The sequence below is a fragment of the Paramormyrops kingsleyae genome, chromosome 12, assembly GCF_048594095.1.
Source record: "Paramormyrops kingsleyae isolate MSU_618 chromosome 12, PKINGS_0.4, whole genome shotgun sequence".
Taxonomy (NCBI): domain Eukaryota; kingdom Metazoa; phylum Chordata; class Actinopteri; order Osteoglossiformes; family Mormyridae; genus Paramormyrops; species Paramormyrops kingsleyae.
Window position 1 is genome coordinate 28,251,207 of NC_132808.1, and position 143,402 is coordinate 28,394,608.

A 143,402-nucleotide genomic window follows, 5' to 3' on the forward strand; every position below is an offset into this window, starting at 1 on the left:
TCCTGTATGGAGTCTTGGAGCTGGCTCAGTCCCGACAGTTCAGTCTCATAGATGAATGCCTTAAACAGGACAGCTGTCTCAACTCATCTGAGAGCGATCTCTCCGGTGTTGTGAAACACAACAGAAATGCTGGATGTGGTTCCTGGCGTCGCTTCCCGGGGACTCAGCCTGTCGTTCTGGGCTTTTCTGTTAAAAACCTGACTGTTGAAAATTACAGATTCCCGAACCAGATAAAGAGACGAGAATGAAGGTAAAGGGAATGGCGGAATAATTGCTGTTTTCATTCCTTAGCTGCCCAAGAATGTATTTGTCACTTTTAAAAAAAAAAATAATAAGTAGGCTTCCTTTTCCAGACTCTCCACCAACATGAATACATCTTGTTATGTCTAGAGTCCATTTATCTACATTGGGGTGGGGGAGGGAGCTTTGGCAGAACATGGGGCTGCTGCTCTTCCTTACAGCTGTAAGTGTGGTATTCACTCTTCCCCGCAGCACCACTGTCGTATGTATTTTGTGATTTACGGCACGAATCCCATCTGCCCATTTATTTTCACGTTCAGGGGACAGCTTTGGCCTGAGAGCCCTTCCTACCTGCTTTGACCTGCTTTGCATACCATTATTCCATGCCGTAATCCTCCTTCTGTTGCAGGAACACGCGGCAGGTGACACGGTGGTGACACGGTGGTGATGCGGCAGGTGACGCGGAGGTGACACGGTGGTGATGCGGCAGGTGACGCGGAGGTGACACGGCAGGTGATGCAGTGGTGACACGGTGGTGATGCGGTGGTGACACGGTGGTGACGCAGCAGGTGATGCGGCAGGTGACGCGGTGGTGACACAGTGGTGACACGGCAGGTGATGCGGCAGGTGACGCGGTGGTGACACGGTGGTGACACGGCAGGTGACACGTGGTGACACGGCAGGTGATGCAGCAGGTGACGCGGTGGTGACACGGTGGTGACGCAGCAGGTGACGCGGCAGGTGACGCGGCAGGTGACACGGTGGTGATGCGGCAGGTGACGCGGCAGGTGACACGGTGGTGATGCGGCAGGTGACGCGGTGGTGACGGACACTAGCTGGCACCCAGAACGTAACCTGGCCTGCTTTGCTGAAACAGCCAGCTGCATAAATTAGAAAGTATGTTAACTTGGATAAACAAGTGTCGGCAAAGGGAAACAGTAATACTGAACTTTATTAAGAATTTCAGTAAGTTAAGTTAGTAAAGGTGCATGATATATAGCAGAGAGAAAACTACCATGATTAATATGATTCTCCAGATTTTATTGATGTATATTATTCCATAGTGACTGTTCAGTCCCCAGTGTGTTTTTCTCCTTTTAGCTGAAGCAAACATTAACCCTTTATTGTACAGCACTAGGGCCCATGTAAGTCTGATTTGTTCTGACTTCATGAGTGAGACATTAAAGGAAATTTTGCTTCTGATGGAGGAGAGATGGGTTCCAGGGGGAGAGCATTGTTGGTCTTACTCAGAAAAGGGTAGGGCTGGAAAAATGTGCCCAGTAGGAAAGTTTGTACTGGGCAGGGCTGACTGGACGGGTGCTGGCTCGCTGGACGCCAGCCTCGGTTCTGGCCCGGCTGCGACTGCCCCGTCCATCTGCCCAGCGCCGTGTTCGCCGGCTCAGGGCTGTTCCTGACATCGGCAGGAATGCTGAGACCCCGGATTGGGAAAATGAACGCCCAGAAAAGCAGAGATCTGTTTTGATGATCTGATGATTTTCATCGGCGACAAAGGAGCTGTATTTGTGAAAAGGGCCGGTCTTGGCCAGCGCGCTCACTCTGGATCATGCAGTGTGGGTGTGAATACTGCTAAGCGTGCATAGTTTTTGTAAATAGAGCCCTGTGCTGAAGTGGTTGGTGAAGGAGTATCACACTGGGAACAATCACACTGTGTAACTGAGCCGCCGGTGTCCACCAAAGTGATGGGCTGCAGTGCGGTTGTGTGTGTTAGTGTGTGTGTTCATGTGCCTGTGTGAGTGTGTGCATGTGTCAGTGTGTGTGTGCATGTGTGTGTGTGAGTGCGTGTATGTGTGTGCGTGTGTGTATATGTGTGTGCGCAGAATGATCAGACTCAGCTCAGAAATAACGGAGCCCTCTTTTGGGGTGAAGCGTCACAGCAGGAGCTGTAGGCCGGTAATAAGACTCACGCCTCTCGCTGAGACTCACGCCTCTCGCTGAGACTCACGGCACAGCCAAGCTCTAGGCTCCAGACCCACGAGGCTCCTTCCGAAACGCTTCCTGCTGATTACAGGGCCTCTTTCCTGAGCTACACAAACAAAGGCGCCATTTTCCCACCAGTGAAGAATGAGAACCTTTTTTTTCTGATCTGTTCTGCTAAAAACATCCAACAAGACATTCAGTATAAAACCTCTTGAAGGATTTGGGGTCATTTCTTTCACAAAGCTTTTTTTAATGCCTGCATGAGTCTAACTACAATTAGAAAACTTCTGAAACATATACTGTACAATAACATGATAACAAATACTGATTAACCATATTTGCAAAGTTATATTTCAAAATGGAAAATCAAAAATATGCCAGCACAAAACAATCATCCATCCATCCATCCATCCACAAATACCATCACCATCTCCCCAGTCGCGGATCATGGCAACATTCATGGTCCCGGCTTAAAAAAATTCTGCTGGCTTTGCATGGATGTTTTATCCTTCCTATAAACTCTCTAGTCAGTAATACTAATGATCCTAATTACAGTGTTTTCATCTGTACTCTTATAATAAATAGCGACATCATATATATACAAGTGAAATATAAACATATTTTTCTGCTGCACATTCATTGCAGCCATCAGATCTGTAGTTCGCTATGTAAGCATATGTATGTATGCATATTTGTTACTAAAAGGTTCGGTAGGGTGGTGAGGGAGACTCGCCCTTGTCACTGTGTCCCCGTCAGAGCCATAGAAATGATCCAGTGGGTCTTTACAGAGGCAGTCTGCGAGCGTGTCAGAAGGCAGTCTGCGAGCGTGTCAGAAGGCAGTCTGGTATAAGCTTTTGTTTCCAAAAAAGCAGTGAGTCAGAGGTTTGACGCGTGAGCTCTGTTGTTTGCTCGCGAAGCTGAAACCTTGCATGGTGCCATTGTTACACCCCGCAAGTCTGCTGCAGTATTCTGCTGAAGGACTGAGACTTTCAGATCTGGTCATTTGTTTAACTACATCAGAAGGACATTGGTTCGCATCCCAGCTCGGGTCACTCATCCATGGCCACCACTTTGATCCCGTGTGCGTTGATGTACGTCAGGAGGACCTCGGCCCGTCTCTCGATCACATCAATGAGCTTCTCCACTCCCTGCCGGCCTCCCTGGCTCTCCCAGTACATCTGATCCAGGAACAGCGACTGGAGCAGCCTCTCGCGTAGACGCTGGCTCTGCAGCACGCTCACGGCCTGCTCCGGTAACCTGACCAGGAACAGCGCCTCACAGTGAACGTTTGCTCGCATTTAACAAAATGACACTGTCAGGGTGTGATTCCTGATCATCGAACTACTGGTGCCTGAATCACGCCGCCACTCTGCGTTAGGAGGACGTCCCCCGGAAACTCCCGCTCGCTCCTACAGCCCAAACACACGCAGGCTACGCAGAAACTAACAGAAACTAACACTCAGAACTATTTCTGATTAGCGTGTTGTTCTATAGATAATTAAGGTCAGACAGGAAGTCTTTTTCGTATAGCTGATGTTTGAAAACATGATTTAAAGCTATTAAACAGCTGAGAAATCATCTCTGCACAAGTAAATGTATTTTTAAAGGTTTTCATTCATTAGCACACAGTGGAAAATTTGAGAATTTATAGAGAATGCGCAAATTTCATAATTTACATGCTTGTCTTTGTGCTAAAATATGTAAAATGATGAAAGTTGTTGTTGTAAAATAAATCTCCTCAAAATCAGATCACAAGCACATGTGACCTTGACAGCTGGACATGTTAGCGACTGAGGCAGGGAACATTCTAGCTAACAATCCAAATCCTTTTCCCACACTCCGCTATGCCTTGATTTATTTATCACGTTGGGAGATTCTTGGGTGCAGCTCAAATCTTGCTGACAGCTCTGGCGTGATACTGCAGATCATAACGTTACATTCTCATGAGCACAGGAACACAGGGACACGTGAACAATGGTTCTGTTGAAGAATGAGACAATTCTACACACACACACACACACACATTATATCTTCATGGGGACTTTCGATTCATTTCTATGGGGAAAACTGTAATCCCAACTTGAGGACCGTAACCCCTACCCAGCCCTAACCTTAACCATAAGTAACCAAACTAAATAGACTTTTGGCATTTTTAGTTTTTTGATTGCATTCACAGGTCTTTGTGGAGACTTGAAAAATGGTCCCCACAACGTCAAAATAACAGGTTTTTATCACATTGTGGGGACCTATTCCCCATGCATTTGATTAGCATGTGAAAACATCCCACCATGACCTGACTGAGCGTGCGTATGAAAGATGAGAGGGGCTCCGCCCACGACAAAGGCAGGTCAGAAACAGAAGTGTGCTCATCCAATCCCTTCATGCTGTCTGCTATGTCAGAATATCTACTCACTCTTTTATTCCGTCCAACAGTTTAAAATCCAGATTGTCTTCGTTTCGGTCAAAATAGCCTTCGTTGTCGATGAAGACTAGACGCCTGGTGTCGTGCATTCTGTGGACGATGTGCACCAAGCTGATGTTGTCCTGCTCAGCACAATGCAGATGATGCCCGAGCTCCACGCACCGATCCTCCTGCTGCGGCTTGAACCCGCAGCAGTTTCTGTCCAGCCGGTTATAGATCTAGTGATAAACAGATTATCTTTCACATTTTATTCAGTTTTTATCCAAACTAAGAACGCAGGGTTGGGCAATCCCAGACATAACCCACTGAGCCACACAGTCTGAATGTGAAGCAGTATACAGTGATCCCCGGCTGTATCGCGGTTCAGTTATCGTGCCCATGCTGTAACGCCGTTCAGCTATCGCGCCCCCGCTGTATCGCGGTTCAGCTATCGTGCCCATGCTGTAACGCCGTTCAGCTATCGCGCCCCCGCTGTATCGCGGTTCAGCTATCGTGCCCATGCTGTAACGCCGTTCAGCTATCGCGCCCCCGCTGTATCGCGGTTCAGCTATCGTGCCCATGCTGTAACGCCGTTCAGCTATCGCGCCCCCGCTGTATCGCGGTTCAGCTATCGTGCCCATGCTGTAACGCCGTTCAGCTATCGTGCCCATGCTGTAACGCCGTTCAGCTATCGCGCCCCCGCTGTAACGCCGTTCAGCTATCGCGCCCCCGTTGTATCGCGGTTCAGCTATCGCGCCCCCGCTGTATCGCGATTCAGCTATCGCGCCCCCGCTGTATCGCGGTTCAGCTATCGCGCCCCCGCTGTATCGCGATTCAGCTATCGCGCCCCCGCTGTATCGCGATTCAGCTATCGCGCCCCCGCTGTATCGCGATTCAGCTATCGTGCCCCCGTTGTATCGCCATTCAGCTATCGCGCCCCCGCTGTATCGCGGTTCAGCTATCGCGCCCCCGCTGTATCGCGATTCAGCTATCGCGCCCCCGCTGTATCGCCGTTCAGCTATCGTGCCCCCGTTGTATCGCGGTTCAGCTATCGCGCCCCCGCTATATCGCGGTTCAGCTATCGCGCCCCCGCTGTAACGCCGTTCAGCTATCGTGCCCCCGTTGTATCGCGGTTCAGCTATTGTGCCCCCGCTATATCGCGGTTCAGCTATCGCGCCCCCCATATATCGCAGATTTTCACCTATCGCTGATGGGTCTGGAATGGTATCACTGTACTTTGAGCTAGTCTGATTATATTCACAACTTTGAGGTCCCACAAATGCAAATTATCAGTGTCCTTGCATGTTGGACCAGGAGAAAAAGCATCATCATCCGTTCTTTTAATATTTAATTTATCCCACATTGATATTTCTCTTCGAATCATGTTCGCTTTGCGGGCTCCAAGCTCACCTGTAACAGGAAGTCGAAAAGGGCGAGTTTGCTCCACTCGTAGTGATGGATGCTGGTGCACCCCCACTCCGCTCTGGGTGTGATGCCCCTGTGCCAACACTTATGCTTGAGTGAGCGCTGATAAGCCCCCCAGGTAAGCCTGATGGAGGAGTGGGACTCACCGTCTGTGGGGGCCAGCGAGGAGTCCCACAGAACGGCGGGGCTTTGGTCACCATCTGCAACCGGCCACATGCATCATGAGTTAAAATAACAGCAACAAGAGGGATGTCTAGAGCAGGGATCTCAAACTGAAACAAGCTGCCAGTCACTGGTGAGAAGGTCTACAAGCTGCCGGTCACTGGCGAGAAGGTCTACAAGCTGCCGGTCACTGGCGAGAAGGTCTACAAGCTGCCGGTCACTGGCGAGAAGGTCTACAAGCTGCCGGTCACTGGCGAGAAGGTCTACAAGCTGCCGGTCACTGGCGAGAAGGTCTTCAAGCTGCCGGTCACTGGCGAGAAGGTCTGCAAGCTGCCGGTCACTGGCGAGAAGGTCTACAAGCTGCTGGTCACTGGCGAGAAGGTCTGCAAGCTGCCGGTCACTGGCGAGAAGGTTTGCAAGCTGCCGGTCACTGGCGAGAAGGTCTACAAGCTGCCGGTAACTGGCGAGAAGGTCTACAAGCTGCCGGTCACTGGCGAGAAGGTCTACAAGCTGCCGGTCACTGGCGAGAGGGTCTATAAGCTGCCATTCACTGGCGAGAAGGGCTGCAGCTTAAGCCGGGGGCAATTTTAGGGTTAGACCCTCAGGTGCTGCAGCTCTCAGTCAGATGTACAAAGTCATAGTAATCAACTACTGCTGCATTTCGCCGAGCAAAAATAGTGGAGCTTTAAAAGTCCCATTAAATCAGCCTCAGCACCACCTCTGATGATGCTGGTGGGACTATCTGAGCACAGAGAGGTTGCTGAATTTCATTGTGTTTTATTCTCAGTGGAAAGCACAGGATCAATCTGCAGGCCAGATTTATTAATAAATGGAAAACATGTGGAGGGCCGTATAAAACCATCTCATGGGCCGGATCTGGAGCCCTGACCTAGAGGATCAGATTATGCACGTGACACATGCACAGGAGACAGGAGACACAGCTTCAGTCTGACCATAGATCAGATTCACAGCTCCGTAAATAATGGACAAACAACATGATGCGATTAAAGGTACGACTGGCCGACTGAAAGAGAGTTCCCAATTTAGAGAAGCCATCAAAGATCGAGCAGGATCACAGTGTGGCTCCCCCCCCCAAGTCTGCCCCTCTAATCGAGGGCGTAACTTCAGGTTGAACATTGTGGGGGGGGGGGAGATATGATTATGGGGGGGTGGGGTTAGAGCCCCCCATTCCCCACTGTAATTTACACGCACGCCTCCAGTACCCTCGTGAGCTCTGCTTCAGGCTTCACGCTAATATCAGTTTTGAGAAGATCTTGGGGGGGGGGGGGGGAGCCACACTGTGATCCTGCTCAATCTTTGATGGCTTCTCTAAATTGGGAACTCTCTTTCAGTCGGCCAGTCGTACCTTTAATCACATCATGGGCTCAGTGGGCAAACTGCCACCAGGGGTGACGTCAGGTCAATGGACATTATATTATAATCTTCTACAACATATAAAACATCATCATTGTCATAATAATAATAATGATAATAATAATAATAATAATAATAATAATTCTTCTTATTATTATTATTATAGGGGGCACTGTCACCTCAGTTGGAGTCTCTGCTATGGCTCCATGTGTGTGGGGTTTGCATGTCACATATTCTCCCCGTGTCATTTATGGGTTTCTTCCAGGTACTCTGGTCTCTCCCCCCCCCACCAATCCAAAACATGCTGAGGCTAATTGGAGTTGCCAAACTGCCCACAGGTGAGTGAGTGTGCCCTGCGGTGGGTTGGTGCCCCAAACTGGTTTGTTCCCCACCTTGCACCCATACCCTCTGGGATAGGGTCCCGAACCCCCATGACCCTGAATGGGATAATAATAATATCCTCTCGGATCTGTCTAACTCTCTGTATAGTTTACCAGGTACAACAATATTTATTGTTTAAATATTCTTGTACAAAACCCTCGACTTTTTGAGTTTATCAGATACTGTGTGCATATTTCTATGTACGGGTTAAGTCACGGGTTAACGTTCCTGGGCTCCGTGTATCTGTGTCACGAGTAACGTCTGTGATGCTCCTTTATATGTTAAAGTTACTGAAGTCGCAGTAACTTTAAGCGCAGCCATTGTCGCTTTGATTAAAATACCTCTAGAGAAGCCGATCCTCCTGCAGACAGTCGGGATGCTCCGGTTCAGACCCAGGATCCGGTCTAAATGAAAGGCGAACACCTCGCTCATATCCACGGCTCTTTTGAGCAACCCACAGCGCCCTTGGCAGACGGGACCGCCTTGGATCCACACAACCTTATCTGGGGACCTTAAAGTGCCACCTGTCGCGCCTTCAAACAACAGCAAACCGGATGAAACCTCCTTAATGCCGATTATTCTACTGTCGGCGAGGAAGCGCAGCGCATGCATGTCTTCCTTACTGAACCAAGGCGGCGCTCTCTCGCTGTATATCCTGATATAGCTATGATGCGCTCCCTTAGGACTGTCTTCATGTCCATTGTTCTTCAATGTATAGTGGATGTTTATTCCTGGTATCATATGTATCTCATTGTCCTGGGCAGTTCTCGGTTTCCATTCATCTTCATTGGTTTTGTCAAAAGCGTTGAACGCATCATGCTGGATGTGGTTGTCAATCGCAGTGATTTTCTTCCTTGATTCTGGCCGCACTGTGCCCCTGAGAAGTGCCGGCTTCTCACGCTTAGCTTTAAGTGTGATATAGACCACGTTGGATTTCGGGGTGGCGCCGTATAAGTCCGCATTCTGCGCCGTCGAAAAGTCTGCCGCCTCCCGCAGATCCGGTTCTAACCTGCTGGCTCCCGTCTTCCTCCGGTACTTATGCTTGTCCCGGGACGCAACTTCTCCCAGCCGGGAAACAACAAAAAACAAGTAAATAAAGCATGCAACGGCAATGGCGAAGGTGGTCTTCCAAGCAGGCGCTTTCCTGATGCACCTCGACAACCTGAGCAAAGACACGCGGGGACACGCCAGTAAGGCGCCTTTTATTTCCCCTGGGCGAATGGACTGCATTTCTACTTTAATTTGTATTCCAGCATGTTGAGTCTATCCACAGCAACGTTATAGTGACATTTCTCATGCTCGTGACTGTCGTGATTAAGGAGGAGCTGGAAAAGCCGACCGGCGATACTGGGCAACAGCAGAGACCCAGTAACTTCATCACAGAAAAAAAGAAGCGGAGTCTTTGTCATCCAGGCAGAATAAGCACAAACCATATGTGTGAAAACGGCTCCCCCACTTTCACTAACTGAACGTAATACAGCCTCTGTAGCCTATTTTGCAAACTACAGTGTCATCATGAATGAAATGTCACATATAGCCTAAATTTTCTGCTGCGCTTTCATTTTAATAAGCAGTACTTTCTAAAGTCAATTGTTCAGCAATTTCATTGGATATTTCTATTTAAGATAGTTGGTGGATTATGTAGCACAATGAAAGATACAGCATTTTCGTCTAGCAAGGACGGATATAGGCTACACAGAACTACAGCTAATACACTATAAAAGCATATAAAGCGATTGTGTTCCATTCACAGACTACTGCAGCATGCAGATACGTGTAGATTAGTTTCATTAACAATAATAGGCTGAACAACAACAACAATAATAATAATATTAATAATAATGTATTTGTAATTAGACAAAGTGTTACAATAGCTTACAAGCAAAGTTTTATTGGAGTGATTTCGAAAATACAGCCGATCGCCCTTTTGACGTCAGCGGGCCCTATGGCCCCTCAGATCACTTAACCTGATGACATACAGACATACCAGTTTCTCATTCTTTAATTAACCCTTGGACCTTCTCTAAATGAGGCCGTTTGTAAGGTACTGACACAACTGTCGACTTGCCGTGCTCTTAATCGTTTGCTGTTGATGTGTTTTCTAACCCAGTTTGCTGAACCTGATCTGGACTTGATGTTGCCCTGGACTGGTTTCGTTTTGATACTTGGATACGTTTTTGCGATTGTCAGCCCGCGTTGTAAATCATTCAAAATGCTGGATCCCCGACCTGTATAATTACAGTTTACATTCGCGACCCCTGTCGGCCGTGATTGGTCCCTGCACGTGTGCGGCTGAATATGCAACCGCTGGTGCTTCTACCGTAATCAGTACAGTACAAGGGAAACGCGGTACGTGCTCCGGCAGGCGTTGCCCAAAATACCGTATTATCACTCGGCATAGCGGTGGAAAATGCGACCCGCTGGAATTTTAAGGCGAAAACAGGAAGCTGCAAACAGTGGCCCTTCACATTAGAGTGATTAGACATTAAGCCCCCATATCCATTCAGGATGTCCAGGCATGCATCAGAAAGAAGCCACATATCTTGTCAAGATTTCCTGTTTGGGTTCGTCCCAAAAGAAAAAAAAAATGGGATGCAAGATTACTTGTTGTTGAAAATATATCTGGTTTTATTGAAATAGGTTTATTTAATGACTAGTAATGCTCCGATTCACTTTAAAAAGTTATTTGAATCCTTTGTGAAGTCTTTAAATAGCAAGAATATGCCATAATTATTCATATGGAAGCCTCCCTAAAAAGGCGGCGTTTGTTATGTAATGCTGAAAAGAAACAATTGCTGTTTGTTATGAAATATGCGGTCACCTGCAGACTCCAGTGAATCGCGGCCATACCGTTGTGATTTCATCCGCATAACTCTGGTGCCTGTTTTGTGAGTAAGACACCCTCTGAGAATGCACCAGTTTTTAATATACTTTCATAGAAACGGAATTCAGTTACAAGTAGGATTTGTATTAATGCACAACATGGTAACTAGAATCAGGGTAAAACAAAATCTCTGCAAAAAGCCCCGTTGTCGCTGCTCAGACCTGATCGAGTTTCTACGTTTTTTTATCGCTTGTGTATACTGGTGCATTTTTCAACATTATAACTACAGAGCTTGCTGGATTTAGTGCTGTAGTTCTCGAGACCGGTCTTGGTCTCGAGACCGGTCTTGAGACCAATTTTTTGTGGTCTCGGTCTTGTCTTGGTCTCGACTCAATTTGGTCTCGGTCTTGTCTTGGTCTCGACCCTATTTGGTCTTGGTCTTGTCTTGGTCTCGGACATAGTGGTCTCGATGGGATGGGGGAAAAAAGAGAAAACAGCACATCCTCACAGAACAGTATCATTATTCATTACGCGCCTCAATTCAAATGCAACCAGTCAGATGCATCTACTTTAAAAACGTTACATTGTATACATTTTCTCAATGGACACTGCCAGTGCACAGTCCACACACTTCATACACATCGCATGATATCGAAGTCGGCAAAGAAATGTTCCAAAACGTCAACCATGCGTCACCATGTCACATGGTACAAAATCCTCGCGAGAGCAAGACGACTTGAGACAGACCGTGCAGCACAAACTGGAACCACCTCCATGACGACACAACTTTGCCCTTATTGGCTGAAGATTTTAGTCACACGCATGACGTTTGTATCCCAGGAAGTTCCATTGCTTTATCTGCTATTTCTCCCGAAAAGCACATAAAGCAGTGAGAACTGGTTTCAGTTCATTTACCTGGTAAAATAAAGTTTAAATAAATTACATAAATGCTCTAACAGTACAAGTAAGTTAGTGGTTTATTTATTGTTAGTTACTGTAATGTTGTGCTACTTTATTTGTTTAATCGTCCAATCTGTGAAGAAGGCATGCAGGTGTTAAGGGAGGATGGGCAAAATTACAACGTGGTCGGTGATTGGCTGTTGTGCTGGCGTTCAGTAAACCTCTGCTCGATAAGCCATCGAGTTGTCTGTCTCAGCGCATTCTCTAAAACGGAGAAAATTTGGTTGATCGAGTTTTATAGTCTGTGTGTATCAACGTGATCGTCCTTATTTTTTATCGATAAAAAAATTGAGATCATTTTATCGCCCAGCACTAATAGCATTCTCTTCAATTCAAAGCAGAGGATCATTACATAGCCGTATTCATAGCTTACCCGAGGCCTCTCTCCCTGGTATAAGAGACTTAATATAAACATCTTTCTGGTACATCCCATCTCTTTCCCTTGACGAGGTCCAATAAAATGGTTATAGGAGAGGATTGCTGAGAATATTATTTTCCATCAGGCCTCGTAACTATGACAAATCTGGGAGATTTTAAATGAGAGACATATGGACATATGGACAATATAATTGAAAAGATAACATGAATTTGATTTAACGAGTAATGACACTTTACAGCAATGCCTTTTTTCTCTACAGTTGATCTGAGTAATGTGATGTCCATTCTAGCCCTAGTCTGTTTTCGGTCTTGGTCTTGGTCTCGACCAGTCTTGGTCTTGGTCTCGCCTTAGTGTGTCTTGGTCTTGGTCTTGGACTTGGTCTTGGTCTTGGTACCCTCAAGTCTCAGCAGTGTCTTGGTCTTGATACCCTCCGGTCTCGGCAATGTCTTGGTCTCGGTTTAGGCGGTCTTGACTACAACACTAGCTGGATTCTGGGTATGTCTATACAGTCCAGATTGATATATTGTTGCTTTGGTAGTGCAGTAACTTATGGCGGGGGGGGGGACTTTTCTCATTCAGCAGTAGTGCAGGGCCGGTCAATCCTATGCGCAACATAAGCGGTCTCCTGATTTGGGGACACTGATTTGCCTGTCAATTTCACTTTCTCTCAGACGTGGGGCGCCGGCGGTGATGCTCGCCTAGGGCGCCACGTTAGCTGAAACCGGTACTGCGGTAGTGTTTAAGCTAAGTTAGCTAAGACGGTCTCACTAATGTTGTGAAGATCAGTTAATTACAAGCCACGGAAAGGTATTAGTCAGACAAATGTGGGTTGTCAGCTAAAAGTACAAGAGCGACTCCTTTAAAATACGGACGTCATCCATAACGGAGGCTCTACACGAAATTATATCATTTATAGACCTATAAATAATGTGCGGGTAGAATTCATATATCTTATGCATAGATCTTAATCCCTTTTTGTTAACGACACTCTCTGGCTGGTAGGTTCATTGTGGAAAACGTATAAAACGTCTCGTTCTGTCAAATTTCTATAAAGCTGTTTTTATCACTGTGAAACTGGCAGTAAGACCTTTCTGTGATTGGTCTGGCATAGTCATGCTGAAGCACCCGCGCTAATCCTCCACAGGGGATTTACTTCATCCACAAGATGGCGATATTGAATTTAATTTGTGATTTTGTGTTTACCAGACGTACTGTATTTTGTATTTTTTACTTTATGAGAATACATGTATGTAGGGACCTACATTTCTTATTTTTGTTCTTTCCAACCATGCTATGCCTGGCAAATTTTAATGAAACATAATATCAGCAGTAGATCATTTCACAAAATAATGTGGAATTAATACATTTAAACTAATCAGTCACCCATCCATCCAAGCACTTACCCAGAGCAGGACTGGGATACACACACACACACACACACACACACACACACACACACAGACAGACACGCACACACCCACCCACCCACCATCACACTCTATGGACTTTGGAGAGACTCATTCACTTGTTACTACATGTGTTTGTATGCAGCAAAGAGAAGCGGTTCTGGAGAATGGCTGGATGGATATTTCCTGGCACTCTATATACAACAGTTGTTATAGATTTGTGACTGAGTGGGGTACTGAATCCCCTGATTAAAGTAGACTTTTCTGCCACGCAGAAGGAGTCCTGAGCAAGCTGAGCTTGTCCGAGGTCCAGGACTTCAGAGCCGAAGTCTGGCTGGCCTCTTAGATAACGTAGCTGCAGCCAGTCGTACTGAGCGACGCCACCTGCATACTGGGCCGTCTTCCCACAAATCTCACCATCGCAAATGCACCCGCTTGTGCCTTTCTAGTGACAGTGTGATGCTTCTCTTTATCCTGTCCATGTGAGGGTACTGTGAGAATGACCATGTGCAAGAAACGCTCGACCCCTTAGGTTTGGCGGTGACCGTCGGATGGGGCGGAGCTGAGTGAGCGCCGTACAAATGGAAATAGTGTGATTCGGAGCCGGGATCATGGAGAAGGTGGAATGAAGTCAAACAGAGGGGGGGGGGAGGGAGGAGCAGGAGCGAGGAATGCGTGGGAGGTTACTGGTCCTGAGACTGGTCAGTTGGTACCCTATATGGACAAAAGTACTGGGACATGACTCCGAATCATTGAATTCAGGTGTTTCATTCAGACCCATTACCACAGGTGAATAATATCAACCACCAAGCCATGCAGTCAGGTTTACAAACATTTGTGAAAGAACGGGTCGTTCTGAAGAGCTCAGTGAATTCAAGCATGGTGCTGTCACAGGATGCCACCTTTGTAAGAAGTCAGTTTTTGAAATTTCTTCCCTGCTAGATATTCCACAGTGAACTGAAAGTGGTATTATTGCAACGTGGAAGCATTTAGGAACAACAGAAATTCAGTTTGAAGTGGCAAACCATGTAAAGTAACAGAGCGGGGTCTCTGAGTGCTGAGGTGCAAAGTGGATGACAGTCACCAATGCTCTGTTGATTAAGTAACTATTGAGTTCCAAGCTTCCTCTGGCATTAACTCCAGCACAAAAACTGTGCGCCGGGAGCTTGATGGAATGGGCTTCCATGGCCGAGCAGCTGCATGCAAGCCTCTCATCACCAAACACGATGCCAAGTGTCGGATGGAGTGGAGTAAAGCACACTGCCACTGGACTCTGGAGTGGAAACGTCTTCTGTGGAGTGATGAATCACACTTCTCTGTCCGGCAGTGATAGATAAGTCTGGGTTTGGCAGGTGCCAGGAGTATTGTGATGCCAGTTTGGTGGAGGAGGGTTAATGGTATGGGGGTGTTTCTCAGGGGTTGGGCTTTGCTCCATAGTTCCAGGGAACTCTTAATGCTTCAGCATACCATGACATTTTGGACAATTCTATGTTTCCGACTTTGTGGGACCAATTTGGGGAAGGCCCTTTGCTCTTCCAGTGTGACTGTGCTCCAGTGCACAAAGCAAGGTCCATAAAGACATGGTTGGGTGAGTTTGGTGTGGAAGAACTTGACTGTCCTGCACAGAGCCCTGACCTCAACCCCATCAAACACCTTTGGGATGAATTAGAACGGAGATTGTGAGCCAGGCCTTCACATCCAACATCAGTGCCAGAGCTCACAAATGCTCTTCTGGATGAATCGGCAAAAATTCCTACAGACACACTCCAAAATCTTGTGAAAAGCCTTCCCAGAAGAATGGCAGCTGTTATAGCTGCAAAAGTGGGACCAACTCCATATTGATGCCTGCGGATTTAGAATGTGACGCCATAAAAGTTCCTGTGGGTGTAATGGCCAGGTGTCCCAATACTTTTGTCCATATAGTGTATCTGAGCCACCGGAATCAAATATGGGGAAAACAACATAAATTAAGCAGGAGTCCTTATAGGGACAGGTGACCTTTACAAGATCCTTAAAATGTCATATTTATAGGGTCTCAACTCTATATAGTATTTTTTACACAATACAATAAACATAATTTGATTTCATAAATAAAATATTATTGGCCTTTCAAAGTAATCAAGTATAAATCGAATCTTAGAATCACAAAGGAAATCGTTTGATTTATGTGTAGAAAATTTGTCTCTGCTAGATCTGACATGAAGTAATTATGTTTCTGTTAGGTCTAATCGTTATTCCAACTTCAATCAGCATTCAAAGCATTGCTTTCAAAACTGGCCTGTTTTCAATCAAGAACTCGGAAAGATAATAATGTCTCCACAAGGTAATCCTGACCGCTGAAGCCGCTGCAGCCACTGAGGGCTGTGAAACGCCATCTATGCTGTAAGACTCCAACACGGTTTTATAATGTCAGTTTAACACTTATGCTTCAGAAAACACCGTTTTGTAAATGCGCATAATTATGGAATATATCTGTATGTTGTTATACATTAAATGCAATACAAATAACATAGGCTACAATATGTATATGCAGCTGTGAAACCGATAGCCTGGCTGATTTGAAAACAGAAATAGCCCGAAGGTCTAGGCAGAGATGAAATGGTGTTTTGATTCATTAGTGATAATATTGCTGGTGTGGTTTAGCCAAAGAAAATAAGCTCTGGTCAGTCATTACATAAGAACATAAGAACATAAGAACATAAGAAATTTACAAACGAGAGGAGGCCATTCGGCCCATCAAGCTCGTTTGGGGAGAACTTAGCTAATATCTCAGAGTTGTTAAAATCTTATCTAGCTCTGATTTAAAGGAACCCATGGTTTTAGCTTCCACTACAATAGCAGGAAGACTATTCCATACTCTGACTACACGCTGTGTAAAGAAGTGCTTCCTCAAATTTGTTTTAAAATGTTCTCCCGCTAATTTCCACTTATGGCCACGAGTTCTAGTATTTAGACTAATATTGAAATAGTCATTTGGCTGAACAGCATCCAGACCCGTTAGAATCTTATAGACCTGAATCATATCCCCCCTTAGTCTCCTTTGCTCAAGGCTGAACAGATTCAGTTCCGCTAACCTCTCCTCGTAAGACATTCCTCTAAGACCAGGAATCATTCTCGTAGCTCTTCGTTGCACCTTTTCTAAGGCAGCAATGTCCTTCTTGAGGTATGGTGACCAAACCTGCACACAGTATTCTAGGTGGGGTCTTACCAAGGAATTATATAAGTGTAACATCACCTCCCTTGACTTAAACTCCACACATCTAGAGATATAACCCAACATTCTGTTCGCCTTTTTTATTGCTTCCCCACATTGGCGAGAATGGGACATGGAAGCATCAACATACATACCGAGATCTTTCTCGTAATCAGCTACCTTTATTTCAGTGGAACCCATAAAATATCTGTACTGTATATTTCTGCTCCCTGCATGGATTACCTTACATTTATCTGTGTTAAATTTCATCTGCCAAGTATCAGCCCATTCGCTAATTAAATCCAGATCCCGTTGAAGCCTCTCTGCTGCTAGATTAGTATCTGCTACCCCGCCCACCTTAGTGTCGTCTGCAAATTTAACCAGTTTACTGTATGTATTCGTGTCAATATCATTAATGTAAATTAGGAACAATAGTGGTCCTAAAATTGAACCCTGCGGTACCCCACTATAAACGGAGGCCCACTGTGACATAGTGCCTCTAATAACTACTCGCTGCTTCCTATCAGTTAGCCAGTTTTTGATCCAAGCTGCCACAGTTCCTAAAATTCCTGCAGCTTTAAGCTTTAACAAGAGCCGTTTGTGGGGGACAACATCAAAGGCTTTCTGGAAATCTAAGTAAATCACATCATAGGCCTTTTTGTGATCAATTTCACTTGTAGCTTCCTCAAAGAACTCAAGCAGATTCGTTAGGCAGGATCTACCTCTCCTAAATCCATGTTGGCTATCCTTTATAATGTTATTTGCATCTAGGTAATCTACCATTTTCACTTGAATTATAGCTTCCATTATTTTTCCAGTAATGCTAGTTAAACTGATTGGCCTATAGTTTGCTGGATTACTTCTATCCCCTTTTTTGAATATGGGTGTTATATTAGCATGCTTCCAATCTGATGGTACCACACCCGCAGATAACGATTTCTGGAATATTAAAGTCAAAGGTTGGCTAATAATATCCCTCATCTCTTTCAAGACTAAAGGTAAGATGCCATCAGGCCCCTGCGATTTATTTATTTTGAGTTTAGCTAGGCTTAGTATCACATCAACCTCAGTTATACATATATTGGTCATAGACGATGCTGTATTCGTATTAATTGGTGGTAAATTACTTGTGTTCTCTATTGTGAACACCCTTGAAAAATAATCATTAAACTCGTTTACCATATCAATTTCGTTATCAATTATAAGGCCCTTACTATCCTGCAAATTAGTGATTTCAGCTTTTAGTGCTCTCTTGGAGTTAAAATATTGGAAGAAACCTTTACTGTCATGCTTAGCCTCCAATGCAATTTTTCTTTCTACATCCCTCTTTGATAGCCTAATGTCATTTTTTAACTCTGCCTGTAGACTTAGATACTCCTGCTTGATTTTGAAATCATTAGTTATTTTCCAGTTGTGGAACAGAGCCCTTTTCCTCCTGACTTTACTCTTAATTTCCTTAGTAAACCACCTTGGTTGTCGTTTCCTAGATTTAGTTTTGCTGGAAACAGGTATGAAGTCCTCTTGCACTTGCAACAATGTGCTTTTGAAAAATTCCCATGCCTCTTCAACTGTTTTGCTATTTAACTCTGTCCAGTTTACAGTTTCTAATTTCCGTCTCATACCATTAAAGTTAGCCTTCCTAACATTGTATACTTTTAATTTAGACTTTGCTCTTCGGACACTAAAATTAACCTCGAATTTAACCATGTTATGATCACTACCGTACAATGGGTCTAAAACCTCTAATTTTCCAATCCTATCCTGGTTATTACAAAAAACGAGATCAAGAAGGGCTTCTCCCCTGGTAGGAGTATTAACAAACTGAGTAAAAAAACAATCCTGTACTAATTCCACCATCTCAAGTTCATTTACAGAAGAGCCAGAGACTGTGTCCCACTGTATCCCAGGTAAATTAAAATCACCCATAACCACCACATCATTTTTATTACTCATAATCCTGATATCATCATATAATATTCTGCTTTCCTCTACAGCTACATTAGGTGCCCTATAACAAACCCCGACAATTAGGCCATTTGAATCTTTAGCATCAAGTTTGATCCATACAGCTTCTGAATTTTTATTTATATCAGTGAGATCCCTTGCCTGCAAGTTTTCTTTTACGTATACTGCAACACCACCTCCCTTCTTGCCTATCCGGTCTCTACGGAACAACGTATAACCATCCATATTATATTCATCACCATCATTGTCACTCATCCATGTTTCAGTTATTCCTATAATGTCGTAATTGTCTGAAGAAATTAAAGCCTCTAAGTCATTAATTTTGTTTCTAATACTCCTAGCATTCAAATACAGACCACTAATGGTAGGCCTTTTACAGTGTCTACTTTTAATATTTATTTGGGCTTTCCGTCTCTCCCCACATAAATTCATAACTGACCTCCCTGCCCCCCCAGTCCCTAGTTTAAACATTCCTCAACTATTCTGCACATACGCCTCCCCAATACACTGGTTCCCCTATGGTTCAGATGCAACCCGTCCGGCTTGAACAGGTCCCACCTGTTCCAGAAGGTCTTCCAGTGCCCCATAAACCTGAACCCCTCTTTCCTACACCACCATTTTAGCCACGCATTTAATCCCCTTATCTCAGCTAATTTTGCCTGACTTGCACGTGGCACGGGAAGTATTCCAGAGAATACCACCGTGGATGTTCTGCTTCTAAGCTTATCCGCGACTTCTATAAATTTATCTTGCAGAACAGCCCTTCTGCCCTTTCCTATGTCATTGGTGCCAACATGCACCACGACCACTGGATCCACCCCGGCTGGGGCCAAAAGCCTGTCCACTCGATCTGGAAGGTCCCCTACCTGGGCACCAGGCAGGCAAGACACCGTACGGGACCCTCTATCACGGGTGCACACATAACTATCTACACCTCTTATAATTGAATCCCCTACTACCACAACCTCCCTCCTACTGGGGTTAGGTGGCTCCTTGGTGCCCAAGGGCCCACCTGCCTCCCCAGTCTCTTCCGGCTCTAAAGCTGGAAGCACCTGAAAGCGGTTAGAAACCGTTACTTCAGGTGATGCCGCCTCTGTGAACTGTGTACGCCCTTTTCTACGTCTACGACCTACGTTCACCCAGCTCTCTCGACCTACCTGTTCATCATTCTCCCCCCTCCCCGCTTGTGACGTACACATAGTCTCCCTAGAAGGCGTATTAACTCTCTCCTTTAACTCATTGCTATGCTGGATGAGAGCCAGTCGCTCCTCTAGGTCACGAACCTGGACCATGAGTGAGTCAACTAACCCACATCGCTCGCAGACGAAGTCCGACTGGACGCAAGCATCCAGAAGGGCAAACATCTTGCAAACACAACACTGAGTTGGCCCCATAATTACCTAACTCACTATGTCCCCGTCCTTTACTCCCAGCCCAGTATATTAATAGAGATTATTTAAACTTTTAGTTGATCTAATTAACGTATAGTTAAAACAAAGTGCCGAGTACACTAAAGCACTGAATTAACACTTGCGTTAAATCGGTACTTTATTATAAATTATCCGGCAGCGTCAGCGATAACAACCTTTAAATTTTACTTTTAAAATAACCAAATTTACAATTACTTACCCGAGATTAACTTCCTGCTGAACCACGTTTAGCTTAAACTAAAGCGAAGTTGCTCTAGGGAGGCCAAAAAACCACAAAAACCCTCTCAAAGCAGGCTACTGCCGGAGCGGGAAAAAAAGTGGAAAATGTCCTCCCGGCCCCGACCGGCGACCGAGCAAAGCTCCGGAGCAACTGACCTTTTACAGTTAATGTTACCGATGTTCGATAATATTACCCGCGGGTGTTTGATGCGAAGGACGCAAACAGAAACGCCGCTCGCGCCCGCAGCTGTCGGTAACACTCACAAGGACAGACAAGTACACACGTAAAAATAAGAGTAAAAAATGAAAACAACAACAACCACCCACGTAACCGTGCTGGCACACAAACGCTCAAATATACCTTTACAGATAATTCAAATCAAATCAACCGCTTCAACAGGCACACAACACAACACAAGTGCACACAGCGACTACACCACTTCCGATCAGTACAGCAATCCCAGCAGCCTCTACAGCAATCCCAGCAGCATTCGTCTGACAAGTTTTCTGTGACACGTACGGAGCTGAAATTCCCGACAAATTAACAAATGCAGTATATTTCTGATTGTATATGAGTGTTTGGGAAGTGGACTGTGGGTCATCGTGCGTCGTTTCGGGTCTGTCATTCCCCGCTTATTATGGCGCGGCTTCAGACTAAATCCCGCATAACTATTCAATCATTTTTATGGACCAATTTATCCGATTCCACCAAAAGCGAAGCCTAATGACGGGGGCTGCGCTAACTCAAAGCCCAGAGTAATATTCCCCTTTCTGAAGCACGGTAAGTATTTCTCAAGAGCTATACATTAATATGTAGTCTTATTATATTGTTGTTCGCCTGACACTTTGATCCAAAGGCTTCATTTTTGCGTATTCACTTACAGGGGCGCTTTTCATTTGGAGGTATTCAGATCAAGCACCTCGCTAGAAAAAAATAATCTTTCCGGGAAATCTCTAAGCGCCGCGCTTATTGTCTCCCTCTTAATAATATTAGTTTCGTATCATTTAAAGTTTCCTTTTTCTTTCGTGACACTGGGTAATATGCGGTCGGGGGGGCACAGCACCGGGGGCTCTTACATGCCATGTGCATAACAGCTGGCTAATGAACTCAGACGCCCCGATTTCTTTGTTCATAAAATCTGGCTTTTCCCGCAACACTTGTTTCTTTCGCTTTTTCAGACACAATAATCTACTTTGCCGTGGTGGAGCGCCTGCCTGCGGCTTCATTGCAGCCGCGGCTTCCTCGCTGAGGATCCCCGCATCGGGCTGCAGAGACCGGCAGGTGTGCACTTTCTTACTCCAGCCCTTTTGCTGGTGAGCAGCTGCAACCTGGAACAGCATCGCCGAGGAGCATCGCGGGCTGCAGAAGCTTCCCGCAAGTTCCTGAAGTAATCGGGGGTTTGGAAGTTTCCACCACATCGCCATAGGCGCCGCCGATGAGAAGCACTTTCCATTTCAGGCACGATGAAAGCTCCCTTTGTAGGAGTTATTCTGTATGGGATTACAGGTAAATGGGTTGGATTAAAAACTGGGTTAGGTCATCCTGCCTTCATCTCAGTCGGAAAATAGCCCGTTAACCATTCATTTGTACTCAACATGCGCTTGGACTAAAGCCGTCTCGCAGTTCTCCAGCTGGAAATAATTGAACTTTATTATGTGCAAATCCTTTGCAACGCTTGTTGAAATTCCAGCGGTTTTATTTTTAACGAGGGTTTAAAGGCTGATGAATTTGTCTGTGAGTTTGATTTGCCGTCTCAGTACACCAACAGCCCGGGATGTGTATTTATTGCTGGGTAATGCAGACCGACACACAGCAATTCAGATCGATAGTTTTATTTTATTGGTCCCCACTGGAATTTCCACCTGGAAAGTAAGTTGTGTTTTGAATGACATTTTAATAATTAATGAGCATGTGTACATCTCACATAAAATGCCACGCTTTTAAGACTTTACAGTGTAAAATATAGTCATACTTTATGAATTAAGGAGTCTCACTCGTTAGCGAGGTGTAATTAAAATCAATGTTCCGGTTTCAGAACATTTTTAGGTAGTTGAACTGGTCTGCTGGATTTTCTTAGACACAGTAGGTTTACTTTAATTTCATGATAACGGCTACTTTTGGTATTCTTGCCAGACTAATTAATGCCACCTAAAACCGGCTGAAATTACAACCCATTATGAATTTACAGGGGAATTCTTAGTATAGGACAGAGTCAGTATGCTCTCAGAAAAAGGGTAAAAATGTCTGCCTTTGCTTGTCACTGGGGCTGTACCCTCAAGGGTCTGCGAATTATACCTTGAGGGTACAGCCCGAATGACAAGCAAAGGTGCAAATCTTTACCCTTTTGTCTGAGCGTATAGTACTTCTGGTTGATTTTGCTGTTGATCTGTTAATCTAACTCTGTGCTACGTTGCAGATTGGATTCTGTCGGGAAGCATGAATTTGCGAGAGGTGGGGGGCAGTGGGGAGTGTCATGACATGGGGCAGGGGGTGTGGAGTACCATTGCCAGAGCCATCCGCCAGCTGCATTGAGCCGCTGTGCTGGCAATCGATGGGCTATCAGTGATGGGCTATCAGATTTTCATTGCTGTTATCACGGCTGTCCTCTTACGCCAGTGCTGAACATGCTGGTGTCACTCAATAGTGAAACATTTCTAATACACTGGCAACAGAATCTTTGAGATTAACCCTATTTTATGTCAGTGTAAAATATAGGCATTTCTTATGAATCCATTTTTCATTTTATTATGTTAAGCTGTTTGCTCATATTGTCTGTACCTGGAGAAGAACATTAATCCAGGGGCTTAACGTTCTCTCCGGTTATCAAGGTAATTATTAATACATATTAGCTACTACTATTAACACTATTAATAATATTAGCATGCATTTCTGATGAGTGCTTTATATAGGGCTTGAATGAGAGTCCTTAGTATCAGCTAAAAATTACAGTACCAGTAAAAATGTCCGTACACACCTGCTTTTAATGCATTTCTCTTTATTTTATTTATATTATTCGCTTTATAGAAAAAAGGCAAAAAAAGTAATACATATCAAATATTGCAACAACCAAGAAAAGTGTTCAGCATCTCAAAATTTTCTCCAATTTCAAACTCTCCAAATAGCCCCCTTTTGCTTCGATGACATCATTGCAGACTCTTGGCATTCTTTCAGCCAGCTTCTGGATGTAGCCGCCTGTAATGCTTCTCCAACAAGCCTGAAGGAGTTTCCACAAGGTCTGGGCACCAGTTGGCTACCTTGCTGTTACTCTTTGATCCAAATAATCCCAAAGCAGCTCATTAGGGCTCAGTTCAGGGGGTTGTGGGGTGAACATCATCTGCCACTGCACTCCATCTCTTTGCTTGTTCGGAAGATAATACAGTGCACTTATGTATTCTCAAGGTGCGCTGAGGGTCATTATCTTGTTGCACAACAAATTACTTTTGTCAGGTGAGTCCGGAATTCATTCATACTGTATTTGCCCTGATTGCTGCTCTGAAAGGGGAGCTTGCCGTGCTGTGATTTGTAAAGTAATCAAACCACATCTTAGCTGCCATTTGCTATCATGAAGACTTTTCCTTAAGAAAAATTTTAATCGTACTCTAAGGTACATGCATTAAACAACCACCGATCCAGCTGTGAATCAGGGCCACAGTCACAGGGACATATTAAATCTTTATTAAACTTCCTTTACATTTCCATTTGAAATGGAAAAGAAATTTGAGTAGGGATGGCAGTGAATAAATATTAAAGAGGCCGGAGTTAAATTAATATGATTTGAATAAGAATGTAGATACTGGACTGATTTTAATTAAAGTCACCAAAACGCATCCTGACTGAGGAAGTGTGAGAATTCTTTAGTTTTGCTGCTACTGAGAGAACATACTGTCTGAAGTACAAAGTGAAACATTTCAGTATAACTTCCCTGTTGGCACTGTACTGTAGATCCTGCTTCGTTTGCTGCCCTTCTTTCCAGTCGCATCAGCCACATATAACAGCTCTGAAGACAAGTCTGAGTGCCAGCTTGGATATTTCCCCTGTGGGAACTTAACCACATGCCTCCCTCAACTGCTGCACTGCAATGGAGAGGACGACTGCGGCAATCAAGCCGATGAAGACGACTGTGGTGAGACGCCCGCTGATCCCCCATGGTCTCTTACACTAGTGATGGACAAAATGACGCTTCATGAACCATTTGCTGTATTTTCTCCGCCCACTAGATGGTGCTCTCTGCTCAAAAAAGGGCACAAAGCATGCCCCAAAGCAAACCAAGAGCACCATCTAGTGGGTTCAAAAAATACAGCAAATGGTTCATGAGGCCTCCTTTTGCCCCCACCCCCTAGTTTAGTGATTGTTTGTAGCCAAAAGGGAGCTACCAAAACCTGCGGAAAAAACACAAATACGTGGTTTGAGTAATGGTAAGCACTGTCGCTGGGAACATTAGACAGGACCATGTGACACAGTGGTGGGTGAAAGACACAAGGACGGTGGGAAAATGCTAGGGGGTGGGGTTAAACAGGAGGAGTGGGAGCAGTGTTAAATAAGAGGGTGGGGGCAGGGTAACAGAGATGAACGGAAGCAAAATCGGGCTTCAGCATGGGAGGATGCAAAATACTCAAAAATTGGTCTATAGAATGTTTTACAGTTGTAGATCAGGGCATGAGAAAAAATAAAATTACGTGTTATACAAAGATTGGGGGGCGGTGCATCTGTGATCGCAGGGTCGGTAGAGTGATGTCATCGTTGGTCCCTGAGCAAGGCCCTCAAACTCGGTCGCTGCAGGGATTGCATGACCCTGCTTTCGGAAAAATGCATGTTGCTTTGGGTAAAAGTCGGCTAAATAAATAAAATGTAAAACTCAGCATGAAATGAATGACTACGCCCATTACCTAACATCACACTTTAGGATAGTCACCCCTACATATAACCCTGGACTTTTTGGGGGCTGGGGTAAGAACAGATACGTCCCCTATTACAAAATCATACTGACCCCCCCACGGTGACATTCAGGGTCTGATCAGGTTTCCTACAAAGCAAACTAATGTCAGTAACATGAAAATGAGTTTGTTGCTGTGATTAGACAGGTGGAACCTGAGAGCAGGACTCATTAGTGGCATGATGTCAATTAAAAAATCATTATTGTAATAGAAATGTCATAATTTGCATAATTACCACAAAGGCAAGCTACCCATAAGGGAAGCAGAGAAAGGAATTTGGTGCAATGCCTTCCAACGCTCATCAAAGTCTCCATCTATCAAACGCTTCCTGTTGTGCTGGTATTTATAGGGCTAAATGCTTTGTGATGATTTGGAAGCCGTCAGATTAATGAGAGTGAGACTTCATCTTTGTGTTGAGTGCAACTGGATGTTCACAAATGCAGCAGGAAAATGAGATTCGTGTCAGGTGTCCGTAAGAGTGCACGACAAAATGTCATGGAGATACGAAATGATGAAGACTGCTTAAAATCTGCCAGGTACAGACACGTACAAAGATAATCAGTGGGAATGCCGTAAATGCTAATCCCTGCTGGTAAGGAGACATTTGCATCTGAAGTAAGTCGAATGAGATGAGAGAAGGTGATAATTTATTGGCAGATTTCTCCAAAAATTTGCTTTTCTTCACAAGCAGCTCTGATCCCTGAAGAAAGAAACACATAAATGGCATCCGTACGTCATCGTACATAAACTGCACCGGCCCAGATGTTGCACTTTGACTATGAAGCCCGGTGTTGATCCACCGCGGGTCTGATCGCTCTTGTCCCCTGCTGTCTCGGTCGGGAGGGATGACGTAAAGGAATTACGATGCAGCAAAGGTCATTAGTGTTGGGACAGCGCTGGAGGGCATTTCAGAGTCTTAATATTTAATGCTAATCACCAATTTCTGATGAAATGTCCTTTTTTTGCCAGTCTGGAGTTCTGTGTCTTCGTCTAGCTAACATCATCCCTTGGTTTTGAATAATATGGTCTGGAGGGATACCAAGCCAGGCCCAGACACACGGTGCAGGTGGGAGACAACTCCATAACAAGGAGAAAACACAAAAATATAATGCTCATATTCAATTACCCTATTTAGTGAATTTGAGAAAGCACTTCTGTACACAGTGTGTAGTCAGAGCAGTGGTTCCCAAACTTTTCTCTGCAGGGCCCCCCTTTTATAGACATTATTGAGCCCCCCCCCCCCCCATTCAAACTACACAGGTTCAGATTCAAACTTTATTTGAAATACAACTCCCTTTTCTAATTGAGCGAAACAAATGCAATTACAAAATACAAATGGTGCAATTTCACCACTGTGGGAGAAAAAAGAGCAATCAATTAAAAATAAAAGTCCAGCATAAGTTTGAAGTTATGCAAATGCAGATTTAACATCTGTTAATATTCTCTGGCGTTCACAAATTAAAGTTTGTCTTACGATTACCGCATTTTGTTTTTAATGATAACCGCAGGTTTCAGCCTATACTATAGCACAAGACAACACTAAATCATACCCATTAACTGATAGTCTCCCTGCACTTCATGTAGAAAATTTTAAACCTCGTTTTTCATGATATGGTTAGATTTTTTGTCCGGCGCTGCAAAACGTCGTCACGCGTCACCATGTCACATGGTACAAAAACCTTGCAAAAGAAAGACGACTTAAGACAGATCGTACAGCACCTCTCAGCCGGCTGAACAAACTGTACATAACGTTTGTACGACGTTTGTATCCCAGGAAGTTTCGATGTGTTATCTGCTATTTCTCCCGAATATCACGTAAAGCAGTGAGAACTGGTTTTTAGTTAATTTACCTGGTAAAATAAAGTTTAAATAAATGACGTAAATGCTCTAATAGTACACGTAAGTTAGTGGTTTATATATTGTAGTTACTGTAGTGTTGCGTTGCTTTATTGGTTTAATCGTCCAGTCTGTGAAGAGATTATTTTAGGGTGGCACATGCCCCTGAGGCTATCCCATTGGTGCGCCCCCCCCGCAATACCTCTGCGCCCCCCAGTTTGGGAACCACTGAATTAGAGTATGGAATAGTCTTCCTGTTAGTGTAGCAGAAGCTAAAACCCTGGGTTCCTTTAAATCGGAGCTAGATAAGATTCCAACAACTCCCTATTAGTTAAGTTCTCCCCAAAAGAGCTTGTTGGGCCAAATGGCCTCCTCTCGTTTGTACATTTCCTATGTTCTTATATACGAACTGGGGTGTATCCTAGTATCCTAATCTGCCTGTCTTAGCACCCCCATTCCTGACCAGGATAAACATTTGGATGGATGGAATTATGGATGGATGTATGGATGTATGGAGGAGAAGTAAAGTTGTAATTTGAAGAACCAACATTTTTGAAAGTGTTAGAATAGAAATGGGGGGGGGGCATGTTCTCCCATCTGTGAAGGTGAAAGGATGATTGATTTGAATGACCCTCTGAAATTACATTTTAAAACATGGAAACAATTTCCCAAGCATACGCATATTATGGGAATAAGTAGCCAATTGCATAATTTTAATAGCTAGCTAACTACAGCTGTACGTCACTCATCTTCATTTTATGCTGCATAAATATATCCCATCTTTAATGAATGAATTAAATGAATGAATTAATTAATATAGCCTATTTTGTGCTGATCACCGCCGCTTGGGATACAAATCTGCAGCCTGCCACCCGAACACAATTTGCTCCACTTAATAAGCTCTCATTGTGGAAAATGTCTTGCATATTGGGCCTGATATCGATGAGCATTAGAGCGATATGAGTAAATACGCAGTGTAGCAAGCGCTTATCCTGGGACATTATACTGCAACCCCTGGACAAAAGACCTTATTGAGGATGTGTGGGTGAGATTTCTTCTTAAACTCTTCCTGAACAACAGTTCAGTTGTATTATTAGTGTTCTTTAATGGCAAAATGTAGCTATATAATATTTTGATATATGCGTGTACTTCATATTGCATGCAATTTGAATAAGAATTCAATTTACAATTTATTTTTTTAGGTGATAACAATGGATGGCCTCATCTATTCGACAAATATTTTGGGAACCTTAATAACAAGTCTGGTAACAAGTCAATCAAATGCTGTAAGTATGGTTGCAAATGTTTACCACCAGCACCACATACTGTAAGACATAGTATGTAAACAAAATTGCACAGACGAGGGCTCTATAAAGCTGCCCCAGCAGACTGGCGACTGTGTAGCTTTTGCTAACTTCAGTACTTAAATAGATTAGTTCCCCAGTCGGTCATTGTGTGTCTGTAGCTGTAGTTGTCCTGTGTTTGCTGCTGTTTGCCATGTTTGTTCCTGTGTTGCTCCCTGCCTTTGTTTTGGTCACTTACCTGCTTTGTTTCCTTTTTTTTTTTTTTTTAAGCAAAAATAATGTCCCTTCTTTGCAGGAGCTGCAATGTGCATCATCTCTTCCTGCCTGTCTATAACAGCATCAGTCTCGGGTCTAATCAGGCCTTGATAATTATTCTCTGTGGAGGGCCAAATCTTCACCATGTTAATAAGGCTCATTTTTTTAATGATTATTTGCATGTCCTACATACTGAACAAAATGTTCTTTTGTTGAGAAAGCTCATCTTTGTGTGACAGTATATAAGTAGCAATTGTATTTGCAATTATTCATGGGACTTGAACATTTTATTATCAGTTTATTTTAATAATCACATGGGCTAGTAAAAATAGCTCCACCGGTTTGGTCTAAAACCTTCCTCCGTGTCTCCAAGTGCTCGGGGCGGTTCCAAACCCCTGTCTCTGCAGAGACCTGGAACTGGACTGCGATGACGCCCGTCTGCGCACCGTCCCATCAGCATCGGTGAACATCACTATGCTGTGAGTTTCACGCTGCCCTGCCGTCTTCCTGGGATGGTGCTTTAAACAGGCACTGAATATAATGCCCTGTGTTGTCCTCAGGTCCCTTCAGCATAACAGACTGAGGAAGCTGAATGCCGACATATTCTTAAAATATCAGAACCTTCAGAAACTGTAAGTTCCTAAAAAAGAGCCAGTAAATTTGTATAGTACTGGGGTCGTCACCATGACGAATTCTGATGGACATTTTGATCAAAAATGCTGTTTCTATCATGGACAGTGTATATAAAAACCTTACCTATGTAGTTTTCCCATAATCAACACACTTTCCACAGTCATGTTTCTCCAGGGATTTACACGTCGACAATTTCTGGTATAAAGTATGAGATATAAGTTGTTTTATTTTCCACTGCATTATCAAGTAAATAAAATAATCATGACTCTCTTTGGAAATCTAGAGATAATAATATGAAGGCACTAACCTGCTGGTTTTACACCGTAAATTCATTACATTTTCTTCCCAGATGTTTGAACTATATCTTTGGGTAAGGAAATGTTTCAGGTTGCTGTTGGGGTAGCTGTGATGACCGTGTGCAAGGCGAGCGAACGGGGAGCAGGGAAGTAGGGTCAGGCACACGGAGACCCAAAACAAGGGGGTTTATTGCTGGCAGAACAACACAGTAAAAACGTCTATGACAGACCTGGGGAAACAGACTTGAACGCGGACTGAAATACACAAGACAAGCCGAAATGACAGGAAACAGCTGGTCACAATCGGGATGCACACGAGGGTAACGAGGTGGGCGTGGCACATGAGACAGCTGGACGGAGGGATGTGACAGTAGGATCTATGCCATGAACCTAAGTGTTTATTGTGTACCAAGTGTATGTCTGCCTGATGGAGACAAATGCAGCTTTTACTATGAATGATTTTCACACATAAATGAATTTGAATGTTGCTGCCTAAAACGGACATATATTGCTGAAATATTGTTATTATTCATACATACAGATATCTGCAGCACAACAGAATTCGAGCTGTGCACCCGAACGCATTCAGGGGACTTTATTATCTAACAAGACTGTGAGTCTTCATTCATTATTCTACTTCCTTGCAAATATAGTCGCTGTAAAACTAATTTATTTGAACTGAAATTGATGAATAAAGTAATTTATGCATTTTTAAGCTCGTAATTATGATATGCATTTAAAAGACCATTTCTGTATCAGATCTTGGAAGTGATTTCTTTTCATTTCGATGTGCAGCTTAAATTACACCCATGATTCAGTAATATTGCTTAAACTGCCCACTTCCAAGGTGACCACAAACCTCCTAAGATCAGAGCTCCTTGAATATTAGTTAAGTGCGTCCTGAAGCTTCCTTGATATTTGTTTTTAGCTTATCCTGATTCTTGGTTAAAAGTCTGAAAAGTTTGAAAATGATTATGTATCATTATTCACCCCTATGATAGCAGTTTGGATAGTCCGTCACCCTAAGCTGGGCGAGCAGTCTGGAGATGTGTACAGGAATGGATGTTTTCAATGTAATCAGATGATGGATATCCTTGACTTTATTGTCTGTTTTAGACTATGCGGCTTGTTGCAATAAAATGGATTAAAATGCATTTATTCATTCCATTTTCTTTTTCTTCAGGTATTTGAGTTACAATAAAATATCTACTCTCAAGCCAGGCACTTTCAGGGACCTTCAGAAGCTGGAATGGTTGTAAGTCCTCCAAAGCATTTCTTGTGGATATTTGCTGATTTCATTGATTGTTTTGTTTATACTTATTAAACATATGGAAGATAGAGAATAAGGAAGAAGCCACCTACAAAGGTCACATCACATGACCCGGCCACCTGACCTAAACATAGCAGAAATGGTATTGGAGGAGTTTGGCCGGAGAATAAAGCAGAGAGCAAGGGTGCCGTGAGAGCTCAGCATGTATGTGGGAACTCCGTCAGGACGGCTGAAAAAGCATCCCATGCAGGAGACCTCAAGAGGGTGAACTTTGACCGCCGTGCGGTGTGACGCATTGTCGCGTGAAAGAAGGCACTGAACCGGGCACAGAAATCGAGATGGAGAAGAAACTTTAATCGTTCATGTCTGAGTTCCCAGAGCTGTATGAGCCGAGCCAACAACGAAATGACAGCAGCGCATTGAGCGCAAACTCTGGTTTTTTTTTGTTGTTTTTTTTTTTGAATGGATGTTTTTTTTGCCGTGTTCGTTCTGAAAGCCGCCTTAGATTTTGGTAACTGCTGCAAACGCAGATTGGCTTTAATACCCACCCGGCTTGCCGATTTTTATTATGCTATCTTGGTTGTGTCTGTCTTCCGCACCAGTGTTTTTACAGGTTTTGATTAGGAACTTGCGAGAGGCATCTTACTGCTGGAGCTAATTTAAGATCCGGTGTTCTGTTCTTCTGGATGAGGAGCGTTCAGCCAGTGTTAGCTCACTTGTCACTCACCGGGCTATTAGTGGGAGGGAATCCAAACTAAAACCATGTGTTTATCTCTAAGTCTCCTTCAGGTGTCTTCAACCATGAGTGTTAGCTTATCGGTGGCGGTTCGTTCCAGGGCTCTGTAGCTATGAACAGCAGCTGTCATGAGACCGTTGGACCACCATTTCATCACAGCTCCTTTACTTCATGCTGCCGGAGTTGTGGTTGAGGAGACCTGATATACAAGCTCAGTGAGATGAAGGGCACAACGATTTGCAAAATGATGCTCTTTCACTTCACTGCTATTGACGGCTGCTGGAGACGGTTCAGGAAGGAGTTACCATAGGACTGTCCTGGCCCTCTGCTGTGGGAGATAATCGCATGCCAGAGTTCAGGATCTGCTCTGCTGTCTCTCTGATTCTCTTAAGCTGTGAGCTGCAGATTTTCTCCATAGTCTTTCACGTTGCTGCCTTCTTTGAAGTTACTGAGCTGCTGCACAATCTTCAGTTTCGAATGGTCTAGCATCGATTGTGATGCACTATGGGATTTCATTGTAGATTTTCAGAGTGCAAGGCTCATGAATTGTCTGTAAGTCTGACTATGACTAAGATGTGTGTTAAGAAGGCTTTTTTTTATTAATTAGCCGATGATAGAAGGGCCTCAAAATTTAGGAAACTGGGTTTTTTTTTCTTTCATTTAAGCTTCACGTCTAGCTATTTAAGGAACCTTACAGAAAATCAATGGCTTCATCTTACCAGTTTCACTAAGGTTGTCTTTGTAGGCACCATTGTCCAGTTTTTCTACATTCTACAATACATTAATTTTGGGCGTAAGAAATAAATTAAAGTTTTGGTCTAAATGGCAAAATGACAAAAATTGTGCTAAGAAATGGCTATCAGAGAAGTGCAGTGTTTTTCATGTCACTGAGAAACCACAGATACAAAAGATATATTTTTTTTTTGTTGCAAGATTAGAGAAAGTTTCTTAAGGACAGGAATAGCTAGTTTTCCGTGTACAACTGTGGCTGTTCGCAAGAAATCTCTTTCTTGGTTCCATAAAGCATGAAATGTGTAAATGCAGTCTGATTTTTTTGATTGACGTTTCTCTTACACAAATACGCTCTGTGTCTGGTCATAGCTACACTGGTAGTCTTACCACTAGTCAGTGCCCCTCTTTGATTCATGTAGCCTTGCTGCTAGTTCATACTTTGCTTTTTCACCATGGAGTGTCTTTGCAACGCTAAAATAACTAAAGACACAACAGCTATTTGGGTATTTCTGTCCCAGTTGCAGGGAGCCCAGAGCCATTTTGTGTTCATCAGAACATGTGTGTTTTAAATTTGCATCCACCGCATGATAAATATTCCCAGATGTAAACATTGACGTGATTGTTGGTTTGTGTCCAATGGGCTGCCTGAATATTAATGAGAAAATGATTACTGATTATGATTACTGATTACTTTGATAAAGGACTCCTCTGGTGAGGCTGGACTGAAATTCATGCCAAAACCAGTGCTTTTATTACTGAATAACCAGTAATTCACCCATGTGATGTTGTTCATCATTGTGTTTGACATTACAGGATACTGGAAAACAACAAAATCAGTCAGATTTCACCCATGGCTTTCTCGGGATTAAACTCACTGGTCCTTTTGTAAGTTTTACCAGTATTTTTATGAAGCAATACATTACTAAATAATAAATGGGGTTTATATAATAAGTAGGGGTGAATGATTTTTTGTGTGTTTTTTAGGGTGTTGCTGAATAATGCCCTAGTACATCTGGATGACATCTGTCAGGGGATGCCCAGACTGAACTGGCTGTAAGTTAAATTTTGAAAATTACTGCACATCTGAGCCTTATCTTAGTATAAGAGGACAGATGCAACGTGACATCAATGAAAGTCGTAGTGGACAAAATGAAACTTCTTGAACCATATGCTGTAATTTTTGACTCCACTAGATGGCGCTCTTGGTTTTCTTTTAGGCATGCTCTGTGCCCTTAATATGAACAAAGTACACCACCTAGTGTAGTCAGAAATACAGCAAATGGTTCATGAAGCTTCATTTTGTGCGTCATTAGAAGGTAGCTACGTAAATGATTGCAAAGCCCATCCTGTGATTTCAAAGCATGTGAATTCACATCAAATCTCTGCATTTCAGTGATTTGGAAGGTAATCGTATAGAGAGCGTTGGGAACGTGTCACTCTGCTCCTGCCACATGCTGACCGTGCTGTAAGTCTGCGCTTCTCATCTTAACGAAACATATAATCAACCCGGCAAATCCATAAGTAATTAGTTTCATTCGGACAACAGTAAAGGACAGTTAACTTAATAAATGACGACATGTGTGTTTCATAGTGTCCTGCAACGTAACAGAATCTCCCGTTTAGATGAAGGAGCCTTCTTATCGCTGCAGAAGCTTGGGGAACTGTGAGTCATCATTTTCCTTGGTGCCTTTACATTCATTGTTGTATTTACTACAATCGTAAGTATGGTTATGCATAGCCTGGTGTGAGATGTGGAGGGTTAGCATGCTAAGCCTGTCATCAGAAGGTGTCCAGCTTAAATGTCGGCAGAGAGATGTCACCATTGAGCCCTTGAGTGAGACCCTTAACCCCTAATAGCTCCGGGGACTGTCTGACCTACTTTCTCAAAAAGTATTCATTGCTTTAGATAAAACCATCTGATAAATACAATGGAATAATACATGTACAAAATTAATCAGAGCTGGTAATGTAACACTGTTGTTTTCTTTAAAAGGGATGTTGATATGGTTGTTGTTTGAGAGAGATTCGTATTTTCTCCCATATTTTCTCAGAGATTTGTCCAGCAACAGAATTGAAAATATCCCTAGAAAGCAGTTTGTCAGTCTCACTGATCTTCTCCAACTGTAAGTCTCTCCAGAAACATGTTTCTATGAAGTTCTAAATGATTGAATTCAGTTGTTATGCTGGTGCATTTCAAAGATATTGGATTTCAAAATGTAGTTCTTCCCCCGAAGCCTGTTAGCTAACTGCGCCCTTATATGGTCTCCCGAGTTACAACTGTTGGTCAGTTTTTGTGCTTATATTGTTTAGAAACATTTCATACAACCCCATTGTCGAGTTACAACTGGACCACTTTGCAAACCTGAAGCAGCTGAAATCCCTGTAAGTCGTGTTTTTCTATTATTAACTTTTAGTGGTCAGTGGATCATAAACTAAAATATAAAATTAACAATTTTGCAAAATGTGAATATACCCTTATTGATTGGTCAGAAATTCCTTTGTAAACTGATGACTTTTATGTAAAACTCCAGTACAGATGAATAGGTGATTGAAGTTGATGTTTCTGAGTTTAACGGGATTGAGTCCAGGATAAAATGTGCTGTCATGATTCCTAGGAGCATAGAAGGAATAGAGATTGGGAGCATACAGAGAAGAATGTTTGAACCTCTGAAAAGTCTGACTCACATGTGAGCATTTCTTTAATATTTGGCTTCTTTTGGTGACAGAATTATATAAAGATTGTAAAAAGAGATATAGAGTACTACAGTATATCATCGTAACGTACTAATCATAAAATATAACCAAAATCTGCTTATCAATGTTTGATTTTATCTCTTTTTTTCTACAACCTATTTTCTAAAATTAGTCTGCTAAAAGTTTTTTGCATAATTATAAATCAAATATGCTAATATATCAGGCTCCATATTTGATTAGGGCATTAATTATTAAAAGCCAATGGATTTTGTGATTACTGGGGGGTGCACTGCCTTTGTTTAAGGCAGTGCACCCTGTATAGCCTGAGGATTTTTAAGTGCCTAGTCTCCTCCTCCTCCACCCCCGGTTCAGATACTTTAAGAAGTTCCAGTACTGTGGTTACGCCCCTCACGTGCGAAGCTGCAAGCCCAACACGGACGGCATCTCCTCCTTCGAAGACTTGCTGGCCAACATCGTGCTGCGGGTGTTTGTCTGGGTCGTGTCCTGCGTCACCTGCTTCGGCAACGTCTTCGTCATCTGCATGCGGTCGTACATACGATCAGAGAATAAGCTACATGCTCTTTGTATCATATCCCTTTGCTGTAAGTGGTCCTGCTCATCGGCTTGTTTATTCATTGGTTTGTTTACTACCGTATTTTCTAAATATGGATTATTTTGTCAGGTCACGCACTTATAAAATTGATATTCATCAATATTGTGTTTTTCCTGGTTGCCCATAGACTCTTACAGAATTGTATGCAAAATTCAAGGAAAAATACAAATGTAAGAAAATCAAAACATAATATAAATGCTTTATTCTAAGCTTATCAAATATAAACAATGTCTCAGACAGCATTCCTGATGCCCCTGATTCAAAATATATCATTTACTTGCATCATCAATGGTCTATATCAGGGGTTCTCAAACTTTTTGAGCAGATATTTGTTCAAAGTCACAGGTCTGAAACTTTAATGAATTAATGACTTTCTGTAGAGACATCAGCATATATAGCAATGATGGGAACTCAACATAAAGACTGATTTGATGCTCGCTGATTGTTTTGACTGTATTTTATGACGTGTTATGCATGTCCGAAGTTTGGTGGTTCTGCATTGTATTTTTGTAGTTCAAACCACGTCAAGCCTTTTTACGTTAACCATACTGATGCATAAGGTGAATTATTGGCTGGGTCTGAATTCACCTACAGTTTCAGAACCCCTGGACTATAAGATTGTATTTGAGTGACAGAAATCAATTAAGAATATGCTGGTTTTCAAATTCAGGCATAAGAGGCAGATATAGTGACTTTTTGTTGCAAATCCCATGTAACTTTTGATACAGAGAGACTATGACAGAGTTGGCCATCCTGCGAACGCGTCCGCTTTGCCGTCTAGGTGCTGATGGCTTGATGGGCGTGTACCTCTTCGTGATTGGTGCATACGATATTAAGTTCCGGGGCGAGTACAATCGGCACGCCCAGGCCTGGATGGACAGCCTGCAGTGCCAGGTGGTGGGTTCGCTGGCTATGCTGTCCACTGAGGTCTCTGTCCTTCTCCTCACCTACCTGACCCTGGAGAAGCACATCTGCATCGTCTACCCGTTCCGTTACCTCGCCCCGGGCCGGGGGCGGACGGTGAGCATCCTCGTCCTCATCTGGATCCTGGGCTTCGTCATTGCCTTCACGCCGCTGGCGGGCAAGCACTTCTTCCGGAACTTCTACGGCACTAACGGTGTGTGCTTTCCCCTGCATTCAGAGCAGCCAGAAAGCACTGAGGCTCAGATCTACTCCATTGCCATCTTCCTTGGTGAGTGCTGCAGTGGGGGGCTGCATGTTAGCTGAATAACGGAGGGTTAGGGCTTCCTCTGCTGCCCCCTGGAGGATGGGCTCCCCCTTTGGGTCTGGTTAGGGTTAGGGCTTCCTCTGCTGCCCCCTGGTGGATGGGCTCCCCCTTTGGATCTGGTTAGGGTTAGGGCTTCCTCTGCTGCCCCCTGGAGGACGGGCTCCCCCTTTGGGTCTGGTTAGGGTTAGGGCTTCCTCTGCTGCCCCCTGGAGGACGGGCTCCCCCTTTGGGTCTGGTTAGGGTTAGGGCTTCCTCTGCTGCCCCCTGGAGGACGGGCTCCCCCTTTGGGTCTGGTTAGGGTTAGGGCTTCCTCTGCTGCCCCCTGGTGGACGGGCTCCCCCTTTGGGTCTGGTTAGGGTTAGGGCTTCCTCTGCTGCCCCCTGGAGGACGGGCTCCCCCTTTGGGTCTGGTTAGGGTTAGGGCTTCCTCTGCTGCCCCCTGGAGGACGGGCTCCCCCTTTGGGTCTGGTTAGGGTTAGGGCTTCCTCTGCTGCCCCCTGGAGGACGGGCTCCCCCTTTGGGTCTGGTTAGGGTTAGGGCTTCCTCTGCTGCCCCCTGGAGGACGGGCTCCCCCTTTGGGTCTGGTTAGGGTTAGGGCTTCCTCTGCTGCCCCCTGGAGGACGGGCTCCCCCTTTGGGTCTGGTTAGGGTTAGGGCTTCCTCTGCTGCCCCCTGGAGGACGGGCTCCCCCTTTGGGTCTGGTTAGGGTTAGGGCTTCCTCTGCTGCCCCCTGGTGGACGGGCTCCCCCTTTGGGTCTGGTTAGGGTTAGGGCTTCCTCTGCTGCCCCCTGGTGGACGGGCTCCCCCTTTGGGTCTGGTTCCTTGCAAGGTTTCTTCCTTCTAGGGAGTTTTTTCTTGCCACTGTCACCTCTGGCTTGCTGACTGGGGGCTTGGAACGGGGATAATGTAAGGTGCTTTAACACAATGCAACGTTGTGAAAGTGATATACAAATAAGATTGAATTGAGTATTAGGTCGAATGGCAGATATCTGGACATTTCAGCTTTACAAGAAGCCTGGCAATCAGCACTTTGGCAAGTGTTAAACACTGTGGGGGATCTATTATGGTTTTGGACAGCAGCCCTCAGGAGTCGTTAGATCCTGATGATTGCTCTGCATGTATAATAAGGAAAGAATTTGAGACATTCTGCAAGACCAGATGCACCCTGTGGGGCAAACCCTGCCCCTTCACAATGTCCCCATAAACACTGATGAATAAATGTGTGTAGTTTCATGGCTGCCAAGATGAAGTTTCAAAGTTCCATGACCTCACCAACCACCAGATCTAAACATCATTGAATCTTTAAGGGATATTCAGAAGCTTCGAGAACATTTACATGCCCTTCATTCCTCAAAGAACTGTTGGCTTTTATTCTTCTGGAATGGTCCAATAATCCCACTGCACATAGTTCAGGATTTAAAAGGCAAGTCCAAGAAGGACTGAAGGTCTTCTGAAGGCAAAGGGTGGGCCCATCTAATGGATTATTTTCCATCTACATTTTGACAAATGCCATCCCAAATTTTTTTTAACGATTTTGCATATTTTATCTGCTACTCCTGACACATTAGAAGGAGCTACATCTACACGCTAGGAGAAGGATTGATGAATGTTTGGTGCGTTATTGCAACTCGCCGATTGATGTTTCATGCTTTGGTCTCACTGTTCACAGGGCTGAACCTGGTAGCCTTTCTTGTCATTGTCTTGTCCTATGGAAACATGTTCTACAACATACAAAGAACAGGAACACGGGCCACAGTGACCAGTAACCACATGAAGAAGGAGGTGACCATTGCCAAGAGGTTCTTCTCAATCGTCATCACTGACTCTCTCTGCTGGCTCCCCATTTTTGTGCTTAAGATTCTGTCTCTGATGCAGGTAGAAATACCAGGCAAGTGATTTACATTGCAAACGCTTTTGTGCAAAGTGACGTACAAGTGAGGCAAATAGCACATTGCAAGCAGATGTGCCATGGAGGAGTTTGACTAGACATAACTTCTGCTAGGCCGAGCTTCCAGTCAATGCCCAAGTGTGAGCTGTATTGGAGCAGGAGCTACACAATATCTATCAAACAAAGCAAAAACCTAATAATACAACTGCGCAATCAGGAGAAAGTGCAGCATTAACAGCGTTCAGTGACCGTGGACAGGTATCAGACTGGCAGAGACGGGTATCAGACTGGGAGGGACGGGTATCAGACTGGCAGAGACGGGTATCAGACTGGCAGAGACGGGCATCAGACTGGGACAGACAGGCATCAGACTGGCAGAGACGGGCATCAGACTGGGAGAGACAGGTATCAGACTGGCAGAGACGGGTATCAGACTGGCAGAGATGGGTATCAGACTGGCAGAGACGGGTATCAGACTGGCAGGCAGGTATGAGACTGGGAGAGACGGGCATCAGAATAACAGAGACAGGCATCAGACTGGGAGAGACAGGTATCAGACTGGCAGAGATGGGTATCAGACTGGCAGAGACGGGTATCAGACTGGCAGGCAGGTATGAGACTGGGAGAGACGGGCATCAGAATAACAGAGACAGGCATCAGACTGGGAGAGACATGCATCAGAATAACAGAGACAGGCATCAGACTGGGAGAGACAGGTATCAGACTGGCAGAGACGGGTATCAGACTGGCAGAGACGGGTATCAGACTGGCAGAGACGGGTATCAGACTGGCAGAGACGGGTATCAGACTGGCAGAGACAGGCATTTGACTGGCAGAGACAGGCATCAGACTGGGAGGGACGGGTATCAGACTGGCAGAGACTGGTATCAGACTGGCAGAGACGGGTATCAGACTGGCAGAGACGGGCATCAGACTGGCAGAGACGGGCATCAGACTGGCAGAGACGGGTATCAGACTGACAGAGACGGGTATCAGACTGGCAGAGCTGTTCCTGTTGCAGATGGGTCTTTTATTAATGATTTAATAATCATTCCTTGTGCATGTTTGTGCTTGACTCTTATTCTGATCCTGATCATGATTCGACTTAAAAGACTAATATGTACTGGTTAGGTTTTTCATTCTGAGTAACTTCTGAACTGATATCAAAGATGCTTAATTGTCCACAGGTTCGATCAGTTCCTGGGTGGTGATATTCATCTTGCCGATCAACAGCGCCCTCAACCCCATACTCTACACGCTGACGACGCGTCCGTTCAAGGAGACCATCCTTCAGGTGTGGGGTAGCTACAGACAGCGGGGGCCTCTGTCCCGCAAGCGTCCTCAGCACACACCGCCGTCCACCTGGATGGGGATGTGTCCCCTGCAGGCAGGTGTCCACATCCCCTCATCTCCTCTCGAGGATCTGGCCAACCCCACCGACACCTTTGAAGCACCTCGACATCTTCCAGAAAAGAGCAGGAGCAGAGCATGTGTCTATCTGCTCAAGTGGCATGACAGTGTAGCTGACATGTGACAGAAATGACTCTCATCAAGCGACCATTCCTAAAGACGATGTAGATATAAATCAGGTAGATTGTTTCAGCTATTCAGTCCCAAAGGTTACTTCCAGGGGGTGGGACTTGCCGTTTTCTTTCGGTGGCGTGTAGAGATGGAAATGCTAAAAATATCTGCGAAGAATCCACTCATGCTGTTCATGAAGTCATATAGTCCCACTCTGACCACCTGGACGCTTCGTGTTTTTAAATGTTATTGGTGCGTTTTTTTTGTGAGACATTCATCTCTCTCCCAAGATTTCCCCATAATAGAATAGTTTCTCCTGATATGTTTTTTCCGTCCTCGTGATGATCGTTATACCTCAAACCAAGTGTCTGCTGTGATGACCTTAGGGTAGTGTTTTCGAGCCCAGTCCCCGGGGACCCACAGACAGTCTGCATTTTTGCTCCCTACCAGAAGCTGGGAGGGAGCAAAAACATGGACTGTCTGTGGGACCCCGAGGACCGGATTGGGAATATTGATCTTTTCGATTTTTCTTTTTTAAGAAAACGTTCACCCTTTACTTGGGAAAATACTGAATTTACAGTTTTTTGGCTCAAAAAATTATAAAAAGTTATGTTTTGTGACAAAGGAATGTACAATTGTATTTGTTGTTACAACTGGAAAAGATTTAAATGTTAAGTGTAAAGAGAATAATTGCAAATGATATCAAGCCTATGGAAATGAGGTAAGAAGCATATTAAAAAAACAACGTAATTAAATCAAATGATTGCCTCTTCACATACTGTCAGATCCCTGGGATTAACTGTTCGAAGGTACAGCGCTCAGGCTGTATGAAACACCAGCTGAAGTCTGTATGTGTTTAATTATGTGAATATTGTAAGTTGTAGCGCATGAAAGATGGTGAAGGAGAGATTGACAGTAAACAACAGTGCCCCCCTGTGGTACTTTATCTTCCTGCAAGTAGGACAAAGTTCACGGGTGATACAAGGACAACACAGGGTCCTACTGGGCCCTTGTTTGTAAAATATTATACGCCTGCATTAAGGATTGTTTGCTATAGATGAGATTTATTTGTCACATATTTCAGTTATGAATGAATCTCGATATCCGTCGGTGGCATTTAGATTCATAGCTGCAAATGTGCAGCTTTTTGTTTTGTTTTTTTTTAACCTGCCAGATTTCCAGCTTGCGGCTCAGTTTGCATTTTTGGCTTCCGTGTGATTATGTCATTTTGCATTAACTTTATTCCTCATGGAGTCTTACTGTAGGCAACAGCAGATGGAAAGTGTGCATTGAAAATGCACCAGACCTGGTGTGGCAGGTGGATCTGGGAGGTAGGTGGTGGAAACATCATCCATCATCTGTGACCCTGACGTTGGAGCTCCACAACCATTACAGGAAGGGGAGATTCCAGGTACACCCAGAACCTCGGTACTAGGCCAATCTAAGGATGCCATCTCCTGAGCTGTAAAACCCATTTTTGGTACATGCCCCCCCCCCTTCCTGGAGCACTGCTGATTGGCTGTTGGCTGAGGCTTCAGGAGAACCAATGAAGTGAAAGGGCCCCAGGTGGTTCTGGAGCCTCAGTCAGGCCGGCAGGTAACATACGGTCTGGGACATTCCCAAGGATCCTGACAGAATTCCACACATCGTGCACAATCTGAGCCTTCAGTGCCTCTTTGAATCGAGGCTGTTTGTCTGTTAATTAAGCATAAACAATGATTATAGCATTCAGATAGAATCAGGCTGACAGCTACTAGCTTGCGGCGACGTTTGAACTTAAGAAAATCTTTCGTTGAAGTCCTGTATATAATAGGATTCTGAGGTAATACTTCATTCCAGCCCCCCTTTGAAGCTTCTACCACGTGCTTCTGACTTTGTGTATAACTGTATTTGTGTTTCCCTATAATAGCAACATAAAGAGGCATCTATATGTTAGAATGAATCCCAAAAACCGTATCTTCATAATGGTTGCATGCAAACATTTGTGACCCTAGGAATCCCTATCAGTTAGAACATTATTTGTAATACGGGAGTGTATGTGCTATGCCTGAAACTTCCAGGGGTGGGCGCTCTCATCCCAAGCCCATTCACCCCATGTGTCACATGGACTTTCTCGTGCTCCTCTGGATTCCCACTGCAGTCCAATTATGCGCAGCTAGGCTAACTGGGATCAGTGAAACGCCCTTCGTTATACGGTTGATGGATGTTCACCATCACAATGTCTGACAAGGTATTCAACAGCTTGAGACTGGGTGTCAGACATAGCTGTGCGTTTCTATGACGGTAACAGTGTAGCTGTGCATTTCCATGATGTTAGTAGCGTAGCTGTGCGTTTCCATGACGGTTACAGCGTAGCTGTGCGTTTCCATGACGTTAGCAGCGTAGCTGTGCGTTTTCATGACGGTAACAGCGTATCCGTGCATTTCCATGACGTTAGCAGCGTAGCTGTGCGTTTCCATGACGGTAACAGTGTAGCTGTGCGTTTCCATGACGGTAACAGCGTATCCGTGCATTTCCATGACGGTAACAGCGTATCCGTGCGTTTCCATGACGTTAGCAGCGTGTTCCTTTGTGGTGTTTGATAAATTCAGGCAAACCGGTGCTACTTGGCAGAGAGATATGGGGCTTCTCCCATCATTTATTGACATACTCTGTCAGAGAATAGAGTACCAATCTGTGCCTTGGTTTGTAACTGGGGTTGTACCCTCAAGGGTCTGCCTACTGTACACTAGCTGTAAGTAAATGGACTATGACGAACGTTTTTGTACATTGGGGTACATTAATGCTGTTCATACCCTGTGGATGTTCCTTAGAGCCCCTTTCTGTACCTTAAATTAGCTTTGGAGGAACAGCCCCAGTGACAAGCAAAGGTACAAATTGGTACATTTTTTGTGTCTTTTGTTCAGTGTAGGCAAGGGCTCAGGAACAGGGGGAGGCAGCTGTACCCAGCCCCCCCCCCCAATACTTAACTTGGATCCATCAATCACCTCAAATAAATTGACCTTTATATGTAAATTATGAAATTGTGTTCCCCGATATGAAACTCTCTCCTACGCCGTTTGTCGTATGAAACAATTTAAAAAACGTCTTTCATTTGCATATTTGAAAATCGGTACCTGAGCAGATGCACATTACCCCTGTTATTACTTTGGTTCCTCTGTAACCGGATATTGCAGCACTAAAATTAACACGCGGGAGACACGGCAAAGAGCAGGGGAAGCGTTGACGAAACGCTACGATGCTTTCTGCTGACAGCAGGTGGCGCTGTTTGGCTTAGGGGCTCTCTCTGATATTTGGCCAAGTCTTAAAACTATACCAAGTATTTTAAAATAAAGTGAATAAATAAATACTGTATTTGTGCTGCATCGTGCACTTTTCGCCAGCAAATTAATCTAGCCAAAATATCATCCCTTCTGATCCGTATTGTCTTTTTCAATTAATATAAGAAAAAAAAAACTTTAAACTTTAATAAGGCAGCCCTTTTAACAGGGGCCATTTTCCCTATTAGAGTCATTATAAGCTCGTCTGGCACACGATCTTGCCGGCTGCTTGTCCGAAGTATGGATGTGGGGAGGTGGCAGCCTGCAGTCGCAGGGGATTCACGGATGTCCGTAATAGCGCCTTAGTCGTAAATACTACTCAATCTAATTCCTTTCTTAAAAAAGGAACAAAAGCCTGATTTAAAAAATAGCTTGCTGTGACGTTTAGTATCTGTTAGCCATTGTGTCTTTTTAGGCTTACCGACATACTTTCTCTTTCATCTAAAAAGTATCTCTGCACAGCAATAGTCCGAGAAATTGGTAGCTAAACACATACGCTTCATTCTCTGTTAAACTTTAGACAGTCACTAGAATAACGTTAACGTGCCCCATGCTTTACAATAGGCTTTGCAAAAAAATCGTTTAATAAGCTTGCAATGGAACATACACCAGTCTATGCATAATATATTGCACGTTCTCTTGTTTTTCGCTGTATTTAGGCTTATTATAGTATTATATAAGACAATGTATAGCCTCTCCATTCATTTCTATAGGAAAACCTTAATCCCAACAATGACAAGCTTTACCCCTACCCAGCCCTAACCTTAACCATAAGTAACCAAAGAAAATACAGGAGTTTGAGCATTTTTAGTTTTTCACAGATTCACAGGTCTTTGTGGGGACCTGAAAAATGGTCCCCACAATGTCAAAAAACAGGTTTTTGGTACATTGTGGGGGCAGCCCTAGAGGTGTAGGGACCCCCCCCCTCCCCACGGTTGACGTCACATCTAGCCCATGTCAGGGTGCGCTCAGAGACAGGGGTCATACACCGTTACACCGGGCGGGTGAGCCAGTTTCACTCTGCAGTCCTCAATTTCATCAGCAAAAGCGCCCCTTCCTATTAACTGAATAATAAGTCGGTGAAATGCAGCCCTAACATGACCACTGGTAATTGGTACTCGGTGTGTGTGTGTGTGTGTGTGTGGATCCAGCCACCCAAGCGTTACCTCCCATCTGGCTATTCTGTCCCATCGGAGCACGCCTCCCCTCCCCCCTGACGCGAAAAGGAAGGCTGTGACACGCCTTCATTCATTATTGCATGAAAATGATTGAGAAGATTAATAGCAATATAATATAATAAAGACACAACTGTCTGTGCAGATGAATGTCTGAAGATATAAAACTGAATTATGGATTTACTAGCACGAATGCATTGTTGTTTATTTTCAGTATATGTACGTTCTTAATAATAGTACCGTACCTATCAGTGGTATGATACAAATGTTTAGATATAGCCAATCAAGCACTGGTTTTAGTGACCATATGTGAAAGATTTGTTTTGCATCCACACAGACGTCAAAAGCCGAATGTTTGTTGATTCTCTCTGTCTGTAAGCAATGGCTTATTTCCTCTATGGCTTCCCGTCATTGTGCTATTCTTTTCAGTCTCTTCCCTTTCCATTGTATGCTGATTAGGGTGTCCATTGGCGGCAGTGTGCGTAATCAGACTCGTTTGACGCCTGAGGACAATCGCTAGGCACAACGCACGGAATGGTCATTCGTTTTTAGGCGCATCAATAATGCATGCCGTGCGTGTTTTTTTCTGCAAAAATTCATTTTTGAGCATCATGCGCAAAAAAGAAAAGAAAAAAAACTAAAACAAAGAAACATTGAATAAATGCATAAATGTTGAATTTAGGCTGTATTCCAGGTGAAACACATGCACATTTTAATTGAATACCAAATTAGTACATTTTCTCAGTTAATTTTGTCCGTTTTATATTTCAAATAATATTAATAATAAATATTACTGTTGCTTTATTAGATTGTCCGTTGTTACAAAATTTACAGCATATTATTTATTAAGAAGCTATGTAACTCAGCTTTTCACAAAACAAACGGCAGATACGCTTCCTTTAATTAAACGGTCCTGTTGCTTCGCTTACATTACCATGACTTATTTAAATAAGAATATTTGTATACGTATATGTATATGTAACACAAAACAAATGACAATACACCCATCTCGGCTCCGCGCCCCAAAGCGGTGGCGAAGAGCGAGCGTCCATCGCCTGTCGCTAGGGGGCGACGGAGCAGCGTTTCACCGTCGCCATGGCGCCGCAGCCCTGTAATCCCTTTTGATCCTGTCATTCCCCCTCCACCCCCCAATGGAGAAATATTAAACACAATGCCTCCGTGTACAGTTACATGAAAGCCAGCTGAACCTAAATCAGCGGAATGAGCAGCTGTGCGTTAACGGGATTTTAGCCAGTATTCTGTTTATTTTTTTTTATACATGTATTGGCCTGAAGGATTCTTGAGTTTGTGCTAAAGGCAGAGCAGGCTGGCTAGCTAACTGGATCAGCCGGCCCCGGACAAATGGTGAAGCCACTTTAAAAAGTCGCCCCACCGAACCGTTAGCAGCTCCCTGTCTGCGGCAGAATAAAGGTCGGCGTTCAGAGAGAGCAAAGGCCGGAGTGGGCGGGGAGAGCTCGGCGCACCTCACGGTGAAAGTGCGCCGGGGGGCCGGCGTCGAGGAGGAACCAGAGCCCGAGGCTCAGCTGCGGCCTGGGAACGCCGCCTCCGTTTTGGGAAGGACCGGCGGCAGGACGGTCGGAAAAGTGCTGCGGGTTTAGCTCCATCATTCCCCCGATGTTTGCCTGAGGAGACAGCGGTCTTTGGTGTTTTTTTTTGCGCTGGTTTGGCTGAAACGGGAGAAAATGGCCTCCTACGTGGACCAGCGCTTTCGGCAGGCGGTGATGATGAATCCTGCGGAGAGGACGCAACAGGTCAGCGCGCAACTTCCCGCAGAAATATCAAAAAATATAAGAAGATCCGAACAAAAGTGGCGCAGCCGGGACTGTCGCCGCGTTTTTAACGTCCCGAAAAGTTTATTTTATTTTATGTGCAACCGGCTTTGCTTTGCAGCTTTAGCGCGAGACACATGGGCTATATTTTAAGTTTTATATTGTTCGAGGGTAGTTAGTTATACTTACAGCCAAGTTAAACATTAACTAAGTTACATAATAGCCGGCTCCTTGTAACTTAATATGACAGCCGTGCATTTCTGTATAGTGTACCGTATATTTAATTATAATGGAAGCAACTTAAGTTACGCGTGGAAATGTGGGTAATAGTTAACTAGTAAAGGTTCAATGCGGACTACTTGATTAGTGAGGTTAATTTCGGGAACCCCGAAGCGGTACAATATGAACCCGACTGGCGATCTGTCACTTTTCCCACACATAATGTACATCGTTGTGATTCGGTTCTCCTGTGAAATATAGATCAGAGTAGAGATTATTAGGATTTATTATCCACTTTGTAGCCATGGAATGAGTAATTTCAGGTGAATTATCCCTGATAATTCTGGGATCTTGTTTGTGTGTGTGTGTGTGTGTGTGTGTGTGTGTGTATGTGTATGTATGTATGTATGTATGTATGTATGTATGTATGTATATATATATATATATATATATATATATATATATATATATATATATATATATATATATATATATATTAGTTGAGTTAAGGTCCTGCATATGTTATGATGGAAACTTGTACTGGAAATACTGAAATCCACAGAGCAAACAGTATAATTTTCAGAACAGAGAGGCTATTCACATAGCTCAGTAAATGACTAAGGTGTCCCTGTGGTTTTCACGGTCCTCTTTTCTCCAAATATATCCACAAGCCCTTCTTGGACGCTTCTCCATAAACATCGCTGTGCTGTTTGTCTTTTATCGATGACAGACCTTCACCTGGTTCTAATGACATCAGTCTGCTTCTGATGATTTGTGCATCCAGTCATCTTGCAGAGCCATGTTAGTGTTTGATCAGTGAGAGGGGATTCTGCACTGATTATGTCCAGATTACATGTAGACAAATGGATATTGGAACCTGTTTCTCTCTGGGAGAGAGTTAAATGGTTAGTTTGAGGACATAGAAATATATTTAAAGTAACATGTATGATTGCTAGTTGTTAAAGGCGTTTTGTCATTCCAGATTGCATAGTGTTATTAAAATTGTCATAAAAACAGTGTATCTGTTTGCTTTGTGACAGCTTCTGCCGTCATTCTTTGTCATCATGGTAGCTCTTTAGCTTTGGTCCTGTTTGTGGATGCTAAGCCCATGTTGCTGAATGGGAAGTAGGCAGGACATGTAGGCTTGTGTGGAAATGGGTAATTCATTCCTTTGGCCTTCAGGATTTTGGCTCTCAGACTGGGAATTTGGGTGACTGGGTGACAGGGGTCTCTTCTGCTGTAGTGAGTGAGAGTGAGACCATCACACTGGGTGGTAATTCAGGTCTGCTGTGCCTTCACATGTGTCCCATGGATTGGTCTCCTGTCATGTGCTTACAAAACAAAATGTCTCTCAGCATATCCTTGGTGCCCTTCTGTAACTTGTGGCAAATAGCTTCCTGTACCAGGGGGTTGGTTTGAACCTGTTAAGGAACACGCTCTGGGTCCCTTATTCCTTTTCAATCTTAATTGTTTCAGTAATGATATGTGTTATCAATATTTTCATAAGTAGTACATTCGTCCTGAATTTGCAATGAGTTTTTGTATGAGAATAAAGTGGTGTAATTCCCATTGGTATGGCAGTAAAGCGTAATTAAACTGATAAAACAAATTCAGATGTATACAGATAAATATCTCTCAATTTATGGAAAAACGGCAAAAGGAAAATGTGCAAGTTTAGAACATAACATCCGGTTCTTAGTTCAAAAAAATTCTTAACGGCTCAGACCGCCCATTAAATTTAAAAGTTAGTTGCAGGAGGGGCTTGTGGTGAAGTGGCAGGGGACAGAGCCTGACTGTGGGCCGGGGCCAGGTGATGGGGGACAGGCCTAGCCCTGTTCTTTCCATTGGTGCCCGTTACCAAGCGTGCAGAGCATAACGAAACAGAATGTAGAAATTCCCACTGCAGACCTCCTGCACCACCTCCCGCCACGAAGGTGCTGCTGTGACCGCAAGCACGTGCTCAGTATCAGCGGTGATGCCACAGAATATAAACAGTGGATTCACTCGTTTTCCAGGCAGGGTTAGGATACCATTTGCTATAATGTGGTTTGTAACGTCTGCTGTCGGTGCTGTTGCTTGCCGAAGCTTTTTAGTGTGTAGATGCAGTCATCTTGTGGTGCAGTAATACTTTATTATGCATTTTACAGTATTTTACACTGATACTTCACAATAAAGTATTCTGAACATTAATACAATATTGAAACTGCGATCTACTTGCCCCCCACAAGTCCAAGTAGTGTACTGATAAGGAAATTTCTGGCCAATACCGGTTACTTCGAAAACTGATACTGATTTGTTTGGGAGGTTGTGCTTAAATACGTTTACAGGGACACTCCACTCAAATAAATTGAATTACTTTTTTTCATATTTTTGGAATGTATGTATTTTTTTGGTAAGAAAACACCACCTCTTTAGCATACAGTCCCAGAGCACTAAATTTTATAGCTGTATGTATCTTACATACAGTGGTACCTTAATTCAGCTTAATTCATTCCAGAAGGCTGGTTGAGTTGGAATTTGGTCGAGGTCCAAGTTGAATTTCCCCATGAGAAATAATGTGAATGAATTAAATCTTTTCCAGACCCCCAAATGATTGCCTATTTAAACCAATCTACCTACCTAACTAATGATAAAAAGCATTAACAATCAATATAAAGCCAATGCACACATGAAAAAGCACACATACAACAGCAATACACATGAAATAAATTACAATTTATGAGCATTGTACTTGTATAGAGGTGAGCTGATGGCAAACTGGAAGTGGCAGGTGGAGAGGAGGAGGGATGGAGGGGTTATTGTTTGGAAGGGGAAAAGTTTTTGTTTTGTTGTTTTCCAAGTTTTTGGTTGAGTTGCAGCTAGATTTTTCTCAACCGAGCTGTTCAAGGTCTGAATTGCTAAAGTTGAACATGTCTCGCTCCATACAAGATTTTGCAGGAACAGCCGAATTCCAAGATTTGGTCAAGGTACAAGTCAAAGATAATTTTCTAGCTGTTCAGTACGCAGGTGTGGAGAGCGATATGGCTTACCATTATAAAAGGAATTCTTTGCTGTAAATATTGGCTCATTTTTAACCATCAGCCGATGGCCGAATATTGCTGTATCGGCCAGTGATTTGTTCCCTATCAGTTTTGAAGTCAAACCTAAGCCGTTGATCAACCTTTTCTCTTTCACAATTCTCTCCCTCTCATCTCTCCCTCTCTCTGTTGCTTGTTTCTTCGGGATCACAAGCCTGTCGTTTAGCTCTAGTACAGCAGTGCTATTTGTGAGACGTGTGTTGGTGATGGATCTGGGTAAATGACTGCTTGTTTCACTGACACAGATGGCCACTTGTTCATTTATTAATTTTAATAATAATTATGAGTCAGTCGTGCAAACTGGCTGCTTTCCAGGTCGTCATGCAGGTGGCTGCATATGTGTTTGTAATTCAGTATCATATGGGGGAATTCCTGTTATCTGGCTTGCTGTAAGGGCTCCTTGTGTGCGATAAGGTTACCGTGTAGCTCATTAAACTGGCTGAGGTGACGTTAGGTAACAAGCACCCTCATCTGTGTCTTCCGTGTTATAATGACTAATTCTGTGTTATTCTCTTGCAAACCCATAAAACACGGCCAATCCCTGCAATCTGATCCACTAGCCTGTTATAGCCCTTCCCATGACCCAATATCCAAGTTGGACCCCCTTTCACCTTCAGCATTGCCTTAATTCTTTGTGGCGCACATTCAGCAAGGTGCTTGAAACATTCCTCAGAGACTCTGGTCTATGCTGATCTGAGAGCATCACGCAGTTACTGCAGATTTACTGGCTGAACCTTCATGATGCGAATGTCCCGTCCACCACAGCCCACAGCTGCTCTATTGGACTGAGATCTGGTGACTCTGGAGGCCATTTGTGTACAGTGTGCTCACTGTCACCTTCAAGAAACCAGTCTGAGATGATATGAGCTGTGTGACATGGCGTGTGATCCTGCTGGAAGTAGCAATTAGCAGTTGGGTACACTGTGGTCGCAAAGGGATGGACATGGTCAGCAGCGATAGTCAGGTAGGCTGTGGTCGCAAAGGGATGGACGTGGTCAGCAGCGATAGTCAGGTAGGCTGTGGTCATAAAGGGATGGACGTGGTCAGCAGCGATAGTCAGGTAGGCTGTGGCCATAAAGGGATGGACGTGGTCAGCAGTGATAGTCAGGTAGGCTGTGGCCATAAAGGGATGGACGTGGTCAGCAGTGATAGTCAGGTAGGCTGTGGTCATAAAGGGATGGACGTGGTCAGCAGCGATAGTCAGGTAGGCTGTGACACCAAATTGTGATCCTACCAGTTGAATGTCGCAGCAGAAATCGAGTCGCATCTGACCAGGCAACGTTTTTCCAGTCTTCCGTTCTCCAGTTTTGGTGAGTCTGCCCACTGCAGCCTCAGCTTCCTTCTGACAGGAGTATCACCCAGTGTGGTCTTCTGCTGCTGTAGCCCATCTGCTTCGAGGTTCGACGTGTTGTGCGTTCAGATGCTCTTCTGCATACCTTGGTTGTATCGAGTGGTTATTTGAGTTACTGTTGCCTTTCTATCAGCTTCAACCAATCTGGCCATTCTTCTCTGTCCTTTGCCATCAACAAGGCATTTTCTCCCAGGGAACCGCCTCTCACTGGACATTTTTTCTTTTTCGGCACATTCTCTGTAAACCCTAGAGATGGTTGTTTCTGAAAATCCCAGTAGATCAGCAGTTCCTGAAATACTCATTCCAGCCACATGGCACCAAGAACCACGCCGCGTTCAAAGCCAATTAAATCACCTGTCATCCCCGGCCTGGTGTTTGATGTGAACTCGGTCTTAGGATCCCGACCCGTATGACCTGTATCTGCATGATTTTATACTTTGTGCCGATGACATGTGATTGGCTGATCAGCTTCACAGAGCGGTTGAACAGGTGTAGCTAATAAAGTGGCCAGTGAGTGTATATATCAAAATTGTTTTCTGAGAGTTTTTCTTCAGTCATGGAGTTAGAAGTCCTGCTGTTGAGACCAGCTATATGTCCTGCCAGCAAGTGCAGTGAATCTCATGCAAATTGATCCAAGAGGTTCTTTAGCCTTTGTGTCCTTAGATTTGCAAATCAAAATTGCGGAATAGCACAGCTGAAATGTTATTTTCAAATAGCATTCAGACATCGCTTTAAACAAGAAGCCCAACCAATTTGGCAAAGGCTCCTAATCTCCCTCCCCTAAACTGTCATCAGCAGGCAGTGAAGGTCCAAAGCCAAAGGACGTCTCCGACATCCCGGCCTCCCTGGTGGTCTTGCTAGTACTTATGTCGTCTTTCGTCCAAGAACACTCTCCCTCTGCCGCACCTCTTTCCATTTGGTCTAGAATCTCTGTAATTCATTACGTTGGGAGCTTGGTCTTTCATTTGCCAGCGCAGTCATTGTGTCGGTTCCCTGTTGATACAGTGCACCAGTGCAGTTAATTTCTTCCTTTTCAACCCAAAGTGCATTTTATTTGCTCTTCTTGGAAGAATCTGCCGCCACCTTGATTGATTCAGGGCCTCATCAGTGCTCTGTAATTAGTGTGATCTCACCTTGGATTTAATTTGCTGTGAAAATGCAAGGTGACGGCATCCACACGTGTGAGGTGTCTATGCTCTGTCAGCTAACTGGTCTTGTACGCATATGGTGTTGCTGCCTCTCCCTAGTGCTGTGCTAGTATGGAAATTTTGTCTAATATTACAGACGCTGATAACCAGCTAACCTCTGAGCTCCAAAGACCTGCAGGGGAACTAATGTCGGTCAGGTTAAGATCCTGTGAATGTGTGTAGGAACCACATCATATAACACAGGCAGTGAGAGGTCAGCAGAGCAGCGCCGACTTGGGAGACTGTAGTGAGGTTCTAAGTGACGAATAAACCGACAAAATCCTTCGTTCTCCATTGTGAAAAATGTGCAACTGTCTAATGGTATCATATCCATTATTTTACTAGTTATATCTGTAGCTCTGATGCTGCTGACTGTGAATATTGACTAAAGTCTAAATATCGATGGGCATTATCAACCAAAATTGATACATCGACCTGATGCTGATATATTGTGCATCTCCACTTCTGCCTCAACAAAGCAAAACCTTCACAGGTCCAAGTTCTGCCCTCTGTCACCACGCACTACTGTGCAATTTCAAATGTAGCTAATAAATACATAAGTGCTGTCCTGGTGGATTATGAAAAGCCCATTATATCATTTCTAGGTATACGCTGCACTCTTGCATTTACATTGTATTGCTGTAGTATTCTGTGAAACCTAAACTGCAGATTTACAGCATTTGTTATAAGTAAGTAAACTCTTGAACTTTCTGCAGATCTGTGAAATATCTGCTGTGAATTCCCAGTGCATACATTCTTATGTTCCTGAAATAAATAATAGATCATATCTGAATGAAAAGCCCTGCAGAGAGTATAGCGACCAATACAAACATATCTGCACGGTCAGGCGTGGGGCAGTGAAAGGCCGTGCTGCACATTTTAGTGCAGAAAGTTCACTGTTATTGTTGGTCCTTGTCATAACCTGGGAATAACAGCTGCGAACCGTAGCTGTTCCAAAATCAACGATCGCTGCCTGATTCTTTGGACTGCGAGTGCAGATTTGGGGGAAATTTTCACGGTCACTTAAGTACCTGCTGGGATATTTGCCAGAAACGGGATGTACCTTCAGTTTCTGGTATTTATTGAGTGAAAATACGGACTTAAATATCATCTGTGGCTGGCTTGCATCCCTTATCTTGCTGCCTGTGTTGCGATGCTGCTCCTTGCTGTACGCTCTGCTGGCTGGGCCTGGTCGGAAACGTAGACGTCGTGCAGTGGAGAGTCCACATTCACTGAATGTACCAAGCATGTGCAACGCTTATGTCATTTGACATCAGCATTCCTTCAGTGTTGTAAGCACCATGTCGCAGATTCTGCAGGTTCTTCACAACTGCCTGATGCCACAGTGATGTGCACATTAAAGCGCCCGTTGCCTGGACACTGCGGGCGTCCTGCCGCCTGCCGGCCTATGGGTTTGGCCGCAGGAGGAATTTAGCTGGAACTCCTGCACTGCGTGTGACGTCAGGTGTGGCGTGTACTAAGGGCAGTGATTCAGTGTGTAGTTGGAAGCCGGAGGAGCAGGATGCGGCTGCTGTGAGGAAGTGGAACGGCTGGGAATGGCTGCATGCAGCCTGCGAGGCACTGTTATCACTGCATGTGAATTTCCCAGCACTTTCGGTTGCTTATGGGGCTATTTTCATTTTTATCACTCATGTCAAGTACCTTGTTAATTTATTTTTGTACAGTTCTACCATCTGGCCATTATACTGCGGTATATGGTATTTTGACGGGCCTACAGCTATACGAAATTTTATTTTTACATACGGTTACTTATATTTAAAAATAGTGTGCGCGCATTTTAAGTGGGGGACAGTCTGAATCGGCAAGTTCTGTTTGGCTATAGTTTGTTTTGGGTACATTTTCAACTGCTATTTTGCGATATTTACTGCATAAAAATCGCATCACAATATTTGAAATTTTTTCCAATATCATGCAGCCTGAGTACATAATCCACAAAAATTAAATGTATTTATGCTGGTCTTTTCATTGGTGGGGCCATCTCCCATTCCTTCTGTTGTGCTGCTTAAAGGGCTAATTGTTCATTGGACGGTGAAGCGCGTCTGCATGGGCGGAGAGCTGGAGATCTTTCTCTCATCACGCTCCGCATAGCATCGCCGGAATGCTGCCGGCACCATTCAAACACACCGTCTCTTTCTGCCTTTGAAACCAAAAGACCGCACACTGGGGTCTTTGGAAGAATAGTGTCTTCAGTACGGCTTCCCTGAAATAGCACCCTGTTTTAAAAGACCCGTGCAACAAAAGACCCAAGAGCGGAGGAATGTATTCGCAGGATGAATGAGATCTCTTCATCAATACGGCCAGGGTGAATAGTCTGAAGTTTCAAACTCCTTTTAGCTTTTGTGGGTAATTCTCCAAAGCATTTCTAGTAACCCTAACATTAAAAAAATTGGACATTTGATATATTAGTGCTATATATTATTTTCTTTGTTTTTTGCCTTTACTGAGTGGATGGAGCTGAGCTGTTTATCTACTGGCTCCCCCTGGCACCCTCCAGGAAGCCATTTTTTCCCTTGACTGAAGCCCCCGTGTCCTTCCCACCTATTACAGCCGAACAGAAGTAAGCAGCCGTCTTGGAGGAAAGTAAACATGGCTGTAAACGGAAGGTGGTCTCCTGCCCCTCTTGCTTGGTTTCTGCCTTCGTGCCTGACAGCCAGAATGGCCAGATGAAAGGGCTGGTATGGGAGAATGCGCATCAAGAGTGCGTATGTGCTTAATTTAAGGCTGGAATGCAGGAATGCGGCTCGCCTCCATTGTTTGAGAATTATTGAGAATGGAATGAGATGCCAGAAATGTATGAATGATGGATGCATGTATTGGTGACACTGGCAGAGACATGGACCCCATAGATGGGCAAGGTGAGGCAATGAGGTTAGGAATGTATGTTTAAGGTCCCAGTATAGTCATGACGCCTTGTATAGGGAGAATGACCCCAGCGCTGGAGGTTGCTGTCATCTTTCAGATCATGACATGCGTCAGTCTCTTGTGACTGTCCTGTATGTAGTACCAGCAGAGGTTGGGATTACTCTCGCGTTTTGGTGGCTGCAACCTGAATGTTTGTTTGAAGAAGGCATCTTACAGGAACTGCTAGTTGCATCGCTGTTCTTGGCCACCTTGCGGTTTGGAGCAGAGCCATTTTAAATGTACACATATTAAGATGCAAATATCGTGCACCTTTTTACAAGAAAATGATGGCACTGCCGTCCCACTGCTGGCTAGGGGCCAAGGTGACATTCTGCAGCCCAGATAGACCGGTACAAACCGCATGTCACGGGACGCGATGCAGGTTTTTAAGCAGGCGTCAATGGTGGGGGCTTTGCATGCCTGACTGTGCCGGAATTTCCGGAGTATCCACCGATAGCCCGTGCCCTGCGATTTACTGTGATAGCAGTGTCCCCCGATAGCCCGTGCCCTGCGATTTACTGTGATAGCAGTGTCCCCCGATAGCCCGTGCCCTGCGATTTACTGTGATAGCAGTGTCCCCCGATAGCCTGTGCCCTGCGATTTACTGTGATAGCAGTGTCCCCCGATAGCCCGTGCCCTGCGATTTACTGTGATAGCAGTGTCCTCAGATAGCCCGTGCCCTGCGATTTACTGTGATAGCAGTGTCCTCAGATAGCCCGTGCCCTGCGATTTACTGTGATGATAGTGTCCCCCGATAGCCCGTGCCCTGCGATTTACTGTGATGATAGTGTCCCCCGATAGCCCGTGCCCTGCGATTTACTGTGATAGCAGTGTCCCCCGATAGCCCGTGCCCTGCGATTTACTGTGATGATAGTGTCCCCCGATAGCCCGTGCCCTGCGATTTACTGTGATGATAGTGTCCCCCGATAGCCCGTGCCCTGCGATTTACTGTGATAGCAGTGTCCCCCGATAGCCCGTGCCCTGCGATTTACTGTGATAGCAATGTCCCCCGATAGCCCTGGGTGCCTGTTCTCAGTTTCAGGTTTGCCTGCAAGGTTGGCTTCGACACCATCTCGCTGGAATGCCGCAGAAATGCACGCAACTAGCGGCGCAGGTCAGGCGAGGGATATGGTTGCATGCCGCATGAGTCACCGCCGCAGGTCAGCTGACTCTGTTCCATCTCCTAACCTCTCAGCTCTGCCTCGATCAAATATTTGTGTTAAAAGAGCAAGTGCTCCCCCGATTGTTGTTCTTTCTGTGCTTAGCTGGCAGCTTTTTTATCCTTGGAAACATCTGGATGTCCTTAGTGTAGCATTGAGGTCTTTGCTCTGAGCGCTGCAGCCGGGCCCCTCACCAGGACCTGAAGCTAGCAGCCTTGGGGTTTATGCATTCTTAGCAGTGGGACTACCTGCTGGCCCGGCGTGGTATTAAGAGGGTCGTGGAAAAGAAGACGGATGGAGCAACCCCCCCCGAAAGGTTTGAAGAAGGTCGACGTCCCCGGAGCTTGACGTGAGGCAGTGGAGCCGCATAATGGAGTGCAGGTGGACCCCCTCCTCTTTACAGACATTACAGACAGTAATGCTGATCCTGGAGGTTTCATAATGCTCTTCTGGGTTCTCCTGATGGGCCCCCACATTGATTCCGGTGGGCGTGTTTGGCTGGGGGCTCATTAGGTTAACAAAGGAGGGTAGCGTCAGCACGAATCCGCCCTGTGGCCTCCTGACCATGCACCATCCTCTGTCTTTCAAGGGGTTCTGCGGATCGATCCCCGCACACCCTTTTCAGAGCGGATTGCTTGGTGTAAAAGATCCTAAATCCAGTTTGCCAAGGTGTCCTTTTGTGCACTTTGAAAGTCGCCCTGTTCCTGAGGATTTAAGGTCATGTGACACCCATTTGGTTATTCCGATAGCCTATAATTTTCAGATTTGGAATAAAATGCATCATTAAAATCTGCATTTGTGTTTTACTTCACTTATTTTAAATGAACCAAGGGGGAAATCCACGTGATTCAGCACTTTATATCACTGGATAAAGCATCAAACATTTCTTTGCAGTGAGAGCACTTCAATTATTTAAAGACCATGTGTGTGTTGCGCTTGCATTTTCTGGGCTGGTAACGTGAAATTTTCTTTTCAGAGACTTTTTTTTTTTTGCTGTTGTGACAAGAAGGGCTGAGCTAGCGTGAGATATCGGTGCGTGTGACGGGCACTGACCTGATTGATGGTAATGCTCCCTTCTCCAGGAAGTACACACAGCAGAACAGCAGCTTTTAGGGAAATGGCCTGCTAGGTGCTGCCTTCATAGGGGAAACGGAACAAAAGATTTGGTGCAGTGAGTAAATGGAACTTAACAATAGGGTCGCATTCTGAAGCTTGCTGTCCCAAGAGAAAAGTCCTTGAGTCCCTCTCCCTGCCGCAGTAAGTGTGATTTTTTTTTTTTTGTCCATATGTGAAATATGTCTCTCAATTGAAAAGGTCAGCTGAGCAAGTGAACATAAGGTAGTGATCAGTATTGCACGCTTTGTACAGGGATCTGCAGGCTTTGGTTCACCGTTTTCAGATGCTGCAGTCTTCAGAGAAACTGCGTCATCGCTCTGGCGTTACACAAACGGCTTCATAGCCATCGGTAATGAGATCTCCGGGGGGGCATGAGACTCGCATAGTGCCCCCACGTGTTTTTATATAGTAGAAGTTTCCTCTTGTAATGGCGCCCATCTCCAGGTCGAGGGTCTGCTCCATCCAGTGGAATTCATCTGAATGAAACATCTAATTAAATTTGCTATTTTTCTTGAAGAACTTCCAACTTTTATATAAAAGGTTAAAAAAGGTAGAGAAGTTTTTCTTAAACACATTTGCTTACATTGCCTCTTACCTGGCTTACCAGTGCTGTCAATGATGTTGAGCAGTGCGCCACCTGCTGGTCGTGCATCTTTCTCTTTAACTTCTCTTTCTCGGTGTAGAGTTACAGCGTGCGGTTTTACTCTTTGATGGCTTTGTACTTGTCTGCTAAATAGTTTAACACTGTGGGCTTTGCCTCGAAAGACGGCAGCCAGCTGTTTTGTGGAGATGTCGTCTTTGTGAGACGGAAAGGATGTGCAGATCGTACTGACAGTAAAGTTTGTCATGTCACCCCCGGCGACCAGGGCTGGTGCTTTGGGGAAGGAAGCTTTTGTCTCTGCATCCCCGGACCTGCCTTTCAGAACCCAGCCAACTGGGCTAGGATTCCTACCAGAGCAGGACGGCAGACTTGCACTGGAACATGAGGTTTAAACCCGTGTGACGCTGGCTGCCTCTGGGTGACGGGGCTTGTCACATCTTCGGCTGAGCTGTTAAAAGTAACAGATCAATATAACGTAATTACACGTTGTTCTTTTGATGTGTTTATGTGTGGTGAGATGAGGTGAAAATGGCAGACAGTAGAGGTTTATCGGTGAGTCAGCTTGTCTGCTGTACTTGTCGGGAGCCTGTCTATGTTTTTTATATTTTTATATATATATGTACTTTTGATAACTTTTTAAAAGTATAGTGATCTGCTCAGTGTTCTGTCATGCAGCAAACTATGTATTCGCGGTTGGGGAGTGTGTCTCTGCGGTGGTCAGAAACATTCCTGAGTGCTGTAACCATGAAAGCAGAATCACGGAGCACAAGAACAACGACACACTGTCCCTCCCCATGTCTCTGCACATCTGACAGTAAGGGGATTCATTTGCAGTTGATCTTTAGGTGGCTTTTTTAAGGGGGTGTCATGTGGCTCACTGGGTTAAGCCTCCATCCCTGTGATCACAAGGTCGCTGGTTTGAATCCTGTGCTCAGCAGAACAGCCATATCTCCTTGAGCAAGGCCCTTAAAAAGTGACTTTGTGAAGCAGGGGTGACATGCTGGATGACAAAAAGACGTCACCAGTGAAACATTTGGCATTTACTGCATTCATGTGCAGAAAGACTACATAATATGGTTGTTCAGTTCCTGCCAATATCACCAAAGCATTGCCTCCGCAGTATGGAATATAATATGTTATAATATGAATAAAACGTCCATTTGTGGCCTTGCGGAGCGGATGGCTCTCAGTTAGTCGTGTTTCATTTGATTTATTTTTTTCTTTTTTGTGGCTTCCTTGATTCATGGCGGCTGCCCTGTCCCAAGGACCTCGGAGCCCTCAGCGTCCGAGGCCGTAAGCGGCCACATCTGTGCCTGTGGTGACCCCTGAAACTGATAGTAGATACACTGAAGAATTGTTTAGAAATAATGGTTCCCCACCCGCTGTTCTCCTTTAGGGTTTCGCCTGTCCTGGGTGGGAAAGGGGAACCTTGTGAAAGCCTGATAATGGCGTGTGGCTGGAGAGCCGCGGTGTCATGTGGAGGGTTCTTGCGGCGCGGATCGCGCCATCTGGCTGCAACGTGCTCGCTGCCGTGGAGGTGCAGCACAGCCGGGTGCCCGCCCCCCCCGCCCCCCCGCCCACAGCTGCGTCCTCCTGCCGCTCAGCTTACTGGCTGCTGACCTCACTGAAGCGTAAAAGTGTTCTTCTTTTTTTTCCCAAAAGTGAACATAAGGACATTGTTTGTTCCGAACTTGCTCACTTAATCATGGTTCTGGGGTCTTCTCAGAGCGGAGCACCAACGAGTAGCTTGATGGTTTACGTAGATCAGGAGATAAGTTTAACACTGAGGTACAGGAGTATCTGTGCCGTACCGTTTAACACTGAGGTACAGGAGTATCTGTACCGTTTAACACTGAGGCACAGGAGTATCTGTACCGTTTAACACTGAGGTACAGGAGTATCTGTACCGTTTAACACTGAGGTACAGGAGTATCTGTACCGTTTAACACTGAGGTACAGGAGTATCTGTGCTGCACCGTTTAACACTGAGGTACAGGAGTATCTGTACCGTTTAACACTGAGGCACAGGAGTATCTGTACCGTTTAACACTGAGGTACAGGAGTATCTGTACCGTTTAACACTGAGGTACAGGAGTATCTGTACCGTTTAACACTGAGGTACAGGAGTATCTGTACCGTTTAACACTGAGGCACAGGAGTATCTGTACCGTTTAACACTGAGGTACAGGAGTATCTGTACCGTTTAACACTGAGGTACAGGAGTATCTGTACCGTTTAACACTGAGGTACAGGAGTATCTGTGCTGTACCGTTTAACACATTTTACTAATGGCATTCTGCATACGTGTGTTTAATGTTTCATTAAATTCGCATATCTAAAAAGGAAAAACAACAATTTTTTTTGCATTGTTACTTGAGCTGCTCTCATCACAGGAGGGGGGCACTTTGGGAGTGGGGGCAGCTGGACTTGCATTTGCACTGGAAAGGATCACCTCCCTCTGCTTTCTGGTGTAATCATAGCTTTGGGCAAGTAGGGACCACTGACTCCATCCCACACTTCCTGCGAAAAGCTCACCATGCGGCGATGAAGAGACGCCACGCAGCGGCCGAGTGGTCACGCTGGCGGACGGCCCCGTTACCGTGGTCACAGGGCATGTTCATTAACAGAGCTGTTTATGCCGGTGGGATCAGGCAGGAAGCATCAACCTCATCGGCTTTTTCTGTGAAATAAGGCGCTTGGAGTGCAGTTCCTGATACCAGGCCATCAATATGCAAATGTTCTAGAGCAGGAAATTTAGCAAAGCACAGAATGGAGACGTGGGCCTTTTTAAGAGCAGCAAATAGCTAAAGACTCTCCAGCACAAAGAGAAAGGCTCGTCACACGCCCAGGAAAGCCCCCCTCGGGGTCTCCCGTCCCCCCTGCACCAAACTGACCCTCTAAATAGACCCAGACTCAGCACAGTCGTCTGGCTTTTATTAACGTGGTTCCCCGTAGGCCCTGGGTGGGGTCCTCCTGTGTTGCCGTAGTCACCGGTGAGCCTTCTGTGTCCTGCCTGTCACATGAGGGCCTGCAGATCGGCTCTGCAGGTTTCCGACAGAGCAGTCTTTGTGGGGATCTGTATGCATTTATATTTTACCGTGTAAATAGAGCTGCTCACTTGGTGGTTTCTTTTCTTAACCCTTTAATCTGTGACAGCTGCACATTTATCCTGCCGCACCATGTGTGATGGAGTTCAAACAATTCCAGCTTTGTACGCGTGATGCGTCTGGCGCCCTCTAGCTGGTGCCTGCCAGTCGGCCTCTGCGGGCGCGGCATGATTTTTAATTTTTTTTCCCGTTTCCCCTGCCAGGCGCACGGTTCACGCTCCATGCCCGTGAACATGGGGGCCGGGGGAGACGTTCCGCCCGGATGGCCGTCTCGCGGCAGGTTGGCGGGTAGCCGCGCTAATGTAGGCGGGTGTCGGCTGAATCGCGTGTGGCTCTTTGGCGGCCAGGAGGGAAACCGGCTCGCTCAAGCAGATTTTATCACGGTCATTTAGGAGAGGTAACTGTCACCGGGGAGGGGGCGGGGGGGGGGGGGCTGAAGACCTGCGGACGGTGACAAGTGCTGTGTATTAACCCTGCTATTTAAATAAAAATAAAATTCATCCCCTCCCTGCTTTTAACTGCCTATCCCAGTGTGTGTTTTGGGGGTGTCGGGCCTCTCAGGACATCCTGAATGGGAGGAATCCAGGGAACTGACGTGGGGAATCTGTCCCCCCCCCCCCCCCGCCACAGAGAACAGAATGTGAGCGCACTGTACTACGCACTGTACTACGCACTGTACTACACACTGTGCTCTTAAATTTATATGTACATATGGACTTTTTCCCCATTAAAAAAAAAAAAAAAAAGCCCTTTTTGGGCAGCTGTTTCCCCCCCGCACAGCAGAACCCCCACAGGCTGTCCTGTGACCTTGGAGAAGCCTTTGATCTGCCAGTGCTCTGCTAAGTGCTCCTGACTGGCCACCGGGTTAAAAATACCCTCCGAGGACGTGCACATGTGAACCTGCCCTCAGAGCCTGGCACGCATCCCTGTGCCCGACAGATGGCACGGGCTTTACCTGAAGGGTGCTGAACTTCGTCACCACATAAGTAGATGGCTCTGTAAGGGCTGGAGCTGGTCATTGCATATAATCTGCGCATTAATTCTTCACCCATGAATGTCGCTCATGATGCGCCGCTGCGCTGAGATGCGGCCTAATGCTGTTCTGATCCGCTCAGCCTCAGACTCTTATTTGGCTTCAACGTTCAAATATTGAGCTAGAGATAACATGTTAGTTAAGATATCAGTATCGGTCTAATGTATCATTCTTGGATGATATTGCTGGCCCCTTTAGATTTTCAGAGTCAGTAACACCAGAACTAAAGACATAACTAGTAAAATAACTGAGATGATCACATTGGACAGTCGGCCATTTTCCACAGTGGAGGACAAGGGATTTCGTTGGCTCATTCGTCACTTAGAGCCTCACTACAGTCTTCCAAGTCGGCGCTGCTCTGCTGATGCTTCACTGCCTGCGTTACAGGTTGTGGTTCCTACACACATTCCCCATGTCCGTAAGTAGTGTCATCACTGCCGTCAGTTTCACTGCAGATCAGTCATCAGTAATATTAGACAAAAATTTATTGGTATCAGCTAAAATTTCCACGCCAGTGTCGCAGTAGAGCGAGCGTGTCGCCCCTGAGGTGCCGATGTCCGCCGTCTGAGCCCAGGACCTCTGCAGGGGCCGTGTGATCCTGCACGCCGTGTTGCGCTGCGTGTGAACCTGTTTTCGCGTGACCTGTTATCTTTGCCGAGTGTGGAAACGCAGCACGAGTGTCCCCCGCATGAAGGCCACGCCCTCGGAGCTGGGGGTGGGAAGGCAGTGGAGTGTTAGCCGGGGTAATTCAGGCTGTTCTTAAACGGGGGTAAATATCTCCGACAGAATAATGTATTAGGGAGACTCGTCCTGAATGTCAGTAATTAAAGGGATGTTGTAGCCTTTGACCTAATTAAAGGGATGTCCTTTTGAAGGGCCTGTTTGACCTTTTTGATCTGCCGAGCTGTTTTGCAAACGTTAGTGCCAGGCGGTCAGCACTGCAGAGGCCACACCCCCCTGGAGGCGGGCTCTCCCGGGAGCTGGCCGTGTGGGGGTGTGACAGGGGCGGGCGGAGAGTGACCCCGCCCTGTGGCGTGTTCCGCCTGGCCGAGCCGCATCTTGGCAGCGGTACATGTCACTGGGCCCCTCCTCTTATCAGGTGTTCCATCGTTTGTGGTCAGCTTAGGTAAATGTTCTTTCAGAGACTCCCTATCTTTGATTTTGTTTGCTTCTCGTGACACTGCTGGGATAAGATCACTTCATGTTTGTTTATAATGTGAACGTTAAGTAGTGAGCATAGTTAGTAGATCATAGCTAGCTAGCTGGTTAGCAGTACATGCTGCTTCAGCATCTCCTAAACCCTGGTATGCATTGTGTAGTGACTATTTGTGACTGTGGGGGGGGGGGGGAACCTCAGGGGCCATGTGTGAATTGAATGCGGGTAAACACAGCCACTGGACGCCCCGGGGCCCGAAGCGGAGCCTGGTCGTCTTCCGCTTGCTGTGGGTCGGCCCGTTTTCCGCCCCCACCAGCCCCGACATCATCCGTGTTGAGCGTCAGAGCTCAGCTTGGGAAAAGCTAATGACTGTGTAAATAAGGACTAAGGCGGCCATGTGAAAGCATTCTCTCCACGGCTGAAGCGCGTGGGAACCGCACTGGACAGGGCCGGCTCATTAAAGCTTTGCTGTTTTAAATGATGCTTTCATGCGTGGACTCCGTAAACGGAAAAGCATGTTAATGTGATCCTGCTACCACTAACACGCGTTTATGGTTGTGTGTCACTGCCATTAAAGTCTTTCCTATTTGTCGTGTTTGTGGACTGATAGAGCGGGGGGGGGGGGGGAAGGGGGGGGTGTATATTCCAGCCCTCGGAGGAGCTCCGGCCCTCCACGGCTCCTCACGCCACATTCCCAGTCCACCTTCCTCATCTGATTGCCCCATTAACAGTAGAAGCTTGTGACCCATCATACCCCCCCCCCAGTAACCCTTGAAGTCGTGGGTGGTATTGCCACCTGCATGAGCTCATTGGGAATTGACGCCCTAGGACTGAGCTTGACTGGTGGAAAAACGCGACCCAAACTGTCACTTAAGTGAAACAGCCCCCAGTGGGTTAATGGTAAACTGGACCGCGCCAATATATATTAACGAATCAGTCTATCAAGCAGCTGTGGATGGAGTGAAAAATGTGGCTCCTCCTCCAAGCTTTTCATTTCACAGAAACTCGGAAAAAGCCGCAAGCAGAGGCCTTGCCTGCCTACTTTGTTTCACGTGACCTCTAATGTCCCTGGCTGTAATACGCTGGCTGCCTTTACAGCCTCTGACCGAGCCAACGCCAGCGCCGCTTGTTTGACTCGGATATACGACTGCGGTCTTCTCATTTTTCCTTGCTGACTCGAACACTGAAATGGCCTCACGACGCTTCTCATTGGCGTCCAGGTTTTCGGTGTGATTTGGATCTGGGCAAACTGACAGTGTGAGCTCTCTAAGGAGTCCCAAGCTGATTCTCACGGTGCCTTCCGATGCGGAGTCTTTACGTTACATTTACTTATTTAGCAGTCGCTTACATCCAAGTTGATGTACATTTCAGGAAGTGGGGTCAGCCAGTCGTTTGGGGAGTTGGGGGTTAAGGGCCATGCTCAGGGACCCAGTGGTGACATCACTCTGCCACCGAGATTTGAACCGGTGACCTTCTGGAGTGTGCTGGTTAGTTTGTAAGGTCACAGCCCGAAGGCCCGGACCCTGACTTCCTCGCAGGGAGCCCCAGTGGCTCCTTCCCTCGCGAGACTTTAATGTCTGTCCTGCTGACTCTGGGCAGAGCTGTCAGATGTTCTCGCTAGGTGGGGGTCGTGGTTCCCTCGTGGCGCTCGAGCGGTCGTCATTCAGTCGGCGCTCTCCTTTCCGCTGCGAGTGCCGGTAATATGCTCTGATTCCGAGCCACGCGAACCCCCGGGACCACCGTGAATCCAGGGAAGGAATGAGTTTGCGTCATCTGCCGCCGGTGGTCTTCTGCGAATCCTCTGACCCCCGTTGCCAGCACCGCCGTCCGTCATTGGATGAGCTGAATCGCAGACGTGGTGCTGTTACAGTGTAACCCCCACTTTTCGCAAGATGCGTGAGACCCAGAAGAATGAGGGTCCCTCACATTCCTTCCATGCTGAACGCAGAGCTGCTCCCACTTTGGGGAGGGGGGTGGAGGTAACTCTGGCTTACGTAATGTTGGCCGCGTCGGGCCGTGCCTGTGGCTGGAAAGTTGCTGCTGCCAGGACCCTCGTTAAGGGCTGCCTCTGTGAACGCGGAGTGGATCTGTGAGACACCTAGTGGTCAGTTGAGGGAGGTGCCAGTCACCAAAGAATGCCTGTCACTGGTGGCCTTAGTTAAGGCAGGAACGTGCATCACTCACAGTGACGGACAGGAGATTGATCTGAGTTAGCCAGTCTTCTCCATATGGGAATACTTAGCCAGTGCTGTCAAAGTCAGCGTGGCATCTTCAGCTGTATGATCCATGGGTCACACTCAGATGAAATTTCTGTCTTGTTGGTCGTAGTGTGGAAAAAAAACTATAATGAATACAACATAAATAGACTTTTGAACATGACACACTGAGAAGTGGACATAAGGCAGACAATATCAGAATACAGTTACAAATGCGAGTGTGCAAATGGGCAGGGAATGGGCATTGAACCAATCGGTCGTGTCCGGTTTTCCGGGACAGTCTGCTCCCCGATTCCGCGGCCGCAGCTGGACCCGCGTCCAATCCTCCCGGCCTGCCTGAGCTGCCCCGCTCCTTAAAGAATCCTCCGCCTCCTGCGTTTACTGCCCCCTTACTTGCTGGATGGGCTTGCCCTGGCATCCCGGAGTCTCTTAGCCGCCATATCGTGTCGGGGATTAGGCAGAGTTCACGGCTAGGGGCCTGCTGCGCCTGTGAACGGTGATGCTCAGCTGGAAGTACTGAATGTTGACAGCAGGAGGCAGTGCAGGCCAGAGTATAGAGTGCTGAGCAACGCTGTAGGTGGGATAATGAGACCGCGTCGTTTTTAATGCGTTTGGGAAACTCTGTGTGTTTCCTGCGCATAATATAAATCTGTGTGGGCTGATAGCTTTGGGGCACATGCATGGCACCTCGTTCGCCAGCGTGGTTCAGGTGAATGACGATACGAAGGCTTAAAAAATAATTGAAAAAGAAGCTTCCCCCCCCCCCCCCCCCCAGTTCATTCTTTTCTCATTCCTGTTAAACATCTGTCTAATGTGCACTAGTAAGTGTCAGAGGGGGATGAGGAGGGAGTTTACACACGGCCCATTTTTCGCAATAAAGCCAGCCGCCCGTTCTCCTTAAGCCACGCCCACACAGCCTGGGTCGAGCTCTAATCCGTGCCGCAGTTCTCCCACTCTATGCCAGGGACAGACCGGCTGCACCACGCCACTGTGTGGCCTGGCCACGGACAGCCCCCTCGTCTGGCACAGAGAAAGCGTGGCGATCTGAACGTTTCATTTGGTCTTAAAGTGACACACAAATCACCTTCATTTCTGTAAAGAGGCTCCTTCTAGGAAGGAGGGTCACAGTAAAAACAATATTTTAGTGGTGTAATAAAAAGCTGACGTGACTTTAAATCTGCTCTCGCATGTTTCCTCAAAGCGTTCTTAGAGTAAAACGTGCCTCTGTTCTGCCGTAGTCTGGCTGGGGGTGCGGGGGCTCGAGGGTGGGGCCAGAGCCCATCCTTGGAGCCTGAGGGCATCTGCTCTGAAGATAGACGTAGTGGCGGCCGATCTGACGATTTTATATCGTGATCGATCTTGAAGATGTCAACAGTCTACTTTTCATGCCAATCATAAAGATAGTGACCTTTTATGTCCTCCCACTAATGTTTCCAAACTTCACATTAAACTTCGATGGCCAGTAATAAGGCGGATTGGTGCTACATTCTCAGCGGAATGACGTCCGACAAGGTGGCTAGTAGGGGCCCGGCATGGACTTTATATCACGTGCCTCTATCACAGGGTCTTTTGTGTGATGTATTTGAAAAAGAATCCAATGTTATCGGCATGGTGAGCGAGGAGCTGGTGCCAAGGAAGGACTCAACATCAGTTCTGAGCACATGACAGATCTGTGTTGTGTAATGGCTGTTATCTGCTGACGGGTTGTTGCAACTTAGTTTAGTGTTTAAAATGAAGTTTAACTCAGGTTGTAATGACCATTCTGAAAACAGTGTCTTTAATGCAGTGTGTTTTAAATGGTGCGTATTGATTTGTCGAGGATATTCTTGACCACAGCGCAGACACCAGTACCTCCAGCAGAATTTGTTTGCTACACTTCTGCTCTAAAATCTGCCAGTTGTCTCCTAGTTTGGTGGCTTCTCTCCTGAGTTTCTTGACTGTTTGTGGAGTCACTTCACAACGCTGCTGTAATTATGGACTGTCTGGAAGGGAGCAAAAATGTGGACCGTCTGGGAGGGAGCAAAAATGTGGACTGTCTGGGAGGGAGCAAAAATGTGGACCGTCTGGGAGGGAGCAAAAATGTGGACCGTCTGGGAGGGAGCAAAAATGTGGACCGTCTGGGAGGGAGCAAAAATGTGGACTGTCTGGGGGTTCCCGAGGACCGGGTTGGGAATCACTGGTTTATAAAATATAATTTTGGTGGTGAGACGTCTTCTAAGCAATGTCTTTGCTATTTTTCAGGACTTGGAAGTTGTGTACTCGTATCTCCATGGAATGGAAGCTCTGTCCAACCTCCGGGAGCACCAGTTGAGGTAAGAGCCAAGTGTGCCGGCTGCTTCGGCTATCTCCATTCATCGCTGTCAGCTTTCCGTGTCCAAGGCCTGCTTCCACTTTGCTCACTGACTTCATGGGTTTTGTTGAGTAATAAGGATTTTCTGCCATCATGCCAAGTAAAAGCAAAGAACAACTGGCATAGATCGGTCTTTCCGTCAAAATCAGGAGCCAAGAGTTGGACACTTGTTTTTATTCTTCAAAATGTCAGACTGATATTTAGCCTAATTATGGACTGTAAGACTGGAAAGGTGAAGCAGTTCCTGTTCTGGAGCGATGACTTTGTAGTTCCACTGGCTGGAACTCTTATGTTCTTGACATAAATGGAGCCATACATACCTGAGGACTGGTGTGGTGGCGTTTGAACAATCGCGCAAAGTGGTGTCAGCCCAGCCTGGATGGTTCCAAGTACAGAACCATAACTAGCAGACGGCGAGGACGAGGGAACCCTTGGTGGGATGATCTGGCATGAGATGTGGGCGGGAGCTATGATTGGTTCACCGCTCTTCCCAGCCGTGCTGTTTTCACCCACTTCAGGATAATGGCCTCTGGCACCATAAAGTCCCGTAAAACGTGGAATTAGGCCACTCTGCTCCGAGCGCCGGAGATTTCTCTGGGCAGTGTGCACAGACGCGTTCTGAAATGACCAAATACTGTGGTGCTGGCCCCGCCTGACCCGCTGAGGGTGCCTGCAGAGGAACCCGGGGCCATGGAGAGGAGACCAGTTGGCAGAGCGCCTGCCCCGGGGCTCTCCCACGAGGGCACAGGAATTCACAGAGCCCTGGCGTAGGCAGGAGCTCACCACAGGAAGCGCCCAGATCGGCGGCGTGCGCGCCCGAGCGGACCAAGGAGCTTGGTCAGGTGGTGCTCCTGATACTGACCTCCAGGGGGCACTAAAGAGCTCTTGAGCTAGCGATGGCATGCGTGGGGCTATGGAGGGAGCGGTTCCCCTTGAAGCAGGCGGAGCTGAACTGAGATCAGTTGGGATAACGTTGAGAAAGTTACTGTAATTATATGTGGGAACGCCCCACAGTGTCACTGCTGCGTCCCTGAGGTAGTTGCACAGCTGGCCGGGCTCTGCTGTTTGTTCTGTAGTCGTTCCCAGTGCGCTGCACGCGGATGCATATGGATCTCAGTCTAGGAAGGCATGGGATCACATGACCTGCGGGTCCGGAACATTCCCACGCTTGACCTTTCGGAGGCTTTACTTTCCACTCGATTATGTAAGAATCTCGTCTGGGGGACAGTGGCAGCTTCAGACACGCTCAGTCTGTAAGCCACAGCTGTCCGTCTGCTCTGATGCTTGCTCTCTGCGTGCATGGTATGCATTTTTCCCTCTGTTTACCATTTCAGTGATCTCTGTACAGCAGGAACATGCGCAACGACAATTGAAACTGATTTCCAGTTAATAGATTTTGGTGGATTTCATAAGAAAATGACAGAAGGATAAGCTGTGTGTCTTGGAGCAGTGACCTCCTCCTTATCCCCTGTAGCTCCTGTATCCGTTTAAATGATCTAAGCTGTTCTCGTTTGCTGCCTGCGTCACGTGCTGGATCTTCACTAACGCAGCCTGTTGTTCCTCCATAGGCTTATGTGTCAGACGGTGCGCTACGAAAGACACGAAGCCAACGAGCTCCTCTACTAGTAAGTATTTGACTGGTCGTCTTCCTCCGTTCTCCTGTCACCAGTGACTGGTGTGCTGCTGTATCTGCAATCCAGCGCTGGCCAGTCGCCTGCTTTGCAGAAACCTACACCTGCGTGCATTAGATAGCTGTCATCCTCACAGTTACCATGCGCTGCCTCGGTGAAGCCAGCATGACCTGAAACATCCCACATCAATGATGAAATCAGTGCTGTTGGCAGGTATTTGCATAGCAGATTAACCCGTGTGAGGATGATTCGTACTGCAGGTCTTTGAAGTGGAGATGTGCACCGGGCTTGCCTGCCTGCTCTTAAATCCCTGTCAGAGAGAGAGAGACTGAATATTCAATCGCAGTATGTTTGATTCACAGCTGATCCAGGCATGATTGTTGTAAGGATGGTGCACTTTAGCTCTCTGTGTTTCTTCTCTGTCCAGCCCTCGTCGCTGCTTTTCCCGCTGTGAAATATCATTGTGTGCTTGTGGAAAAAGATCTGGAAATATTAGTTTGTGTCACAGCAGAAGTGCCTCTTTCGATGTGTCCTTGTTATAACAAACCTCTACCCCACCCCACCCTTCCAGGACCAACTGACCCCCTCCAGTCCTGTCTTTGTTCTGCCCGAGACACCCCATTGCCAGCACAGGGGCCCCCGGCCCCCTTGGGGCCCGTCTTAATCGGGGGGAGCGATGCTTCTTTCAATTTCACACTGCCATTGAAGTTTAATCAGCAGGCAGATCTATCCATCTTTTTCCCTGTCAAAGAAGCTGGAGATGATTTTATTTTACTATATCTAGGCAGCGGAAAGGGTCTGTGACCTCTGCCGAAAGGACGGACCAATGAGAAGGGCTTTTATTATGGCCCGCCTTATGATTGACAGCTGGTCTCACCATCGCATATCCTCTGATTTGTCACAGCTGGCCATAAATGATATATGAGCTTCAGCTGCTGAGTACCTGCAGGGTGAAAGGGCTGACATGTAATCAGGCGTGCATGTTTATGGGCGTGCCCCTTGTGCAATTTGCTTTTATGTCGGGAGTTTTGACAGTTACTGGATCTGTAAACAAAGGCACGCTGGTCTCTGTCCCCGCGGTGCTTCGTTTAGCGCGGCCTAACGATGGCACAGGTCGTTTAGCTGCTCTTTATGTTCAGAGCAATTAAGCCCAGTCGTGTTGATAATGGGCCGCCCGCCTGCTCTTTGTCCTTCCTGTAATGTGCGAATGCGTGACCGTTTGGTTCCTGGCGAGAATCTGTTGATCTGCTTTAGCCGGCGCAACAAAAGGAATGCGGAGGGGGGCCATTCCTCATTCCTGCAGATCTCACCCCCACCCCCCCTCCCCCGGCAGCCCTGGGGCAAAATGGCAGCACCCTGTGCTGGTCTGAGTCTGGGGAGGGGGGAGCTGTTATTGCTGGTCGTGTTAGTGTGCGCCGGAAGCAGCGTTATGAACATGGTGGCTTCTGCAAGGAAGGACTCAAATCTCATCTCGCAAGGCCCGTAACCCCGAGGATGTAGCGCTGGGGAAATGGCTGACGCTGAACTCTGACCCCGAGATTCACTCTCGCCCATCTCTCTCGTAGCAGAGCAAGATGTGTGAAAACAAAAGGATTCCTATGTACTTCTGCAAATGGAAAAAGGAAGCAGCGTCATGTCTTTATGTTGGAGGGTTGGAGGTGGAAGGTACCTCTAATCCTTTGCTTTTTGGGGGGGGGGGGTTAGGGTTGTTGTTCACAGGGAGGCCCCGTGGCGAGAGCTGCCCTGCAATCCCATCTATCCCAAAACTGCTTGCTCAGCTCTGGACCCGATATTGGCATATAGGGCCTTTTAGCACTGAGACAGTGTGGAGAGGCCTTTGGGAGTCGGGTGTGTTTCTCTCTTTCTCTCTTTCTGCACGGCTGCCTTCATTCCCCTGCAGCACTGGGGGTTCAGAGCTGAAGCTCTGAGACGGCGTTTCCATGTACTGTGGCGTCCCAGTGCAACTCGTCGCCTCCAGTCTGATGATGGACGTCTTATGGGGAGACGTGGGAGCGATCCACCCATTACCGGCGTCACTGAGGGCCCTCTGCCGATTCCTCCCTTTTTAGCCTTTAATTGGTTCCTGCATTATTTATGTGGTCAGGTGCCATCCAGTTATGCTCCAGCTTTCTATCCGGGCCGGTTTCTGTGCTTCTGCGCCGGTGTGTCCCCGTGCACCTGGTCTACAAAATGAGAGGTAATGGAGTTGGGAAGAGGCCGTTAGGGCCGGGCAGGAGGCTGGCTGGTTACTCTCCATGACACGGAGGAAATGCTGATGGGTACCCTGTGCATTTAAGGCCTGCGTTTAAGTGTGATGCCCCCCCCCCCAGGAGCAGGGAGCTTCATAGGGAGGGAGAGCAGTTTGGAGCTCTCGCTGTTCCCTCGCTCTCGCTGTTCCCTCTCGCTGGTCCCCCTCGCTCTCGCTGGTCCCTCTCGCTCTCGCTCTCGCTGGTCCCTCTCGCTCTCGCTCTCGCTGGTCCCTCTCGCTCTCGCTGGTCCCTCTCGCTCTCGCTCTCGCTGGTCCCTCTCGCTCTCGCTCTCGCTGGTCCCTCTCGCTCTCGCTCTCGCTGGCCCCTCTCGCTCTCGCTGGTCCCTCTCGCTGGTCGATGACCTTTGTAGTACATTTGGGCAGCCCCATGTGGAAGCGAACTCCCCTAAGCAGTGTCAGCCCACTGTGCTTCCTGTGAACTGACCAGCTTGCAGGAATCTCAGGAATCTGTCTGTGTTCCTTCAGTGCTGCCCTGCCCCCGGTGTGCCGGTGCCTGTTCTGTCCCCCGGCTCAGGATAGGATAAAGGATTTTGAAGGGTATCGGGATTCAGCTGACCTGGATCAGTAACATGTCAGCATTCCAATTTTCCCTGAACTCAAACCCCCCCCCCCTCCACACCTCCACTGTATGATTAATATTTCAGCCTCTCTGGCTCACATGGAGAGGAGAGGAGTGGAACAGTAGCTGGGGCAGCAGGGCGGAGGTGGAGCCTGGTGTGGGCACAGCTCGTTAGCATGTTGGTGAAGTGGCATTCCCTTGGCCTGCTGCTGGCTTAGCCTCGCACGTGATGCCCCTGACAGATACACAGATACAGTATTAACCCTGTAAAAGCAGTCGGAGCTGAGTCAGAATGCACGCTTCCGAGTCCATCTTCCATGTTGATGTCTGCCATTAGTGATTAGCTGATTTGAGCTCAATGATAGTTACCATATTTCTCTTTTTCCCCAGTAACTGTTAACATTAGAACAGAACAGAATGGAATGGAACAGAATTGAGCAGAACAGAACAGTGATGCTTTATGGATCCCCGTGGGGATAGTATCTTCTCGCCTCTGTACTTTATAATATGTTCCCTATGACACTGCTCATGTTAAAGTGTTTAATCCATCTCCATCCATTTGAAGGGGACGGTTGGTCTCGGTGTCTGTTTATTTTTCCCTCCTTTCTGCAGTTTCACCAGTCTTTTGACCTCCCTTTTCGCCTTTTTTTCCAGCCCTGATAACATCGGCACCTGCTGGTATATCCTCCTGTCCGGCTCTGTGTTCATCAAAGAATCCATGTTCTTACCGAGGAGCAGGTAGGTAATCGGCCTCTGGATCCTCATTATAGTGTCCTTGAGAACACTTGTGCTGAAAGCTGCATGTAAGTTATTGCATGTTAATCAGCTGCAGAGCCCAATAATCCAGCGCTAAGTACTGAAATGTAATTCGCTCAGTAGCCGGCATCGATTTCTTTGGTTTTTGTGGTCTGGAAGCAGAAATAGGCAAAGCAGCTACCAGACCTGAGCATAGCAGCTTCTGGGAATGAGGTGGTGTTGGGTTGGCCTCCAGGCTTTCGTGCAGATCAGCGGACGCCCTGGGCGTGTCCTGTCCCGAGGGTGGCGCACGCACGTGCGTTTCGTTTGTGGCGTTTCCCGAAACCCCCGTGGGAGCTCAGGCGGGTGAGGAGATGCTATCCCAGGCAGACGCTGCTCTTCCAAAGGGCAGGCCTCTCTCTGCACTCCTCCACCTATCCAACGCTCTGTCCTTCAGCGTCAAGGCGACACGTAGGAGCCGATTGGCCGGTTGCCAAGCCACTGCGCTGTCAGCCGCGTCTAACCTGTACTGTTAAAGATGCATTTCGGTGGATTCATGATTTTTAAGTCGAGTGCTGCATCCAGTCATTCTCCTAGCAATTTATTGGAGATGAAATTCATAATGTTGAGATGTCAGTAAAGATCAAGCCAGACAGTTTAACCCACTCGTGCCACGGGCACAGTAAACACAGAAGGTGAACCAGCAGCAGCTGTGCGTATATTAATGGTACTGGACGGAAAACAGGAAACCGTCTTTATTTTGTCCTGATGACTTTCCGTACTTAAAGCTCTTGTTCCGCCCTTATGGTGTTTCCTGAAAATGGCTTCACTGACGAGGAGGGTTTGTGCAGCACGGTGGGCCGAGGGGGGCGACCCTGCGTGACCCCAGCCGGGCCGCTTCCGAGTATTGACCAGGGTCGGGCGCGATCGCGGCGGCGGCGGCGGGAAAAACACAGGGGAGGATGCGGACCGGACGTTGCCGACTTGGCGCGGCAGCAAGGGGAAGACCCAGTGCGGGCACCATTGTTATAAGCATCCTCACCATTCTTACTCGGGGGGGCGGGTTCGAGTCCAATGACATTCGCCCTCTGTGGTCTGGAGGCAGCCCAAGCCGATTTGCCACCTGCCCTAGCGTCACGGGTTAAAAATTAGCAGTGACAGTCGGGGGGGGGGGGGGGGGGGGGGGGGTTGTTAAGAGGCCACAATAGGATTAACTGGAGCGTGCAGATATGGGAGGGTTGGGTTTCAAAGTGGAGCTGGCGTGTTCGCGGCGGATGGGGAGACCACCTCCGATACCGCGCCCCACCCCCCCCCCAATAAATCAGCTGCATATTAGATTCAGGAAGGATAATGCAGCTGGTAATTGAATGAAGAATAGGGGAGAGCTTGGTGCTATTTACAAAGGCAGCCGTGTAATTGGAGGCGGGCGGACAGTCGTCTGTAAAAATAGCAGGGTGATTGAGTGGGGAAATGCAAACGCTTGCTGTCGTAAAAGCCATGTGGACGGCCGAGGAAAGCTGCCACCTGATCGCTTTTTGTCTGATCGGGTTGTTCCGGTGTAAACCAAAACCCTACTGGTGCTGGTGACCTAGTGATCAGCTCAGAGCTGGGGACTAATGCCGATTCGCACTATGCCGGGTCCTGGGTTCGCCATGGGTCCGCTCGGCTGTGATTGCCTCTCTGCAAAATGATGCGCCAGAACAATGCGCTTGATTGGCTGGGCTTCAAGCCCACAGCCACGTGGACAAGCCTCTCGCCGCAGATCCCTTTGACACGTGTTTTTCTCGCTGACTTAACGTGTCCTGGTTGCTCTGGTGCACCGAGCACGTTCCTGGTGAGTTCATGGATGCTCTGTATCCCTCTGAATTTTGTCGACTCTCTCTCCTGAAACGCTGCTTATGCTTTTGGAGATTTCCTGAGAGCGGGGATTAGGTCATGTCCACAGCGACCCCCCCCCAACATGTTTACGCCGCCCTTCCAGGTCAGCTACCCTTTGTAAGAGAGACCAGCGAGCTCTTGCACGTGTACTTGTACGCCTAAACGGCATGTAGGACGTAAGCGGCTCTCGGTGGTTGTGCTTCTTGGGCCGTGGCCTCGCCGGTCAGCCTCTGGAATGCAGGGGCAGCGTGGGGAGGGGGAAGCGGGGGGCGGGTCACTGCATGCATCAGGAAGTGGGCCGTTCACGGGAATGCTGCCTGCATTCCTCCTTGGGCAGAGAGACAGAGCGCAGCGCGAGGATCCAGGCACGGGAGGGCTGAACACAGCCACGCGGATCGCCGGTACGGACAGCCCCCCCCCGGCACACCGGGGACACTTAGGTGAGCATGCAGCTGTGTGCCGCCCGGATACTCGTGGTGCGCTGCCCCGGATTCTGATCAGCATCGCCCGGGATTGGCCATGCTAGTGCTGAATGACCCGCTTGCTTAGGATAGTTAAGGAGCGTTTATCTACCGGTAACACATGGAAAGTGGTGGGGGGAGGGGGCTCTGCGCCACCTGTCCGTGCTCCCATCCCCCCTCTGCTGCTGGGGGTGGTGACACTGGCGGGGAGCGATCCCTGGGCCCTCCGTGGGGGACGACGGGTCCTGGGCAGGGATCTGCTCCCAGCTCCTCTCACCTGGTCCTTTTTGTACCGTATACTACAATTCCTCCCACCCGGGCTGGGGGCCGTCATGGATGTCCTCTCTGGTGTCCATCTGAATCCTGTTCCTCCTCCGCTTTGTCCTTCCTGGGCTGGGGGCCGTCACTCATCCCCAGCCTCACCGCAGCACCCATGTCCACGTGGAAAGGCAGACGGTGAGCGTGGCGGTAATGCGTCCAGCAAGCCGCCTAGGGATTACAGGTCCCCTCATGCTCTGGTTTTTATTACTTCTAAACGCTGTAAATGTTTCGGTGTGGAATATAAATTAATGGGCTGATCATTTAACTGCCCCTCAGGGAGATATTTTGATCAGCTACTGTTTAGTCTAACTGCACACGCAGTATTCCCAGTGTTTGTACGCTGGGCGTATGGATTGGGTACGCATAAAGGCACTCCTTAGGGTTAGGCTCTGCGCAGGTTTGATGCCCCCCCCCACGGCAAACACGAATGAAGAGTGATAATGAAGAACCACAGTGGGGGGGTGGGGGATGGCATGTTAATCAGCAGCAGCCTGTCCTACTTTAGCGCTGTAATTACAGCAACAGAAAGTTCCCCATGGAGCGCCTAACTCGATCGGAGCGCCTAACTCGGTCTCGCGTGGGGCGGGCCGGAGGCAGGGGGCCGCAGACGCTTCCGAGCCGCCGCTCCGCTCTGCCCGGGTGTGGCGATTCCTCGCCATGCTATTTCGGCGCGTATGCGTGCTTTAATCACAGCCCGGGCCTTGATGTCACTCTGCGCTGGGTATTTTTACCCCGAAGGTCAGTCGCAGCTCGTCTGGGGGGTGTTACTGTCAGCACCTCCTCACTGGCCGCGCCTCCTCCGTCTGACTCCCCGTTTTCCTCTCCCTTCTCTCCCCAGCTTCGGAAAGCGCTCCGCAGGCAGCCTCAGGCGTGGGTGTGAGTGCATCGTCCTGGAGCCTTCCGAGATGATCGTGGTGAGTCCCTCTGCCCCGCCCCACCCTGCCCCCGGTGCTCTCAGCAGGCCTTGGGGGGGCATTGGGGGGGGTTGTTAAAGTCCGTGCTCTCATCTGCTCACTGTTTGGAGCCTCAGGTGACTGGTATATGCCCTGAACATACCGCCGGCGTGTACGTTTTGAGCCTCTGTCTCTGTCCTGTCCTTGTGACCGACGGAAAGATGGCTCCGGTGAATGGGCATGTTCTGCCTGCTAGATGCTGATCACACCACAGACTATTTCGGGATCTCCGGCAGTTGCCATAGCAGCAGAGGGTTCAGGGGAGGGATGCTGTGGTGCGAGGGGAGTGTAAAGGAGAGGCTGAGAGCTCGGGTTTGTCCCCGGACAGGCCTGCTGTAACAGGGTCCCCCAGCGTTCTGGGGGGCAGGCCGTCTGAGCGACCCCATGATTGGTCTCAGCAGTGTGCTCTTTGTTTACATCTCATTGTGAAACCCGCCCTCTCACTCACCTCTCTGCCCCATTTAGATTGACTACATGGATGAAAATGAAGAGTACTTCCAGCGGCAAGCGTCCTACCGACAGTCTCGCAGAAGATTCCGGAAGATTAACCAGAAAGGAGAGCGGCAGACGATCACGGACACGGTGGAGCCGTATCCCATGGGGAAGGCCCAGCCCGCAGGGAAGCCCCCTCTGCCTCGCGGATATCACACGGTGAGAGGCCGCCCTCTGCCTCGTGGGTATCGCATGGTGAGTGGCTGCCTTCTACCTCACGCATACTGTACTGTGAGAGGCCGCCCTCTGCCTCGCGGATACCGTACGGTGAGAGGCCGCCCTCTGCCTCGCGGATACCGTACGGTGAGAGGCCGCCCTCTGCCTCGCGGATACCGTACGGTGAGAGGCCGCCCTCTGCCTCGCGGATACCGTACGGTGAGAGGCCGCCCTCTGCCTCGCGGATACCGTACGGTGAGAGGCTGCCCTCTGCCGGGGAAAGGCCTGCTTTTCTCTACCTCACCTCTCTGTTGTTCTGAGCGCATGAGGCCGTAATTAGGGAGAATCCTCGGGGTTAATTGGTAAATGTGTCCAGTCCAGTCGAGTCTGGTCTCCAGGAGGGGAAACTGACTGACTGCTGGTTCCAAGCGTGTCTACACGCTCAGGCATCTCCGGGTGTGTCTGAATCCCCCTCCAGTTAATAACGGCCAGCCTGTGCACGTCTCAATTGGAGGTGATCCCCCAGGCCCCCCCCTCGCTGGCGTCTGACAGCCCTGCAGTCGCTGCCCCACATTCATCCCTTTACGCATCCAAGCAGAGGCTCCATTTGACACGGAAAATCCGTGGAATTATGTGGAATTTCTCTGGAGCGGAAAATGCCAGACTTTCTCATGCTCCATAGCAGCTGATCCTAAACACATGCGAGGGTGCACATTGCCGCCTGCTCCAGGCACATGCCTAGCTGAGCACAGGCGAGCCCGGCTAGCGCTTCCGGTATATTTACGGCCGACCGCTGTGTAAGGGTGGGTCCGTCCCTCCGCAGTCAGTGACTCGTCGAAGCCATGGAGGTGTGGGACAGTTAATCCCTTCTGTGATATCCTGGGTCTTTTCCTTATTTCATTTAGTCACATTCAAAGGATTTTTCTCCAAATCTGTCCCAGCCAGATGCATTAAAAGATGCTTTTTCTTTTTTTACTGCATGATAATTGCGATAAAAATTCAGGTGTTTCTTCAGCTTGAGTGACTCGCTTCACACAGATTCTCTTGTCAGTTTAGTTATTAGAATCGTGTGATGTCCGTCCTCTGTGCGCCGTCCGTCCACTCTGTCCTGACCCTCTACGAAACTCTGTTTGTCAAAACTCTGTCTGTCTCTCTCCCTCTGTTACTCTGCCTCTCACTCTTACTCGTTGTTTGTCTCTCTCTCTCTCTGTTACTCTGTATGTTTGTCTGTCTCTCTCTCTTACTCTCTCTCTCTGTTTCGCTGTGTGTTTGTCTCTCTCTTTCTCTCTCTCTCGCTCTCTCACTCTCTCTGTTTCTCTGTGTGTTTGTCTCTCTCTCTGTCTCTTTCTCTCGCTCTCTTTCTCTGTGTGTTTGTGGCTCTCTCCACATTTCCATCTATTTCTCTGTGTGTCTGTATCTCTCATTCCTTGTCTGTGTCCTCCTCCTGTGTTTATCACATCAGTAAAGACAGTGGTTATTAACTTGCTTTGTCATACACTTTAAGCAATATGAGTCATGGATATTTCCCATAGCAATAAAACGACAAATCTTCTACAGGATAAACAGTGAACCCTATGGTGTCATTAATAATAATTAAAGCACTTGCTGTAATCATGACCTTGTTTCATGGTGTATTGAAGATCCGTGTAATCGCAGGGATCTTACTCATAACTGGATGTTTACAGGGCTTGTTACCCCCGATTTAAGACCCCATCATTAAGTCTCCATTTAATTCTGAGGAGTGTCAGCCTGTGGGAATGAGTGAATCGCCTGTGCCCCCCCCCCGCACAGGGTTCGGTGGGGGCTGTACTGTAACGTGATAGTTTTGAGGTGCACTGCACCTGTTCCACAGAAGCCGGAATGAAGCACCGCGCAGCTTCCTAAGCGTATCGATGGGGTCTGCAGGCACTGCCCGCGAGCCCCTTCGGCCTGCTGCCGGGCCTGTTCTGTCCTGCCTGCTTTCGCCTGCTGGTGGAGTTCCGGCTCCGTGCTCAATGTCCGCCGTCTCTCGGGAATCCTCCAACCCAGCTATTGGTTTTATTTAAGTTTTCTGAACTGCAGCTCTGGCGTTTGGACACTGTACACTCATGTGGGTCTCGTCCCAGCCCCGCCCCCTTGCCTCATCTCACGGCCCCTCCCCTTTTGGCTCTTCTCGCAGCCCCACCCCCGCACCTCTTTGTTATAGCCCCGCCTCCTGACCCTCAGCACGGCCCCACCCCTGCTTCTTTTTGAATAGCCCTGCCCCTTCGAGCAGCTTTGTTTTGCTTTTCTCCTCATTTCCTTCCCCATCTTCCCCGTCTGTTTCTGAGCCGAGCTGCCAGCCCCCAGAGCACATGAGGAAGTCCCCTTTCCCGTCAGCCAGCTTGGGTGGGAGGCTCACCAGCCCCTCAGGTTCCCTCCTGGACTTCCGTGATTAGCGTGGGAAAGCAGGACGAAGGCGGGATAACTGGGCAAACAGGAGTTTGGCTGTTATTGATGTGGGATTCCTGACCTCATTGGGATGCACAGAGCAGCTGAGGGCACAGTTACTGTATGGGGGGGGGGGGGGGCATCAGTGACTGTCCGCTTAATGAATGAGGCTTCGCAGTGCTTGGTGTCATGGGCAGCTTGGCAGGTCATTGAGGGTGATCATCTTGTGGAGGGTGACATGCAAGCCACATGTCTTTTAACCGCAACAAATAAAAACACTGTTATGCATAAATGGCTTTTGCATGGCAGACAGAGCCTGGATGTGCTTAGTTTGTCACTGGTAGGAAACAGCGGCCCTCATCGCGAGCTTGAGCAAATGGTGACAGTTGACCTCGAAGCAGCAGCCTGTATGAAATAATGAGAGCTTGGGGTCAAAGGGCAAGCTCAGCCAGCACCCAGTTCCTCGGAGCTACTGGGGGCAAGGGTTTCACTCAAGGGCGTGGATGTGGGATTCAAACCCACGACCTACTGGACACAAGATGAGAGCTGTAACCCAGTGAGCTGAGCACTGCACCCTTAACCGTCCTCGTCACGCTCATTGTCCATCTGAAGGGCCCAATCAGCAGTGACTTGTGTTCACGCAGCCTGTCAGATTGGCTGTTTGTCAGCATGACATAGTACTTTGCTTTGCTAACTTAATTTAGTGGCCGCTGTCCCCGGTTCGAGCAGCGCCGCCCGGCTTTCCGCATGCTCTCTGGGACATGCTGGCATGCTCAGGGGCATCCCCGTGCTGGCTCTCCTCCTTCCTCTTGGCCCCCCCCTCAGCCCGCTCCCTGGCCTCCACCCCCGCTGCCCGGCCTGGATGCTTGACCGCGCCGCGGTTAGTGGTGGGTTAAAAGGCCAAGAGATTCGCTCAATGAAGCCATCGCACTACAGCGGCCGCCCGTGATTGATGGGGGGGGGTGCCGGGGGCTGTGGGCAGAGCGCAGGCACATTGCAGGTGGTGGCTGTAACTTAAGGCACCCCCGCGCCCCCATGACATCAGCGAGCATAGAGCTGCATCCTGTCAGTCCGGACAAGGCACAACTCCTCCTCCAGGAGGCCCGCCTTGGGGTGACACTCCTGCCCCCCCCCCCCCCCGAAATGGCAGGCGGTGGGGCACTATAATGCCAGAAAGAGCCTATCCTCCCTGGTTGCTATGCCAACTGCCTGCAGCCTTCGTCCCCCTGAACACCAGGCGTGTTAACGGGAGGGTTTGGGGCGGAGGATTATTCCCGCTCCCCCACATCCCCCGCTGGCGGCCTGGGTAGCCTACAATCTCCCAAAGTGCGGTGACAGGATGGTAGGCTTTATCTGACTGCTCCCTGCTATCATCAGCTGGGGGGGGCGTCCCTATTCACACCCCTCCCCCTCCCCTCACTGGCCAATGGATGGGCACCATTTACAGTGCGGAGGGGACAACTGGGGGGGGGGACTGCACTCAGTACTGGGCTGAATGGGGGGTGACCACAAAGCACTGAGCCCAGGTTAGATTTGGGGGGGGAGCGCAGGAGAGAGAGAACAAGGGAGAGAGAGCGCATGAGAGAAACAGAGAGAGACAGAAGGAGGGAACACGAGAGAGAGAGAGAGAGAGAGAGAGAGAGGGGCAGAAGGAGGGAACACGAGAGAGAGAGAGAAAGAGAGAGACAGAAGGAGACAGCGCATGAGAGAGAGAGAGAGAGAGGGGGGAGAAAACACGAGAGAGGCAGAAGGAGGGAACACGAGAGAGAAAGACAGAAGGAGACAGCGCTTGAGAGAAAGGAGAGAACACAGAGAGAGATTCAGAAGGAGGGAGCGCATAAGAGAAAGAGAGACAGCCATTTTGCTCTTTTTTTTTTTTTTTTTTTTTTTTAAAAAAAAAAAGAAAATCTCAGCAATAGTTTTATCTGCCCGATTGGCCAGAGTGCTTCCATTACGGAGCATGTGGGGATGCAGCGCGGCGTGAACGTGACACACTGCGTCTGCGCAGACCCTGGGGGCAGGACCAGGCTGACGCTCGCCACGGCCGCCATCACTGGCTCCCCACAGCTGCGGGACCCCTCCCTCCCTGCTGGAGGTGCTGAGCGCAGCCAGACAGCTGCGAGGAGGACGGGGAGAGAGGGAGAGCAAGCGAGAGGGAGAGAGAGACGAAGCAGGATGTTAGAATTGTGCGCACCATACACTGGTTCATTATGAAACCATTAGCTGACACTGCCAGCCATGGAGTCCTGGGCCAGCAGAACAGGAATCCTGTAAGTACGGGGACCCCCCCAGTGATTCACGGGCAGACGGGGGCGTAGATCTCGGCGTGTTGCTGGCAAATCGATCCTTCTGGCCCGCCGCCGCACGGGTGAGTGAGCGACGGCGATCCGCTGGGGCTGGGCGGCGCGGTCGGCGGTTCGGAGCCTCGGCGTGGAGCGGTTTTCCTGCGTGTGTGATGCGCGGCCCGCGAACGCTCTTGGGAAATGTCTGCTGACAGATGATGCGTCCTGAGCGAGGGGGCTGCGCGCTGGCAGCGCTGAGGGTGCCTACAGTGGCTCTGCGTTTAAAAAACAGGGACGATGTTAATGGATGCTCTCGGTCTGTCTCGTCCCTGAGCGGAGGTGTCCGCGGGAGGCAGTGACATCGCCGCTCGGCACTTCGCGGGATCTGTCAGGTCCCCGGCAGCACCTCGGGTCCATGCCGTCACGGCGCAGGCAGCGTTCCTGCGTCCATCCCGCTCGCATTAATTAGCCTGCCGGCGTCTGAGGTGTAATTAGCACATGACCGTGGACTCGAGTGCTGCTGAGCATCCAGGGCTCTGCGCAGAAAATGGAGGTTTGTGTACCTTCTGAACTGAGCCTTTTACCGCCGCGGGAGCCTCACTGTGTGCCACTGCGCTGTTTCCGTGCCGCTCCTGTGTGTCTCTCTGTCTTACAGTCATATACAGACGTTTCCTCAGTCATGTTTCCACCAGGCATCGCGCCTCACAGGCAGCCATTGTGGCAGTATCAAGGACTGTTTGTCTGGCCGTGTTCGGTCGGTTTTGGCAGAGCGCTGTTTTTCCGCCCGGTCGCTGCCCGGCCCGGTCCTCTCCTTGGAGCCCTGTAATAGCTTCAGGGCGACCTTCACGCCGAGTAGGTGCGATTTCCTTCTGGTAAGGAGGCTCACAGACGGCCTTTCCTCTGCTCCGATGGCTCTTTGGCGTGTGTCCCCTGCGTTGGGCTTTGTGAGGTTGGATACCTGAAACTGGTTCATGTCATGGGGGCTGTGTTGTTTTACCTGGGGGAGGAAACTTCAGCATTTAATTCAGCATTTATCTACCAGATAAACAATTAGCTTTTTTGTGGGGGTGAGGGTGAGCTAGTAATTGGGGCTGTTGAAATTGAGGGTCTGCTCTTGGGGCCAGTGCCAATGGTGATGGGATTCGAACCAACAAGTTTCTGAGTGATAATTTGAGTTACAAATGGTGAATTGGCTCTGAGAAAGACAAGGTGAATTTCGGAGGATGCCATTTGTCGGCCACTCAAGGATGTGGCTGTTTGGGGGAATGATGTCTGCGAGGCACGGCGCTCGCAAAGCAGGTCTCATGGGGCCTGACTGCCACTCCCCAGGCCTGAAACCCGAGAGCACCCGGCTGAGCCCTGACGTCATTTCACTTTACAAGGTTATTGAAAGATCAATGTCTGGCGTTTGCTTGTTAATCGCCTCCGTGTGTCCATAGCAAATGGTGCATGCTCCGTGGCTGTTTTCTGACAAGCACAGGGGAGTGGTGGCTGATCGCGAAGCATGGAGCCGCCATTAAAGGTCGTTACCGGCTTCTGAGAATAAATGCCGGATTTCATCAGCATGCCGTACCGGTCAGTCACCACTCTCTTCTTGTTTATCATCAGGAAACCTTCAGCTGTCTTCGACCATGCATGTGGTGTGTCGTCTGCTAGACACTCTCTGGTGGTACACACTAGAGACTGCACAATTACATGGCATCCATGTAAATGCTAGTGTGTCGAACAGTGAGTTGGGCTGCGGTGTCATAACGTGGCGTGTATGTCGTGAAGTTGGGGCAGGTAGCGTGACCAGCATGAGGCGGGTTAGTAAGTTTCTGGACTGTTGATGTTTTACCCTAAGACTCTGCAGATCGGCCTGATGACTGTAAGCAGCCCCTCGCATCAGCCGGCTAAAGGAATCGACTGAATTTCAGTCTTGGATGCTTCAGCGTGTGGTCAGTCAGCCTCAGGAGTGTTTCCATTTTCCCCCAAGACTCAAACGGCCATCAGAGCACGGAGGACCATTAATCGCTCGGAGCAGGTCTGATGGACGAGTGGCTGGGCCCCTTGGGGGATAGAAGGTGCTGCTGGAGCAAGAGTGCAGCTTTGTCCTGGGGACGGGGGCCAGATCACATGGCCTGCTGACATTTCCTTGTTGACCAGCCTCACTGTTGGCTTTTTCTGCTTCCTAATGCCGTCTTCTGGCAGGATATTCTCCAGGGGATTACAGTCACAGCCTCACGTCATTGCTTTCGGTTTTCTCCTGAGATTTGAGCTGGAAGGAAATTGCGTGTTAAGCTTTGGGGGAAAAAACGTGTGAAGACACGTTTCCTCCCATTATTTTTAGAGGTGTTATTTGGGGTAATTTCACAATCCTTGAATAATAAGCAGGACTTGTGAAGTAGGGCTCCACTGATTCTGTTTCTTTCATGCAGACCTTCTGTAGATCTTAGTTAATTTGAAGTGTCTTTTTCTTTTAATAACAGGCTGGTTGTCTGAGAATGTGCTGCTAGGTGTCTTCGACACACATGACCAGTGGAGTGATGCTGTAATACGGAGATTGTTACCCGCCCAGGGTGTGGCTTTGCCTTTTGATTTGAACTCCGATGAGAAGCGTTTCATGGGACTCAGGGTAGTTAATGGGATATGATGTTGCGAGGGGAGGGGAATGCTGACTGCCCTCCTGCACCACATTAACACCCAGGTGCCTCCTCCCACAGCCGATTGGTACGTGGAGTTTGCTTGTGCACCTTACTGAGACCCGTGGCCTCTGACCATGCCTCTTACCGTGACCCACACCCCCTAACCAAGACCTGTGGCCTCTGACCATGCCTCTAATCATGGCCTCTAACCGAGATTCGTACCCTCTAACCAAGACCCGTGACCTCTGACCATGCCTCTACTCACAGCCTCTAATAGAGATCTACACCTTCTAACTGAGACCTGTGGCCTCTGACCATGCCTCTAATCATGGCCTCTAGCTGAGATCCGCACCCTCTAACCAAGACCTGTGGCCTCTGACCATGCCTCTACTCACAGCCTCTAACCGAGATCCACACCCTCTAACTGAGACCTGTAGCCTCTGACTATACCTCTAATCGTGGCCTCTAACTGCAACCCGCACCCTCTGACTGAGACCTGTGGCTTCTGACCATGGCTCTAATTGTGGCCTCTAACCGTAACCCGCACCCTCTGGCCGAGACCTATGGCCTCTGACCATGTCTTTAATCGCGGCCTCGAAACCGAGACCCGTGGCGTCTAATCACGCCTCTCCTGCCACCCAGCTCCCCGCTGACTTCGCCAAGCACCATCTGGCCGACGGCCTCCACCCTCAGGTGACCCACGTGACCTCCAGCCACTCAGGATGTAGCATCACCAGTGACTCTGGGAGCAGCAGCCTGTCAGATATTTACCAGGTAAGCACCACCCCCCCTTAAACCATAAAAAGACCATAAAAAAGACGTTAAAAAGACAGTAACAATAAATAATAACTGGCGATAAACTGAGGATGTCAGATAAAGAATTGTGTGGAAATGGCTCTCAGATAGATGCATTAAAAGAGAATAATGGCGTTAAGGCCAGTGAAGCACCTACAGCGTGTTCATAAGCACCATCTCACCGGCCAGCTGATGGACACCAGCCACACTTTGGTCCAGTCTCTCGTGACTGAAGTGCAACTGATGTGTTTACCGTACCTTGCGACTCGATTGGCTGAGAGTCCTTAGTGGGTCCCCCCCCCCCCCCCAGCAGTGCCCATGGGGTCCTCCGGGTCTGTCCCCTGCCCTCGATCAGGGCACCATCTGCTTTCCCCGCTAATCCGCCCTCGGCTCCTGCGCCGGTAGACGCGTGCTTGACATCAGCCCCGGACGCCGCCGGCAGTAACCGGATGGATGGTCCTCCATCTTAGGCGACCGTGACTCTCACTTCCAGGTCCGAGGGCCTTCTCTGTGTTAATCAGCAGCCGGCTGCTGACATGCAGATCAGTAAGCTGGAGGGTTGCTCTGTGCTCTGCTGAACGCCGGCGTCGTTTGGGTCGCAGCCCCTGTAGCAGTGTGACCTTGTTTCCATTTCTATCTTGAAATGCACTTTATATCTACTTACTTGCACACCCACCCCCCACCGCCCCCCCGTGGTCTTTCATATGTTGAGTGAAACTCAGCTTTAAACTGTACGCCTCCCCCTCCCCCCCCGCCCTGAACGATTCAGAAGAGAATGGAAACCGCACAGCTTGGATCTGCGGGCGACGCGTCCCACACCCTCCTGAAGTGTGAATTTCTTGCGCATTGCGCTTTGCGCTCCCCCCGACATGAGAGAGACGGCAGCTCCCCCCCCCCCCCCACTGCTAGACCGCTCTGGGGCCGCCCACGCGCCAGCCCGGCCCCTGGTTAAATCCCCAAATCGTTCCTTCAGATGGCTTAGAGGCTGATCCAAGAGCAGCACGTTTAAAAAAAAATAATAGTGCAGCCTTCCGGCGTGATGGACGACGCCCAATTATAGATAAGGCCACTCTGCTGAGGGGGCCGGCGTCTGTGAGCCTTAATTAGCGGCGAGACAATGCGTGTCGGCCACTAAGGGATCCCGTCTGCTTACACGCCGCCTGCAGGAAGCGGCAGCCTAATCGAATGCAGCGTGCGTCTGCGCAGACACGCTCTTTGCAGTCGTTCACTTGCAGTGCTTAGTATCGATGGGTTTCAGCTTAAAATGTTGCCATATTGGTCCTCTTACATCTGTGTAATTAGTCCTGAAACATTTATGATGAGCACATTTATCCTTTACATTAATTTTGCCGATATTTTTATCCAGCGTAATGTACATTTTTGAGAAAGCAGAGTCAGACTGTCCCTGGAGTATTTGGGGGCGACATCACACTGCTGACCTTGGCATTTGAACCAGCAACATTCCAGTCACAGTCCTAACCCACGAGCTACACACCATACATCTTTACTTTTACCGAGACGCAAGACGTGTCTGAGTCAGCCTGGGCGTGGGGCGTTAACCAGGGAATCTGTGTTGCAGGGTAGTTCTGAATGGCTCATTTCATAGGCCTTTGTAGAAATTTTGGCATTGTGCTCGGGTTTAGTGCTGGGGAGATGGGCCTGTGTTTGTCAGGCAGGCATTCACTTTAAATCATGTGCAGGAGCTCAGGCTTCAGAAGTGTATATATAGAGTGGGGACCCCAGATTTCCTCTGAGGGGAGATGTGTAAGGCCTGTGTTCCTCTTTCTGTAAGGATGACAGAGATATCTTTTAAAATAAAAATGATAATGAAATGTAGCCTGGCTTTGCATGGGAGGAAGGAAGGAGGTAAATGAACAGAGATGGTGTAGCACGGCCTGGGTGTAGCACCGGGCTGGGCTCGGGTGTAGCACCGGGCTGGGCTCGGGTGTAGCAGCGGGATGGGCTCGGGTGTAGCACGGCCTGGGTGTAGCAACGGGCTGGGCTCGGGTGTAGCACGGCCTGGGTGTAGCAACGGGCTGGGCTCGGGTGTAGCACGGCCTGGGTGTAGCAGCGGGCTGGGCTCGGGTGTAGCACGGCCTGGGTGTAGCAGCGGGCTGGGCTCGGGTGTAGCACGGCCTGGGTGTAGCAGCGGGCTGGGCTCGGGTGTAGCACGGCCTGGGTGTAGCAGCGGGCTGGGCTCGGGTGTAGCAGCGGGATGGGCTCGGGTGTAGCACGGCCTGGGTGTAGCAGCGGGCTGGGCTCGGGTGTAGCACGGCTCGGGTGTAGCAGCGGGCTGGGCTCGGGTGTAGCAGCGGGCTGGGCTCGGGTGTAGCACGGCCTGGGTGTAGCAGCGGGCTGGGCTCGGGTGTAGCAGAGGGCTGGGCTCGGGTGTAGCACGGCCTGGGTGTAGCAGCGGGCTGGGCTCGGGTGTAGCAGCGGGCTGGGCTTGGGTGTAGCACGGCCTGGGTGTAGCAGCGGGTTGGGCTCAGGTGTAGCACGGCCTGGGTGTAGCAGCGGGCTGGGCTTGGGTGTAGCAGCGGGCTGGGCTCGGGTGTAGCACGGCCTGGGTGTAGCAGCGGGCTGGGCTCGGGTGTAGCAGCAGGCTGGGCTCGGACGTAGCATAAGGCAGCCTGTGCTTGCGTGGTCGCCTATGCTGAGAGTTCTCCCAAACACAAGCAGGCTGCAGTCTGCCTATCACTTGCTGATGGGGCTGATTTCTGCACCTAAGCCGATCTCTCCGGCTTTGCCTCCATCTGCTCTTGTCGGCAGAAGACATTGATGCTGGGAAAGTGAGAATCTTTAACGCTAATAACTACTCTGTAGGTGGGTATTAGCTGCGGGCTTAAAGTAGCCGGGTGTGGTGATGGCGTTTTCTAGAAATCTCAGGGGGGGTTCCGTAGCCCCGGAGTCGAGCTGCATGATGGCTGCATATGGTTATCCATGCCGACCGTCTGCATTGACCTGATGATGAGGGTTTATAAACCGTTAATATGAGAAACTTTCATTTCATATTTTTTCTAAAGTGTCATGTTGGGCCGATTTGGTCAATGCTCACGACTCTGTGCATTTTGCAGAGTTACTCATCTCGACGTCTAGTTTTGCTCCAGTTGTCTGCATTACATTAATCTGGCAGGCAGTTTTATACAGACCAATGTACATTGCAAACATTGAAAGAGCAGAATCCGACAGCACCTGGAGCAATTCGGGGTTAAGGGCCTGGCTCAATGGCCCAATGGTGACATCACTGTGCTGACCCTGGGGTTTGAAATGGCGCCCCCATGTGCCTCACTGAGTGGAGTGTCACTGCTCACTCTGCCGACCCCCCCCCCCCCCCCCCCCAGGCCACGGAAAACGAGCCGGGTGACATGGACCTCAGCGGCCTCCTCGAGACGGCCGTGGACTCTGAGGAGGATGACGATGAGGAAGACATCGAGCGGGCCTCAGACCCTCTTATGAGCCGGGACATCGTGCGTGACTGTCTGGAGAAGGACCCCATGGACAGGACGGACGACGACATTGGTGAGTCTATGCAGTAAGTGTGCTAATGTAGCCCGCATGACAGCGAAGTTTGTGCTAAAGCGTGCAGGTGTGTCGTAGTCAGTTCAAGATGCTAAAGAGGTCGGCGAATCTGCTTAGCAGGCGTGCTAACCCGGCTAATATGACGATGGAGGCCAAATGCTGTGTGGAAAATGTACTGACTGGGGCACTATAGTGCGTCCAGTGGTGATCAGGCTTGGGTGTGCTGTCAGTGGGTGTGGCTTCCGCTACCATGTGACATTTTGTGCATGGGGACAGCCTTCCTCAGCCATCACGCTTTCTAGGCGCCCCCCCCCCGCTCTCGGCTCACCGTGCGGTGAGCTTGACGTGCGCCGACGCCACAGGCAGCTCTGAGACACGGCCGGCTGCGGGCTCGTGCCACGGGACTCTGTGTGGGTCACCTCTGAATGAAAGCAGCACGCCGCCATACCGAGGCTCAGCCGCGGCTAATCTGCCTTTTAACTGCATAATCCAGCACTGAATACTCAAGGGTACGGCCTCTGGAGGGCGGTCTGGAGCAGGATTCATCCCAGCAGCCGCAGGGCTGAGATCATACGTGGGCATTGTACCCCAGATCAAATGCTTCACGGCTGACAATGGGCAGCCACAGCAGAGCATGCAAAGCCATTCCCTCCCATTGATCTCATTAGTAACGTTTGGGGGGAGTCTCGGTCCTGCTCTTTATGGCTGCTATGCTCATTTCCTGGGGTGTCAGCATGCTGTTTCCTCAGGCGCGGCTTATCATTACATTTAGAAGTCATTTAAAATCTAATTGAAATGGAATCAACAGGAAGGAGTGATATTCCAGAAGGTAGGTGAGTGGATGGGGATGATGTCATGAGGCATGTTTTACTGGGTGATGCAGATGGTGAGCGATGGATATAGATGATGACATGAGGGATGTTTCACTGGGTGATGCAGATCTTGAGCTATGGATTTAGATGATGATGTGAGGAATGTTTCACTGGGAGATGCAGATGTTGCGCTATGGATGGAGATAATGTCATGAGGGATGTTTTGCTGGGAGATGCAGATGTTGCTCTATGGATGGAGATAATGTCATGAGGGATGTTTTGCTGGGAGATGCAGATGTTGCGCTATGGATGGAGATAATGTCATGAGGGATGTTTTTCTGGGAGATGCAGATGTTGCGCTATGGATGAAGATAATGTCGTGAGGGATGTTTTGCTGGGAGATGCAGATGTTGCGCTATGGATGGAGATAATGTCATGAGGGATGTTTTGCTGGGAGATGCAGATGTTGCACTATGGATGGAGATAATGTCATGAGGGATGTTTTGCTGGGAGATGCAGATGTTGCGCTATAGACGGGGATGATCTCGAGGGATGATTCGCTGGAAGATGTTGAGCTCTGGCTTTTGATTCTGATGTTTAGCTGCTTCTCCCACCACAGAGCAGCTCCTGGAGTTCATGCACCAGCTACCAGCATTCGCCAACATGACCATGTCCGTGCGGAGAGAGCTGTGTGCTGTCATGGTGTTCGCTGTGGTGGAACGTGCTGGAACCATCGTGCTCAATGACGGGGAGGAGGTGAGCGGGCCACTTTGTGCCCTGGTCCACGTTGGGGTCACTGAGCACTGTCGATGGCCTGGCACTGCATATACCAGCCACACCCCAGCTGTGCTGCATCCTTTTCACGTTGATTGGCTCTGTCTCCTGGCTCAGCTGGACTCCTGGTCAGTGATCCTGAACGGCTCCGTGGAGGTGACTCACCCAGACGGGAGGACCGAGATCCTCTGCATGGGCAACAGCTTTGGTGTCTCGCCCACTTTGGAGAAGGAGCTCATGAAGGGGGTCATGAAGACTAAGGTGGACGACTGCCAGGTGGGACTGCCTGACTGGAGGCCGGCGGGCCGTGGTGTAGATACTGTGTCGAAGGGCCGACATTCCTGTCTGACTTCCTGTTTTCGAAGGGATTCGTCGAAGTCCTCCTACTGACTTGATGAGCTCTGTCTGTTGCAGTTTGTGTGCATAGCCCAGCAAGATTACTGCTGCATCCTTAACCAAGTGGAGAAGAACATGCAGAAGGTGGAAGAGGAGGGCGAGATCGTCATGGTGAAAGAGCACCGCGAGCTGGACCGCACCGGCACCCGGAAGGGCCACATCGTCATCAAGGTCTTGCAGAAATCCCGGCCTCCCTTAAGGCATGGCTGCTTAGCGCCGATAGGGGTCTCACTGCCAACCGGCCTTCCTCCCGCAGGGCACTGCGGAGAGACTGACCATGCACCTGGTGGAGGAACACTCCGTGGTAGACCCCACCTTCATCGAGGACTTCCTGCTCACCTACCGGACCTTCCTCTCCAGTCCCATGATTGTGGGCAAGAAGCTCCTCGAGTGGTTTAATGATCCCAGCTTAAGGGATAAGGTATGCCATGTGATAGGTCCTTCATGGCAACTGAGGGCAGGTTTACATCTTGGTGAAGTTTTTTTAAATAACCTGAATAAGTACATTTGATGTCAAAAGTCTACATTGTAGAGGATAACATAAATATATCATAGCAATAGGAATAAAACTATGAGTTTATAAACTTAAAATGAGAGATTTCTGAATGCAAATGTTGTTTCCCTCCAGGTGACACGGGTAGTTCTGCTGTGGGTGAACAATCATTTCAACGACTTTGAAGGAGACGCCGCTATGACCCGCTTTCTGGAGGAGTTTGAGAGCAATCTGGAAAGAGAGGTGTGTGGCCCGTCTGCCCGGGGCTCTGCGGCGGTCTGCGTCTCTGTGAATGACGGCGAACTTGCCTCATCGGTCTTTATCCTGAACAATAACAGAAAATGAGCGGCCACCTGAGACTGCTGAACATCGCCTGTGCGGCCAAGGCGAAGCTGCGGGTGCTGACCCTGACCAAGCCATCCCGCGAGGCTCCGCTGCCCTTCACGCTGCTGGGCGGCTCGGAGCAGGGCTTCCGCATCTTCGTGGACAGCGTGCAGGCGGACAGCAAGGCGGCGGAGGTCGGCCTCAAGCGAGGAGATCAGGTGTGGCTCTCGTGTCTCCCTCCCCATCTGAGAAGGCTGGTCACGTTACGGTTTCTCTGGTTTTACTGGTTTTATCCTACTTGCCATACGTCTGGCTTTTAGAGGTTTTCCTTAGGGGACTTTCTTCAGGAGATCCTTCCTGTTTATGGAGTTTGCGCTTCACCGTTTGCCTGCAGTACGGCCCGGTGCTTCTCCACACACTCTGCCGTCATGACATTTGGAGATAACGTCAGGCCTTCCAGCTGACTGCCCTTTCATCACTCCGTTATCGAGTCCCCAAAACGGCTGCTTATCTGTAAGCACTAATGTGCCGGCAGATTGGGGGGGCTGTGCTTTAATGAGGGGGCAGGAAACGCCGCACGGAGAGTCAAAGGGGGGCTCGCCCTTCATCCTGGCTAGGCTCCGCCCTGATCCCTCTTCTCCCTCAGATCCCCTCGAAGATCTAAGAAGTGTTTCTTTGCATGCTGGGGATTCGTAATCTCTGTGTCATCTCCCCTCGCAGATACTGGAGGTTAACGGGCAGAGCTTCGAGAATGTGCCGCTGTCAAAAGCCAGCGAGATCCTGAAGAACAACACTCACCTGTCTATCACTGTGAAAACAAACCTGTTAGGTGAGCTTGGGCTCTGGAGCGCTGCTGGTGGTCAATAGGGGAAATGACTCCCAATGCCAGTGGCTGCCCTAGGCTTGTTTTGGCCAAATTTATTCTAGTAGATTCTTACCAAAATGCAGCAAGTTACAAAGACTAGTCTTAAGAAAATTAGGATGTTTTTGATTTTTTTCGTTTCTTGTATTTGGGGTCGGGAGGGACTATTTATCTTATTTTATAGATAGTGGTCAACTGCCTGTCATTTTCTGCCATAATGCATCGTTGTCTGACTGCAGTATTCAAGGAGCTCCTGACCATGCCAGTAGAGGAGAAGAACATGGGTCCACATCTCCCCAAGATCGGGGACATCAAGAAGGGCAGCCGGCACTCCATCCCTGACCTGGCCATGGATGTGGAGCAGGTCATGAACCTCGAGAAGGCCAACAAGAAGGCCAAACCCAACACCGTCATCAGCAAGAACAAGCTTAAGAAGATCTTTGACAAGAAGCGCATCAGTATTCTGCCCCAAAAGCCATACAAGTGAGCAGGAGAGTCGTTTTGAATTCATCCTCATACGTTATTCATTTCTGAGGGTTAAGTCCCTTTAAAAAGCCAGTGATCCTAAAGTGAGCTCTCTGCTGCCCCCTAGTGACGTGGGAATCGGGCAGTCTCAGGATGACAGCATTGTAGGGATGAAGCAGTCTAAACAGATCCACCCCACGCTCCCAGTCAGCGGGAACCTCTCCTCCAGCAACCCCGACCTCCTGCAGTCCCACCACCGCATCCTGGACTTCAGCAACTCGCCTGGTGAGGGTGCTCTTGTTACCCCTACTGCAGTGGAAAACATGCATTCAGACCTTCCTCCTCAACTTCAGTTTCAGCCAAATGTTCGGCAAAGATTCTGTGTGTGTGTGTGTGTGTGTGTGTGTGTGTGTGTGTGTATGTGAGTGAGTGAGAGAGAGAGAGGCTGCACTCGTGTCTTTGCGTTACAGAATATCTGTCCCACGTTTCATGGTGGTGCTTTTCAATACAGACCCTCAATGACATGCTCTGGCCAAAGGAATGAGTTTCAGACCAAATGCAGATGTTTCCAGTGAAGTACAAAGTGTTCCTGCTTCCTTTATATAAAATGTACTTTCTGTGTATCTTTCAGCACCGGTAGAGATTAGTAAGTATTGAGATCCGTCCGCTCTTTCCTGCTTGCCTTTCATATAACTCTCCTGATCTTTCCTATACTTCAGGAAATTTCTTTTAAATTGATTTCCTTTTTTTTACCAAAAACTCCACCAGAAAATCATACTTGGGCTTATTGTTGGCTATAAATTCTGTTCACCTTTCTTCAGTTCACTCTCAGACGTGTGTTATATATACCACATGAATCGTGTTTGGGGATGATGTCGGCTGAATGTGTGAGAGTTTCCAGACTCTGTGTTCTGCTGTGCGTACAGTTGGATTCCTTTGACTTCTCCTTCTCCAAGATGAACGTTCTTGATCACCACCCCACTGCTGGCGTGTTCAGGCTGCACCCGCTCTTGGGCTGGGTGTGTTGAGCTTGCACGCTAACACGTGTTTGTACACTAGAGGGCTAACGGTATTACACGAGTCCTCAAACGCCACGGCCCACGTGCGGCTTACAAACACCAGGGCCGTCCACTGAGTTTTCAGCGATGAGAGCAGCGAGATTTGAATTTTTTTTTATTTTTTTTATTGAATTTGAATGGGAACGGATTACAAACGATTATCAAATAAGAAGTAAACAGCTTCTCTGCTGTGTGCATGGTAATAGGCTCTTTTCTGTTGCCTCATTCCACTGGATTTATTTAAAGTGATACACCCCTTTAAATACATTCTGAATGATTACAAGAGCGACCCACAGGAATGCTGCTTCCCTATGGCCGTGGAATCAATTTAAAATCACATTTGCCAAAATCTCATCTGCATGGTCTGATTTAGAGCTATTCCCCCCCCCCCCCCCCCAAAGGTAATTTGGTGGAGGCCAATTAAATCCAAGCTTTTCATTCCCTTTAAAGTAAACTTGGTAACAGACCCGCTTAATGTATCGCAGATTTGGCAGATCAGGTGCTGAAGGTCTACAAAGCCGACCAGCAGAGCCGCTACATTATGATCAGCAGAGACACCACGGCCAGGGAGGTGGTGGTCCAGGCCATCCGCGAGTTCGCCCTGACGGCGACGCCGGAGGCCTATTCGCTGTGCGAGGTGTCCGTCACCCCCGAGGGCGTCATCAAGCAGCGGCGGCTGCCCGAGCAGCTCTCCAAGCTGGCAGATAAGATCCAGCTGAGCGGAAGGTGGGAGCTCGCAGGGGGCCTTCATTGAAAGATACCTACTTGTGCTTGGGGCACAGAGAGTCCCAAATATGGGCTGGTCAGGATGCCGTGTCTGTGATCGGAAGGTTGTCGGTTCACATTGATTTTGCTGTTGGGCTCAAAACTGCTCCAGGGCAGTGTTTCCCAACCCAGTCCTAGGGGACCCCCAGCCAGTCCACATTTTTACTCCCTCCTAGGTATAGTACCTGTACCAGGTATTCATTGTTCTTGATTGCATGCTTGTTTAGGTTAGGTGTGCTGGGAGTTGGGAGGGAATAAAAATGTGGACAGTCTGGTGGTCCTCAAGGACTGGGTCGAGAAACACTGGGATTCTCTGACCCTGCTGTCTAAATTGTAAATTAAAGAGTAAATTTAAAAGTATTTCTGAAATACAAGTGAAAGGTACAATAATTAATAACAATGAAACACAGGGTTTTATTTTGTTCGGAACTCATGGATGAGCAGCCCCAGTAGCTCCGAATGCGTCCCGTGTGCTATGTTGTAGGTACTACTTGAAGAACAACATGGAGACGGAGACGCTGTGTTCAGACGAAGACGCACAGGACCTCCTGAGGGAGAGCCAGATCTCCCTGCTGCAGCTCAGCACGGTGGAGGTGGCCACACAGCTCTCGGTGAGGAACTTCGAGCTCTTCTGCAAGATCGAACCCACCGAGTACGTCGACGACCTCTTCAAGCTCAAGTCTAAGACGGGCTCGGAAAATCTGAAGAAGTTCGAGGAGGTGGTCAACCAGGAGACCTTCTGGGTGGCTTCGGAGATTGTGCGCGAGCCCAACCAGCTGAAGAGGATGAAGATCATCAAGCACTTTATCAAGATTGCCCTGCACTGCCGCGAGTGCAAGAACTTCAACTCCATGTTCTCCATCATCAGGTGACCTGCACATGGGCTTCTCGGGACTGAAAATTGCCTGCTTTGTTGTGCTTCTGTTTGGTGGAGTTGCAGATGGTAATCTAGGCTGCTTTTAGTGAAATGCTTTTTTGGATCATTACACACAGTATGGCATAATATTCCTCACTGTTTCCCAGCGGGCTGAATCTGGCTCCAGTGTCCAGGCTACGAGGGACATGGGAAAAACTTCCCAGCAAGTATGAGAAACTCTTTCAAGATCTCCAGGACCTCTTTGACCCTTCTAGGAACATGGCCAAGTACCGCAATGTCCTGAACAATCAGAACCTCCACCCTCCTATAATCCCCCTCTTCCCTGTCATCAAGAAGGACCTGACGTTTTTGCACGAAGGTAACTAGCACTCCTGGTTTTCCCACCAAATATTAGATGCCAGCCGTTTCGCCGACCATTGTTTACATAATGATGTTTTCCTCCATTCTAAGGCAATGACTCCAAGGTTGACGGTCTGGTGAACTTTGAGAAGCTCAGGATGATAGCCAAAGAGGTCCGCCATGTTGGGCGCATGGCTTCTATAAACATGGACCCTGCGCTGATGTTCAGGACCAGGTAAGCGGGACGTCCGGCCATCGGGGACACCAGCCCCTGTTTTTAGTCGCTTTTTGGCTTCTGTTTGAGGCGAGCTCCTATGGACAGCGCTTAAGTACCACTGGGCTGTTTGGGGAGGATCCCTGGTTCCTCTTCTGCCGGCGCTCAGTTCCTCGGTCACGGTCCATTTGACTCCAGTCTCTTCGTCAGTGCAGCTTCCGTCCTGTGTGGTCCGGTGTTGTGGGTGACTCAGTATTGTGGGAGAGCTTCATGATGTCAGCGGCTAGTGATGGAAGAAATGAGGCTTCAGATCCCACGGTGGGAGGGGAGATGGGCGGGGTTGGCGTGCTGTCAGTCACGCTCCTCATAGGTTCCCCATTGGTTGAAGCCAGGCAGTCACTGACAGCGCACAGTCTCCTTGGCCTTTTGGTTACGGCCCGTTCCGACGTCTTTCCTCAGCCGTTCACTCCTCTGTCTCCCTGCCTTCCTTCTGTCCTCATGCTTTTCTGTTCACGCCTCTCACTTACAGGAAGAAGAAGTGGAGGAGTCTTGGGTAAGTGCCGATCTCTGACCTTTGGCCTGTGACCCTTCCTCTGCCTGCCTGGCTGCATTTCCCCCAAGCCTTCACCTCCGTTTCCGTTTTAAGCTTTTCATTCATAGACATTCATCTCCTGCACATGGGCTCCCGTAGACTATCACAAAATATCGCCACGTTTCCTATAATTCACCGAAAGAAATGACATGAATAATCTTAGTCTTCAAAATCAAGTCATTTCGGCCTGATACGTTTCCAGATTTTGAATTGAAAGGTCACTTATCAAAGTATTAATAATGTAAAGTACTTCCCGCTGTCATAATGGAGGGCAGCCTCCTTCCTGTTAACAGCGGTTTGGGGGGGGGGCGGGATTCCCATGTGCAGGTGTGGATTAACCTCGGCAGGGAAGCTCGCCAGCTGCATGCCTAATACAGCTGTTAACATTACCACGTCGCCCTCTGCTGGAGCAGAGATGCCGACGTCTCGCGCCGTGTGCCGTAGCCGTGTGAGTGGACACTAATGGCAGCGAGCGGCAGATGCATGCAGGGCGTGGTCGGACCCCCGGCATGCCGCGCTCCTTCACGGACGGAATGCCGACTCGCGTGTTTGAGACCGGAGACGGCTTTTCGGTCTTGACCCGGCCCGTCTCTTCCGGCACTGTGCAGGTCTCTGAGTCAGGGCAGCGCCAGCGCGGCCGTCCTGGACGTGGCACAGGCCAGTGGGCACAAAAAGCGAGTCCGCCGCAGCTCCTTCCTCAACGCCAAGAAGCTGTACGAGGACGCACAGATGGCGAGGCGCGTCCGCCAGTACCTGTCCGACCTGACGCTGGACACCAGCGAGGACACCCTGCAGACCATGTCCCTGCAGTGCGAGCCCTCCTCCAGCACCTGTGAGTCCTCCTCACCTCTAGGGGCAGTGTGCAGTCGAATTGCTCCATCACCGCACAGGTCAAATAACATGACAGTCGCTGCCCCCTCTCAGTGCCCAAGGGTGCTGGTGACAAGCGGAAGCCCGACACATCCCCCGTGGTCCAGCGGACTGGCCTGCAGAGGGCGTCACAGCAGAAAGGAAACCTGCAAATGGCGGCTGGGCTACACTACACTACTCACAAGAAGGTGCCGGCGAAGGACCTGCCGGCCTTTGGTAAGAGAGAGCAGGGGAATCTGGTGATTCTTCCTACAGGAAATAGGTCCTCGATTGTTCAAAGATGTACAAGATCAGGAGCTGGTTTGTTTCGGTGATAATGGAACTGTGCTTTATTTTAGTGGTGCGAGTTTATGATTCAAGCTTGTATGAAATTTTAGACATTATGTTCATGGCATATCAGCCAAAGCTAGTTGGCTGATATGTCATTAAAACACTGGTCCTTTTTTTATTATAATTTTATTTTTTACTTTTTTGTGTATAACTCTTCGTATAAATATTTCTCCTTTCAAGGGGGGAGTTCCCCTCAGGCCTTAAAGAAGATGCTGTCAGACGAAGCCGGTGATCGACACAGGAAGCAGACGGAAGACAGCATCTCCAGCGCATCGTCCCATCTGTCTTCGCCTCCTCTTTCTCCACGCAGCTCTCCGCGCAAAGGTACGCTGCAGACCCAGGCAGTCTGTTACGTGTGGCTGCTGCCCCCTAGTGGAGAGTCGAGCAACTGCCACTCACAGCTGCAGCAGCATGTCACCGACTCGGAACGTTGATTGATTTCCTGCAGTAAATGTCCGGGTGGTGTATGCTGTTTACAGGTATTTGCTCTTGTCACAGAATTAGTGCGAGGTTGCCGAGCGACTCCAGTGACTCGCCTTGCTGTCTGAGATGGTGATGGTCACTCGTCAGACACCGTTATTAACGTGGCAGAGTCTCGTAGGGTGTGATGAGCAGCAGAACATAAGATCAGCAGGGAGGAGAGAGCTAATCTCGATCCCCAGCACATGCCAGGTCTGGCCGCTTCACTCATTAGGCTTGATTGAGCTGCTGATTGAAATAATTACTCTGTGCGGTGCACTTTGTCTAAGCCACATTAAAATGAACGAAGATTCTTTTAAATTATTCGACTGTTAAACCCAAAACAGCTTTAGAGTGAGTAATCCAGGTTTCATTATTGATTTTCAGGTAATGAGTTTGTTTGTAGCCTTTAACTAATACACAGTCGACTAAAATGTATTGCTTGTTAAAGTTCTGGTGAAATAAATGGAGCCCATTTTATTAAGACAAACATGTAACGGTTAATTTAGTGCAATTAAGATTTATGGAAAATTCCCAAGTAGCAGATGTCAGGCGATTTTAATTGTAATTCAATCAAGCCTCTTTGATTAAGAGCTCCGTTGGGTGCAAACCCTGCATGAACCCAGGAGGGGGTTCGATGTTTTCTTGGCCTCCCCCCCCGCAGATGTTTCAAAAACTAAATAAACAGCTAGCAAGTACAATCAGAAGATTGTAGCTGCTTCAGCATCTCCTAAATAAGGAATGAGCTTATTTAAAAAGACTGTAGTGACTGTTTGTGCCCAACAGGGGGCTAGTAGATGGTTTGAGTGGTGGTGAACTGCGCCACTGCACGTACAGTGAACAGTGAGCAGCGGCTTTGGGAGCCACCAGCATGTGGCGCTGTGGCTCTTGTGTGCCGGTTGTGTGCCGGTTGTGTGCCGCATAGTCATAGGCTCTCGCTAAGCTCCTTCAGAGTCCTGCCCTTCGTGTTCATTAGCCGCCTCTGCCCGCGTTTTCCAGAGGACGCCCCGCTAATGGCTCGTGTCCCAGCGCTCCGGGCTCATGGCGTCGCTATAATGATATCTCGATAATGGCAGCGCTGTGTCTGGTGGTGATTGACAGCATGACCATTAACACGAAGCTGACACCCCCACCCTCAGGCTATTTTCGGACGGCGGACACCTTCTCCGACTCAGGCCACAGCGAGCGGTCGTCGCGCTCCAGCCTGCTCAGCAACTCATCCTTCGACCTGATCCAGGATGAGCGCCGACAGCGGCACTCCATCAGCGCCATGGAGGCCGGCCCCGGGGGAGGCCGCATGGAGCGCCGGGCCACCCTGGACCCCGACCAGTACAGCCTGGGGTGAGTCGGACCACAGCAATCAGAGTGATGAGAGCCTCCCCCTAATGACCCCTAATGACCCTCCCCTGTACCCTGTCCCCTGTCCCCCCTCAGCTCCTACTCCTCGGTGGGCGAGGCCCGTGGCCTGTACTCCTGCACCACGGCCCTGTCCTCCCCCAGCCTGGAGGAGCTGACCCAGGACCAGGACCGGGCCTCCCTGGATGCCGCTGACAGTGGCCGCGGCAGCTGGACGTCCTGCTCCAGCGGCTCCCACGATAACATCCAGACCATCCACCACTGGCGGGACTCGATCTCCTCTGACCGGTCGAACTTCTCCGAGCACGGGGCTGGGCCAGGCCGGGCCACCCCCGATCCTGGCCGGGCCCGCGGGAGCTGGGCATCCTCGCCCGCCTACTGGGGGGAGGACTCGGAGGGGGACACGGGAACCATCAAACGGCGGGGGGGGAAGGACGTGAACCCTGAGGTGGAGATGGACAGCGTGCCGTCTGGAGGCGCAGAGGAACCGAAGCAGCACGGCCGGGCACTGCACGGCAGCACCGCCTCCGGGACGCCCCGGGGCCCTGTCGGTAAGCCCCGCCCTCACTATGTTATCCTGATAATTATTGTTAGAGGTGATATATTGGGCAGCTGTGTGTGTGTGGATTTCACCTGTTTTTTCATGTTGATTTCCCACCCGCTGCCCTAAGGACTTGGGGCTGAATTTGTGAATTAGTCTTTGAATTGGTCTGTGTGTGTGTGTATGTGTGGGTGTCTTTCTGTGTGTGTGTGTGTGTGTGTGTGTGTGTGAAAGAGTCTGTCTGTCTTTCTGTGTGTGTGTGTGTGTGTGTGTGTGAGAGAGAGAGAGAGAGAGACTGTCTTTATGTGTCTTTCTGTGTGTGTGTGTGTGTGTGTGTGTGTGTGGGTGTCTTTGTGCATAGGCGTGTGTGAGAGTCTGTCTGTCTTTCTGTGTGTGTGTGTGTGTGTGTGTGTGTGAGAGAGAGAGAGAGAGAGAGAGAGAGAGAGAGATGGACTAGCATCCAATCCAGTGAGCCCCCAATCTCCACCCCTTTGTGACTCTGTCCAGGCTAAGCAACGGAATGAGGGATGATGGATGGCAGTGAAACAGTTGCTTATCTTGTGCTGTCACCTATAGTGCCCCATTTCATGTGGTCACGATAATGCTGCCAGTCGCTGTGCGATGCCCTGTTTCGCGTTATCACCGTGATGCCGCCAGTCTCCCTTTGGTACCCCATGTCATATTGTCATAGTGATGCTGCCAGTTGTTCTCCAGTGCCCAGTTTCATATTCTCATGGTTATGCCACCAGTCGTCCCGTGGTACCCAGGTTCATGTTGTCATGGCGATGCTGCCAGTCGCCCTGCGGTACCTTTTCATGTTGTCATGGCGATGCTACCCATTGCTCTCCAGTACCCCATTTTATATTGCCACAGTAATGCTGCTGGTTGCCCTGTGGTACCCTATTTTATGTTGTTACGGCGATGCTGCCAGTCACTCTGCAGTGCTCCGTCTCAGGTTGTTACAGTGATGCTGCCGGTCAGTTTGTGGAATCTCATTTCATAATGCCACCACTCGCTCTGCAGTGCCCTGTTCCATGTCGTCAGGGTGTTGCTTTTGGTCGCTCTGCAGTGCCCTGTTCCATGTCGTCAGGGTGTTGCTTTTGGTCACTCTGCAGTGCCCTGTTCCATGTCGTCAGGGTGTTGCTTCTGGTCACTCTGCAGTGCCCTGTTCCATGTTGTCAGGGTGTTGCTTCTGCTCACTCTGCAGTGCCCTGTTCCATGTCGTCAGGGTGTTGCTTCTGGTCACTCTGCAGTGCCCTGTTCTATGCTGTCAGGGTGTTGCTTCTGGTCACTCTGCAGTGCCCTGTTCCATGTCGTCAGGGTGTTACTTTTGGTCACTCTGCAGTGCCCTGTTCCATGCTGTCAGGGTGTTACTTTTGGTCACTCTACAGTGCCCTGTTCCATGTTGTCAGGGTGTTACTTTTGGTCACTCTGCAGTGCCCTGTTCCATGCTGTCAGGGTGTTGCTTCTGCTCACTCTGCAGTGCCCTGTTCCATGTTGTCAGGGTGTTAGTTTTGCTCACTCTGTAGTGCCCTGTTCCATGTTGTCAGGGTGTTACTTTTGGTCACTCTGCAGTGCCCCGTTCCATGCTGTCAGGGTGTTGCTTCTGCGTGCTCTGCAGTGCCCTGTTCCATGTTGTCAGGGTGTTACTTTTGGTCACTCTGCAGTGCCCTGTTCCATGTCGTCAGGATGTTGCTTCTGGTCGCTCTGCAGTGCCCTGTTCCATGTTGTCAGGGTGTTACTTTTGGTCACTCTGCAGTGCCCTGTTCTATGCTTTCAGGGTGTTGCTTCTGCTCTTTCTGCAGTGCCCTGTTCCATGTCGTCAGGGTGTTGCTTCTGCTCACTCTGCAGTGCCCTGTTCCATGTTGTCAGGGTGTTACTTTTGGTCACTCTGCAGTGCCCTGTTCCATGTCGTCAGGGTGTTACTTTTGGTCACTCTGCAGTGCCCTGTTCCATGTTGTCAGGGTGTTACTTTTGGTCACTCTGCAGTGCCCTGTTCCATGTTGTCAGGGTGTTACTTTTGGTCACTCTGCAGTGCCCTGTTCCATGTCGTCAGGATGTTGCTTCTGGTCGCTCTGCAGTGCCCTGTTCCATGTTGTCAGGGTGTTACTTTTGGTCACTCTGCAGTGCCCTGTTCCATGTCGTCAGGATGTTGCTTCTGGTCACTCTGCAGTGCCCTGTTCCATGTCGTCAGGGTGTTACTTTTGGTCACTCTGCAGTGCCCTGTTCTATGCTTTCAGGGTGTTGCTTCTGCTCTTTCTGCAGTGCCCTGTTCCATGTCGTCAGGGTGTTGCTTCTGCTCACTCTGCAGTGCCCTGTTCCATGTCGTCAGGGTGTTACTTTTGGTCACTCTGCAGTGCCCTGTTCCATGTCGTCAGGGTGTTACTTTTGGTCACTCTGCAGTGCCCTGTTCCATGTTGTCAGGGTGTTACTTTTGGTCACTCTGCAGTGCCCTGTTCCATGTTGTCAGGGTGTTACTTTTGGTCACTCTGCAGTGCCCTGTTCTATGCTTTCAGGGTGTTGCTTCTGCTCTTTCTGCAGTGCCCTGTTCCATGTCGTCAGGGTGTTGCTTCTGCTCACTCTGCAGTGCCCTGTTCCATGTTGTCAGGGTGTTACTTTTGGTCACTCTGCAGTGCCCTGTTCCATGTCGTCAGGGTGTTACTTTTGGTCACTCTGCAGTGCCCTGTTCCATGTTGTCAGGGTGTTACTTTTGGTCACTCTGCAGTGCCCTGTTCCATGTTGTCAGGGTGTTACTTTTGGTCACTCTGCAGTGCCCTGTTCCATGTCGTCAGGATGTTGCTTCTGGTCGCTCTGCAGTGCCCTGTTCCATGTCGTCAGGATGTTGCTTCTGGTCACTCTGCAGTGCCCTGTTCCATGTCGTCAGGGTGTTACTTTTGGTCACTCTGCAGTGCCCTGTTCTATGCTTTCAGGGTGTTGCTTCTGCTCTTTCTGCAGTGCCCTGTTCCATGTCGTCAGGGTGTTGCTTCTGCTCACTCTGCAGTGCCCTGTTCCATGTCGTCAGGGTGTTACTTTTGGTCACTCTGCAGTGCCCTGTTCCATGTCGTCAGGGTGTTACTTTTGGTCACTCTGCAGTGCCCTGTTCCATGTTGTCAGGGTGTTACTTTTGGTCACTCTGCAGTGCCCTGTTCCATGTTGTCAGGGTGTTACTTTTGGTCACTCTGCAGTGCCCTGTTCCATGCTGTCAGGGTGTTGCTTCTGGTCACTCTGCAGTGCCCTGTTCCATGCTGTCAGGGTGTTACTTTTGGTCACTCTGCAGTGCCCTGTTCCATGCTGTCAGGGTGTTGCTTCTGGTCACTCTGCCGTACACGATTTCAGATTTTCAGGCCCGCTAACTCCCCTCCCCCCTTCCTGTGTCCGTGGCCCCAGCTCGCAGAGACGGCCGCTTCCGGGAGCCGCCCCCGACGCCCCCCGGCTACACGGCCCTGACCATCTCCGACTTCGGCAAGACCCCGCCCCACGTCGGCCGCAAACCCCCCGACTATAACGTGGCGCTGCAGAGGTCGCGCATGGTCGCTCATACGAGTGACCCCCCGCAGCCACCGGCCCGGCCCAGCCCGCGGCCCCCCCGCCTCCCGGCCCAGGGGCCGCCGGCTGAGGAAGAGGGTGAGTCCTTGTCCCCAAAACTTGTTCCTCTGAGGAAGACAGGCGCTTATACCCCTGAGAGTGCCAGGCCGTGAGTGAGAGGCGGGCCAGCCGGCGGCAGGTAACCCTCTCAGTTCTTTGCCGGTGCATGCGCTGTACGAGCCGTGGTGTGGCGTCCCCCGCATCTCAGAGCCGTGTGCCAGACCCCGCATGCTCAGTGTCCCCTGGTGGCCGCGACTGGAACACCCCCCATCTGCTCTCCTCCCTCCAGCTCAGCCCCCACCCACTACACCCTTTATTTTACACACATTTTTCTTTAGTAGGCGCATTTCATTGCAACTGTGTACTTGTCAGAATTACATGTGATACGTAGCGAAGTTTTAATTTGCATTATTTGTCATGTGACTCACTTCATGCCGCGTGTTATTTTGAGTCATTCGGTGTTCACACCGCTTGTTTTCTGGAAAGCTGCGTTTTTCTCGCCTGTACTGACCCCTGTCTGTCCCCCTCCCCCACAGATGAGCAGGTATCTGCCGTCTGAGAAGGCCGCCATCTGCTGGATGTGTTTTTGCAGCAAAAAAGAACTCAACCCCCCCACTCCCCCCCCAGCGACAGGTGCTGAGTTCCTCCCCGCCTTAAAGCTGCCGGGGGCTCGCAGTGCCCTGCCGGTCCGTCACCGGGACTGGACAGACGCTCGGCATTCTGGGGACCCGTGATGCTCGGGGAGAAATGGCCGTGGCAGCAGCCTGCTCTGGGGGCAGCCCTCAGGAGCAGCAGGGCACCACCCCAGCCACTCCCTTCCTGTTTACACACATCGTCATGGCGACTGGCCTCCGGTGGCTCTGCTCTCCCTAGAATGGCCACATCCCTCAAGGAGGACAGTCTGAGGATGGACTCGTGTGTGCTGTCGTGGTCGAAGAGGCCATTTCCTAAAGTGTATCCATGGTTACAGTATTTACCTTTTACCTATGAGCCTTTTAGGGAATCACAGTGTTTTTTTGTTTTTTTTTAACTGACTGTGCCCTCTGCTGGCCAATCTGTATCAGTACTGTTTTAGGTCAAGGTCGATGAACACTAACGGCTTCTGAGGTGGACTTTGTGGTGTGTATGAAGAAGGCTGGCTTTACACAGCCTGCTCCCAAATGCTGCTCCAGCCCGTTTTAATGACTGATGAGCAAATGTCGTTTTTTTTTTTCTTTTTTTTTTTTTTTGAGACTCCGGAAAACAATGAATCATGAGACTGCAAATCCTGTCGTCGAAAAATACAAAGATCTTCTCCTCCATTTTTGTCATTAGGTTACTGTCCTTCCTTTTGAGTTGAGCTGATCATATTGATCGGTAAGTGAGAATTTATAGAGGACTCGAGAGATCGCAGTGTTTTTTCACTGTACTGTGCGACATCCGTGTTTTATTTAAATTTTGTTTCGTAACCAGATGATGTTCTCGATGTTTATTTCCCTGTTGCATATTCGGTTGTTGATGCTGCATTTGTAATTTAATGGTAACGAGCATTAATCACTCCCGTCGTAGTCCCTGGAGATAGTGTATACACTGTCAGGCAGAACACTAGTAATTAAACACGCCACACAGAAATGTATATGGTTATAGTTAATAGAACTGCTGTTCAGTTCACTGTATGATGTTCGATTTAAAATGTACATTAAAATATGTGATTTTCTCAAGCTTTTGATACTATTTGGTCCTGTATGTCTTTTAGAAAGACAATTGGTGGAGTCTGTATCCTTTTTGTATTTTTAATACAACAGTTGTAAATATTGGTTATATTTTTGTTGAACCTGTAGAAATGTTCTGTTTATGCCTCAACACCCAGTTTTATATAAAAACTGGGAATCAATAAATATAAGTCAGCCTGCCTGGATGGCCTGTGACAGACTCCTTCTTATGGTACTGTCCCTGGCTCTGTCCCCAACGCTCTCCCTGTCACTGTCCCCGGTGCTGGTACTGTCCCTAACGCTCTCCCTGTCCCCAGCACTGGCACTGTCCCTGACACTGTCCCCGACACTGTCCCTAGCGCTGGCACTGTCCCTGACACTGTCCCCGGTGCTGGCGCTGTCCCTGACACTGTCCCCAGCACTGGCACTGTCCCTGACACTGTCCCCGACACTGTCCCTAGCGCTGGCACTGTCCCTGACACTGTCCCCAGCACTGGCACTGTCCTGACACTGTCCCCGGCACTGACAGTGTCCCTGACACTGTCCCCGACACTGTCCCTAGCGCTGGCACTGTCCCTGACACTGTCCCCGACACTGTCCCTAGCGCTGGCACTGTCCCTGACACTGTCCCCAGCACTGGCACTGTCCCTGACACTGTCCCCGGCACTGACAGTGTCCCTGATACTGTCCCCGGTGCTCACGCTGTCCCCGTCCTTCACACTGTCCCCAGTGCTGTCCCCGTCCTTCACACTGTCCCCGGCAGTCATATAGTTGTGCAGTGGAATATTGGACCATTCTCCAACATGAAATGCCTCTGTTTCTTTGAGGGATGAAGGATGTATATTTATATATCAGATGACAGGGGAGGACGTAGAATATATTTGACTTCATCGCAGCACTCGTGAATTTGTTTAGTGGTCTGTTGGGGGTGTTATCACCATCCTGAGGAATCGGAGTTTGCACCATAGTGTTATTTTTCTCCTGTAATATGTCCATGTAGGACAAACATCTGGCACAATGGCTCCCAGGAGGACAAATGCTTTTACTCGCAGATATTTTGGGTTGAAGTGGACTTGACTGTTCCTCTTCACTCGTGCCTCTTGTCTGTACTTGGCATGCGCTGTCGTGATTTTTGAGCCGGGCTGCCTTTAAATAATCCATGATTTTTGCAGATTTTGGCACCGATGCACCAGAAATCCAGGCTCTATCTGGACTCCTTTCAACTTGTGTTACTTTGAAAACTCGCACATCAAAGCACTAATTCGCAGGCGACACATCCGGGTACCTGGCATGCAGCCTAACATGACTCACTGCCTCTAATTGACTGTGTTACTTCAAAGTTAGTTCTTTTTCATGTGCTGGTCCCTTTATTTTTGTCCACCCTCTGTACCAGTTAAAAGGCATCAAGCATTTCGGGTTTAAATTTCAGGACCCTGTTAAAAGTGCATGTGTGATGTGACGATGTCACAGAAAAGCTTCAAACGAGTGCAGTGTGACCAATGGGGGCGGAGCCAAACTGGGCGTCAGGAAACGCACTGTAATGCTGAACTGAGAGCCTGGAGCCCCCTGGTGGCGCTCATTGGACAGGGTTTCTCTTCATTTGTCCACAGGGAAGGATCCCAGCATTTATATTGGCCTTTAGGGTTGGCATGTAATGAGCGAATCAAAGGTTCAGTGGCAGTGTTTGCTACCACTCAAACCACGCGTTTGTTTGGGGCGCCCCCTGCTGGCCATAAACAGTCACTGTACTAAATATTAAACAAACACGTCCCATATTTAGGAGATCAGAGTGAGGCTGGGTGGGGGGCCAAAGTGACTTTTTCAGTAGGGTGTCGGAAACATCAGCTGGCCCTCTACTCCGCCAGGACCCGGGCAGACTCCGCCCCCCAAAGACACGCTCCCATTTTTTAACTCTGGAACTTTTGCAAAGCTGCTCAAAATTATCTACTGGACACGTGTACGTTTCAAGGAATGCAGAGTCTTTTGAGGATATAGGTAAGTAATTATTTACGAGGAAAATTGGGGATCGAGGTAGCACAGTACTCTGAAATACAGATAATACGGTAAAATACAGAATTCTGAACGAATGCTAGCAAGAACATAAACCGTATACAAAATTCTGTACTTAGGAATCATATTCCCTGTATCATGTGCTGTCACTGAATTGATGCTTGCCCAGTGTGTTTTTTTTTTAGATTTTAAAGTTAATAGTTTCCATTTTGTTTGTGCTCAGGATGTTTTTGCGTTTTCTCTGACTTGATATTAAACATGGCGAATATTAGAATATTAAAATTTAGTGTAGAGTCCTGGAAAAGAAGGACTCCCTTTGATGACTGACAGCTTCATCCCCCAAGCTCAGTCACTGTGTTCTAACTCTAACCTTCAGCTGCTCTCTCCTAACAGCAGCATGTGGCTCAGTGGTCTGAGCCTCTCTCCCTATGATCGGAAGGTTGTTGGCTCGAGCCCAGCAGAAGAGTCTGTGGGCCCCTGACCAAGGCCGTTAACAACAACAACAACAAATTCATTTTTGTATAGCGCATTATCACAACATTACATTGTCCCAAAGTGCTTTACAGCATCCCCACCCAAAGCCCCCATTGAGTAAGCCATAGGCGACAGTGGCAAGGAAAAACTCCCCAGAAGGAAGAAACCTTGGGAGGGACCAGACTCAAAGGGGGAGCCCATCCTCCAGGGACCAGCAGGGACAGTCAAATACAGTTAAATCTGAAACATAAACGGGGAGCAGGGGGGAGATGACAAGCCGGTGCCACCACTCCCTCCAATCGCCAGGCAGCCAGAAGGCAGGGAGCGGGTCATACAAGGAAGATGACACAGGCAGAACGGCGAGCTAGATGCACGGACGTTATTTTTAGTGACGACGTCACATGTTGCAGGGTGTGCTGGACATCTTGATAGATTGAGGGCTCCCGGCAGCACCCCCCAGGAGAAGGTGGTGGAAATAAATGCAATTAGTCAAAGTAAGGGAGACTATAGGCAGTGCTAAGAGTTAGATGAGTGTAATATGAAGTGCAATGCTCCGGCAGATATGGCTATGGCAGCATAAGTAGGAGGGAGAGGCAGGTGGGAATGCAGGCATGGGGAGTCCCTGAAATGTCAGCACTCCAATCCCACAAGCAATTGTGAAGCTAGAGTGACAGCACTGTCAATTCAGTTTATCCAAAGCCAATGGCACCGATCCCCACCCAGCTCTACACCTCACAATATAGGTTTAACTGGGAGTGAGAAGCTAGCTAGAGCTAGAACTAGTGTCCCTATAAGCTAAACTAAATAGGTGTGTTTTTAGTCTAGACTTGAATATTGAGAGTGAGCCTGAAACCCGCACATCCGGTGGAAGACCATTTCACAGCTGAGGAGCTCTATAGGAGAAAGCTCTGCAGCCTGCCGTAGATCTTTCTACCCTGGGTACTAACAGATATCCCGCACCTTGAGATCGAAGCAAGCGTGGGGGATTGTATGTGGTCAGCAGATTATTAAGGTAGTCTGGTGCAAGGCCATTCAGTGCTTTATAGGTTAACAGCAGTATTTTATAGTCAATCCGAGACTTAACTGGTAACCAATGAAGGGAGGATAAGACTGGTGTGATGTGATCAAATATTTTAGTGTTTGTGAGAACTCTGGCTGCTGCATTCTGTACCAGCTGAAGTTTATTTAAGGAACCAGACGGGCAACCAAACATCCCCCATCCCCATGGGAACTGCTGCAGGTGGCTGCCCTTCACTGCCAAGCTTACTCTCACCTGTCTATGTGTCATTGAGAGCAAGTTGGGGAAGGTGAAAAGAGAATCTCCTCACGGGGTTTGATAAAGTATGTCTGTCCTGACCATCAGACTGATGCCCGGTCTCTCTGTCTTGATGCTCATTCTAACCCTCTTGCTCTTCCCCATCTGGACCCTGTCACAGATCTTTACACCAAACTTCCTGCTTTGGAAAGAGTGCAACAGGCTCCTGCACATCCGCCTGCCCTTGACATCTTTGGCAGAAATGCATCTGGCTTCTGGTTTTTCACGCCTTGATGCAGCTCCTGTTTTTGATCATTAAACTTCAGTCCCCGGAAAGTCTGGGTCCTGCTGTGGCAAGTGCTACTCCACCAGCAAACAAGAAAACTCAAAGGCAGCTTCGCTGACAGGTATCTGACCTCTGGCCATCTTCCAGTTTCAGAGCTGAGGAGATGCCGGTGATGTTCTGTCCACTGAGGATAATCCGTAATTCTTAATCAGATGCTCGCTGTGGATCTACCTTGTGTTGATGGATTTCTTAGCTTCCTGCTCCGCTGGGCACACAGCCTACAGGAACACTGTCAGTACTCCAGTCATCAATCATTCATGACACGTAACAAAAAAAGAAAATTACAAAATTGTCTGTGTTCTGGAGACCGCATTGTGATTCGGAAGTCAACCTCTGTGAGCTAAGCAAGGTGTCCACGCTTAAAAGTGAGTAAATTCTGTAAAACTGTAAACTATATATATAGATTGACATCCCGCCCAGGGTGTATCCCGGCCCCGTACCCTGTGCTTGACAGACGCCGGGCTCCCCTGTGAATTTGACTCGAATAAGTGTTTAGAAGATGAATATATGGATGATGATGGGTATAAACTAGGTACAGCAATGTGAAATGATTTGGTCATATCTGCGTATTCTAATTCTAATTTAATATAGCCAGAAAGATAAGTTAGCTAGCCACAAATAATATGGCTATAAGCCATGGAGCGCATTGTCCGCATGCTAACCCTAATAGCAGGATTAGTGTTGCTGTTATGGTTACAGTTAGCCTTGAAGATTATGGTTAGGCTGTAGGCTTCCTTAGGGGTTACAATTGGAGTTAAGGTTACTGTAACCGTTAATGTCACAGCGTGCTACCTTCTGTCTCTAACGAAAGGAAGTATCATTTTCTGGAAGACCTGAAAGTTTTTATAGGAGAGATTGAGAGGAGTATTTCTAATGTACAGGCAGCATTTGCAACAAACGCTGGAGAGCAGCGATAAACAAGACATTGATTTTGCTTTTGGTTTAGTGGCAACATCTGAGCAGATGGGAGTTCTGTGGATCTAATACACACACAAACACACACACACATATACGTTGCTATGTGTGTCAGATTTGAGATTCATGCAGGCTTGTGGTTTGGTGAGTCAAGGGTTAGAGCTGGCATGTCATAAAGGGGGGAATTATGATTAACGAGGGGGCCAGTAGGCAGATAATTAAGGATGGGGTAGGAGGGGTCGGTGCGCGCTAATTACTAGGCTTTCTATGAAGCAGCTGTAACTTAACAGAGGACCGTGAATGAAGTTCACAGACCTGTTTGCTGATGGGGGCCTCCGAACATAGGGGACTCTGGCTGCTCTCGTGTTATAAGCTTGTTTGGTGGCCTGAGGCACTGCACCTATTTTTTTGTTTTGTTTTTTACTTGTGAAAACAACACGGCTTCACATCACAGGGTTGTTGTACGCGCCGGGACGCCTGTGAAACGCGGCCGGGTTAAACCCATACAGACCGTCAAGTACAAAGCCCTTCACCCAGTGTGACTTTAACTGTAGAGTGGATTTGAATTTTAAAGTCAGCTGGATGTCTCACGAATGAAACTGTTGGTGTAGAAAACTTTATTTCACATCCCTTTCCCTACCAGACAGAAGGTTATGGCCAATGGGACTCTTTCACATCCCTTTCCCTACCAGACAGAAGGTTATGGCCAATGGGACTCTTTCACATCCCTTTCCCTACCAGACAGAAGGTTATGGCCAATGGAACTCTCTTTCACATCCCTTTCTCTACCATACAGAAGGTTATGGCCAATGGGACTCTCTTTCACATCCCTTTCCCTACCATACAGAAGGTTATGGCCAATGGGACTCTCTTTCACATCCCTTTCCCTACCAGACAGAAGGTTATGGCCAATGGGACTCTCACATCTCACAAGGGTTTGGATGCTCTGTCTTCTCTGAACATGTGAAATTCCACCCAGCTAACACTGTAAAACTTAGCCAAAGACTTTACAACCCAGAGGCTTAGTTATTTGATAAATTGTACTTGGAATTCTCTGTAAAATGTATTGTTTTATGTTTTTTTAAGGTGAGATCAATAAGGCTTTAATTATCCACCCTGTTTTGCCCCCATATCAATACTGTGTGTTTTTGTTTGAGAAGTCAGTTCTGTGCACACGGTAGTTTTGAATACAGCATACAGATGGAATCTAAGATTTTATAAATGACATCAGAAGGACATTACTGGGCAGGTGATGGCAGGTGGACATGGGTCATGTACGTCTTTTCTGAATGCCGTGGACTTCGATGGAAAAAACAATGACTGTCAGTGAATTTTTTACCGCACAAAGCAGATCTCCCACATCCATTTGTGGATCACGCTGAACTCCTCATTTTTCCAAGCCCCACGGGGGCGACCTGCCTCCTCATTGTTCGTGCCGAGGTCTGGAACTGTGCTGTCGCCGATAAGCGCCGGAGTCGGACCCACACGGGATAAATGTCCATGTGTCTCGGCGGGTGCTGGGTTTACATTCTGCCGTCCGGGATGCCTTGAGAGCTGATTTAAAGTTTTACGGTGCTGTATCAGTCAGTTTTACTACCTTCACATCCCCTCCATGCAGGAGTAAAAACAAGAACTGCACCACGGTAGCTAGAGAATGTTCTAGACTGACAAAGATACTGCAGCTTCTGTGACCTCCGTGAAGTCTGGGACTTGGGAAAGTAGGACAGGCAAATCCATACTTCATCTAATTCACCCAGGCCAGGAAAGAGGAATAAAAAAAGGTAAGGCCTTGGGGCCGGCCACCCTCATTTCTCTCAGACTCGGAGAGCTCAGGGTTTCGGGGAGCTGCAGAGTGTTGGGCTGAGTATGCTTGGGTGCATCCTGCCAGAACTGGGCCGTGAACGGAACCCGTGTCAATTGGATCCTGTGCTATAAGGACAGCAGCCCATACTGAGCTTGGAGAGTCACATAGGGGCTGTAATACGCAGAGCTGTCGATGAGAATGGATTTAACACGACCGCTAATTAGCACAAGCTCTGCGATTTGGCGGCTTCGGCTGTCGGGGCGAGCGGGCCCGTCCTGTTTCGAACGAGGCTTCAGTTAAATGTTTTTAAAGTGAGCATCTGCCTTTCCATCTGTCGCCTGTCCCATATGTGGCAGAAATTGTGGATTTAATAAGAAGATAAAATCTGTTTTTTGGGGGGGAAATGACACGTTTAAGGTCACAGTTAAACCAGCCATGGAGTCAAGTGCCAATCAGCAGCTCTTTGAGAGGGAGCTTTGGGCTGGACAGGTCCGCTGGAGTTACTCAGTTACTCAGGTACTCAGTTACTCAGGTACTCAGGTATTCAGCACCGTAGGGGTGCCTGTCTCCATGCTCAATCTGGCATGCGCACTTTCGTAAAAGTAACATTAAATATACAATGACAGAGCACATTTAGAACTGCCTCTCCCCTAAATAAGCAATTTGGCATGATCTTTACTTCGTAGCTTTTTAATCAAAAGAGTATCGACGATCAGTAATTGCTTGTGTATGACAACAGTGTGACAGGAAAGCGCTGGAATATAGATGTTCACAATTTTGGTTCATTTTCATGAGTTGGGTTTTTATGAGCGCTGTAATTAGAAAAATCTTGGTCTGTAACGTGCATGATGGAGGTAATTTTAATCGATTTTGTGGGGCTACAATCCTTAACCACCGCAATCAGACATTTAATCTCCATTAACACACTTTTATTTAACCACACGTGACTTGGAGTAGAAATAGACACTTGTAACACTGATTCAAGTTCAAGTGTAACAAAACTGTGGGACATAACATTGCTTGGTAAAATAAAATTGAATAAATATTAGATGCATTTTAAGAACGTAGGGAAAGTCAACATGTTCTCAACAAAATTTTTTCCCCACAACACTATGCAGTGTTAAAAAAAAAATCACAACTTGTACATACATTGTCTCTAGAAAAACACTTCTTCTAATATATTCCACATATTTTCCTGAGGGATTTCTGAAAATTCCTCTCCAGGGAATTTGTCCAGCCGCTCTATGTTTCTTGGTTTCCGTTCTCGATCCGCTCTCTCTTGATTACAAACCCCAATCGATATCGTTATATTCAGGCTTGGACATTGTAATGCCCAGTCAAAAACACACATTAAGTATATATTTTTTTTTTATCTGTCCATTTCGTTGTATTTTTAATGCACAGCACTTTTCACTTGAGAGCAGCTTGTTGGGGGGGGGGGGGGGGGGTTTGGGTATTTAGCCAGTTTTCTAGGTGCAACTTGAATTCAAAAGTTCCCTCCAAAAGGTGCAAAATAACCGCATCATTATATCCACCTCAAAATCATAGAGTGAGCGTGAAGTTTTCCTTACAGTGTAACTTTCTGTAAAACTCAGTGCTTGCTGCGATTGACGCCACGTTGCTGCATCATCTTGAATCTGGGACCAAACTAATGAGATAATGGATCCTGGGCTCTAGTAGGTACTTTAGGGCCCTGGCAAGTTGTCCAAAATGGTCTGTATTTATAGTGTAGTCCTAATGTCCAGGTTTGCTCTGGTGAGGTAGTGGTATGTACAGGAATACATGACCTCTAAGCACAACACCGACTGTATATATAACAGAGGAAATTTGAACACCACATAAACAGAAATATGAGAGGTGACATTCCTGTTTTTAGCAAACATTTTCCACAGGCCTTTTTAATAGCCAGCTATGGGGCTTACATGTAGGTCCCCCTGAACAGCCCATCACAGACGACATGCTGGGTGAATGTTACAAGTTTAAGATGCTAATTTCCCACCAAACCAGCAGACCAGCGACAACCCTGTATTTCCACACTCAGCTGCTCGTATTCATACACGGAGCATCTGCACACATTTTATTTATCAAACGAATACATGATTCCCCTACAGTCACGCGCCTGTTTAGGGCAGAAGCCAGTGAATGAAAATCGCTGAACCCATGGGCAGATGTGTCTTGGGATGTTACCTTAACCTGGCTGGCTTCTGCCAGGGTTCCTGCTCTAACCGCATCTGTCCCGGGGGGGGGAGAGAACACGGTAATTACCTGCTGAACTGTGTTTCAGCTTCAAGCACAGCCTGAAAAGCAGAGCAGACCTGCTGATGGGGAGCCCACGCCGTTAGTTACTGTGATTTTTTTTTTTCTCCCTCGCTCCCTTCCCATGTTTCCCTCCAATTTACCCCAGAGAAACATTCTGAATGATAGATATAAAAAAAAATTGTAGTGAAAGATTTTCTGGATTGAGTGGGTGACTCAGAAGGTGCTATTTTTAACTGGATGGCCGAAGAGCAAAGTGTGAAGTATGTGGCGGAAGCAGGAAGTCATGATAAACGCTAAAAGCGTCGTCTTGGAGGTCGTGTCACTGCAGTCTGTTCACTTTAGAGTTCCGCTACATGGATAAAATCAGGTTGTCAAAATCCCAAAACGTTCCATATTTGTATGTCCTCTTGTATATTCTATGAATATTGCTGGCTACAGGGTGGTTAGCATTGTTGATTGAGTCTCCACAATGACTCATGTCTGTGGAATTTGCATGTTCTCCTCATGTCTTTCCTCCAGGTTCTCTTGTTTTCCCCCACAGTCCAAAAACTTTCTAAGGTTAACTGGAGTTAAAATATTGCCCATAGATGGGACTGGTGTGTGAGTGTGCCCTGTGATGCGCTGTTCCCTGTGATGCACTGTTCCCTGTGATGCGCTGTTCCCTGCCTTGCACCCATAGCTTCCAGGATTGGCTCCGGATCCCCATGACTGCATAGGACAAGCGGTTACGGAAAATGGATGGATTGTTAACTATGCCCTTTGACTGAGATTATTGTTGTTTTTCTAGCTGTACTTCATCCTCTCTGATGACATTGATGGTTTTCTGGAGTGGACGGCACGTTCTCTAATAACATTGATGGGCCTCTGGAGCAAGTGACATGTTCTCTGATGACATTGACGGTTTTCCTGTTAATATTAATTTGTTCTCCGCTGCTGTTGATGTGTCTTCTCTTCATTTTAATTTGCTCCCTGAAATGTGGTTTTCTCGTCATGTAAATCTGTTTGCTGAAATGCCATTGTGTTTCCTCATTAATGTTAATTCAGTTTTCTGCATGTTATTCTGTTTCAGAATTTGTTAATTTGCGTTTTGAAATGTTTTGTTCCATTTTCCACCTCAGAACCACTGTGTCCTTGAACAAGATACCTAAACCGATCTAGTCTAGCAAATATATCCAGATATCCATTACTTTGCTAGGGGTAACACTACCAGCTAACTAGAGAATTGAAATATATCCCAAGTATGAATAAATTACGCAATATAGAGGCAGGAAACACATTATCATGTTTTTGTTATGAATTAAAATACTGACTGTCCCCTAGTTATAGATTTATAGGGACCAGTCCTGGATCACTGATGAGAATCATGTGACTGGTCTGTTGGGTGTCAGGGTTTCCCTCTCAGGAATGAAGGGGTCGGGGAACAACCGAAACTGTAAAGACGACAAGCAGAGGAGCCAGTTCAGTATTCAACTAAGGGCCCAAGGGAACTTTCTGAGTGGGGGTGCGGAAACGGCAAACCTGCCCCTCTGTACAGCAGTGCAACCATGCCCTCTCTGTGAGACTAGCCCTTCATCGCTTAGGACGAGGAGGATGGACATCTTCCTCATCGTCACAGTCACATATTTGCAGTATTACACGTGGTATGTTTGCATCTGAAGCGCCTGTCATCTCACCTGTGACTCCGAAACCCCGTCAGCACAGCATCTGCGAGACCCCGCCAGTCCCCGACTGACTGCCTTTGTTCTTGTAGCAGGGATTCCCATCCGTGAAATCGTGTGCCGACAAAGTGCAGCACTGACCTATATATCCCTGCTGTTCTAGACGGTGGTATCAAGTTTACAGTCTTCTGCAGTCAAAGTAAGCATTTACACAGCATTTAACTCTGTGCTAATCTACGCTGGCAAATTCACCACAAGCATATTCTTCCGTAAATACTGGGCATCTAAAGCATGATGTAGTAACTGGGGCAGGAATCGACCTTTTGTTTAACCTCAGCGCGCACGCACACACACACACACACACACACACACACACACACACACACACACACACACACACATACACGCACGCACGCATGTAGGGTATACATATCCATATGGGGACCACTCATTCATTTCAATGGGAAAAATGCTAACGCTAACTATGACAACCTTAACCCCTACCCTGCCCTAACCATAACCATAAGTAACCTAACAAAATACAAGAGTTTTTGCATTTTTAGTTTTTTCATAGCGGTCACCGATTTTTATAAAATAGTTTTCTGGTCCCCATAAGGGAAAAAAAATGGATATTTATCATGTTATGGGGACATTATGTCCCCATAAGGATAGGTAAACCCGCTCGCACACACACACACACACACATGCAGACACACACACGCAAAAACACAACCTCAACATTCTCGGGTACCTTCAGTATTCAGGAGTCAGGTGCAGGTGGGCACAGTGACAATGCCACAGAGGTTAATAACGTTTCTGACATGGTCAGCTGCCTCCTGCAGGACTCTCATTGAGAGGATAATTGCTTAGACCAGCTCTCTGCCTAAGAATTAAATGATTGTCTTTCTGATAATGTCAGCATGAAATTATTTCCTGGTAAACAAATACAGGAGACAGGCAATCGTTCCCATACATCCAGTGTATTTGCTTCCCTGCTGTTCTCTAGGAAGAACCACCCCCCCCAAAAAAAAAAAAAAAAAAACTGTTTTAGCTTTGTCCTGCAGGTGGCAGTGTTCCCAAGCGGGAGTGTTTAACTGTACGATTTCTTTGTCTGCATTTGTTCCATCTCAGCTGGGCTTATCAAGGGCTAGCAGGTAACCACACTGTGACTCGTTTACGATGCGCATGTCCGGCTTCCTCGTTCTGAAGAATGTTCTGGTGCACCATGGTGCCGCTTGTGTTGTGCATCACAAGCGCAGAGATTTTTGAATGTGTGCAGGCCTTGGGGAGTGACAGGAAGGGAGATCTTTCTAGATGGCTGGGTTTACAATTGTTTGTGGGTGTGGAAAGGGCAGGAGAAACCTCCCCAGCTTCCAGTGAAGGTTCTGTCTGGCAGTCAGACTGGGGCAGTGTAAGGCTAATGGGCCATAAAAGGACATTTGGTGAATAAAAGTAAGACCAATGTGATAACATCCATTTTCTGTAGCGATTTCCTCGGATTGGCTTTGAGTCGCTGCATGTGAGTATGTGGGACTGTAAGCAGAGCTCTGTGAAGAGCTGGCATCCATCTCAGCCTGGAGTAACACACGGCAGTCATTTGGCTCAGTATATGTGAGATAGTGAAACTTCTGCTTGGCGTGAAGTCTTTCATTCTTTAATGCTCTTCCAGCAGCCCCTAACCCCACAACTCGCATCTGGATTTAAGTGACATGGGACCGTCCTGCCATCTCACTGATGCCACATGCCATAGATGCAGCATGAAGGAGGACCCGGATGGTGCCAGCCAATCCGGTCAATGGGATTGGCAGCTTGAGTTGGATGGGAGGCACCGCATTCAGCTCTTTTGTTCGGATGTGCCCCCCCATATCCCCGCTGCCCCTCGAAAGCTGTGTGAAAGTGCATTCGTGGCCCGGCCTGATTCATTACATCTCTTTTCATTCTCGGGCTTTCTGATAAATCAGGGGATCTGACCGGCTACTTCTGCTCTGGTTTCCTTGGCTGAGAGAATGCTCCACGCAGTCGGAGACATAGACTTGTTTTTACCCCAAAAATATGTCCTAGCGGTGCGCTTTAAATCGCCGAAACAGCTGAGAATCAGCAAGGGGGATTTGTGGCTTTTCTGCTTCCTCTGTTCCCTCATGAAGAAGTGTGTGCCTACACTGGCTGTCGCTCAGACGCCAAACCGGTCTCTCAGCTGTAAATTGCCATCTCGGGGTGGCAGCTTCATTGTTGTCTTGGTAGCGTTTCTTACGCATCTGTGCAAACGGAAGGGTTATCTGACTGAGATGTAAGCAGGGGCCAGTCCCTCCAGTCTGTGCATTGCTTCTCATTTCCATGCTGTGGTTTCGTCCTGTGCCCCCCCCCCCCCACTGCCCCCAGCCCTTCTGTAATTGGCAGTTGAGACTGAGCAAATCCCAAAAAGCCTTAGTCTGGAATCACCCTGACCTCAATGTCTGTGGAAACGGTTTAATCACCTCCTCAAGAGATCTGGCTTGATCCGTGTGAAGCGACCATGCTGGACCGGGAGATTGAACTTAGCAGCGCTCAATCAAATGTTCTTCTGACCATCTAATCACATGCTTGTACAGCCAGGGCTGCGATCCTCGTATCGTTTCCAGACCGACGTGTACAGCCTTGCCTTTGACCGTTCACCTAGACGTCCAGACGTCATTCTGATCTCGTTATGCCGTGCTATGGGTCACAGTTGAAACACTAAGGATTTGTTCGATTGACCATCAGCACCCATCACCCTTGTTCTGTAAACTTTACAAGGGTGGACAGTGGGACTTAGGACAGACCACCTGTCCAGTGGTATATATTTAAAGGATTGCTAGCTTTTTCTGTTGTGCTGTGCACCATGCAAGTTTCCAGTGTCATGATTGTTAAGCTCTCAACGTCGGAATTGTTTTGGGAAGATCTTCACAGCTTTCAACCAGAACAAGAGCCCAGGTTGATGGGATGCTGAAATTTTGATGAGAAGTTCGAGAAGTACCTCTATAGTTTAAGAAACACTCTTCTCATTAAACTATTTGGTATCAGAAATACAAAAAAAAAAGAAAAATCTCCAGACATTGCAGTGTTTGTTTTTTGAGAGTACAGACCGGAGACAAAGCCAACTGCAAATAGATTTCAAAATACAAAACAGCAAGTATCCTCAGTCAGTAACCAAATCACAGAGCAGAAGCTGCAGACAGACAGCATGTGGTCTTGGCAGCTTTTCTGCAGCTCAGTGAGACTTTCTGGACTTGGGCTGCCGTCACTGGAAAGCCTTAACGACCAGTGTGAAAAGGGCAGCCTTCCACTGTCACAGAGATCACCCGTCATTTCATTATTCCCAGGGAAGAGAAGGATCAAGTGGCCATGGTGTTGTTCTCTATGGACATAAAGGTCCAAGCGAAGATATTGGTGAATCGGCTAGAGGGAAGATGGCCGAATAACAAGCATGAAACATTACTTTAAGGATTTGATGAATTCATTCTTTGATTTCTGATTTGGTTTTGGAAGGGCAGTTGATAGGGTTTAGAGCAGGGGAGGGCCATCTTACCCGCAAAGGGCCGGTGTGTATGTGGGTTTCTGGGTAACCTTTAGGTCAGCTGTTCAAACCCAGGTGTGAGGACTCTTCAGCCAATCGGTCCTCTGATTGGTAATCGAATCAGTGAAAACCCGCACACACAAGTAGAGTGAACGTGTACCACACAGGATGGGTGTTGAGGGAAGCGTCATCAATTCAGTGTTTTACAAGGTGTGCCTGACGGGTTTCTGACCGTAAATGGTGGGGCTCAGGAAGATTTGACCTTGGCCAGGTTAATAATCTGCGGAGCCCCTGTCACCATCCAATATGCCTGAAGACCTCAAAATATGAGCCCCAGTGATGAAACGCCTAAGGGCCGGGAGGGAATATTTTATCCCAACACCACAGTGACATCACGCTGCCTTGAGACTCAAAACCAAGCGTTCAGTACTGAGATTCATGCACACAATTCAGGCTTCGTCGCTACACGGTAATTCATACATATTTATTAGCGCCTAATTTAAAGCCAAATAAATCCACCTGTCTCATTAGCTCTTTCCAGTGTGGGCAGAGATCTCACGTCTTGGATGACTATGTTGCGAAATGGATGCTTCCACCTCGTAGATTGAAATTAAAATCAAAGTGCTACCCAGATGTGTTTTTAAATAATAGAAATTCCTTTGATTTCAAAAAAAGTTTGAAATGCATCAGGTTAATTATTCAATTCCTATTCGTCAAAGACAAAAAAAAAAAACAAGACTTCTGCTAGCAAACCACAAGATGGGTAGCCTGGCGGTCTCAATCAGAGGACTTCTGATTGGATCCTGAAAGGCAATTCCGGAATGAGTGACATGGTTTGCCTATTTAATCATCTAACTGAAATACTAACAGTGTTATGTGGACTTTAGTTGGGTTGTAAAAGGAACAAAGAATCTGCATAATGAATGCAGTGATCATATGCAACGATCAGCCATAACATTAAAACCACAAACCGTGTGCTGGACAAACAAGTCCAACCCATGGAGGCCCCACCTTGTACGTGAAGGATCTGCTGCTGGCGTCTAGGTGTCCGATACCACAGGAGACCTTCAGAGCTCTTGTGGAGTCCAGGCCTGGTTCTCCAGCATGTGGCTCCTACACAGTCTTAGGCAGGTGGTTTTGATGTTATGGCTGATCAGTGTATAACCTCAAAGATACCATTTGCTACTAAATCATGCTACAATCCATCAAGTTTCCATATGCACTTGTACTACTAAATTATGCATCAAGGTAACGGTAGGACCATATAAACATCGCGGGGTAGAAAAGGCACTGACACATCCATCCGTTTTCCAACCAATTATCCAGAACACACACCACAGGTGACTTAGCACACCAGTTACGTAGCATGACTGTATGTCTCTGGACTGGGGAAGAACCCAGTGCTGGAAAAGACACATAGAGTAGCGAATTTAATTAATTAATTCCATGTAATTTATTCTAATTGAACACAATTATTTACATATTATAAATTAATACAGTACTGTGTTTAAGAACTACATATTTTGTGATAAAATATTGAGAACTTACAGTCTCTAAAGCAGCATTAAAATAACAGTCAATATTTGAAATGCCACAGGAACGTTGTTTTTTTCCCCCCCACAAAGGTCATACATGGAAGAATTTGGTGCTTCCTGAGATGGCCGACAGTCAGTCAGATTCCCACACGCACACAAACAAACGCAAACAGACCCTATGCACTGCCTGTTCTTAATAGTGAACTTTTTTGATAGTAAAATAGATCTTAAATAAGGGCCAAAGCAGATGCTCTGAGCATATATACATTATTTAAAATATTTTTCCACCATTATATCGTATTTGTGTAGGCCAGAGAGTGACCCTCGGAGTCACTTTTTCATTGCAATGCGCACACTTATTGCATACATACATACGAAGACAGAATCTAGACTGAACCTGAAATGCCTAAAACGAAGACTGAAATCTTACCTCAAACCGGCCAGCTGAGAGCTCTGCATCATCTCACTGCATTCCTAAACGTCATCCATTTAACGATAACTCATGTGCTGCAGTCCTCTAACATGAGTTCGCCTCAGGTCATTAGCAAAGTTTTTCCAGGTTAAATGTACGAAACTGGACGCGAAACAGTAACCCAGGAGTCATGCGCACACCTGCTATTCCACAGCTGTTCCACTAAAACCCAATAATTATTCCTTGGAGGCTCCTCCGTCTACAAATTTAATGTACATATTTTGTTTTACTGCGTTGTGATGCTGGACTTTTATATGTTTACTGATATTCACATACTTTTATTTTGAAGGTGATGTATTTCACATAGACAAGGAAAACTGCCATTTTGCTTCCTCCTGAGAAAATGTGAGCTGTTTTGTTTGCCCTAAACAAGATTTATGTTTTCTAGAACTTTATGTGGGATAATATGTAAAATGTGTGTTTGCTATTATCATAAATTGAATGGGGAAAGAATATAAATAGGCACCACACTGTCTGTTAGTGGCTGGGAACATTGTTTGAGCTGCAGAGCTGTGATATTGATTAGTTAATTACTTTTGTTGTCTGCTAAATTTGCCATAACTGCACCCATTTTAAATGCATTGTCCTCTCCCCGATAATGCATTTGTTTCACCTGCAACACAATGGCTTCCTTAATGTTTAATCAATCACCCGAATTTCATGCCTGTTGCAATGGGTTTTGCTTGCCTATTACAAACCAATTAGTACTCTTCGATTGTTAAGAAGTGTCATTATCCAAATAGTTCAAATTAGTCATTCATCAAATTCATTTGAGCTTCTCCCCTGTAGACTCATTCACAGTTGAATGTTAAATATCTGTTCAGTTTATTTATGAATTTAAAAACTTTTAGATTTCTAGTAAGAAACATTCCAGATCTAGGCACAAACGCAGCACACATTCATGTGCATGGAATTCATGAGTGATGCTTGTGTTTATAGATGCAGATTTGGATTTGTGAGACGGAAGTGAAAATGCACGTTGTTTCCTGTGTGTTCCGTGTGTTTAGTATTTATACTAGCACTTTATATACGTAAACAGGATTGGCTCAATTTGTACTTGAAGTGTAAAACTGGATTTGATGATTTTGTGCGATGGAACACAGTTTGAATCCTCACTACAGTAGTATTTTTAATGTGAATGCGACCTAAAATACCTGAAATATAATATACTGATTAAACAGAAGAAATGTAGGCGGGTTTGCTGTGTCCAGGCCTGTTAGGTCTGTTAGGCTGTTAAGGTATACTTACATGCTGCTTATGAATGTTCTATGAATGCATTATATAGGCATTATGAAGGTGCAGTTAATGTAAAGTGTTACCTTTAACTGTCCACTTCCGTGTTCATGGAATAACCAAAGCAGTCTTTGATGCTCATAATAAGATGCACAAAGGAACTCGGACCTCACAAAATGTCGCTTCTGAAGAGGGGTGGATGCAGTACTGACCGAAGCCCATGTGGCGCCCTAGGCCAGCTTTGCCGCCGTCACCCCCTGTCTGAGACAAAGTGAAATCGGCTGGCTAAGTCAGCGCCCCCTCAGAAGATGGTGCCCTAGGCCAGCTTCACCGGCGTCACCCCCTGTCTGAGACAAAGTGAAATCGGCTGGCTAAGTCAGCGCCCCCTCAGAAGAAGGTGCCCTAGGCCAGCTTCACCGCCGGCACCCCCTGTCTGAGACAGAGTGAAATCGGCTGGCTAAGTCAGCGCCCCCTCAGAAGAAGGTGCCCTAGGCCAGCTTCACCGCCGGCACCCCCTGTCTGAGACAGAGTGAAATCGGCTGGCTAAGTCAGCGCCCCCTCAGAAGATGGTGCCCTAGGCAGCCGCCTATGTCACCTAATGGGTTGACTGGCACTAGGTGGATGTCAGACAGGGCTGACCGAGACCCCCTCCTAAAGCAGAATCTGCACTGAGCCTCACTGAACTCCTGCTGCAAAGTGTTCAGAAGAAGCGTCCAGTAAAATGAGGAACCTGCTTCCAAGGCTTTTCTTTGTGCTACAGAGGCCATGTGAACTGGCTGCATCTAACTATTAATGAAGGAAAGATGTGGAGGTATGGGCCGTATGGGGTCCTGTGAGCTGTTACACAAAAGGTTCAAGGAGAATTTGGCGGACGTGCTGCGAGCGAGCATATCTGCAATGGGCCTTTTCATCCGGAAACAGGGCTTTCCAATTAGTGGCCAGAAATCTTCATTCTTCCCGTTTTTCTTATTTTGCAAGGGGGGAGCGGATGGCTAATTAGCGTAGCTTTGAGTGAGTTTCGCGGTTGTGCGGAGCTCATATTCGGACTGTTTTAGCAACTGTCATGAGGGAAAGGGGCAGATGGCTCTGGGTGGTACGGATATGCACCAGCTTAGGAGGGGGTACAAAACACAGGGGGGCGGAGGGGTCATGAACGGCGGAGGAATGAGGGCAGGGGGGCTGAGGTCTTTAAAGGCAGCGGAGTGAGATGGCAGAGTTGGAACAGAGCCCAGAGATGATCTGCCGGTTTTGGTGTGACCACCCATGGCTCCTGACTATACTTCAGCATGGAGTTTCTTGCACACACACAAGCTCCGGTGTCTGTGGACTAAAGTTATGCATAAGTATCGTGAGACTTATGAGGGACTAAGCAGAGTTAGTCTTCAAGTAAGCATGGTATGTTTACTGTGACTAAGTGTTATGTATATTATTATTATTATTCTGTAGGGACAGGGTGGGCTTTACAAGAACTATTTATCATCTACAGGCACTTGAGTCAAATTACAAAGAGAAATCTTAAGAATATCATTCAGCGAGGCGGCAGTGAGCTCTGCCCTCACGCCTCCATGGCTGTGGGTTCGATTCCCGTCCAGTGCAGGATCTGATTTCACTCTATTTATTTAGAGAACACTTTTATTCACAGTGAGTTATACTTTTCAGAGAGCAGGGTGAGGTGGTTCCTGGAGCATTTGGGGGTGACATCACGTTACTGAACCGACAACCTTCTGATCAGTGATCCAAACCCAGTGAATTATCAGTGAGTAAATGGGTTGTTTGCACCTACACTGGTGCAAAACTCCCAGTGTTTTTCCCGGCCATGTGAAGTCTCATCGGCGAGGCTCGGTGCCCCCCCCCCCACGTCAGTAAGGCACGTCGTGCTCCCCGCTCTTTTTGTGTGTGACGCTCGCTGTGGCACCGACTGCTTCACGAGAAAAAAAGAAATGACTGCGATGACTCACTGCCGCCCCCCCCGCTAAAGGAGATCAAAGGAAGGCCACGGGAAAAGTAATTGCATTGTTGGAAAGTGGTGTGAGCATGAAAACACATTTATTTTTTTGTACTTTGTTTTTGAGGGTCACCTGCTCCATTCATGGCCGGTTTTCCTGATCACGGTGCCCCCCGCCCAGCCCCTAGCCTGCTGCAGCGCGTTTACAGGTACGTCTGCAGGGCTCGAAATATGAGCCGGGTCCGTTATCTAGGAGCGCCCCCCCCCCCCGGATGTTTGCCAGCATCCGCTTGGCTTCGCCGTGTTTAATGTGGGATGAGAGCGGCTTTGAGGGACCTTGCATCCGTTCGATACGAGAGCGTGCAGCGACAGACGTAAAATGCGCTTTCATATGCATGCGCAGTCCTGCACCCCTTTAAATCCCTTCTGACAGCAAACTGCCATGCAGGCATGACTAAACATATATCTTTTTTTTTACATTTGAAAGGCTGCTCCTACTTCAGATTTGTGGGTCCACAACTCGATCTGCTGCAGTTTTTGGCTCCAGTAATAGTTTCAGTGGTAATAAACAATTAGATAGATGGATAGATACATACATACAGACAGACACTTTAGTCATCCAGAAGGAAATTGCAGGTATGTGATAGCAGAAGACAGTAATTTACACAATAATAACATATTTAGATATTAATAGACAGTAGAGCTACTTTAGCATAAAGTGTTAATGCTGTCTATGATCGAAAGGTGTCAGAACACACAGTGCATTGCAGTTTGCTGAATATGGGGCTGTGTAGCCGCAGACTGGTCAGAGTGTCCATGCTGACCCCTGTCCAGCCCTGAAAGCATCTACAATGGGCACCTGAGCATCAGAACTGGACCATGGAGCCATGGAGAAGGTGACCTGGTCTGATGAGTCATGTATTCTGTTACCTCATGTGGACAGCTGGGTGCGTTTGCAATGTTTATTTGTTTATAAACCTGAGAAAGTGATGGAACCAGGATGCACTATGGGAAGAAGGCAGTGTGATGCTCTGGGCAACGTTCTGCTGGGAACCTTGGGTCCTGGCATTCATGTGGGTGTGACTTTGACACGTGCTGTACCACCTACCTAAACATTGCTGCAGATCATTAACACCCCTTTATGGCGACGGTGTTCCCCGATGGCAGTGGCCTCTTTCAGCAGCACAATGTACAAAGTAAATTGCTCAGGAATAGTTTGAAGAGTGTTGACTTCAAATTCCCCAGATGTCAATCTGATCGAGCATCTGTGGGACGTGCTGGACAAACGAGTCCGATCCACGGAGACCCTCTTGGTACCAGATACCTCAGGAGACCTTCAGAGCTTGAGTGGAAGTCATGCCTCCACAGGTCATCGCTGTCCTGGCAGCATATGGGACCTACACAATATTAGGCAGGTGCTTTTAATGTTATGGCTGATTAAAGTAAACAGTAGTTTTAACTAACTGGGACCATTCCATTTGTGGATATTATTTTATTGCTGTACATACACATGATTTATAAGCAACAAGCAAAAAACTCTAAAGTGATAATTGTCTGCTATAATGACTAATTTGGTTGATTAGCTTTGTAAAACGTTTTGTTTTATGTGCATAATTACATAGTTGCTGGGGCTATCTTGTTCAGAAGTACAGTATGTAGGTATTCTGTGGGAAGGCATGGTCCACCAAGTCAGACCCGCAGGCTGTGGGTTCCATTCTGGTGCCGGATTTGCAGGTTCTCCTTCTGTTTGGGTATGTTTGTCTTGGGTTCTCCGGAGTTCTCCCACAGTCTACAGTTTAGGTGGATTGGTGTCTTTAATGTGTGATGTGGTGTGTCTGTGAGTATGCGTGGCCTGTGATGGACTGGGTAGATTTGGATCTGTGTCTTTGTCTGAAAGGTTGTGGGGTCAAATCCCAGTACAGTAATCATATCACCACTGGGCCCTTGAGCAAGTCCCTTAACCCCAACGACTGCCTGTCTCTGGTCTCCACCCCCAGACTTTCCTCACTTACAAGTCGAGTTGGACAGAAGTCTCTGCTAAGCAAATGTACATAAAATAAATCAGAATAAATCTCGTCCCAGGTGTTTGTCTGCCTTGTGCTGAACAGGTCCGGAGGTGATCTCCTGCTCACTGTGACCTTGTTTGGGTACCTGGTTATGGAAGATGACGAGATGTTTAGTTCTGTTAATTTCTCAATACTCAGACTGCCATGTGAGAATAAATAAAAAATAACGTTGCCCCCAGGTTGGTTATATGAAATGCACAGAGTCCAGCTTGTCCTCAATATGAATGATGCATTTTTCAGCTGCAGGCTTTAGTCTCATTGAACTGGCTGCTGAGACGGCCTGCTGAAGATTTTACAGAATAGTGATTATGTCTCTACCGTGGAAGGCTGTAATGAAAAGCAAATTAAAATGATAAGGCATCTGAATGCGACTCTGCCGAAGAAATGCCACAGGCCAGGCAGACGGGTTTCAGTGTTTAAATAAACTGTTTATTTCTCTGTCTTACGGGTAACTGTTCTGTTTGTGTTTTTCCAATATTTCTGTTCAACTGCGGGGCTCTGTCCACTCGTGACCTGGATGTGGTTGTCCTGGAAACGGCGACCACTCCTGTCCTCATACACAGAGTTATCTGAGGATGGGTTTAAGAGATCGGGGAGGCTTTCAATCCATTGCACATTTACCTTTGTGATTTCTGGAAATGCCCTACAGTGGCATTTTTTTTTCTTTTCCCTATGATGGTTTCCATGAAAAACAGCAAAAATGACAGGGTTCATTATTATTATTTTGGTCCAGACCCATTTAATATGTTTATTTAGCAGAAGTGATTGAGCAGCTGCATTATAGAAGAGGAACAATGTGTCACTCATGGGAAAGCAGAACAGCTGCAAACTCCAGGGCCACAATGTAAGCTTGGGGAAATGGTTTTATAGTTCAGTTATGACATACAGAACCGCCAGAGATGGAAGGAATCACATCCATCCATCCATCCATGCAGCCAGCCTCTAATTCTGCTCAGGGTTGTTGGGAGTAATAAACGGCATAAAAAAATTATTATTATTGAGTGATTTAAGTGATTTTAATTTTTACATTTTATTCTTGTTCACTTGTGTGTTTGTGGATATTTTATGCAAAACATGTAAATTAGACAACCAAAAATGGACGGTTTTAACAATTACAGTGGGCTGTACAATATCGTAAATTTGATTGCATTCTATTTTAGTCAAAAGCACAATACCAATACCAAACACCCCCCTCACGCACTGTCAGTAATGCAAGAAAAACAAATATGAGTTTAGTTATTGAAAGTGAGCACATTTCATGAGGGCATGCTTGACTTACTGGGCTGGGGCGCAGTGTTATGAGTCGAGGTGTGTTTGCCAAGGGCTCTGACCTTGGCTTGTTAAACGTGCTTGGAAAAACAGTGGGAATGCCGGTCCCGAGTCCGCTGACCTCCTAATCCGCGAGCCGAAAGGACAGGCACGCGGGCGCCAAAACGGACGGCGCGCCGCGCGGTAACGAATCCGCGAGTTTGCCCTTGGCTCGCCAATCCGCGCGGGATGAGCGCGAGCAGCACCTTCAATTAAAACCGTCCGTCTCTCTAAATCGCGACCGGAGACAGGCGGCCTTCCGGGGGAATACTGATGGATCCGGCGGCGCTGACAGGGTCCCCGGTCGCTGTCAGCTGTTATCAAGCAGCTGGCAAACTGCACAAAGGGAAAAATTACAGAGAAACAGCGCGGCTTTTCTGTACCGAATGATTGAGCGGGAGAAAACGCCGCAGACTGGCAGCATAATGAAGATATGATGTGAATTCTTAGTATGCATTGCTCTTTTTACTCGTCCGGGATACGTATATTTGTTGTTTCCACACACGTCGATGAAGCAACTTTAAAAGGACGAAAGTATTTTATTTTATTATATAAAAATATTTTCTGCTGGCTTCGCCTCCAAAGCGGCAGCCAGATATGACTATAATCGCAGGGGTAGCGTGGACAGCAACAGATGGGCATGCATAAAGCAGCTCTTTCGCTTCCCTCCCGCAACCACATTATTTTCACCCAGCAAATAAAGGCTAGAATTAATTAGCTTCATCTGAACTTTATCAAAGTGGCGCGCTTTTACTTATTTTATTATTTTTTAAAACTGAAAACAAACATGACAGAGTTCTGTCACCAGAAAGTGTGATGATTATTCAGAGGGTATAATTCCTCTTTCATGGAGGAACTCAATCATGAGTCTGAATCCTTCAACCTTTAATCTCTCCACTGCTTCAGAGTGCGGACAAAATGTTACTAAGCATTTGGTGTCTAAGGAAATTTAAATATGTTTTTATACATTTCAATTTGCTTGTGAAGATTTACATTTTTTATAAAGTGTAGAAGTGAATTCTGATGTTAGACCCATAAGTAAGGAAATTGTCTTCAGATTCAAATACAGTCCCTCATTTATCGCGGTTAATCCGTTCCAGACTCTATCGCGTTAAATGAATTTCCGCGAAGTAGGATTCTTTATTTCTTTATTATTCGGCTGCACCTGGCGTTGAAGGATTTGCGGGGGTGCTACAGTCCATACGTACAGTAATTGTAATTTTATTTGTAATACAGAGGTGTATAATTGACTCAGACAACCGAGCGCGCGCTGTATCATTTTCACTGTCTGTCAAATTTTTAATGAATAAATGTATTTCAAATAACCGCGATAGAGTGAAGACGCGAAAGTCGAAGCGCGAAATGGCGAGGGACGACTGTATATGCAGTCAAAAATCAGGGAACCTTGAGGGACGATTGATCTATCATGACGTCGACTCAGAATCCTGTTGGGAATGCGTGGAGCTGCTGACAGGCGTGCGATCTCCTGGGTCGGGTTGTCCACATGTCGCTGTGAGATGCAAAGCAAAAAGGGCAGCTGACTTGAAAGAAGGGGGTGGCTTCATCACCTCCAGTGCCACCTTCCTCACCACAAGCAGCACCTGGTTGAACCCCATTTGGTGCCTTACCCAAGCTTCACTACCAACCCCCCCCTCCCTGAAGATGGTGCCGTAGGCGGTCTCTGTTGCCTAATGGACTTACTGGCACTGCATACGGGAAAGTGGGCCATGGTGGAGTTAAGGTGCTTAAAGCCCTGATTACACCTACACATGCACTTTTGCTAGTTAAGTGTTACAAAGATGGTAGGAACTGGCAGTGTGTGTATGTGTGTGTGTGTGTGTGTGTGTGTGGGGGGGGGGGGGGGGTTATATAGCCGGATCAGGCTTCCATCTCCTAATGTCAAAAACAGAGGCCTGTTTCAGTGGCACGTACCCAGTGAAGCCTCTAGGGGGCATAAGTGGGAACCCAGGTCTTTGCTTTGTCCTTTCTGAGCATCTTTCAGTTGAATCAATGTCATCGAAATGACACTTTATCATCTACAGAACTTCTGTATGGGGCTGAGGAGCAGAACACTCCTGGGTGAGGAGGCGATAAGTCCACCCCCGGGATGCTGTCTGATAAAGGTCAGGACGTAAGGTCAGTGAAGTACACCTCAGCTCAGGGCTGGGATGCTGGGATATGGTGACAGTGACTCGCACATGGCGAATTCAGCAACAAATCAGTCCATACTACAGTATATACTGAGAAACGATTAATGAAAAAATTTGAAAAAAATCTATATTTCAAGTTTTATTGTGATGTGTGTTTGGAGGAAATTTTTTATGCCACAGTTACAGCGGAGGGGATAGGTACATGGGAGGAGAATAGGACACACAGCAGCACGGTACAGGACAGACAGCAGCGCGATACAGGACAGACAGCAGTGCGATACAGGACAGACAGCAGTGCGATACAGGACAGACAGCAGTGCGTTACAGGACAGGCAGCAGTGCGGTACAGGACAGACAGCAGTGCGATACAGGACAGACAGCAGTGCGTTACAGGACAGGCAGCAGTGCGGTACAGGACAGACAGCAGTGCGATACAGGACAGACAGCAGTGCGTTACAGGACAGACAGCAGTGCGATACAGGACAGACAGCAGTGCGTTACAGGACAGGCAGCAGTGCGGTACAGGACAGACAGCAGTGCGATACAGGACAGACAGCAGTGCAGTGCGTTACAGGACAGGCAGCAGTGCGGTACAGGTCAGGCAGCAGTGCGATACAGGACAGACAGCAGTGCGTTACAGGACAGGCAGCAGTGCGATACAGGACAGACAGTAGTGCGATACAGGACAGACAGTAGTGCGATACAGGACAGACAGCAGTGCGATACAGGACAGACAGCAGTGCGTTACAGGACAGGCAGCAGTGCGGTACAGGACAGACAGCAGTGCGATACAGGACAGACAGCAGTGCGATACAGGACAGACAGCAGCGCGGTACAGGACAGACAGCAGCGCGATACAGGACAGACAGTAGTGCGATACAGGACAGACAGCAGTGCGATACAGGACAGACAGCAGTGCGTTACAGGACAGGCAGCAGTGCGGTACAGGACAGACAGCAGTGCGGTACAGGACAGACAGCAGTGCGATACAGGACAGACAGCAGCGCGATACAGGACAGACAGCAGCGCGATACAGGACAGACAGCAGCGCGATACAGGACAGACAGCAGTGCGGTACAGGACAGGCAGCAGTGCGATACAGGACAGACAGTAGTGCGATACAGGACAGACAGCAGTGCGATACAGGACAGACAGCAGTGCGTTACAGGACAGGCAGCAGTGCGGTACAGGACAGACAGCAGCGCGATACAGGACAGACAGCAGCGCGTTACAGGACAGGCAGCAGTGCGGTACAGGTCAGGCAGCAGCGCGATACAGGACAGACAGCAGTGCGATATAGGACAGGCAGCAGCGCGGTACAGGTCAGGCAGCAGCGCGGTACAGGTCAGGCAGCAGCGCGGTACAGGACAGGCAGCAGTGCGATACAGGACAGGCAGCAGTGCGGTACAGGTCAGGCAGCAGCGCGGTACAGGTCAGGCAGCAGCGCAGGGCCAGACAGTGCAACATAAAAACAAGTGGACAACAAAATAAGCAAAAACAGGTGGTGCAGTGGGGATATGTATCTGCAAATAAACATGAAGTAGTAAAGCAAAATTTCTTAAGAAAAACACCTTAGAGGAAAAACAGAGGAACTCAAATTCCGAAAGCCAAGAGTTTATTTATAATTTTTAATGAGATAGATTGTATAAACAGATAAAATTACTACTATATTGATATATACTCTGCTGATGCAAGAAGTCTAAAAGGCTTTTTACAAAGCGAATGAAAACATATATATATATATATATATACAGTATATATACAGTATATAACTTTTTCAACATTTTTATTTCTAAATCTGCTGATAACTAGTATAATTAATTAGATAATTAGTATTATTGAAAGATAACTATGGCTGTCACTATTGATTACATCATTAATTGAGTAATCTATTGATTAAGATGACAATTCATTGAGTGATCGTTTATAATATAATACACAGTCAGTCCTGTTACAATGTGACTAATTTGTTCCTGAAAAACCTCATGTTCACTAAAATCATGTACTAAAATACACATATCCAATGGGAATAATAGTGTTAGAGGAATACGGTCAATAAAATGAATGAAATAATAGAAACAGTGATACCAGTGGCCAATATCATAATTAGATGCATTTCAAATGAATAAACCAATTGATTGATTGATTGATTGATAGACTGGAGAAAAACAGTTTCAGCTACCAAAAGTAATACCACCAATTGGTTTTAATACTAGCAATATTGAAAATACAGTGGAAACTGCTTATAGTGATCACGGTTATAGTAATCAAGCACTTATATGGATCAAAAGGCTTGGGACAGAACCATTCCTGTACAAATACAGTTTATATAATTTGCTTACAGTAATGAAGTAGTCCGCTCACGGTGTTCATTTAGGGTCTTGTTTACATAACATATGGAAAAAAATGTAAGAATAAAAAAAATATATTTTTACTTGCCTACTCTACCTTGCAGTAACCTATTCCCATTTGCTTGTGGCTAGCTACCTGAGGCTAATGCCAAATGCTAATGCATAGGACTTGGATACTAGTATATTGCTCGTGTTAGAACAGAGTTGTCACATCACAAGGACCGCGATAGTCTGCTAGGTTCAAATCATCGATAAGTTGTGCTAAAATATTTTTACTCAATCATGGGAAACCAAACTTGGCAAGCTCTTCAATTTTAATGATGGTTCCTTTTCAACACTATCTAGTATATGTTGTTGTTGTTTTTTTTAAAAAAAAAAACTGAAGTTTAGCACTGCTGCTTTTGCATGATACTCTGCATGTGCTCTCTGAGACGATCGTAATCATTGATGTTGCTGCTGTTGGACTCACTGATACATCGTGTGCTGCGTTTGTGAGAGATTAAAAAAAGTGAAGAGGAGTAAACTGAACAAGAACTGGTCGTGAAAAGACATTTGTCTTCCGCTGTACATATATTTTGTATTTCATGGAGACAATATTGAGCAGAAGCTAGTGATTTGCTGGCACCGCTCTGTGTCTGCTGGCACAACTCAAGGCAGCACCAACTTTTTTTTTTTACAGACTCTGCTGGTAGATAATAAATTCTGTTTGGCTATATAGCTCATTTTCAACTCCTAAATATCGCAAACGCTTCAAATATCGCAAAGTGAACTTTTTCCAGTAGCGTTCAGCTCTAACGCACAATACATTCACAAGACAATATTAGCCGGTTATGTACCGTTTTATGTAAAATGTATGCGGCTAAGCGACGGGGCTAACCTTTGTTTTCAGCGATTATTTTGATATACGGGAATCGTAGAAAGTAAATTTAAGCAAAACAATTTAAGGCAAAGTGATGACAAAGACAGGTTAGCAACTGCGAGAGGTTAAATGACATGCATTACCTCGCATTACTGGGTGAGTCCGTCAAACATGAGTGGCTTCTTTTAAGCTATTATTTGCATATCAGTTGGTCTGTGTAGTACTGATGGGTGGTTGTATTTTCATTCACTTTTAACGTGACACAAATTATGCTTTTACTCTTTATTTGGAACCTTGTCCTTTATGTTTTCCTTCCACCATATTGCCGAGTATTTAATTAGGAAATTTTTAATCAATGCTTTTCAATAACCGAGTAATCCAGACAGCTCTAACAGCATCACTAGATGACTACTTACTTTTTTGTATATTGTATTTTTTTATCAGGCAGAAAGGGGATTAAGGGTTATAAAGTAAGAATATATCACATCCAGTTGCTTGGTAACCAGTATTACAGTACCTAAAGGTCTGGAAATTAAGTGTGATTTATTTTTGCAGTCGTGTAATTTTATGTACCGCTGTAACATGTTGTATATGTGTCTGGAACAAGTAACCCACGGTTTTTATTAACATAGAAATTGCTGCCGTTCTGATGGATGGCTATTCCTGGGTCCTCAGATATGCAATTTTGAGTATGAGACCAGGAGGCCTGTTGCTTGTTTGTAGTAGTTGGTTGACCCATTGGTCCGGGTAGCATTTTTTGAAGAGCTAATATTCTGCATTTGGCTTCTCTTCAAGAATTTGCCTCTTGTCATTACGCAGGCATAAAGCCATGCTTTTTCCTGGATGTGCTTCAATTTCTGTCCTCATCATGGGAAAATGCTACAATTACTGGCTTATAACTTTATTTATGAATGTTTTTTTTTGTCCATCTGTTATTATCTATTGCCCATTGAATTTAAGCGCAATACGTTATTTTTTTCAAAATGAGTCGAGTACATCTTCAATTTGTCACAATGCACGGCTCAGTAGAATACTCCTGTTTTCTGTGATTGTTTTCCCTTAACTGGTATATCGCTGTGTTGTGTCCAATGCATCTATTAGGTGTCAAGCTTCAGCTGTTAAGGTATCCACTGCCAGTTCATCCAGTGCAGAGTCTCAGAGAACAGAGGATGCCCTGGATGGGATGTACACACATGCAGTTGAGAGACATAAATTAACATAAACTATATGTCTTTGGACTCTTTGTAGGAAACTGGAGCACCTAGAAGGAAAGGCACAGAAAGGCGGGAAGAATATGCAAGCATATATTTACAAAGCCAAATCCTCACCCATGAAGGATCTGTCTATCCTTCTATCCATCCTTTCTTCCACCCCTTATTCTGGTGATTTTATGGGGGGCTGGAGAGTGCCTGAAAATTTTTGTAACATACTGTTGAGACTGCTTCAGTAGGCTTCAGTTTTTCGGGGAAGTGTTTCTGAACTGCTAATTTATTTAACCATCATTAAACAAACCTAAATTCTTCTGCGCCTGATGGACCTTGTCTAACTGCCCGCTTTTTTACATTTTATAAAGCACTGTAAATAAACATAGATGCAGGACTTCGGTAAAGCACTGGAACTGTTTCCAGAGGAGGCTGTAGCAGAATTAACTCTTAACAACATGATGGAGTGCAGTAGTTGCCCTTATGATCATGCTGCCGTTAGTATAAAAATCCTCATTAAGGATTTTTCCACTCGCTGACTTTAATAATGCACCCATCGCATTTCTATAACCCAACTGCTTTAAACACTGAGATCTTATCTTAAAAATGGCAGATGAATCGATACTGGAGACAATGAGCAGTGTAGAAAAAAACAGTGACTTTCATTTGGCAAAAACTGGCAGTTAGAACACAGACGTCTCAGGGATTCAGTGCAGCATCCAGTATGCAGATTATCACCTCGCAAGCTCTCCACAGCCGCCCGCCTTTCATAATGCCAAAAATGACTGGTTTATCGTCAGGAGTAAATTATCAACAGGAGGGGCATTATGGACCTTTTTTTCCTACCTTGTTGTGAGAGTGTTGCTTCTGACGAAGGGTCGGGACGTAAGCGTGAACGGGGGGGAGGGGGGAGGGAGGATAAGGGTGCAGAGGATAAAGAATTGGAGCGACACCACGGGCTACAATTAAGATAGGATGTATTTTGAAAATCTGGGCGTAGGGGACGTGAACTTCAGGAGTGACAAAGGCCAAAACAATAAACAAAACCCAGTGAACTACCTACATGCGTATCGACCACTTACCCTAACCGGAAAGAAAAATAAAACAAAAGACAATTACTAACCTAGCCCTTTCTAACGACAAAATAGGGACAAAACATCGTACACGCAGAAAACAAACAGCAGTCACTCCCTACAACCCTTACAAATATATGTACAGCATTTACACAGGGCATCCAAATCCAATCCGAAATCCTAAAAATAGTTGATAACCATGCAGACAGTAGTCAAAACACGGGTAAACAAATACACAAGCTGAGTAACCAAAACCGAATCGAAATCCAAAAGTGCGAGAGTAGAGAGCCAAAAACAGGTCGTAACAGTAGGTTAGAAATACAGTAAGAAACGCAAAAGCAAAGACGGAGAACGAGCAAAAAGCTATCAGATGGGGGGGGGGGGGGTGAGGCGTCTTTTATAGTCCATGACTGGAGAGGCGGGAAACGGGAACGAGGCGACGACAATCAGTCCATCCAATTTTGGCACTGCTTTCTTGGTGAGAAGTGGAAAATGTGGAACCGGATCGGCAGACTTGCGGAACGGGATCTGAAAGGGAAAAACGAATACAGGCACATACAAACGCGGACGTAACAGGGGTACCTGCATCTTCACTCCAACCTGTCGCCATGCTTGATTAGGATTACAGCTGTACGGAGATCGAGTGCAGGAATGGGACAGTGACCCCACTCCTGAGGGGAATGGTCCTACATCACATTACCTGAGAATGTGGCTTCCTGCGCCATTCATGTGCTGCTCAGTGTGCAATCCTGTCTGCTCTGCTCATTTTGGGAGATAGCCATCGCAGGTCGTGATTATTCGTCACACGTATCTGTAAATTAGATAAAATGTCTCTGGATGATGGAACGGAATTTATGCCATGGGGAATACTAATGCTACAGAAATCCATTTGCCTTCAACACGCCTTTTGTTTTTCAACTAGTGGCTTGTCGGGCTAACCGTTCACCTCCGCGCAGACATCAAATTGGCCCTAACATGTAATTCGCAAACGCCTTGCTCAGATCACAGTGGCTTGTTCTCTTAAGACCCTTTCAAAGCAGATGGAATTAGTCTGAACTTCAGCGGCAGAGCTTCAAGACTGAAATAAACAAAGACTTTTGTTTGAAAAATTGTACATATCGCTAATTACGCGGCCTGTCATGTCATCTTTGTTCTTGCCTTCAAACCATAACCGTCGCTTTGAAAATGGATCGTCACTTTAAACGTAGCAGAAGGCTACATTTCGGAGTCGTCCATCAACGTCGGCCGTGGGTGACGCTCTGCTTTTCACATTTGCCTGCTGATATTATTTACTAATTGCACTGTATGTCATGTTTTATGAGGTTATCAGTCAAACAAAGTAACAGTAGTGACACAGCTAATAAAAGAATAATTAATAATTTGCTGCAGTCGCTGTAATTCAGAGACAGCGTGCTGTCATAGTTTCTCCACAACCCGGTTATCAGGATTTACAGATAATGCTTAATGACACACCGATATCTTGCCTAAAGAGAAGTACTATATAGTACTATAAATGTTTGCCATGGGCTTAAGTAAAACAACAGCATTCATTACTGACAGGAGAAACTTGCTTATTGATGTGTTGCTGGATTTAGGTAGCTGGACATAGAGAAAATGTTGATAAGTAGAGGAAAGTTCAGGATGAGTTTTCAAGGCTGCAGTAAGTTATTTAGAGAATCAACAGTCAAAGGACTGGATTTGGAAGAGTGAGCTAAGTTGGGTTTCTGTTGTATCTTTGAGTGCATTTATTAGGCTAGTCAAGGGTTATTGTGTGACTTCCAGGTGACGTGAGTCAGAGCATCCATTCCTGGTGGATATATTCCAGGGAGGGGGACCTGTAAGTAGAAGTGATTGACATCTTCCTTGCAGAAACAGGTAAATCAGCTCCTCTACCTACATGTGGTACTGTATTCACATGCTCTTGGAGTATGTCTGTGATCATGATTGGATTTGCGAAGCAGGTGTGACGGCACATTCTCTGGAGTACTCAGGATTCTGAGAGGTCCATTCTGGACCAGGATGCCAGTTGAGATGTTTCCAGCGTTTTCTTCTGTGTCTGTGGACATACTGCCTGGAGGCTGGCACAGATGTGCTCCTCATGTATGCAAGCAGGTTGGTCGAAATAGCATGAGGCAAAGTTTTTTATGTGGTGTTTTTTTTTTACTGGGTGGCAGGGATACTCCAGCTGTAACTGTGAGAACAGCTCACCTGAAGGTCTGGTGTGCAGTACACTGAACATTCAGCAGGGGCCACCTGTCCTGCAACAGCCCTCAGCACTATCATAGCCGGTGTCTGGATCGCAAACGTCACCTCTTACACCTGAGCCCCTGGTAACACAGGGGCCAGGCTGTCCTCAGTGCTGTCACTTGTGAAGGGAAGTTCATCTGCTGCTGAGACTGATTGAAATCGATGTTCGAAGAAAAGGAGCCAAAAAAGGCTTGTTTCTGAACGTGCCCCATGTGGTTACAAACCAGGCAGAACATATGGAGGGAAAGACTGATACATATTCCAAATTTCTGGATTCATACATTTTTCACCTTGTTTATGCAATAATGCCAACAGTCTCCCAAAGCTGATGTTTTTAAACTCTAACACTATAGTATTTTTCTTTTATTTTCTCTCTTTTGTTGTTGAGTGTGGCGCTGTACCTCCTTAGCTGTGGAATAGAATCCTGCCCCTGCCCCCAAGTGTGCAGAATTTGCATGTTCTTCCAGTGTTTGTCTGGGCTTCCTGCAGCTACTCCAGTTTCCTCCCGCAGTCCAAAAACATGCAGTTCTATGAACTGGTGTCTCAAAATTGCCAATAGTATATGTATGTTATGGACTGTCCAGGGTGTCCCCTACTCCATGCTTCCTGGGGTAGGGTCCAGGCCCACTGCAGCCCTCTACTGCACAAATGGTTATGAAAGATGGATGCATTTTCTTTGACACACAGTAGCCTAAGCAGAGTTTTGCAGATCCATGTAAACTCTGATCAGTTAACAGTGCTTATTGTTCTTAGTGACAGCTGATCATATTTATAATGCAGAGGATCCTGGTGAGATAATGACAGACCTAATTGAAGATGCAGTATTTATAGGTTGTTGATTTGCTCATCTTGACGCGATAGGGAATAAAAACAATAGGATATTTCTAAAATACTTCTATGTGATTAGAATTCACAAAGCCAGTTAGTGGTGGAATTAATGAACAGCATCAGCCAAAGTGTCCCTTAGCCACTAACTGAACTGTACGTCAGTGAGTGATTACAGAAATGAAAGCTTTTTACTCTTATCCAGGTCAGCTTACAAAGTTCTTGTTTCTACAGCTTGGCATTTCAAGCAGATGAGGTAATTTCTTCCTCAGGGGTGTAATTTTAAGGTTCCACCCAGGATCTCACTATGCAACTGCAGTCGTAAGTCCCATTTTGGATCGAATTTATGCTAGAAATAAATTATTTGCGTACATTTTTATGTCATAAGATAACTTCATTAGACTTATTTTAATTTGGATTTTAATGTCTAGTTAGGTAGTTATTTTTAATATTAGCTGCTGCCCAGTTGATATACACTCCCAGCAGTCATATAAACGGTGTTCCTACCAAACGTGTTCTGTCTTGAATGTACTGTTCCTCAAGCTTCCCAGTGGTTTGTTCATTTTTGTGCTAAGCGCATCCATTTTCATGCCGATCATCCTCTTTCTAGTTTGCCTACAAAATATCATATAAGTACTATGGTCTTCTCCAGTGAGTTTGGATCAGAAAAACCTTCTGGCTTGATCCACGTGTTTGTTTTCATGCCGGCCTTCTTGAAGCTGGTTGTACACTTCACTCAGAATCATCAGTGTTTTTGCAATATTACGTCATATGACACAAAAAGCTTGTAGTTTAAACTTAACACATAATTCGAAAGTACACCACCACCCCAAAGGATGGAGAATGAACAAGTTGTTTTGTTAAGCTATTTGTTAGTTATTTGTTAATTAATGGGGGGAGGAGATTTTGATGAAATTGGCACATTTTATTCATATGACACTCAACATGTTTATATTTTATTATTAAGTCTCTCCAGTAGATCAATCTTTTCATTTCACAGAATAAAAAAGGGTGTAACGTATTCCACTAATTGAAGAATAAAACCAAGGAGTACATTACCCCGCCCAGATTGGAGAGACCGGGGCCTTGCCCTGGAGCCAGGCCTGGGGCCGGAGCTTGAAGGTAAGCGCCTGGTGGACATGCCTCCACCCATGGGACCCAGCCGGGCAAAGACCGATGGGGTAACATGGGTTCGCCCCCTGTGGGCCAACCACCTATAGGGGGAGCCATGGGAGTCGGGTGAAGTGTAGGTGTAGATTGGGTGACAGTCGAAGGCAGGGGCCTTGACAGACTGATCATCGGCAGCCAAAACTAGCTCTCGGCACATGGAACATAACCTCTCTGGTGGTGCGGGAGCTAGAGGGATACCAACTACACATAGTCGGGCTCACCTCAACGCATGGCTCGGGCTCTGAAACCAAACTCCTGGAGAGGGGCCGGACACAGTTCCACCCTGGAGTTGCCCATGGGGAGAGCCGTATGAGACTCAGTGAATGAGAGGGTTGCCTTCCTTCGACTTCAAGTTGGGAGAAGGTCTCTGACTGTTGTCTGCACGTATGTGCCGAAAACCAGTCTAGAGTATCTGGCCTTCTTGGAGACTTTGAAGGGGGTGCTGGAAGGTGCCCCTTCTGGAGACTCCATTGTTCTGCTTGGAGACTTTAACGCTACTGTGGGTAATAACAGTGAAACCTGGAAGGGTGTGATTGGGAGGATTTGCCTGCCCGATCAGAATCCAAAAGGTGCTCAGTTATTTGACTTCTGTGCTAACCACAGTTTGTCTATAATGAACACTGTTGAATATAAGGGTATTCATAAGTGCACTTCACACTAGGCTGCAGTTCAGTGTTCGATTTTGTAATTGTATCATTGGATCTGAGTTCGCATGTTTTGGACACTCAGGTGAAGAGAGGAGCTGAACTGTCAACTGGTCACCACCTGGTGATGAGTTGGATCCGATGGCAGGGGAAGATGCCTAATAGACCTGGTAGACCCAAATGCACAGTGAGAGTATGCTGGGAGCATCTGGCAAAGGGGATCTTTAACTCTCTCCCGAGGGAGTCAGGGGACATTTAGCCTGAATGAGCCATGTTCCAGGACTCCATTGTCGAGCCAGTATTGTGGAGCTGTGGCCGTAAGGTTGTTGGTACCTGTCTCGGCAGCAATTCCTGAACCCAGTGGTGGACACCAGCAGTAAAGGGAGCTGTCAGGCTGAGGAAGGAGGCCTTCTGAGCTTGGTTACCTTGCGGGACTCCGGATCAGCTGACAGGTACCGGCAGGACAAAAGCAAAGCGGCTTTGGCAGTTGCTGAAGCAAAAACTTGGGGTCAGTTTTGGTCATCCTCGCAAAGGCTCTGGCAAACCGTCAGGTAACTTGGGCGGTGGGGGGGGTGTGGCAGCAGGGCTCTACTCATGTTATTTACAGCTGGATCTCTTGAATCCCACTGAAACACCTTCCTTGGAAGAAATACAGCTGGAAGACTCAGACGGGGACTTGCCGATCTCTAAGGCTGAGGTCACTGAAGTAGTCAAAAAACTCTTTGGTGGTAGGACTCCGGAGGTGGATGACATTCTCCCTGAGTTCTTGACAGCTTTCAGTGTTGTTTGGCTGTCTCAGCTGACATATTGAAACATTGCATGGACATTGGGGATAGTGCCTTTGGATTGGCAGCCTGGAGTGGTGGTCCCAATCTTTAAGAAAGGGGACCGGAGGATGTCTTCCAACTTCAGGGGGATTGCACTCCTCAGTCTCCCTGGGTAGGTCTATGCCGGGGTACTGGAGAGGAGGGTCTATCCGTTGATCAAACCTCAGATCCAGGAAGAACAATGCGGATTCCATCCTGACCGCGGAACAGTGGATACTGGAGGGTTCATGGGAGTTTGCCCAACCGGTCTACATGTGTTTTGCGGACTTGGAAAAGGCATACAATTGTATCCCTTAGGAGGTCCTGTGGAGGGTGCTTCAGGGGTATGGGGTCTGTTGTTGCAAGCCATCAGATCCTTGTACAAATGAGTGAAAGCTTGGTTCATATTGCCAGCAGTAAGTCAGACTCATTCCCGGTGGGTGTTGGACTCCATCAGGGCTGCCCTTTGTCACTGATTCTTTTCATAACTTTTATGGTCAGAATTTCTAGGCGTAGTCAAAGGGCAGAGGGGGTCTGGCTTGGGGGCCTCAGGATCTCGTCTTTGCTTTTTGTGGATGATGTGGTCCTGTTGACTTGCAGCACTGGGGAGGTTTGCACCTGAGTGTGAGGCAGCCGGGATGTGGATCAGCACCTACAATACCATGGTTCTTGACTGGAAAAGTGCATATTACCTGCTCCTGGTGGGGGATGAGTTGCTGCCCCAGGCAGAGGAGTTTAAGTATCTCAGTGTGATGAAGTGCTTATGCGCTGAGTAGGTACGTTCGAATCGCCGTGGGGAGTCCGGTCAGAACTCTGACACAACTGCAACTGTTGATACTTTATCACGTGGAATTAGGGTGTGGTCTGTAAACATAAATGACGCAATGCCAGACTTAACATTATAAATACAAATTACAAATTACACTGCGAAGTAATCTGGCTCGTCTTCGAATTTAAACCTAAATGATATATACATATATCCAACATAAAGGAATCAAACCAAGAATGCACATTAATTATAAACTAGTAAATGCAGTCTTACAATTAGTGTCTCTACCGTACAAACTAACATACAAACTTAGCATTATTCACAAGGAAAGAAAAAACTTACGGTTTTCATGGACACACACATCCCACGCTAATAAATGGCAAGTTATAAACTGAAAATGCTAACTTTACTAAACTTCACTTATCACGGGCTTAAACTGGCTACAAAACTAAACAAGTCATGCAAAGAACTCCCGTGCAGTTTCCCAAAAACGCCCCTCTTCCTCCTGTGATGTGGGACGCACACGCTCCGCTGAGCGGTAAGCAAAGTCTCAGCTCCTACAAATTTAAAGGTACAGACCGCCTTTTTAAC

At 47.4% G+C, this 143,402-nt stretch overlaps 3 protein-coding genes and 1 long non-coding RNA gene across 17 annotated transcripts; 3 read left to right on the plus strand and 1 right to left on the minus strand.

Moving 5' to 3' along the window:
- Nucleotides 1-2,407: 2,407 nt before the first annotated feature.
- On the minus strand, nt 2,408-9,547 carry gask1b (golgi associated kinase 1B). The gene is made up of 4 exons (XM_023792070.2): nt 8,263-9,547; nt 5,990-6,204; nt 4,592-4,818; nt 2,408-3,435 (listed from the first exon to the last, which is right to left on the minus strand). The coding sequence occupies exons 1-4, from the start codon at nt 9,149-9,151 to the stop codon at nt 3,228-3,230; spliced, it is 1,539 nt and encodes a 512-aa protein (XP_023647838.1). The 5' UTR covers nt 9,152-9,547; the 3' UTR covers nt 2,408-3,227.
- An 11-nt stretch (nt 9,548-9,558) lies between these two features.
- LOC111833598 (relaxin receptor 1-like) lies at nt 9,559-40,973 on the plus strand. The gene is made up of 19 exons (XM_023792059.2): nt 9,559-9,965; nt 21,477-21,804; nt 24,272-24,421; nt 28,271-28,354; nt 29,001-29,106; nt 29,188-29,259; nt 30,098-30,169; nt 30,740-30,811; nt 33,108-33,179; nt 33,279-33,347; nt 33,688-33,759; nt 33,886-33,957; nt 34,346-34,417; nt 34,605-34,676; nt 34,910-34,981; nt 35,361-35,590; nt 36,383-36,793; nt 38,497-38,715; nt 39,903-40,973. Exons 2-19 carry the CDS (start codon nt 21,762-21,764, stop codon nt 40,247-40,249), a joined length of 2,307 nt encoding a protein of 768 aa, XP_023647827.2. The 5' UTR covers nt 9,559-9,965; nt 21,477-21,761; the 3' UTR covers nt 40,250-40,973.
- Nucleotides 40,974-46,377: 5,404 nt separating this feature from the next.
- LOC111833211 (rap guanine nucleotide exchange factor 2-like) lies at nt 46,378-104,836 on the plus strand. 14 transcript variants are annotated; one of them, XM_023791264.2, is made up of 30 exons: nt 46,378-46,503; nt 67,908-67,978; nt 69,585-69,641; nt 73,130-73,213; nt 76,709-76,784; nt 77,289-77,474; nt 85,429-85,560; nt 88,923-89,100; nt 90,532-90,668; nt 90,804-90,962; nt 91,101-91,253; nt 91,339-91,503; nt 91,711-91,818; nt 91,914-92,117; nt 92,620-92,728; nt 93,001-93,244; nt 93,354-93,511; nt 93,858-93,872; nt 94,770-95,010; nt 95,534-95,917; nt 96,073-96,284; nt 96,377-96,500; nt 97,009-97,032; nt 97,680-97,903; nt 97,996-98,157; nt 98,452-98,595; nt 99,870-100,071; nt 100,165-100,637; nt 104,015-104,251; nt 104,749-104,836. In XM_023791264.2, exons 1-30 carry the CDS (start codon nt 46,435-46,437, stop codon nt 104,769-104,771), a joined length of 4,755 nt encoding a protein of 1,584 aa, XP_023647032.2. In that variant the 5' UTR covers nt 46,378-46,434; the 3' UTR covers nt 104,772-104,836. The 14 variants fall into 14 exon arrangements, with proteins under 14 accessions (XP_023647032.2, XP_023646999.2, XP_023647065.2 ...); XM_023791231.2 differs by having other exon boundaries at nt 104,015-104,351; nt 104,749-104,834; XM_023791297.2 differs by lacking the exon at nt 104,015-104,251 and having other exon boundaries at nt 104,749-104,835.
- A 33,304-nt stretch (nt 104,837-138,140) lies between these two features.
- On the plus strand, nt 138,141-141,711 carry LOC111833521 (uncharacterized). Its single transcript, XR_002835779.2, has 5 exons — nt 138,141-138,225; nt 138,312-138,462; nt 139,657-139,743; nt 140,423-140,544; nt 141,582-141,711. It is a non-coding gene; the product is annotated as an uncharacterized lncRNA (long non-coding RNA).
- Nucleotides 141,712-143,402: the final 1,691 nt, after the last annotated feature.

Bases quoted from the DNA above. Each gene is read 5' to 3' on its own strand.
- gask1b (XM_023792070.2), bottom strand. From the start codon at position 9,151: ATGCAGTCCATTCGCCCAGGGGAAATAAAAGGCGCCTTACTGGCGTGT. The intron at 6,205-8,262 runs GTATTTTAATCA...GGCCGGTTGCAG, and splicing joins GAGGATCGGCTTCTCTAGAG to ATGGTGACCAAAGCCCCGCC. The intron at 4,819-5,989 runs GTGAGCTTGGAG...GTTTATCACTAG, and splicing joins TTTTCGACTTCCTGTTACAG to ATCTATAACCGGCTGGACAG.
- LOC111833598 (XM_023792059.2), top strand. From the start codon at position 21,762: ATGAAAGCTCCCTTTGTAGGAGTTATTCTGTATGGGATTACAG. The intron at 33,760-33,885 runs GTAAGTCTGCGC...TGTGTTTCATAG, and splicing joins TGCCACATGCTGACCGTGCT to TGTCCTGCAACGTAACAGAA. The intron at 38,716-39,902 runs GCAAGTGATTTA...AATTGTCCACAG, and splicing joins GATGCAGGTAGAAATACCAG to GTTCGATCAGTTCCTGGGTG.
- LOC111833211 (XM_023791231.2), top strand. From the start codon at position 46,435: ATGGCCTCCTACGTGGACCAGCGCTTTCGGCAGGCGGTGATGATGAAT. The intron at 91,254-91,338 runs GTCTTGCAGAAA...TTCCTCCCGCAG, and splicing joins AGGGCCACATCGTCATCAAG to GGCACTGCGGAGAGACTGAC. The intron at 98,596-99,869 runs GTACGCTGCAGA...CCCCACCCTCAG, and splicing joins ACGCAGCTCTCCGCGCAAAG to GCTATTTTCGGACGGCGGAC.